Source organism: Phacochoerus africanus, chromosome 8 (genome assembly GCF_016906955.1).
Source record: "Phacochoerus africanus isolate WHEZ1 chromosome 8, ROS_Pafr_v1, whole genome shotgun sequence".
NCBI classification, from domain to species: Eukaryota; Metazoa; Chordata; class Mammalia; order Artiodactyla; family Suidae; genus Phacochoerus; species Phacochoerus africanus.
This window is the reverse complement of record NC_062551.1, coordinates 90,280,947-90,425,125: the sequence shown is the minus strand read 5'-3', so window position 1 is coordinate 90,425,125 and position 144,179 is coordinate 90,280,947.

The window sequence follows — 144,179 nt, the reverse complement described above, 5'->3', positions numbered from 1 at the left end:
GGCTGTGCTCTCACAATGGGCCCCCAGAGAAGGCTTTGGCAGGGTTCCCTCCCAGTCCCCAGCCATTTCCTGGGCTTGTGTTCAGAATTTAGTCCATCTCCTCATTAGGAGGAGTAGTTCTGTGGGTCTGCAGGACCACTCGATACATGTAAGTCAGCCAGTCCCAGGAGTTCCTCAGGTAACGAGTACTTAAGCCCACTATTAGCCACCATTAGGACTGTACTTACTGCTTAATGATCACCAGCCACAGGGCCTGGCGGGGCCAGACCGATGGAGAGCGGGGAGGAGCTTCCCCCACAAAGAAGCATTCCGGGGCACTTCTCCAGAGACTCAGATGGAGGCTGCTTGGCTATCGGTTGAGAATTAGTTACAGCTCACCAGCCTGTCTTGGTTAGAATAGGTAGGAATCATTGCTTGATGAGGTTATGGAAGGAAGAGATGCTACGAGAATCTTATGCCTCTTGTTCTTTCTACTGCGTGTATACCTAAGGGTGTTTGTGTTGTGTGATGTGAGTATGTACGCATTTTTTTTTTCTTTTTAGGGCCTCACCTGTGGCATATGGAAGTTTCCGGGCCAGGGGTCGATTAGGAACTACAGCTGCCAGCCTATACCACAGCCACAGCAACACAAGATCTGAGCTGCATCTGCAGCCTATGCTGCAGCTTGTAGCAATGCTGGTCCTTAACCCACTGAGCCACAATGTGAACTCCCATGTATGCATTTTTTCTTTCTTTCTTTCTTTCTTTCTTTTTTTTTTTTTTTAGGGCCACACTTGTAGCATATGGAAGTTCCTGGGCTAGGGGTCAAATCAGAGCTGCAGCTACAGCAGCACTGGATCTGAGCTGCATCTGTGATGTACGCTGCAGCTTGCAGCAATGCAGGATCCATAACCAACTGAGCTAGGCGAGGGATTGAACCTGCATCCTCATGGATGCTGGTTGGGTTTTTAACCCTCCGAGCCACAACGGGAACTCCGCTATGTGTTTATTTAAGGGAATCTTTTGTCTGCTCTGAGGGGCCTGGGATTTAGGGTTTGATATTCCACTTTGTATAATGCAAATTTCTCCAGGATCCAGCAGTTTGTGGATATCAAGGAGGTGACTCAGATTTCACTATCTTGTGCCCTCACCTTAACTCCCCTGTAAAAGAGCTGAGAATCCCCAGGTGTGTCTCTGGTGCTCCTCTGGACAGGTATGCTGCTCTTTCACTGAGTCCCATGTTCTCCTCTAGGGGGTGCTGCTGCTCCATTGGGCATGGCTAACCCCTGCAAAGCCATGGCTGCTCTGCAGGTGCTGGAAACTTAGGGCACTGTAGCTGCTCTGCTGGCCCCTACAGCCTCTCTCTCTGTACTTCTGAGCAAACTGTTGAGTTCTGTGGCTGGCCCAGCAGCAGTGTCCACCAGGCACCACCATTGCTTCACTGGGCTCTTTTGTTGCTGCCATCTCTCAAGGGACCTAGTTCTGACTGCCAAAGCTGAATGTTGGTCTGTGGTGAGAGTGGAGAAAAGGAGAAAGCCTTTTCCTACTTTGTGCTGCATTATCTTGGAGACATCCCCCCATTCAACAATGTTTGATGAAACAATCTTTGCAGGTTTTATGTAGGTATCTTATTGTTCAGGAAATAGTCATTTCCTTCCCCTAAACCTCCATGGGAAGAGTGTATTTCCCAACCACTGAGGTTGAGCTCGGCCATGTGATTTGTTTTGGCTAAAGAGATGTTAGTGGATGTAAAACAAGGAAGGGCTTGAAATGTGTGTGTGCATTTGGATTTGTCTTCTTGTGTCGTCGACATGGCCAGGAGAAGAGAGGACATGTCCTCCTAGATAGACCACTGTCCTGGAGGAACAAGAGATGTGGGGGACAGACAGAGCCAGACAGAGCAGACCTGTGGCCGAGGCAGAGCTTCCCCAGCCAACCTGTAGATGCCAGAGTGAGGAAGAAATGCTTATGACTGTGTGCCACTGAGTCTTGAGATAGTTTGTTACACAACGTTATTTAGACTAGAGTAGACAGGACTAAGCCCTCTTCCTTCCAAAACCCAGACATGCATCCATAGAAATGAGCTCAGGATGTGTTGGTTATAGCCGATACTAGTAATGAGCTATTTTCTTTTGTGCATTGACTAAAATTTTCTGACTGGCTCAGGCTATTTGGGTTTGGTCTCTTCTTAGGGTGAATTCTCTTAAAGGCTGTCAGGCAAATGAGCTTCCTGAGGAACGTCTATCAGAGTAGTGCATGGACTCAAGCTGTATATTCCTCTCCTGGCAGACTTTACATTTATTAGTTTCTGAAAGTACTTCAGAGCAGGGTGGCAAACATTTCCTGTAGAAGATGTCATAAATACTTCAGGCTTGGAGGACCATACATTTTCTGTCACAGCTATTCAATTCTGCCATTGAAACTCAAAGCTATCATATACAATAATAAACACCCAGGCATGGTTGTGTTCCAATAAAACTTTATTTGCAAATAAGTTTTGCTGACACCCTCTCCACAGCAAAAGTGCGTCAACTCCTCCTGCCACCAACAGGGGGCAATAGTGGTTGTGCTTGGTTGTCACTTGATTTGTTAGGGCATGTCTGCAGTATTTATGCTTAGAATGAAGGTGTTTTACAAACGTTGTTATCATCATGACCGATAAGTGGAGAAGCAGTAAGTGAGAGTGCATTGCAAATGCTAGTTAGAAGAGACATATGGTTACGATGGAAACCAAAGTGGAATAATAATTTCAAAAATTGAAAGTGGTGAGAAAATGGATGTTGCATATGAAAATGGGATACATTTTTTGACAGTGGCATGATTGTAAAGGAACAAAAGTGGATCAGGCAACATGCAAAAAAAAAATTGCTGTGCCTGTGCCATTGACAATAATTAGTAAAATATGATAGGAAGCAATTGACAAATATCAAAAAAGGAGAAAAACTTTTGAGTATCTGGCTAGAGAGGAGCAGCATCAATAGAGGCTCATTAGCCTAACATGAGCCCAGGAGATGCCTAGAAGCCTGTCTGAGAACTCGACCACAGTAAAAATCCAAGCATTGTTGTGATCCAGGAGTGATTCTGTAGGCTCAGGGCCCCTAATGTCTCCCCAGGGTCAAAATGATGTTGATATTATAGCTGCTAAGGATTTTCCTTGTAAAGATCTTGAAGGAGGGCTTTGCCTGCCTCAACAGATTTTCAAAATAGCAGAACTAGGGATATTTTGGAAAAAGAGCACATACTGAGCAAAACAGAAGATCATGCGAAGCCCGACTCTCCTATTTGGTGGATAGAAATGTACTTGGGGATTACAAGATTAACCTTTGCTATGTTCTTTGGACTTGCAAACAAATGGCCTTACAAACAGCTATTTGGAACTGAACTTATTATTAACACTCACATGCCTGCCTGCTGCCTGCACCCATGCATGCACACAGGCACACATGCATGCAGAGCCAGAAAAGAGGGTGGGGAAATGAAGGGCAGAAGCTGTTGCTTTGTAGAACGCAATCTTCAGATTGGGGGAGGGATGGGGAGGCTCTCAGCTCAGCCACTGCTCCTCACTCAGGGGAAAGAAGGAGGATTAAGGAGACAGTTTGCAGATGAAAAGCTGTGATAGAGTGGAATGAACGTGAGTTTTGCAGTCAGGCAGCCTTGGTTGGGTGTCCGAATGTGTCCCTTACTTATTGTGTGACCCTGGTGCCAAACTTCCCACTCTTAAAGGCAACGAAGGTGAAATGTATTCCTGGGAAAAAATAGGGGATGCCTGTGCTTTAGAGAACAGAGGGAGAAGGTGGGAGGAACCTAGCCTTTATGGCATTGATTAAAGGAGGAGAAATCAAGGTGTTATCGTAACATGTCAGATTCTAGGCTGAGAAGGTAAATAAAGGATTAGAGGGAAAAAAGTGAGCTGAACAAGCAAGTGTGCAAGAGAGAAAATCCAAAGAACCATGGGTGGACAGGGGGCAAGAGAAGGGATTAGGGCAATTCCCACTGGAAGAGCAAGAGGAGAACTGGGAATAGGATACCCTCCTTTGTGGGCCAGTATTGGGAGGTGGTGGTGGAGGTGATGACTTGGGGGATGGAGGGTCTGCCTCTGTTATCTCAGGTGCAGCTATATTAGTTAAGTTTCTCTTAGTTGCAAGTAATAGCAACCAATTTGAAGTAGCTTAAGGAAAAATATATTTTATTTATTGTGAGTATATTTGAATATCTCACGGAAACATTCAATAACTGACTTGAGAGAGGGATTTAGCAGTAGGAGATCTTGGACTTCCTTTCCTCTAGGGGCCAGCTTCTCTAACTTTAGTTAGCATCAGAATTACCTGGTACACATGCTGGGCCCAACCCCTAGCAAGAATTTGCATTTCCAGCTTGATCCCAGGTGATGCTGCCCTTGGTCCAAGAGTACTGCTCTTACTCTGACTCAAGCTCTAAATGCCCAGCCCTGTCCCTCAGTCAGATTTTTGAATGGCAAATGGATTGGCTCATCTCGGTCACATGTTCTTCTTCCTGGTCTAATCATGGATGGCTGTGGGTGGAGCCACATCCACAGCCGTTGCTGAGGGCCATTCTGGTGTATCATGAAACAGTTCAGAAATGAGAAGGGCTTGGTGGATGTACCAGAAGGTGTCCGTGATTCCATTCCTCTCAAGTGGTGCAGCCAGGCATCTGAGTCTGGTGTTCATTCTGTAGCATTTGTCTTTAAGCCGCCACTCTATCCCTTGGGATTCTCCCTACTAAAATTAACCATCAAGTGGAACATTGTCTTCCTGCCCCTTAAAGCAAGTACATTTTGAGGGTTTTTACTGCTAATCCCTACCATGAACTTGGAGGAAGTAAAAAAAAAAATCTAACCAACTTTGGCGAAGCTGCACACATTCTGGATTTGTCTAAATCCCTTATGGTGTTGGGGTGAATCTTGGTTCTCTTCTGAGTTGGTAGCTGGGTAGCTGCTAGCTGGGCTGTAACCCTCGCTTTCCTCTGCCAGGAGGGCCTCTCTCCTTCGCAGTAGGTCTGCTTTTGCTGGAGGGCAGAGGCATAGGGGCCCTCTCCTCTCAGTGGGTCATTGGGTCATTGCATATTTAGGGACAGCCTAGAGAGACAACATTGAGTGTCTCACCAGGAAGTAAAATCCTGGGAGAGAACCACAGATAACCTGGATCCTTGCCCCTTCTGCTTACTCACATCATCTTTATTTATTTCTTGGAGGATAACAAGACTTAAAAAAAAAAAAAGCCCTTCTTTGGACCAAACCCTAGTTGTCTTTAGATCAGGAAGAAGAACAAGGGAGGTGTTGCCTGCTGCTGGGGAGGAATCATACACAGGAAACTGGAGAGAAAGCAGACTTCTGCTGCCATTTGGCACAGTCTTTTCTGCCAAAGAACTGGATCCTCAGAGTGGCAAGGGCTCACAAAACTTCAGCAGGAAGAGCATATCCTAAGTGAAGCGGCTATAAAAGACAGAGCCACGGGCTCAGGGCTGGAAAAGACCCCCTACAGATTCATGCCTTTTCTCTACAACTTTTCCATGTAGTTATCTAGCTTTTCCTTAAATCTTTCCAGTAATGGGGAGATCACTACCTGTGAAGTCAGCACACCCTTTCTTCTGGAAGTGCTGAGAAAGATATTCCGTATAGTGGCCTGTAATCTCTACCCTTCCAGGTCGGCACCGATCCATTCATCAGGTCTCTGTGCAGTTGGGTCATTGTACCAGCCTTGAACCTAAAATGTACTTGGGAAAGTAGGAGAATCAGGCACCAAATCAAGACCAATCCAATTCAGAAAAAATTTAGACTTTTCATGAGACCCTTCACATAAAAAAGCAAAAAGGCAACACAAAGATTCAATGTGAATGGGACTCAAACTCACTGGCAGTCTGACAAAGCCCCTTGCAATTAAGCAAGTGTTCATTAAGGAGGCCTGAAGATGGTGGAGAAGGAGGAGGAGAGCCAGGAAGCGGTATTCTCCTGGCAGCCCTGGGTCACATGAATGACCATCACTCCCCCGACTCTTAATACGTGCCTCCCCCCAGTCCATATTGCATGGGCTTGTTTTTAGTTTAATGGTGCAATGGACATCCTCTTCTATCAGAGAAAGCCTCAGATTCTGACAGGTCAGTAGCTTTGGGAGGGAGAGGGAAGTCAGACCATCAGTGAGTCAGCCAGCTCAGCTGTGTCTCCCTTGGGGATCAATGGAAGAGGACACAGACTATGACCACATGACCCTTTGTGTCATCATGTTGGTGTTGTTGACAATTTCTTTTCTTATTATAGCTGCACCCGTGGCATATGAAGGTTCCCAGGCCAGGGGTCAAATGGGAGCTGCAGCTGAGGCCTATGCCACAGCCATGGCAACACCAGATCTGAGCTGCATTTGCGAACTACACTGCACCTTGTGGCAACACTGGATCCTTAACCCATTGATTGAGGCCAGGGATGGAACCCACATCCTCACAGAGACAACGTAGAGTATTAACCCACTGAGCCGCAGCAGGAACTCTTGTTGACAATTTCTATCCAAACTGAGGCTGCCATGTCTCCTGCAGAAACCATGAGCTCCCTGTGGGTAGGTCTGCCTTGGGATGATGATGGGCAACTGCAGGAAGGACTGGTCAGCAAGCTGGCACAGGCTCCCGCTGAGATTCAAGACTCAGCATTTCCACTGCGCTGTCTAAGTTTTTCCAAGTCACTCAGTCCCTGGGAAGCTGAAGGTCATAGCAAGCCATTGACTTCTGGGTCTCTTCTGATCACAAGGACACTTCTGACCTGTCCAGCTCATTCTTGGGGAACTCACGGCTGGGCTGCCACAGTACCCACTTTCCATGCTTGGAGGCCTCTAAGGGGGTTCCCTGGGACAGGTTCCTGGCTTCATGCGCAAGGTGCTGGGGATGGAGTCTGTCCTGTTTTGTTGGGGTTGGGAACCTGCCTCCCAGAGTACTTCTGCTGTGTAAACATCTTATTGACCAGTTGGATAAAGGGTCGGGGCCTTTACTAGGTGTGACTCTTGAAGAATCTGACCTGCAGGGACTTCTTTAACCTTCTTGTTCTCCTTCAACTGACTTTTTGTAATTTGGGGCCTCATTTGATTAGTGGTGGAATCAGGATTTTAATTCACTTCCAGACAACAAATCCTAAATTCTTTCCATTCAGGTGAATCAACTCCAATGGCACTTCACTGGCAGAAGTTGGGGGTCCCCATGGTTAAGGGGTTACTCAGTATTTAAAGAACTCTAATAATGCAAAGAATACTGACAAAATAACAGTTGTCTTCATAGTGGTGGCGGTAGACACATATGCAATGCTTTTATGCAATGTTTTGCATTTTGGGGTGCCTTTTCCTGGCAGAACCAAGGAACTGGAACACAGGAGTGATGATGGCAAAGCCCTGACTTTTAGGATCCTGAAGTCTAGTAAGAGGGCCAGATCCAGAAATGGGTCCACTGGGACTAGGTTAAAAGTCAAATGAAAGAGAGTGATATTCCTGTGTAAGCCCTGAAGGCTGGCTGAGGAAAGTGGGGTTTCAGGGAAGGCTTGAAGAATAGCCAAGGTACAGGCAGGTGGAAGAAAGAAACAGGGCCTGAATGTCAGGAAATTTTAGAGATGAGGCTTAGAAATGGGACTATGCCATCCCCAAGTTGAAAATCCTTCGATGGCCTCTTTCATCTTTCAAGATAAGAGTGCAGGTATCACATGTCATCCAAGACCCTTCGCAGTCTTACTCTTTCTTTCTTCTCCTTGCAGACTCATCTTCCAACACTTTTGAGTGCAGACCTTCTGAATGGCTTTTTCCTTGTCCATGTCATCATAAGTGCCTCTGTTCTGTGGCTCATCCCGTTCCTTTTGTTGGGGACTGCTTCACTCTTGCTCACCCTTTCTTCCCCTCCCCTTCTCTATTCCCTTCCCCCCACCACAGCCTCACCTCTTCTGAGAAGCTTTCCTGCTCCAAAAAGTGTTCATCTGTGCTATAGCAGCCCCAAGTACAATGTCAACAGGGTCCCTAATCATTGGCGTGGATGATCATTTTCTGTTGGTCCAGCTGAACAACTCAGATGTAGGGGAGTCCTTAAGTTACACACCTCTGTGCCCCGGATAGTGAAGACAGAGTTACCTGCTTTGTGCAATGAACTGCAGCCCACCTTGCTGGAAAGTGCAGCACCTCTGATCACTGCTGCTTCCTTTGGCATTGGTACCTCCCTGGCCCAGAGCAGACCCTGTACGCTTAGCCACTGGGTGAGGTCCCTGCCAAAGTCTGAAGCATTGCCAGCCATTTGAGCAGTCCGGATTAAGCCCTAGCCCACCTCACTCCTAGGACGCTGTATTAACCTGGAGAACTGGTCACCCTTCAGGTGCCTGCCTTAGAGCTGCTTTGTCTCCCAGCATTAGGGTGGCTCCCCATGATAGACTCAGGCAGTGGGTACCTTGGAAGGGATGAAAATTTGGCATCCTTTCAAGTCAACACTTTATGTGTTTGCTCTGTAGTTATAGGGAGGAGAGAGTGAGGACAGAGGGGAAAATGGTTCTACCCCCTCCTCTTCTGTCTTGAGCAGTTCAGCTCTTGCCCAAACCCCCCAGACTTGCATATCCCACTCAACATTACAAAAGCACTGCAAGTAACCAGACCCAGCCTCCTTAGAAGGCAGTAAGGCACTGACTATTTTTTAAGAACATGCCTTGAGGCTCTACCCCACAACTGAGAATATTCTTCCCAAGAGGCATTCTGAGGATATAACTTTCTCCATATCATTGCATATCTAACAGTATGTCCACATCTCTAATTCATTGGGCTAGATTTGATAAGCCCATCCCCTTTTCATTTACTCTTCTGTACTCTTGCCTTGGATGTTGACATTGATGGAGTCTCTGGTGTTTGTTTTGGCCTCAAGCACTGTTTTCTAGAGAATCCAGGCATGCCCATTAAAAAAAATAAAAAATCACTCTATCCCTGGTGTCTGGCCTAGTGCCAAAAAATAGTAGGTGCTTGTGATTATGGTTCTGCTTTGGTACAGGAGGTGTTGAATCCATTGTCTGAGACCCATGCTGAAGGTTGACAGGCTATGGAGGGAAAGCAAGCAGCAGGTGCCCTTGCTATGGAGGGAAGGGGAGCAGAACTCAGAAGCCCTGTATAAAGTCTATTTCGAAAGGAATTGGTCACCAGGAGATCTGCTTCTAACATCCAGTGTCCCCTGCCAACCCTTTGAAGGGGGAATGGTTAATGTCTGAAGTCCCTGCTTGCCCCCTTCTTCTTAGTCTGGAGAAGCCCTCCCAGAGCCCGAGAGAAGCACTCAGCTTCACAGACTTCTGCTCTTAGCCGGGAATGTTTTCCAGGGGTTGTCATGGCAATGCCGAGTCAGGCGTCATCACTCCCCACAACTCTGCTTTGACAGTAAAAAGTAAACTCCTTCTTCCTTTCTCCTGCAGTGTCAGGTGAAACCTTTCCTGCTGTGGGGGGAGGGTGGGGGGAGGTCCATGCCCACTGGTGCAGGTGACTGGACATATGGCATTTCAGACCCAGCCTATGTGGGTGCCCTGGGAAAGAGGTGCTCAGAGGGCATCGTCCATCAGGGTCAGGGAGCCAGAGATCACACAGCTGACAGATCAGGTCCTGGCCCAATCTAGGAAAAGTTCACATGATCAGTGCCTTCAGGCTAGTCATTTCTGGTGGTACGGTGACTTAGGAACATATAGGATCCGCCTGCCTACCCTAAGCCGGAGAGGGTTGGTTTGGGGGTGCACTGGGAAGCTCCTGTTCACAACCACAAGGTGGGCTAACACTTGCATAGTACTTACTCTGTACCAGGCACTGCTCCAGGGAACATGGTAAGGAGGTTCAATTTACTGCAGTTGTACATGTAGAATGCTTGGCACAGCACTTGGCACACGGAAGTGATCGATAAATGGACCTGCTCTTGTTACTATCAGACCACTCAGACACTAGTGTCAGCCCTCCACCTTCTCCAGTAGGTCTCCTTGACTGCTGATGTCATCCCAGAGTGGCTGGAGGTGACTTCACCTCCTTGTATCTAGGATGCGAAGGGCCAAGTGGGATGCTCCAGTCCCTTATTCCTAGCTCTCCAGAACCTGCCCTGGCCCCAGCCACCTTCATGCTCTTTCTTGGAGAAGTTCTTGGGAGGTCAATGTTCACAGACCCTCTAGTCTGGACCCTTGTTCTAGTGGCTGGTTTTGCAAGGATCCAACTTAAAGAAAACCCCAGGTTGTATTTGTGTCTTGCCTTTGGGCTCAGTATAATGGCATTGACAGTTGAAGTAAGCAACTGGCCAATTTCCTTCAGGAACGTTTGAAATAAAAAGCAGTTTGTCTGAGTGGAGGAAATTGTGAGAGCCCCAAATGGAATTGCTTAAATTTATTGCTGAAGAGTTTTTACATATTGAGCCAAAGGCATATCTTTTTGCAGTCAGTCTTGGTTTTCAGGAGTGCCGCACTGCACCAGAAATGGGGAGTTCTGGGCTGGCTCCAGAGTTGGCCTGCAGGATGGAAACCTCCATCCCATCACCAGCCCTCCCATGAGCAGCTGTAAACCCTCCCCAGGAGGGTGGGAAAGACTTGACTCCTGGGGTAGGAAACACTACAACACTTTTCACTGGAAACCAAAGAGTGGTACACGCATCTCTAGACAGGTTGTTGACCAAGACTTAGCATCTTGGTCAAGCATCATCCATGACCCTCAGCTTCTGGGCTGTGTGAAGGCTGCGCTAGATGTGGCTTTTCAGGTTGGGCTTCCAGTTCTTAAATGATGAGCTCAGAAGGCAGGAAATGTGGGGGCTGCCAAGGAAGAGCTCTTTCAGCAATTTTTTCCTGGTGAGGACTGATAAATTTTTGATCTCAAGCTCTGGATGACACTGGAGACTTTTATGCAAGTCAATATTGGAATAAGATAGAAATTATTTGTAGATCAGTAAGGGGATGTAGTTCACAGAGTTTGGGCAGGCTCTTATCAGACCCAAGACCTCGTCTGACTTGGCACTAGTTTACCATGTGATGGTTGGCAAATCACCTTTCTTCTCTGGACCTCAGCTTCCCTATCTGTGAAATGAGGTGGTTATACAAAATAATCTGAGGTCCTGCCTACTTCCAATATGCTGTGATCCATGCCTCCTTTTATTTTTTTGTGTGAATTTATTTATTTTAGGGCCACACTCATGGCATATGGAGGTTCCCAAGCTAGGGGTCGAATCGGAGCTGTAGCTTCCAGCATAAGCCACAACTACAGCAATGTGGGATCTGAGCCGTGTCTGTGACCTACACCAGCTCATGGCAATAGTGGATCCTTAACCCACTGAGCAAGGCCAGGGATCAAACCTGCATCCTCATGGCTACTAGTCTGATTCATTTCAGCTGAGCCACGATGGGAACTCCTGTGCATCCTTCTTGGTCATGCCCTAAACCTCCCTTCTCTTTATCTATCCCTCTCTCCAAATATGACTTTCATATATTATACACATCGAAGACCTCTTATTACAATGTTGGCTGCAGTGCATTCTGATATACTGAGAGGAGGCATCCTGGTATATTGTAAAGAGTATGGACCCAGGAGTCAGACACACCTGGGTTCAAGTCTTGGTTCTGCCCTTTACTAACTGGGCCTGGACAAGTTCCTTACCCTTTCTGACCCTTGGTCTCTTTATATGAACCTAGGAATGATGTTGTGAGGATGAAATTAGCATCATAAATCCACAAGGAATAGGCTAGGCAAACATAGGCATACTTCCAGCATGAATTTCCTTCTTCCTATGCCCAGATGCTATCTAAATTGCATCACCTACAGCACTGCTGGGAGACTGAGGGAGGACTCCAACTTGCTTTTATGTATGGCTTTGCAATTCTAAAGAGGAAGTGTTATCATTTATGTTATCCTCTAAGCAGCTGGAATGAAAGATTCTTGGGCCAAATGACAGATGTGCTTGGAAGAGCTGCTTTGATAAATGGCTTGGGCTGGGGATTGGGTGAGACCTCTGGGATTATCCTTAAGTAAAATAGATTGTAGCTAAACTGCCTTCTAAAGAGGGTCGGTCCTCTTGATTGCAGAACTTTTGTCTTGCTGAGCAAAGAGATAGAGTGGGGTGTTTGATCCTGGGAACAGAGCTGAAAGACTCTGAACAGTAGGGGAAAGGGACATTAATGGACCTAGGGTGGAGAAGAAAGCACCAATTTGTGGCCCAAGAGAGAAGAGACTTTGGGGAAAAAAATGGAGGACTTTAAGAGGGACTTAAAAAAAGTGGTTGGGCTACTCACAGAAATACACGTGCACAGAGATGCACCGTTGTATTAGAGATGTTACACTGAGACAGGTACCTCCTCACATATAGACATGGAATTACCTGGATGCATGTAAGTGAATCTGTGTGTGTGTGTGCGTGCGCGCCCATGAGACAGCTGCTCTCTAAGCCTTACGGATATGTAATCTGTGTTACCCTTCCCAGCATCCCCTCCCTCCATGCCACGAGATTCTGCTAGGGTCAGAATTGCTCTATTTGCAGAAATGGAGCTCCGAATGCTGCCTTGATGGGTGGAACTAGAGACTCTCTTACTAAGTGAAGTAAGTCAGAAAGAGAAAGACAAATACCATATGATAGCACATATCTGGAATCTAATATATGGCACAAATGGACCTTTCCACAGAAAAGAAACTCATTGACTTGGAGAAAAGACTTGTGGTTGCCAAGAGGGTGGGGGAGGGAGTGGGATGGACTGGGAATTTGGGGTTAATAGATGCAAACTTTTGCATTTGGAGTGGATAAGCAATGAGATCCTCCTGTGTAGCACAGGGAACTATAGGCAATTGTGATGGAACATGAAGGAGGATAATGTGAGAAAAAGAATATATATGTATGACTGGGTCACTTTGCTGTACAGTAGAAATTGGCAGAACACTGTAAATCAACTATAGTGGAAAAAATAAAAATCATAAAAAAAAGAATGCTGCCTTGGCTTACCAGATGGAGCAAGGTGGTGGGGTACATAGAGAAAAGTGACATTTCTCACTCACCTGAATAACATTTTTCTACTTGGGAAAGTACTGTGCTCAGCCCTTTCTTCATGCCAGGCTTTGTGCTGGACCCTTGGATTGTAATAATGAGCAGAGCAAGCATGGACTTGACTCTTCTGCTCTCATGAAGCTTGTGTTATGGTGTTGACAGCTATAAGTCTTGCCTGGTACATGGGCTGCGGGTCATGAAAGGGGACACTTGGGATGCTCTGGGAAGATGTGATAAGGGGATGAACCCAGCCCTTGGAGGACCTGACAGAAACAGCCTGTTTGGAGTTGTAGAGAAGGAGGGAGGGAGTGACAGAAGATGAGGCTAGAAATGGACACAGGCCGGATCACACAGGCCTTGGAAATATGTTGAAGGATTTGAACTTGATCCCAAGGGTCACAGGGAGCCGTTAAAAAGATTGTAGCTTTTGGGAGGGGCATGCTTGGTTTTGCCTTCTAGAAAGAGAATTCTGGCTTCACCGTACCTGCTGAGTCCTTCCCTTAGAGTCAGAGCACTTTCAGAGCCTCTGTGATGATGTGGAAAGACAGCACTGTGCAGCCAGGACCCAAGATCACCAGCCTGGGCAAAATTTGCTGGTCTCTCCATCCAGCCACTCCAGCTCCCTGTGCGAACCTGGAGGCTTCCTGGTGATAGCGTCAAGTCAATCATTTTAGGATATTCGATTTTAATGAACATTTACTGAGTGCCTAAAATTGGCCAGGCTGGATTATGTCATTTCATGCTCATAGCAGCCTTAGGAGGCACATGTGCATGCACGCGCGCGCACACACGCGTGCGCGGACACACACACACACACACACACACAGAGCAAGGGATAAATGGAGAGAGGCAGGGGCAGATGCTGACATTGTGGAGTCCCTTATGCATTCCAGGTGTAGAGCTGCGGCAGCTCATCCATCTGATCATCTAGGAGATAGGGACTATTATCCTCATTTTAAGATAAGGATGCTAACCTCAGAGGTGAAGCAGTTTTTCCAAGAACACCAAGTGAGTGGTGCACTAGGATTTTTTTCCCCCCACTTTCTAGGCTGCAAGTCGAGTTCATTCTGCTAGGTCATTTCTGAAAACTCAACAGAAAGTCCTCTCTTGCCGAGGAGAGGCATCCCAGTCCCTGGGTACTGCCTGGGGAAGACACAGTGAAGCCAAGACAAGGACAGCAGCAGAGGCCCCGGGGCACTCTTGTGCTGGAAGATGGGAAGGGTGACCCCTCCAGCTCCTGGGGGCAGCACAGCCTCTCACACCCTCCTGGAGCCCCGCCCTGGGTAGAAGTCAGGGCTGCAGGAGGCAGGGACAAGACCTCTGATGTTCATTGTCTCACACACTCAGTCTTCACTTAACCTCTCTTGGGGTCAGGTTTCAGGAAGATACAGAGGGGCAGGGACAAATGGCAGGGGGCAGCACAGAGTAGTGAAAAAGCATGAGTTTCAGGGTCAGAGCTCTCTGGGTTTATATCTAAGCTCTGCTCCTCAGGAGCCACGGGGACTTTGTATTCTATCAAGTCACCTTGAAGCAACTTATCTTCCTGGGTGACTCTGGGAAAGCCTCTTTGTACTTCCATTTCCTGACCTGTAAAATGGAGATAATGGTACTTAACTGACAGAATAGCCATGTGGGTTAATGAAAAAACACTGTTCATTAGCCAGGTCTCTGCATGTTCTAAATTCTCCATAAAGATTACCAATTATTGGCAACCCTTCACTTATAAGCCACATCTCTAAGATAAGGATATTTATTTCCTTGGCATAGAGTCTGGGGGGTGATGGTGGGAATTAAAGGGCAAAGTATGTGCAGAGCACCCAGCAGACTGATGACCATCAGCCCGGTACATGTAGGGTGTCCAACCCTGTGTCTTCTTTAGTTTCCCTTTTCCTGGATCTGTGTAAGAGCAGTTGCCAGATGGATGTTTTTACCCACTGCAAATATGTGCTGAAAAATTTCAAGGCTGGTCCTTTGCTTTGTCAATCCTTCAGGGAGCAGCTTAGATTGTGTTTTCTCCTTCTCACCCGCTCTCTGCCTTCACACTGGGCTGTTGGTAGAGCCATGAAATAATAAAATTCTTCTTCTCCCCAGATAGCAATGCCACCACATTACTTCACTTTATCAATTGCACACGTCTTTTGAGCAAAATTTCCCCTGCCCCGATCACAGAGGGTAATGAAGGGTGAGACTGCCTTTGGCTGTAATTGCATTGCAGAGCCTGACTCCCAAGTATTTTTAGGTCACCTCGGTAATGCTGAAGTTCTCAAAGCCCAGCTGGGAAGGAGGTGGGGGAATAAGGGAACAGCCCATTGCCTTGGTGTGCACACTCCACCCATCCCCAAAGATGATTGGAGCCTTTCAATCAGCATAGAGGCCATCTGGTCAAAGAGGATCCTGGTTTGGAGATGAGGTACCCTCTACTCAGGTCAAATCCTTTTTTGAAACATACATTGACCTTCACATCTCCTTTTATTTTCCATCCCATTTTCCTGCTTCTTTTCATAGCCCAACTCCTCATGAGTCATCTCTTCTCTGTCTGTACTTCCTCCCCTGTCCTTTCCCGGGCTCAATCCAGCCAGGCTTCTGGCCCTGCCCTTCTCCTGAAGCAGTTGTGGTCAAGGTCACTGATGACTTGCGTGTTGCTACATCCAAAGGTCAACCTCAGGTATCCTTTTACATAACTTCTCAGCAGCATTTGATGCTTCAGACCAGGCCCTCTTTCCTAAAATGCTTTCTTCACTTGGCTTCTGGGTCATAAGACTCTTGTTTTACTTCCTGCTTCAATGGCTTCTCCTTTCAGTCTCTTCTACATTCATCTTGTCCTCAGGACCTCAAAAGTTTCTTCTCATTTCTCTTTCTACCCTTCATTCATCCTGCCCTCATCATCATTCAGTAGAATGGCTTTAAGTGGCATCTGGATGCTGATGATTCCAATTGATTGATTGATTGCTTTTCAGGGCCACACCAGCCACATATGGAGGTTACCAGGCTGGGGGTCAAATTGGAGCTCTAGCTGTCAGCCTACACCACAGCCACAGCCATGCAGGATCTGATCTGTTATCTACACATAGCTCACAGCAACGCTGGATCCTTAACCCCCTGAGCAAGGGCAGGGATTGAACCTGCTTCCTCATGGATGCTAGTCAGATTTGTTAACCACTGATCCATGATGGGAAATCCAGATGATGACTCCAAATTACCTCTTTATCCTTAAAACCTCAGACTCACTTGTGGGCCTTCCCACTTGACTTTTTTCCTTGGACGTCTAATAAGCCTCTCAATTTTAACATATCCCATGCCAAACTCTTGACTTTTTTCTTTCAAACTTACTTTTCCTCAATCTCCTCTATCTCAGTTCACAGCAAACTAATTTTTCTGCTTGGGCCAAATATCTTGAAGTTGTCCTTCATTCTTTGCCTTTTCTCACACCTCATTTTCAGTCAATGAGTGCTCATGGACTCATTCTTCCAACCACTTGGAGATTTAGCACATTCCCTGAGAGCTTAATAATATGGCAAAAGCTATATATGTTGTGCAGTATATAATTGCTTTTGAATAGAAGAGCCCCTCAAGTATCTTGCACAGTTCCAGAAGTAGAAGCATCTTTTTACTATCTCAATCCTCTTATTTAGTCAGTTATGAGGTTTTTTTGATAGCACTTAATTACTATCTAACATATTACATATTTGTTTGTTTATTTATTTGATATCTTTCCTCACTAAAATACCAAACCCACGAGAGCAGGGGTTTGGATTGGTTTTTTCTTTGCTATATCCTTAGTGAGTAAAACAGTGTCTGGCATGGGATGGATGTTTAATAAATATTGTTGAATGAATGAACAAGGTTTCCCTTAAATTGCTTCAAGCAGAGGTGCTGATTTTAAGAATGTGCTTGGAAAGATGGGAACTTAGAAGACAGTCTAAGTATAGGAGGAGTGCCTGGGCTGGACTCCACAAAGAAGCAATGTGGTGGCTGTTTTGGGGTTTATTGTTGGTCTGGATTTTTCTAGCAGCAGAATTATGCCTCTGCTCTGCCGTTAATATGTATCAGCTACCTCCAGCCAATGTATGGTTCCTTTCTTTCCTTATAATCTTCCATTGTGTTTGGCCTTGGTTTGCCATTGTTCCTACTCAAGGCCTCCTTTCAGATTCTTTCTTAGCTGCTAACTGAAAAATTCTTTCTTTTTTTCCTTGGGTCATAGTCTCAAGAAAGGATTACATACATACATTTTTAAAGCCAGGTCACACAGTCCCTGGCTAGTCCATGGATTTTAAGAATAAATATAGTGATGGGAACTCTCAAGGCCATCCAAGAACAGGTAGAGTGGACTGGGCTCTACAAAGCTTGGAAGGAGTGTATACTTCTGGATCTAAGGTGATTCTGGCCTTAGGTCAGGCGTTCACTCTCTGACCCACTTGAAAATGGCAGGTCAAGAAACTGGTCAGCTAAAATAAAACATGGAAGTTGGGTAGCTGGGATATAATCTTTAGAAGAGCGTATGGGTGGGAAAATAAGAAGACTGCTAAATTCAGAACAACCTCAGAGAGTGAAACTATGAAAACTCAACATTTAATGGACTAAATCAGCATCCTAAGATGGTAGAGACCCATCTTGAATGATGACAAAACATCTGAGTCCAATCAAGGGAATGAGGCAGTCATTCCAGAAGATGTGATTATGATGAAGCAAGTTTTAGCCTGATCAATTATATTGAACCATGATTGAAAATAGGATGTTTTAAATAGCAGGGAGGAGATTGTAAGTGGTCAATCAGAGAGCAGGAAATGGCAGATCTCTTCTGTCCTGGTCGGGGGAGAAAGGCCAATGCACAGGTTGGCAAGATGTTAAATGTGAGCCAGAGAGTCTAGCAGAGCAGACAGACATGAATTAGCTTCCCACATACATAAGCTAAATGGTGCTTAAGGCTACTAAGGAGGAGAACAGGGAAATCTGGGAGCTTGGGACAGTGAATTTGACCTTGACAAAAGAGCCAGAAAAGGCTGCCTGAGGAAATGACCTTTGATTGGACATATAAAGGCCATCTGGAGATTTAGATAAGAAAAGTTGGGGGTGGGAAAAGTGCTCCAGACCCTTGCAAATTTTGTTCTTCAAATACATGTGCTCAGCACATTTCTGCTTTAGGTCTTTTGCTGTTTCCTCTGTCGAGAAAGCTCTGTCTCTGTCTTCCTCCGCTGATCCCCAAGGTAGACACAGCGGAGCTGGCTGACTCAGTGATGGTCTGACTTCCCTCTCCCTCCCAAAGCCCCCAGGAAAGCGTTCCTACAGGAGGTGGTAACCATGTGAGGAGGGTGAAGACCTCCTCCCGTGCTGCCCACTCCTCTACCCTGAAGCCCAGGGGGTTCAAGTGAATGAGGCCTAGAGCCAAGTGAATCTCACTTCTCCTGGGAAGTGGAGGGCAACCAAGGAAAGGGAGAGGATGCGGGAGTGAGGGGTGCAAGACAGGGCACTGTCCACTGAAGTATGATCAAGGGCACTGGTGCATGTTGACATCTGGAGATCAGTCTTTAGACAGCCTTGCGCCTCTATTTGATACAGTTATTTTTAGTACTAATCAGGAAATGGAACCAATAACAACAATAATAATAACTAGAGAAGAAACTCAGTAAAAATTATATTAAATTGCATATATATTATTATGCCAGTAAAAAAGTAAAATACTACAGTACAAAAATTTTACGAAGTAGTAGATCATTTTTTAAAAGAGAATTTAGTTTAATTTAATTAATTTATTTATTTGCTTTTTTAGGGCTGAACCTGCGGCATATGGAGGTTCCCAGGCTAGGGGTCCAATCAGAGCTACAGCTGCCAGTCTACATCACAACCACAGCAACATCAGATCCAAGCTGCGTCTGTGACCTATATTACAGCTCACGGCAACGCCGGATCTTTAACCCACTGAGCTAGGCCAGGGATCAAACCTGCAACCTGACAGTTCCTAGTTGGATTCGTTTCTGCTGTGCCATGACGGGAACTCCAGTAGGTCATTTTTTGATTGGGTTGTTTGTTTTTCAAGAAGATGGGGTACATGTATTTGATGGAATATTACTCAGCCATGAGAAAGAAGGAAATAATGCTGTTTGTAGCAACATGGATGCACTAGAGATTCTCATACTAAGTGAAGTAAGTTAGAAAAAGAAAGACAAATATCACATGATGTCACTTATATGTGGAATCTAAAACATGGCACAAATGAACCTATCTGCCGAACAGAAACAGACTCACCAACATGGAGAAAACACTTGTGGTTGCCAAGGGGGAGCGGGGAGGAAGTGGGATGAACTGGGAATTTGGGGTTCATAGATGCAAAGCAATGAGATCCTACTGTATAACACAGGGAACTGTATCCAGTCTCTTGGGATAGACCATGATAGAAGATAATATGGAGAAAAGAATGTACATAGACATGTATGACTGGGTCACTTTGATGTATAGCAGTAATTGGCACAATATTGTAAATCAACTATGTTTTAATGAAAAAATTAAAAAAGTAATGGATCGATACTTTAAAATTATATTAAAGTAGTGTTTTGAAAAAAGGGGAGAAACAGACCTACTTATTGATCTGTTGTAATAACAAGTGATAACACTACAATTTCTGTTTTCTTGATTCACGTTTCAGTTTTAAAACAGGCAACAACTTAAAAAGAATTCACTTCAATGTTAAAGATATGATCCAAACCCAGTAAGAGAGTTCTTGAGCTAAAATTTGCACTTTCCCCAACAAAAGATAGTATACGTTGCAGTTTGCATTCTGTTTCCCTGCTTTAAAAATTGATACATGAATAAAAATTCCATGTGGTCACCTAGAAAGACAGAATGGAAGTAATTTAAGTTCAGTTTCTTTGTTTTCCAAAGACTATCTTTACTGTCACTGTGCTGTCATTGTTTATTTAGGAACTTCTGTTTCAACACAGGAATATGCATTATCATGGCATTTAGAGACGGAAAGTAGACCCAAAGTGGATTCGAATGATTCTGAGTGTTGGGACATTCTGAAAATAAACATGTGCAGCTGAGACCCTGTGTCACATGTGGGGACCAACTGTAGGACCTAAAGTGTTCGGCAGATAGGTTCATTTGTGCCATGTTTTAGATTCCACATATAAGTGACATCATGTGATATTTGTCTTTCTTTTTCTAACTTACTTTAATGAATATAGTGTTCATTAAAGGATAAGCACTAAGAAGACATAATCTGAATAGATATTGTATATGTATTAAATATGTATGTTAAAACTCAACAGTAACCACAGCCGTTGTTAGCATTTTACCAACAGAAGAATTTTTCAGGACTGAGTATTTTTATCATGGCAATGTTTAGAATTGTCAGTTCCTGGTGACAGTAAAAAGAGATGGCTTTTATTCTTATTTTAAGCATCTGTACAGACAACACATCCCTGCTTCGTCTGCTCTGGGGGGGGGGACCTCCCCCACTGCCCTGTACCAGGGGCCCACTGGCAGAAGAGTGAGACCAGAGCCTGCGTGGGAAGGACAAGTTTTGGGATCTGCTTGGATTTGGAGGGACACAAAGGCTGTTTCGGGTGAGAGCTTTCCTCCAAGAAGTGCTCTTACGAGGAGCAGTGGGTAGAGGTACCTTTATCCTATGTCTTCTGTGGCCTCTACAGACAGATGAGGGGGTTTCCATGGCAGGGACAGGCATCGCCAGCTCTTCTGCTGAAGCCCAGAATTTACTTGTTTTTCCTGTCTCTCTGTCCTCTATCTCATCGTTTGTTTTTTTCTTTCTTTTGAGGACCTCACCTGTGGTATATGAAGGTTCCCAGGCTGGGGGTCGAAACCGAGCTGCAGCTACCAACCTAAACCACAGCCACAGCAATGCTGAATCTGAGCCACAGGGTCCTGTGCATAGTGGATGCTACTATTGCAGGAACACCAGCATTTATTGAGTGACTGCAGTTTCCCTGACTCAGCAGGATACCTGGCATCTCTGAGCTGGGCTCTTTTGTGGCCCTGACTGAAATGCCCTTTCTCTGACATGGGTGGGGGAGGTGGGGAAACCTCTGCTTGACCTTGAAGTCTTGGTCCATGTTTTCCTCCAAGCCTCTCCTATTCTCCAGGCAGATTCTGCTCCTCCCTCCTCCCACCCCTCCACTCTCCATCAAGCCTCTGTGGCCTTTGAAAGATCATGTGCTTCTGAGCCCAACTGTGATTCACATCCTGCTTCCCCTCTTCCTAGACACTGACAAGTGATTTAATTAATCCCTCTGTGCCTCAGTTTCCTTACCTGTGAAATAGGGGTGATAAAATACCATGTAATACCAAATGATACAATACAAAATAATGCCATATGATGTGATATGATACAATATGATATGATACATATAGAAAGAGCAGTGCTGAGCTGCTGAGCATTCATAGCCTTCTGTGAGATGGACCTGGCACTGCTGGCTCCTTATGGGTGTCTCAGTCTGGTGGGGGTGGTATGTTCTGGTTGGCATCAGCTCCAGTCCAGGCTCCTGGCAGTGATAGAGGCCGTACCTGCTTACTGTAGGCTAGGAGAGAGAGACGTGGTAATGTTTGGCGACACTTGGGTTCTGCAAGGAGGGATATTACCTGGGCTGGTGTGGATGCCCATGATGGGCTTGCCTGGCCAAAGCCCCTGTCCTATAAGACCCCGTGCTCATGGGGGCAGGGTTGGAGCATGACCATGGCTGTCACCCCTGACCCTTTCCTTGACATTTCCATGCACTGCCTTTGTTTTTTGGAAGCCAAAGTGAGGACACCCTCACTCCCTTATCACCACTCCAGGCGAGCCATGCCCTCCCTGCCCGACCCCCTCCTGGCCTCCTCTGGAACCAGGACTTTGCTGGGATATGGAGACTCTGAGGAGGCACAGCACCTCTCAGAGCTGGCCAGAGGGGTCCCCAGCCTCTGCAGAGGCCTATTGTACCATTTGTGGGAGACTGGACTTGCTAACCCTGGACAAGCCTTCTGGTTCTGAAAACCGACAGTTTTAGGAATATTTATCCTCTATATCCAGCCCAAATCTCTTTCTTCAACCCTTTGTTGTTTCTCTTCACACTTGAAAACTGGAAAGCAAAATGCTCAGGTCCCTTGTACCCAGAGGCAGGTTCCTCCTCCTCCAGTACCCGTGGGAAAGCACTGCTGGTCAGCCAGCTCTTTAGAACATAAAAAGTCAAAGGCAGTTGGGGTGGAAGAGGAAAGCAGACTTTGGTGTACATTCAGCCAATTAGTAAAATGTCCAACAATCTTTCTCAACGGAGCACGTTCTCTCTTTTCGTTTTCTATTGGCCATGCCTGTGGCATGTGGAATTTCCCAGGCCAGGGACTGAACCTGCACCACAGCAAACAGCTCAAGCCACTGCAGTGACAACGCAGGATCCTGACCCACTAAACCATGAGAGAACTCCTGAGCATCTCCTCTTAAATGATCTTGTGCTTGTACCTTCAACAAATGCATTTGCTTGGAGATTATTTTTTATTCATTCAATTCGATATCATATTGAGCCTATTTGGCCACATGCTGAGCTGGGTACTGAGCATCCAGCATGCTCAAGACCAGACATAGAACCCATTCATTTGGCACTTGGTATATAAGAAGGGACAGGCCTTTTCACCAGTAGGAATTCCAGTCCTAGTTAGAAATAGCCCATAGCTGCTCCTCTAGAGGGGAAAAAACTAGCTCAAACTAGCTCAGCCACAGAGGTTGCTTGGAAGGGACTTTGAAGTGTGGGATGTGCAGCCAGGCCCTGTGGGTCCTGGAGAGTTATCAGGCAGCCACTCTGCCCCTTGGATGCTCTCTGCAGTTATATGATCCTGCTTCCACAGGGGCCATCATAACTGTCCCCAAGTCATGACTTCAGGTCATTAAATTTTTGAGCCTTTCAGCTTGCCTCCCTATATTGTCAGAGGTCCAACAGGACACAGATGGCCTGCTTGAAACGGATGGTCAAAGAGAGCTTAGGGAAGGGAATTATTTACCAGTGCGGGGTTCAGGGAAACCAACAAGGGACACCAAAGCCCTGGGGGCCAGCAAGAGTGGAATTATCTCCTTCTGTAGATCAGAAGGGGCAAGGGGAGGGAGTGATGCTTTTGAAGCTGGCAAAGGCTGTAGCAATGGGAGAAGGGCGGCCTGACTAGAGTCATGGCCTTCGGTAGAGGAGTTCAGCTGCTGCCAAACCATGGCCTGGAAGAGAGGGAACTGTGGGAATAAGTCCCTCTCCCTTTCCTCCTTCCACTCTTTTCTCTCCTGCTGGTGCCTTGCGTTGGCCGGATCAGACTAGAACTCGGGAGGTCAGGGAGGCCATCTGATGTAACTAGGATAAAGCTAAGCCTCTCAAGACACAGAACAGGGTGGAGGAAAATGGAGAGTGGGTCTGGAGGGAGAAATGATAGATACCCATGCCTAACTTACGTGGTCTCCATCTCACTTTCAAAAGCCAGAGACAGAGAATTTGATTGGATCAGCTCAGAGTGAGACAACTGTAGAAGGAGCTTCTGAGAGCTAAGTGCCATCATCCTTCTTTCTAAGTTGAATAAACCAAGGTTGACAGAGGGGACAATGCATGTCCAAGGTGACACGGATAATGAGTGGCAGTGCCACTGAGCTCAAGTGAGCTCTCTTCCCTGGATATTCTCTCAGGGACATTCCTGGGCTGAGCTTAGGGAATGTACTTTCTGGGTCTCTCCCTCAATATGATTCCAACTTGTACTGTGTTCAGGTGTCTCTTTAAAGATAATAAAGTGTTAGGTATATGTGTGTGTGTGAGCCCTTCAAAGTATGTTCCATCCAAGAAGAACACTGTTCCAGACACACTGTGCACTGTCTGGTCCAGCATCCCAGACTCCCATCATGCTCTTCTCTACCCGTAGTCTAATTCTATCTGTGCTAGGCTTGCCTTGCGGGCTTTTGGACAATGTGGAGTCCCCACACCAGGGTCGCTATGCTTCCACAAGGTCAGGGCCTAACTTCACAGAGCCTGTGCTCTTGCTACAGGCCTGAGCCATATTTTTGACTTTGCTGTGCCTGAATTAGCACGGACACCTTGAAGAGAACAGCTTCATTGGAGTTCCTGCTGTGGCACAGTGGGTTGAATATCTAGCATTGTCTCTGCGGTGGCGCAGGTTTTATCCCTGGCCCAGTGCAGCGCATTAAGGATCCTGCGTTGCCACAGTTGTGGTGTAGTTCACAGCTGCAGCTCGATCCCTTGCCTGGGAATTTCCATGTGCCATGAGTGCTGCAAAAAAAAAAAAAAAAAAAAAAAGCAAAGAGAACAACTTTCTTCCCAGCAAAAGTCAATGGAGCTTTGAAAGTCCCCTGATTGGAACTGCATTCATATCATCATCTGAGATATCAGAAGTGCTCTCCTTTCTGGAAACCCTCAAAGAAAGAGGTTCCGTGTGTTTGCATCTTTTTTTTTTTTTTGTCTTTTTAGGGACATACCCGCGGCATATGGAGGTTCCCAGTCTAGGGGTCGAATCAGAGCTGCAGCTGCCGGCCTACATACACCACAGCCACAGCAATGCCAGATCTGAGCTGCATCTGCGACCTACACCACAGCTCATGGCAACGCTGGATCCTTAACCCACTGAGCGAGGCCAGGGATCGAATCCGCATCCTCATGGATACTAGTTGGTTTCGTCACTGCTGAGCCACAACGGGAACTCCTATGTTTGTATCTTAAACTCTTCTGTCTGGAAAGCTCTACTTGGTGTCTTCCCAAACCCCCTTTCGGAGTCACTGAGGTCTGTTTTGTTCAGTGGGAACAGGGTAGTCCCCTGAGGTGTGTTCAGAGGACAGCACAGACTCTGTTGTCAGGAGCAAGAAACAGTGAGAAGAAACTTCTCAGGGGTGTAGCAGCCATTCTGGTGCGCCAGTTGTATGAAGCAGGTGCCAGCCACGAGGGCCTGGATTCCTGTCAGGTGTGCGGATTGGGTCACCACCTGAGTGACTGGGGATCCAGCTCTGAGAAGCAAAGTGCCAGCCAGTTTTGTGGACCCAAGCACCAGCTGTGTGCACTGGGGTGCCAGGCAGGTGTGGACTGGATGAACAGCCAGCTGTGTAAACTAGGTGCTAACCACGTGGGCTGAGATGCCAGCCAGCTGTGTGCCAGCTGTGAGAACAGGGGTGCTGGCGTGGGTAAAATGGAGACTGGACAGCGTCTCCACAGCCTGCTTATCCGATGTGCGGTACTTTTTTGGCCCTGATTTTCTCCTCAAGCAATTTCAATAAATCAAGGTCACTGAATCAAGCTGTCTTTACCCAGCGACTTTTGTTGCAGAACTGAAGATGTGTTTCTCTGATGCGAAGAAAAGAAAATGTCCTTAAGAATAATAAAACCATCATTAGGAATGGGCCAGATCTTTCAGAGTCATGTTTTAAAGGGAAAGAATGACTCCTTATGCTAAGATGTTTATTTTTTCATACTTGTCGAATCCCTACTATGTGCCAGACATTGCACATTTAATCATACTTAAAATAGGTGACCAGGGGTCAAGATAAAATCTCTGGGGTTGTTCACATACTTGTGATTCACTGTAAGTCCATGCTCCATGGCAGAGGGGTGGGTGGAAAAAGCTCTCTCACCTTCATCTTTTCTTCTTACGAAACAATCTTCACCCCTAACCTGTATGGACCCAGTCTGCAGAGGAGCCGTGAAGGACCACAGGAGACACTGTGTTTGCAGACCAGAGCCATGTGGTTCTTAGAGGTGCTGGCTGTGAGGGGTGCAGCTCCCAGTGAGGGGACCTGAATGATTCTGCAACAGGAGGTGATTTTCTAACTTACCTGCTTAGCTTGAGTATTTCCACCCGTTTTCTACATCCTTCCTGCCCCCTTTCAGCTACATCCCAGAATTTACCCTGCGACCTTGGGGAAGTGCATTTAGTATTTGTTTTGAAAACATCAATCAACAAAGTCATGTTACTTTCCAAAGAGCCATTGGGAAGATACCTGCATTTACATATGTGTGTACGTAACCCTATAGACACACAAACACATACGCATAGTTGATTCTCATTATTGATGGTGGTTGTGGTCTACGAAGTTGCCACAATTGCTGAATTAGTGGGTCATGAATCATTGCTTCTCAGGGAAATACAGGGTTAGGTTCCTGTGAGCCTCAGGTTGCAACATTTCCATCAGCCGATCAATATATAACCTTGTTTTATGTGTTTCTCTTTAAAGAGGACTTACCTAATATATATTGTTGATTCACTAACATTGAACTCACGGCCAACAGCCCTATAACTCATGCCTGAATGAAGCTCATCTAATGCATGTATTTTCTCCCCAAGGCCCATCTTGGCCTTTTTGTGCTTGGAAACTGTAGCCAGTACTTCAGGGCTACATTTTGGGGGCCATATATAAACACACCAAAATCACCCTCAAAAGCACAAAATGAAAAAAGAAAAAAAGGAAAAGAAAAGCAAATGAAAAGAAAAGAGGGCAGAGCACTAAGCAGACTTTGGATAAGACACGTGTTTATAGCATAAGAGCCGAAACAAGAGTGTCACCTTGTTCAGCCTCAGCTGGAAGTGTGCACGTCAGGCTGCTCCATTCTTTTGCTGCTTTGAGCATGTCCATAAATGACTGTGAAAGTATTGATTTTGTTGTTACAAATAAATTTTCTCAAGCAGGTGGAGTCACACACTTGGAATCTGTGAATAGGGAGGATCGACTATATATACAGATGAGTGTATATCTGTGCGGGGGTGTGCACACACACAGGCACACAGACACACAGACACACAGACACACAGACACACACAGGGATGACATGTTACTCAGAGGCTGAGGACTCAACCTAAAGGCAGAAAATGCCAATTGGAAATGACCTGAGGATGGGGTTCCCATAGTGGCTCATTGGTTAGTGAACCTGTCTAGTATCCATGAGGATGTGAGTTCAATCCCTGGCCTCGCTCAGTGAGTTAAGGATCTGGTGTTGCTGTGGCTGTGGTGTAGGCTGGCAGCTACAGCTCCGATTTGACTCCGAGCCTGAGAACCTACATATGTCATGGGTGTAGCCCTAAAAAAGACAAAAAAAAAAAAAAAAGGAAATGACCTGCTGCTCTGAACTGAGACATGTGAAGATGATGAGTTCCTTTGAGGTTGTCTCATTGTTATAATGGATTTCTAAGCAGCAATAAGTGAGGTACACCCTGGGGTTTCTAAATCTGCAGTTCTACTGAGCCTGTTAGGAGATGTGTCATCTTGTTAGGAGATGAGTGGTTAGGCTAGACCCTGGCAGGACCTTTTACTCTTCTCAAGTCGACAGAAAGCAGGAACATGGATCGGGGCTGCGTATTAATGTAATACGTTTAGAAACGAATAGTTATAACAAAGCAGGTTCCAGGTCTCAGGCCGGCCCTGGAGGTGGGACGTCAGTGGAGACCCTTAAACAACTCTGGAGCTAGATGCTGAAAAGCTCAACATGGCCAGTCTCCATCTAGGCGACCTCCCGTCACGCACGCAGATCCAACACGTTGGCCACTGGGGAGGTCACTTAAACTGTCTTTCCTTTTGAGATTTGTGATTTCATTTCCTTTGTTTCTCTTCATCCAGGCCACCAGTCATTCTCTGGACCATCTCAAACCAGAGGGGACTACAACTGTCACCCAGGTGTGGCGCATGAACATTGTGTTTCCAGGGCTGCACATCAGGCCCTAGACCCTGGGTAGATGGTGGGTGGGCGGATGGTGGAGTACACATTGTCTTTATGTAACATTTTTTCTTATTTTCCAGGCGTGACCATCAGTGGTCTATCACCATCTCATCTGTTAAATTGGACAGTTGGGGATAAATGATGACGATGATAAAAATGTTAATGTTAGCTGCGTGCCTGAATCTGTCAGGCATGGGGCCAAGTGTTTTATTTGGATCAGAGTAACAGTGTACCTGGTCCCCCCCCCCCCATAAACATTTACTTTATTTTATTTTATTATTTTTTGCTTTTTAGGGCCGAAGGAGCAGCATATGGAGGTTCCCAGGCGAGGGGTCGAACCAGAGCTACAGCTGCTGGCCTACACCAGAGCCACAGCAATGCAGGATCCGAGCCGTGTCTATGACATACAGCACAGCTCACGGCACTGCCAGATCCTTAACCCACTGATCGAGGCCAGGGATTGAACCTGCATCTTCATGTATATTAGTTGGGTTTGTTACTGCTGAGCCACGACAGGAACTCCCCCCCCAATTTTTAAATTGAAAAAAAATTTTTTTTTTGTCTTTTGTCTTTTTAGGGCCACATCCGCGGCATAGGGAGGTTCCCAGGCTAGGGGGGGAATCAGATCTGTAGCTGCCAGCCTACGACCTACACCACAGCTCACGGCAACACCGGATCCTTAACCCACTGAGCAAGGCCAGGGATCGAACCCGAAACCTCATGGTTACTAGTCTGATTTGTTAACCATTGAGCCACGACGGGAACTCTGATTTAGATTAAAATAATAAATATACAGGGAGTTCCCATGGCAGCTCCCTGCTAGTATCCATGAGGACATGGGTTCAATCCCTGGCCTTGCTCAAGTGGGTTAAGGATCCGGCATTGCCATGAGCTGTGGTGTAGCTTGGCAGCTGCAGCTCTGATTTGACCTCTAGCCTGGAAACCTCCATATGCTTCTAGTGCAGCCCTAAAAAGACAAAAAAAAAAAAAAAAGAGTAAATGTCCATATCAATCTTTGAAGGGAAGGTAGCACTTTTCCTTTCTCCTGATTTTTTTTCCCCTCAAGGCAACCATTTCCAACTCTTTTAGCTGTTTTCTCCCAGTATTAACTCCATATTTCTAAATAACATGCTTATGCTGCTTAAAAAAAAAAATCCACTTCTCATTCATTAACTTCTTTTTGTGTAAGAAGAAGATTTAGACTCTTATCCTCCACAAACACATTTTCTCCTCTCCTTCTAACATGATTATATTATCATTTTTGGTAATATAAATAACATAAATAAATTCAGTATTTACGTTATTATGGTTATATTAATCTCAGCTTGTGTTACATAGTATATCATGATTATATTTCTTTTCCTGTACAACTTTGTTGTTTTCCTTGGCTTGTAATTGCCCTGATTTGTCATTTACTTGGTTTTCTATGTATCTATCACTATTTTACTCCCAAACTCTCTGGCAGAAATACAATTTGCTCTTAAATATATTAACACATATAAAATTATGTTTGGGTTTAATCCTTTTCTTGGTCCTCTGGCTCCAATTTGGTCTTTCACTCACCTGTGAGACTGGAACTCTCCTTTACCATCAAATTGGGAATTCTCTTGGCTTTCTTCTGTATAAACTCTTTTATTCCCTGGATCCTAAGCATTCTCTCTCTCTTTTTTTTTTTTTGGTTTTTCTTCCTCATCTTGATAGAGAACATCCTTTAGTAGTTTTCTGAGGAATGGTTCACAGAAGGAAGTATTTTTTAGATGTGTATGTGTGAAGTGATTTTTGATTATATCCTCACACTTGATTAATAGTTTGGCTGCATATAAAATTGTACAGTAGAGATCATCTCTCCCCCACCCTCAGGATTTTCAAAGTATTTCTGCATTGTTTCCACCTTGCAGTGTTGGTTTGTTTGTTTTGTTTAGTTTTTTTCTTCAGGGCCACACTTGCAGTAATATGGAAGTTCCCAGGCTAGTGGTCCAATAGGAGCTGCAGCTGCCAGGCTACACCACAGCCACAGCAATGCTGGATCCTTAACCCATGGAGTGAGGCCACGGAGCCAACCCACCTCCCCATGGATACTAGTTGGATTTGTTTCTGCTGAGCCACTATGGGAACTCCCTGTCTTGCAGTGTTGATGTTGAGAAGTCTGACACTATTTTTGTTCCTAATTTTTTGAATATCAATGGATGGGCTACTTTTCCCATCCTTTTTCCCTGGCACTCACTGGTCCTTTCAATGTGGAAATTCATGTTCTGGTTTACTGCTTCAATAATTTCCTCTCTTGGTTTCTTTCTGGAGCTTCTGCTCTGCAAAGGTCAACTCTCTTCATTGGTGTTATAATCTTCTACTTTCATTTTCCATTTCTTTGGTGTCTGGTATTTTTCTTTGGAGGTTCCTTTAACTTATTCTTAACTTATTTTTTCCCTGTTATAATGTTTTTAATTTTTAATAGTTCTTTTTAATATTTCTTCTTTAATAATTACATGTTCTTGTTTTAAGGATACAGTATTTTCCCCCAAATATCTCAGAATATTATTTATGGGCTATTTTCTTTATACATTGTTTCTATTTCCTCTGATTATTTTTTCCTGTTTGCTTATGTTAGTCGTTCCTTTGGTGAGAGAGCGTTTCCTCAAATATCTGGTGAGCCTTGATTGCCCTTCATATTTAAGAGAGAGACACCAAAATGTTCAATGGAAGCTCCACGCATATAGGTTTATGGACTAGTGACTTATTCTAGAATAATGGGGCAGAGGACCCAGCTGTTTAATTAAGAATCCATAGGAGTTTCTGTTGTGGCTCAGTGAGTTAAGAACCCGACATAGGGCCATGAGGATGCAGATTTGATCCCTGGCCTCCATCAGTGGTTTAAGGATTGGGCACTGCTGCAAGATGTGGCAAAGGTTGCAGATGCTGCTCAGATTCCTCATTGCTGCAGCTGTGGTGTAAGTATCCAGCTGTAGCTCTGATTCGACCCCTATCCTGAGAACTTCCATATGGCGCAGGCGCAGGCTTGAAAAGAAGAAGAAAAAAAAGAGAGAGAGGGAAAAGAAGCCATAAATGCCAATACCATCAAGGCTCTCCTTTTGGATCGATCAGTTGCTGCCCACTCCTGCTCCATGGACCGCCATATCCTGCGCTCTTCACCCCTCCCCCCACCCAAGCTGCTCCCCAGCCAGACAGCCACCTCCCACTGACTCCCCAAAATGAGCAGTTGTAGGCTTCTCTGTGGATGTGTTTGTCTGGAATGCCTTTTCACATTCCCCAATTCCTCCTTACTTACCTAATAGGGTCTATTAGAATCACTTTTGCCTCTGCTTTTCTCCCCCTGCTCCCCATTTCAGAGTTAGCCTCTCCCTGCTATCTGCTCTAATGGTTCCCAGTGGCTTTCAGTGGGAATCACAGGCTGCACTCTCATGATTTCTTGCTTGTTTGCCTCCTCCACTAACTTCAGTGTCTTTCAAGGGCAGGAGCTCTCTGATTCTGTCTGTTTCATCCTGGTCCAGCCAGTTCCTCTAGTAATAGTGATACCTTGGCATCTTGGGATAATATAATGAAAATAGAGACACTGTTGGTCCCAGGAATCAAGGAATTTTTATGGACCTGTTATCATCACAGGTCTCCAAGCCCAATTCAAAAGGGCTACATTTTTGTTTGTTTGTTTGTTTTTGCCTTTTCTAGGGCCACACCTACAGCATATGGAGTTCCCAGGCTAGGGGTCTAATTGGAGATGTAGCTGCTGGCCTACACCAGAGCCACAGCAATGCGAGATCCGAGCCGTGTCTGTGACCTACACCACAGCTCACAGCAACACTGGATCCTTAACCCACTGAGCAAGGCCAGGGATCAAACCCGCCACCTCATGGTTCCTAGTCGGATTTGTTAACCACTGAGCCATGACAGGAACTCCAAAAAGGGCTACTTTTTCATTAAGATATATAAAAATTTCCAAAAGCCTACAAAATCTACCACCCCACCCTTTCCTAATGTTCTCTTAGGATGGTGAGCAAACATACTCATATCATTATTTATTTATTACACTTTACAGACAGAGTGGACCTATTATCTGGAGAAACAGAAAAACAAACAAAACCAAAACAAAACACTCATCATAAGGACCTTTGGCCTCTCTCAGAATCTGCCTGTCTGTGGAGGTGCCAATCAATTGTGAGCATCACATCCCAGATGGAGCTGGGTTCTCCCAGGTCTTTACACCTGGACTTCTTGCATATCCATCATCAACAGATCAGAAAAATGTCAACATCACATGAATACACATTAACTAGAGCAGGGATGCCAATTACCTTTGTCTCCAGTGTAGCTCCACCCAGGAGTAGGGACTGCCTGAACAACTTGTTAAGGGTTCTGAAGCCTTAACCTGGTTCAGTATCAAAGAGTCCTGTGATCAATTAGTGATGTCTGCCACAGGCAGTTATTTACCAGCCCAGAACCAGGGGGAAGATGAAAGTAAGATGCTCTGAGACAGGTTTCCCAAACTTGGCTGATGATAAGAACTACTTGGAGGTGCTTGTTAGAAATACATTCCAGACCCTTCTCCAGAAGGTTTGGGTTCAAGAGGTCTGGAGTAAGGACTGGGAATCTGTACTTAGTAAGCATCCATGTGACTAATCCCTGCTTAACAGAGGAGGGAATACATGAGGTAGTAGCAGAACCCAGTCCTAGGGAAAGACAGGAAGAATGGTGAACCCAGGCAAACAGGACTACAGACCCCTCCACATTGGTGGGCAATGTGCATAATCCTTAAATCCCAACCAAAGCCCCTTATCTTATTTGGTCTTGAGCTCCACCAACTAGCTGAGTGCCTGGCTTGTGGTGAGCACCAGTCAATGACTGAAGAATTAGAAAATCACTAAGTTCAGACATACACATCTCAGTGTCTTATTTAACTTACATATGTCCACACCCACGTCCCCTCGCAGTGCTTCTGTCACCTCTGATCTGAGCTGCTTCCGACAGGCTGGGGATGAATGGTAGATATAACCCGTGAAAAGGAGTTATAAAGATCTTCGTTTGTCGGAATTTCCACTGTGGTACAATAAGTTTGGTGTCTCTGCAGCACAGGGACACAGGTTCCATCCCCAGGCAGGCACAGTGGGTTAAAAGATCCGGCACTGCCATAGCTGCGGTGTTGGTTGCAACTGCGGTTTGGATCTGATCCATGGCCCAGGAACTCCATAGACCAGCAGGACAACCAAAAAAAGAAAGAAAGAAAAAAAAAAAGATCTGTGTTTGTCAGTCAGGGAGGCTGACAGAGGGTATTGAGCAGGAATGTGTTCTTTCCTTTTGCACCGTCAATGTCTTTAGTGGGGTTTCACCACGTTCTTGAGATGGGAGCCCCCAACATTACACACAGGCAATTTAGGCAAACTTCGATAAGTTGCATCTTAGCCATGGAGAATCATTTCCTGAAACTATCTCCCTACCCCTTCAAAAAAAAAAAAAAAAAAAGAGAGAGAGAGAGAATAATTCCTGTAAACAGGCATAGTTGTTTTGGACCTGCAGCCCCTTCTCCAATGTTAGCAGTGTGTGTTCATGCTCAAGTCAGGAGAGGTTGGGTCTTGGATGCACTTTCAGTGAAGAATCCGTATGTATAACATGCAACCAAAACATAGATAACATTGACTAGCACTTCCTATGCACCACAAGCTACTTTAAGCCTTTTATATATTAATGCATTTTATCCTCTCTAGACTTTATGAGAAGATAATCTTATTTCATAACCATGAAACCGAGGCACAGAAATTATGTTATTTTCCCAAGATCACAGTTAATAAAATGCCCATATTAGTTATCTCTTTCTACATAACAAATTACCAGTAGTATCCCCTTATTTGTAGTTTTGTTTTCTGTGGCTTCAGTTACCCATGGTCAACTGTGGTCCAAAAATATTAATTGCAAAGTTCCAGAGATGAACCATTCATAAGTTTTATGTTATGCATCATTCTGAGTAGTATGATAAAATATCTTTCTGTTCTGTGCTATCCTGCTCAGGATGTGAATCATGTCCTTGTTCCGCAGACAATAAGGTACTTTGAGAGAGAGAGAGAGAGAGAAAGAGAGAGAGGCCACATTCACTAAACTTTTATTACAGTATATTATAATTGTTCTATTTTATTATTAATGACTGTTTTTAATTTCTTACTGTGCTGAATTTACAGATTAAATTTTATCCTAGGTATTACATACAGGAAAAAAATATAGCATATGTAGGATTTGGGACCATCCATGGTTTCAGGCAACCACTAGGGTTCTTGGAATATAACCCCTGTGGATAAGGGGAGATTATTGTATTCCCAGATCTAGCAGCTTAAAAGAACAAAATTATTTCACAATTTCCATGGATGAGAAATCTGGGTGTGGTTTAGCTGGGTCCTCTGCCTCAGGGTTCCTTACAAGGCCATAGTCAAAGTGACCAATGGGGCTGTGGTTATCTCGAAGCTTAACTAGAGGAGGATCCATTTCCAAACTCACTCATGTGGCTGTTAGAAGGATTTGGGTCCTTGGGCTTATTGAACTGAAGGTATGTGGGCCTCTCTATAGGGCAGCTGAAAACAAGGCAATTGTCTTCCATCAGGGCCAGCAGGAGAAGAAGCAAGAGCGAATGAACAGGAGAGCTGCTAGAATCTTTCTGCAGCCCAATCTTGGAAGTGAAAACAACTGACTATAAATGTAAGGGTTTATTTCTAAACTCTCAGTTTTCTGATCCATTGATCTCTGTGTCTGTCCTCATCGCAGTACCGCATTGTCTTGATTGTGGTGTTATTTTGTAGGAAGTTTTGAAATCTGGGAGTGTGAGTCTTCCAATTTTTTTTTTTTCAATTTTGTTTTGGCTAGTCGAGTTTCCTTAAATTTCCATCTGAATTTGAAGATGGGCTTTTGCATTTATGCAAATGGAATTTCTTTTTCTTTCTTTCTTCTTCTTCTTTTCTTCTTCTTCTTCTTTTCGCTGTGCTGACAGCATACAGAAGTTCCCAGGCCAAGGATCAAATCCACGCTACAGCAGTGATCTGAGCCACTGCACTGACGAGCTGGATCCTTAACCCGTTGATCCACGTGGGAACTCTGCAAATGGAATTCCTGACTTTGATAGGGATTGTGTTAAGTCTAGAGATGAATTTGGTGAGAATTGCCATCTTAACAATATTAATACTTCCAGTCCATGAACGCGGAATGTCTTTCCATTCATTTAGATCTTAAATTTTTCAACAGCATTTTGTAGTTTTAACTTTAATGTACTTCTTTTTCCTAAACATTTTATTATTTTTCATGCTATTGTAGCATGAAATAGCATGCTATTGTAAATGGAATCAATTTCTTAAATTTATTTTTCATAGTGTTTATTGCCAATGTATAAAAATACAACTTGTTTTTATAAGTTGATCATGTATGCTACATCTTTGCTGAACTCATTAATTTTTACAGTATTTTTTTTTTTAGGGCCACATCCGTGGCATATGGAAGTTCCCAGGCTGGGGGTGGAATTGGAGCTGTAGTCACAGGCCTACGTTATAGCCACAGCAACACCAGATCCCAGCTGTGTCTGCGACCTACACCACAGCTCATGGCAACGCTAGATCCTTAACCCACTGAGTGAAGCCAGGGGTCGAACCTGCATCCTCATGGATGCTAGTCAGATTTGTTTCCTCTGAGCCACGACGGGAACTCCTAATTTTTATAGTTTTTTTTTTTTTTGGTGGATTCTTGGGATTTTATATATATATAAAACCATATCATCCAAAAAAGAGATATTTAGACTTATTTATTTCCAACATGAATGACTCATTTCTTTCTTACTGGCAGAAATCTTAGAACCCCTCCCCACCCCGCCTAATGCAATATCGAAGAGAAGTGGCAAGAGTGGACATCTGAGTCTTGTTCCTGATATTAGGAGAAAGGCACTCAGATTTTCAACATTAAGTATGATGCTGTGTGTTTTTGTTAGATCCCTTTAGCCAGTTGAAAAATATCCTCCTCTTTTATAATTTTGCCAGTATATTTGTTACGAAAGGGTATTGGACTCTGTCAAGTCTTTTATGCAACTTTTCAAATGATCTTGTTTCCTTTATTCTATTCATATGGTGCATTACATGAACTGATTTTCGGATATTAAGCCAACTTGCATTCCTGGGATAAATCTCATTTACATATTGCTAGAATCAGTTTGCTAGTATTTCACATATTGCTAGAATCAGTTTGCTAGTATTCTGCTAAAGATTTGTGCAGATATATTCATAAGAGATACTGGTCTGTAGTTTTCTTGCGATAGCTTTGTTTTGTTTTGATTTCAGGTAGAAATGACCTCATAGAATGAGTTGAGAAATGTTCCTCTTCTTCTTCTTCTTCTTTTTTTTTTTTTGAAGATTTCATGAAGGATTAGTATTGATCCTCCTTTGAGTTTTGGTAGAATTTACCAATGAAGTTATTTGGGCCTGGGCTTTTTTTTTGTGGGAAGTTTTAATATTGCTAATTCGATTTCTTCACTTGTTATAGATATATTTAAATTTTCTATTTATTCCTGGTTCAGTTTTGGTAATTTATGTTTTCCTAAGAACTTCCCATTTCACCTAATTTATCTGATTTTTTTTTTGCTTATAGATATTCACAGTATTCTTTTACAATTTTTTTTTTTAATTTTTGTTAGGTCGCTAGTGATGTTCTCATTGTCATTCCTGACTTTAGTATTACGTCTTCTTTCTTTCCTTTTTTCCTGGTCACTCTAGCTAAAGGTTTGTCAATTTGTTAGTCTTTTCAAATAATCAAATTTTGTTTTTATTTTCTTTATTGTTTTTCTATTTGCTATTTCATTTTTTTCTGCTCTAATTCTCATTGTTTCTTTCCTTCTGCTTTTTTAGGGGTTTGGTTCACTTTTATTTTTCTAATTGAAAGACTAGGTTATTGATTTGAGTTGTTTATTTTTAAAAAATAGCTGTTTATAGCTATTTATAGTTATAAATTTCTCTCTGAGCATTATTTTCACACATTCCATAAATTTTGATATGTCGTGTATTCATTTGCTTTCATCTCAATGCATTTTCTTTGCAATTTCTTCTTTGCCCCATCGGCTAATTAGTAGTATTTTGTTTAATTTCCACATATTTTTAAAGTTCCCAAATTCCTTCTGTTATTGATTTTAAATTTGATTCCTTATTAGGCTTTGGCCTAGAATAAGGTCTATCCTAGAGAATGCTCCATATTCCTGTAAGAAGAATGTGTATCCTGCTGCCATTGTGTATGGGTGTTTTATAGATGTCTTTTAGGTCTAGTTGGTTTATAATGTTGTCCAAGTCTTCTATTTTCTTGTTTAGCATCTGCTTAGTTGTTGTATTCATTATTGAAAGAAGAGTATTGATATCTCCAGTTATTAGTGGTAAATTGTCTATTTTTCCCTTCAATTCTGTCAGATTTGGCTTCATGTATTTTAGGGTCTGTGTTGTTAGATGTATAAGTGTTCTATCTTTTGGATGAATTGAGTTTTTTTACCATTATAAAATGACCCTCCTGGAGTTCCCGTCGTGCCTCAGTGGTTAATGAATCTGACTAGGAAACATGAGGTTGCGGGTTCGATCCCTGGCCTTGCTTAGAGGGTTAAGGATCTGGCGTTGCCTTGAGCTGTGGTGTAGGTTGCAGACGTGGCTCGGATCCTGTGTTGCTGTGGCTCTGATGTAGGCCGGCGGCTATGGCTCTGATTAGACCCCTAGCCTGGGAACCTCCATAGCCGCGGGTGCGGCCCTCAAAAGACAAAAGACACACACACACACACACACACACACACACACACACACACACAAATATGTCCCTCTTTATTTCTAGTAACATGAAACCTCTTCCCTACAAGCAAAGTGGGGATAGACCGATTGGGCCCCTAGACGTCAGCCCACTATGTCTAGAGCTTCTTCCCAAGAGTGGGAGCTGAGCGAGGGAAGGGAGACTGGTCTTCTCTACATCATCAACCAAAATAAAACTTCTATGACCTGGGGCTGGGGACGGGGATGAGAAAAACTAGTAGCCTGCTCCTGCCAAGATGAAACAGGAGCTCCATTCTGGGAGCTGGGGAGAGAGGGAGCTCTCTTCCTGGCCACACTGACTTGGGGTAGAGCTTCTGTAATGTGGAGCTGAGGGTGGGGGATAAGGGAGTGAACTGTGGCTCAAATGCCAGAAACTCTCACTGTTCTAACAAAGGTTTAGCAACTTTTCTAGAATGGATGTTTCTCCCATTGCTGTATGCCCTTAGGACTACTTCTAGAGACTTTAAATAATTTTTTAAAAATAATTTTCACCAATTAAATAGTTGTTTTGCTGGAGAGAGAGTCTGCCAAACTCCGTCTGCACTTTTCAGGAAGTCTCCATGTAAATTTTTAAAAGAATAACTGGGACTAGGTGTAGCTTGCTTGGGTTGAACACCACTGAGTAATTCTCGAATGTTGAGGTTGCCATGACCAGAAAAGAGGAAAAACAAGAAGTAGTCCTTGGCAGCACCAAATTATAAAGAAATAAGAGTTGGCTGTTCAGTGGCCACATATTTGCCTTTCACTTCTCTGAGAAATCAATCTCATTACTCAGCAACTGAAAATTATGGCAGCAATAAAAATGCAATTGCATTTGTGTGAAGGCCTAACCTAGCCCAGTGCGTTCGATTGCTTTATAAGTTCAGTGGGCAAATGCCAAGGCAGGAGGTTGATTAGCAAGAGGCTGTTGATTAAAAAAAAAATCAAATTATGTAGTTAAAAGGGAAAGTGGAACTTGGTAGAAATGAAGAAGTACCATTCCCAATCTGGGTGATTCTTATTGGAAGAAGTTCAAGTTAGTGGTGGGCAGATGTAGGCTAGGGAGGGCTCAGATTCAGAGGCTAGGCATGTTTACCAGGCAAGGGGATTCACATGGTATGATCAGAAGTTCAAAGGTGTTGCACCAACCAGGCAAGGATGCACCAGGATGGAATAGTCTCAGCAGGTGGTCTGGGAATATCTGGCTGCAGGACACCCCCTTGCACCTCCATCTGTCATAGCCTTGGAAAAATGGCAGCTGAGTCCTGAGACAGATCCCCAGTGTCCCTGGGACACAAGGTCTGAGTGGGGTCAAGGCTGACAAGATGAATCTTGAACAACCAGTTGTGAGCTTCTTAAATTATCCTAAGGATGGTATGACTGGATCCTGAATATAGGAGTGGCTAAATCTGTGGTAGAAGCAGATTGGCTATAGTCGTAGGCATTTGAAACTCTTGAGGACAGAGAATTATCTAGAAGAATAGAACTGTCCTTACTGGGCAATTCAGGTAATGATAATCGCCATAGTAGTAATAGTAGTACTGATAGCAATGGTACTGATATACCACTCATAATGCCAGGCTCTCCTGAGCATACATGTAAATAATCGGGCTTATTGCACTGCTAGCACGAAGTGGAGCCAGGGCTCAAACCCAAGCATCCACTCCATCGTCCATGTCTTCCTACTGCATCTAATCTATCAGATGATTTCGGAACCTCTTTACTCATCTCTAAATGGAAAGAACAATAGACACCTCACCGGAATGTAGGGAAGATTCAATATCTGTGCGACTACATGTAAGCCAGAAGTTATGGTCCCTATGTTCCTTATTCATGATCTACAATCCAAGGCTACCTCAAATATAACCCTGCTTTTTTTTATAACTAAAAACGTTTTTATAACTAAAAACGAGCTGGAGGTAGAAGGCATTACTTCTGTAGTCATGTTTTGTTGCTTAAGCTGGATAGAGCATACAAATATTCTTTGTGTTATTCTTTATACCATTTGTCTCCTTAAAGATTTCTTAATAGGTAAAAAAATAAAACCAGTTTGTGCCTAGGTGGGCTGAGAGAGTGGGCATCAGAATAAGTAACTCTGGAGTGGCCTTAAGATAAACTCTGTTGATTTGACAATATGGCTTTTGGACCACCTCAACCTTCTAGGCACCATTTGGACACATATGCAAAGAGAGCAGATGTCTCAGGCAGGGACATTTGTACTTTGGGGAAAGGGGACCTAGAAGGAGAGTACAGAAATGAGGAGGTAAACTAGCCAGAATGCCATGTGTTAGAAAAATCAAGAGAGGATCCTGGGGAAGGGGTGTGGGACTAACCTTTCCAAAGGCAGTAAAGAGGCTGAGAAGGGCGATGAAAGTCTGTGCTGATCTTCCAAGGAGCAGCTCCGTAATTAATGTGCTGCCTCTTTCTACAGAAGATTTGAGACACTTTGTCTACAACATAATTGTTTTAGTGAAGGATGGACAGTAAGAAAAAGTTGGGACCAGAAATAAAAGAGGAGCTAAAACATGACAACAGCAAAGTTTGACTTAGTGTTACACTGTGATTTACAATAAAAATAAATAAATACTATGTTTGGTCTTTGTCCCCATTTCTGGCACCAAACTCCTAAAACCTTTGGAATTTCCTAAGTGATGAGAGTAACAAAAGTGCTCTTTTGTGGTTAATGAAGGGATTTGGGGGCTGCACCTAAGGATGGGAATTGGCTGCCTGGAGAACCAATAGTGTGATTAGAAGGTTTGTACTTTTAGTTCCACCCACCTGGCCTCTGGGTAGGGGAGAGGGGCTGGAGGTGGAATCAATCTCCAGTGGCGAATGATTTAATCAATCATGCCTATGTAATGAATCCTCTGTAAAAACCCTAGCAATAGGGTTTGGAGAGCTTCCAAGTTTGTGAGCTGTGTGGATGCTTGGAGAGTTATGCCCAGAGGGGTGTGGAAGCTCTGTGCCCCTCCCATGTACCTTACCCTGTGCATCTCTTCCACCTGGTTCTTCCTGAGTTATAGCCTTTTATTGTACACCAGTAACTTAGTACACAAAATATTTATCTGATTTCTGTGAGCCCCTCTAGCAAATTAATTGAGTCCAAGGAAGGTGTCGTTGAAACCTCCAATCTATAGTCAGCCAGTCAGAGGCGCAGGTGATGACCTGGACCTGCAATTGGTGTCAGGGTGTCTGTGGGTGTGTGTGGGGGGGCAGGTTAAGGGACTCAGCCCTTAACCTGTGGGATCTGCCACTTGGTAGATAGTGTCTGAATTGAGTAGGTTTGTAGGACAGCCAGCTGGTGTCCCAGAATTCCTTGGTGGTGTGGGAGAAACCCACACACTGGAATTGGGAGAAGAACCATACTTAGCTTTCTAGAAGTCCAGGAAAAAAGCCAAATATAGGAGTTACAAAGCTCAGATAATCGGAAAGGAGGCCACAGAATAGTTCTTCAGGGCAAGAATGCTTTTTCCCTCTGCCAGCTTCAGCCTTGGATTCTTTGGTATACTTGGAAGAAGAAAAGGGCTACTTTTAAATTGGCCTTAAAGATGGGGCAAGCATTTCACAGTGAATATTTGTAAAAGAGCTCTGTTAGACTGTGTCTTGAAAAACAAAACTGAAAATTATGAAAAATAAGCTTATTTTATTGAACACTTAACAGAATTGGATTTGTCCATGCAACTATGGGTCTTCTCTTTGAATGAAGAGTAAATGAAATAATATTCCCAAATTCATGTTTGACTTTTGCAGCATGATCATAAAAGGGTTATTTTTTGCAAAAACTCTTTGAGCACTTTATCAATTTTCTCGAGAGCCTCTCTTATTCCTTTGATATTCAAACCGATCCTTTTCAAAGGCTTCATGGTATCACCATCCTTGCTGTTTTCTCTTCTTCAGTAGTTAACAGCTCTAATGCTCCCAAATATGCATTTGTCAAAGCCGTTGCACAGGATGCCAGCAGTTCCTCAACTTCACTTTCACAGACTTGATGAAATCCTGCCCCTTTTCTCTGCAATATTTGCAATTATACTTTGCAATCAGTTTGCATTGTATTCCCAAGGTATTGATCCTCTGTCAACGAGGGAGCGGTTGAGCAACAAAGATGTTGATAGAATAGAAAGGAATAGACCCTAGGGTGAATGTGGGAGGAATCTAAAGGAGGGAGGACTAATATTGTAAGTGGAGACTTTTGCTTCCCTAGATAAACTCGTAACTGTAGGAGTACAGATAATGAATACTTGAATAAAGGCAAACCCTGTTCTAAACTCTTAAAGTGTTTCTCACTCGGTCCCTTACAAAGAGAACCACAAAGTTAATGAAGCAGTAAACAATATGCTTAATAGCAGGTGTATAGCAAAATTGGGCACATTCTACACGACTGTTTCTTGAAACCACTTCTGATACAGTTTGGGCCAGAATATCCAAACCTAGCTCAGGGAGATGATTCTGTGAGGGGCTGACTTGCTCTGACCCAACATGTAGTTTGCCTGCACTTGTTACCTATTGCTGTGTAACAAGTGACCCCAAACTTACCAGCTTTTATAAATACACACATTTTATTTTATTTTATTTTATTTTAATTTATCTTCCCCCTGCTTTTTAGGGCTGTACCCACAGCATATGGAAGTTCCCAGGCTAGGGGTCAAATCAGAGCTACAGCTGCCAGCCTATGCCACAGCCACAGCAATGCAGGATCCAAGCTGCAATTGTGACCTACACCACAGCTCACAACAACACCAGATCCCTGAGGCACTGAGTGAGGCCAGAGATCAAACCCACAACCTCATGGATACTAGTCAGATTCTTTTCTGCTGTGCCACAATGGGAACTCCAACACACATTTATTATCTTAGAATTTCTGTGGGTCAGAAATCCAGGAGCAGCTTAGCTGTGGGTCACTCAGGTCTGCAGTCATCTGAAGATTGCCTAGGTCTGGGGGATCTGTATTTGAGATCACTCATGCATCTGTCGGTAGGAAACTTCAGTTCTCTACTAGGTGAATCTTACCAAAGGGTTTCTCGTGATGTGGCTTCTTCCAGAGCAAGAGATTCCAGACAGCAAAAGAGAGGAACTGACAGAGACAGAAGCCACAGAATTTTTATAACCTGTTCTTGAAAGTGACATGCCATCATTTCTGCAATATTCTATCAATCACCCTGGTACAATGTGGGAGGTGACTGTACAAGGGTGGGAATATCAGGAAATGGTGGTAATTTGGGGCAGTCTTGGAGATTTGCTACAGCACTGTCTCTTTGTTGATTGACTGTAAGGGAGAAGGTTGTAATGTAATAAAGGACTGGGAAGAGAAAGCAGTTGAGAGGAGGGGAAAAGAAGAAAACAGACAGAAACAACTTGTGGAGTAAGGGGTAAGGATGCTGTAGCAGGGCTGCCCAGTACAGTTGTTCTGGTTGTGCACTGCATTACTTTAGGAAGTTCCATTTACATAGATCATCCAGAGCCCTGAGTGGAGATGAGCAGAACCCCTGAAGAAGTTTGACATAGAAAGCCTTCATTGTAGTGACCTTTTCATTGTGTAGAAATGACTCAACTGTCTCTGGAAGCTGGGCTTGGTTTCTGGCTTGTAGAAACCCATTCTCTGTGTAGATTAGGTTGGTAACGGCCACCCAGTGGAAGCGGGGGGGGGGGGGTGGATGTCTAACAGACATCTGTGAGCTCTTGGCTTTGGACCGACATTCTCTTCTCCAACTGAAGGAACCAATGGAGGTGGGTATTATGGGGGTGTCACAAGAGATCCTGGCTCCATTTAGGGATGGCAACATGACTCGCTAAGCAGGAATAGCAGTGAGGCAGAACTGCTTTTTTTCTTCTTAGTGTCTGCAATTCCATTTACACCTCTGTCAAAAACAAGGGTTGACAGGGACACCATGACTTTGGAATAAGCCCCAGAGTTTCATAGATAGGAAGTCAGAAAGTATCAAGTTCTATTTCTAGAGTCATCAATGACTTTCTGTGTTGCTCTGTGTTATGGGCTGAATTGTGTCCCCCCTGAAATCCATATGCTGAAGTCCAGTAACCAGGATGTGATTACATTTGGAGAGAGGGTCTTTAGGGAGGTAACTGAGTCAAAATGAAGTCATTAGAGTGGGCCCAAATACACTAAGACTGGTGTCCTTAGAAGAAGAGGTGATGAAGACACAGACATCACAGAGGGCAGAGCATATGAAGACAGGGCAAAGACGGCCATATATAAGCCAATGAGAGAGCCTCAGAAGGAACTAACCCTGCTGACACCTTGATCTTGGACTTGCAGCCTTCAGTACTGGAAAGAAATAAATTCCTGTTGTTGAAGCCACCCCAACTGTAGCATTTTGTTACGGCAGCCCCAGGAAACTTATATACCCTGGACCAGTCCTTCTCCTCTCTGTGTCCTGGTCTTACAATGCTTAAATTGATAACTCCTTGTCTTTGGTGCTTGCACATAACACATGTTGCACATATGGATGCTGCTGGCCTACGTGATGCTTTGGTGCAAATTCATAAAAGATACCCCTTCTTCTTGGTAGATGCAGTCCTGCTTGGTAAGGGGAGTGTGGGTGAGATTTCAGTGCTTTGTCATCCTTAGGCTGTGTGCACTTGTGCTGGGTATGACTTGCGTATTTACTTGGTGAGTCTCCTCATGCAAGGAGCTCTGGATGTTCAGGATGCAGGGAGGGATGCTGGATCCAGCTAGGGAAGCCAACCATGCAGCTCCTCTCAGGAAGAAATGTTGAGATGACATCACTTTCTCCTCACTGCCCTTTCTTAGAGCAAACTCAGTGGAAAAGTTCTGCAAATGATGCATTCAACTTTTAAATTACAACATACTTTGCAAGCCTACTGTACCTTAGTAACATAACACACCAAAAAGTTGGAATGTATTCCTTTAGAACATTTTATGAATTCATGGCTCTGTACTCACTGTCTCATTCGCATTCTCAGCCACAGATACTTACAAACCAAGACATTTACATATTCATATAGAGAGAAATGCCACCTAGCTCTCTATATAAATACATTTTAATATCACTTTGAGGAAATTTGTAGGCCTGGCCATCTTGTCACAGATTAGTGAATATTTGGTTAGATGAAATTGGCTCTTCCTTGACAAATTTTCTCCTCTTAAGCCAAAAGCTTGGGAGATGTCATCATTTTCTTTCCATTACATGGTCCTTACAAGGAAGCTCAGGAGAACTGGAGAAGCTCAGGAAATGGAGACAAGCAGACTGAAACTGGGTTCAGCATGGCTACTGGTGTCTTGGGAAAAATTGCTAAGACCCATCTATAGCATCTGCATCACTGTCCTGGGGTTTTTCCCAGAACCATGGGAGGCTGCTCTACATGTGCTGGGTGAGCAATTGCCCTGGGAACAACCTTCAATCAATGATGAATGGGGGTTCATATACAAAATCCCCCAGCTCCTTGGCTGGGTCTGTGTGGATAATTTTGAGGCATGTGTTTTATAGCATTTCTTGGAGTTTCCTCATGGGATTGTGCTGCAGTCCCTCACTGGGAGAGCTAGCTTTTTAATGCACATGTTTTGGCTGCCTTCCTCTCCTTGGATCATTTCCTACTTCCAAATAGTGTTTCTGGTGCCCCCAAATAAATTATGAGCACTTGAAACCTGTCTCAGGTTCTACTTCTAGGGCCTAAACTATATCCTCCTCCATATTATAAAAGACTCTGCCTCAAACTTTGGATGGAGTTAGCGCACTACTCAAAGCCCGGCCAGGGTGGTTCCTGTCACTAATTGGCTGCAATACGACACATTTAAATTTCACATCCTGAAACACATCCAGTATGTTTTGCAACAACCCTATGAGGTAGATATTTTTATTCCACTTATGAATTCTTGAGGTAGAGAGAGCAGTCAAGTTTCAGGAAGTAGAGAGATGGAAAGGGAATCTGAAGCTATTGCATGCCCATTACATTCTAGATTCTTTACATAAAAAAACTTTTAATTTTGAGGGAACAGAAAAGTCACAGAATAAGATAAAACATTCTCTTACATTTCTCACTTCATTTTCTTCTTGCAAAACTACAAAAAATAGATACAGAAATATCGATATGCATATATGCATGAGTTGGTGCACATATATTTTCTATCTCTGTCTGATGAGAGGGCCTAGAAGCGATGACAACTTAGTAACAATGAACACATGCAATGCTCAGATCTTAGTCTCTAAACACCATTCTCCATCAAAAGGAACCAGGGGTCATAGAAGAAGTAATTGATTCTGGGAGTGAAGAGTGGAAAATATAAGATGAGCTTAGAACATTTGGAGGTTTATTGAAAGAAGATAAGAGCCAACCTGACAGAGCACCCAATGGCTAAAGCTGGAACAATTTGAGCAGAAAATCATAATGATAATGATAATAATAATAATAATAATGCTGGCATTAGGTTTATTTCTGGGCTTTCTATCCTGTTCCATTGATCTGTATTTCTGGTCTTATGCCAGTACCATACTGTTTGGATGACTATAGCTTTGTAGTATAAGGTCAAGGAGCCTGAATCCTCTAGCTCCATTTTTCTTTCTCATAATTGCTTTGGCTATTTGGAGTGTTTTGTGTTTCATACAAATTAAATTTTTTTTTGTTCTAGTTCTCTGAAAAATGCCTCATGTTAAGCAAGCAGATTTTACTGAAATAAAAACCATTGCTTGAAAAAAAACAATGGTGGTATTGAGTTTTAAACCAGAGAATAAAATATATACATTAATTAAAATTTTTCTTACAACAACCTTATGCGGTAGATACAGTTATTCCCAGTTTAGGAATTCCTGAGTTATAGGAGAAGTCGAGATTCAAACTCAGGTTCATATAGCACCAAAGCTCTACTATACACATCTGTCTCGCTCTAGCAAGGCAAATGGAATCTCTCAATGCATCAAAGCACTCACTTCTGCTTTGAGTTGAGCAACACTACGCCTCACTCCAATGAAAGTAGGTTTATTTTCTTTCTCCACCTTTCCATCTTTCCAGCAAAACTTCAAGCCCTATAGGCCTCACACCAACTTTCTCCTGGAGTCAGTCTTGCTTACTCTGCTGGTTTAAGCCAGAGGTCACTTGGCTTGAGCATTACAATAATCTCCCTTTGCAAAGACCACTGGTGTTCCAAGTGCTTTAGAACAACCCCTGCATTCCGGTCCATGACTCAGATAAAGTCTCCGGTCCTACCTGGGGGATTCTGGGGCACGGGAGGGAGTTAAAATAAGAACAAGAGAGGGCAGGGGGATGGGACTTTGATGTCCCTTTCTTCATCACCTCTCTGTGCTTTGATGCTTCCCTTGATAGCATGGGTCCCAGATTCCTCATTTGTTCACATTTCCTGGGGGGGTGGGTGGCAATGGAAAGAGCTGAGCACTCCACACTGCTATAAAAATCACGAAGGTGATTAATGGCCCCAAACAGCAAGGAAGGAAAGAAACGGCATTTCTTTGCCTCTTTGCCTGGGCTGTAGATAAATTGCCTCTGTCGTGGCTGGGGCCGCAGAGCTTTAACTGTAATGTAGTTGGGGTGGCTATCTGCCAGACCCTCCCTCCCCCTACAGCAAGGAACCTGACCCTGCAGGCTAATTTTAAAAGGGAAAAAGGGAACCGGGACCCAGTCTGCCTAACACTTAAAAGCTCTGAGTTTCAAGGGCCTTGAGACCTTCACCTCCACGTTGGGGCAGCTTCCTTCTTGAGAGCAGAAGCAACCTGCATGTGCATAGAGCATCTGTCCTTTACTGCACCCATGGCTGTTCAGATGAGTTGAATGCAGATGAGTCTTGAGGCAGAGGGATGGATGAAATGACCTCTAACAGGCTCCTTAGTACTTCAGTTTTTTTTTTCTTTTTTTAAACAGCTTTATTTAGGTGTAATTGATGTACAAAAAGTACATATTTAATATATACGATTTGATAAGTTTGGATATATGCACACACCTGTGATAACCACACCAATCAAGGTAACAGAATAAACACACTCATCATCTCCAAAACTTTCCTGGTGTCCCTTCGCTTTTTTTATTTTTTATTTTTTTTTAAATATGGCCACACTCGCGACGACATATGGAAGTTCCCAGTCTAGGGGTCCATTTGGAGTGGAGCTGCCAGCCACAGCCAGATCCAAGCTGTGTCCATGACCTCCACCATAGCTCATGGCAATGCCAGATCCTTTAACCCAGGGAGCGAGGCCAGGGATTGAACCTGCATCCTTATAGATACCAGTCAGATTGTGAACCTGCTGAGCCACAATGGGAACTCCCCCTCTGCTTTTTTTGTGATAAGAACAATTAACATGCGATCTACCCTCTTTATTTTTTAAAGACACCATACCGTACTGTTAAGCACGGGCACTATGCTGCAGAGCAGCCTTCTCGAACGTCCTCATCTTGCATAACTGAAACAATATACTCACTCGACGACTTCCCATCTCTCCCTCCCCCCACCTCCTGGTAACCACCAATCTCTTTTCTGCTTCTGTAAGTTTAACTACTTTAGATTCCCCGTGCAAGCAGAATCATGTAATATTTGTCCTTCTGTGATGGATTTATCCCACTCAGCATAATGTCTTCAGGGTCCATTTCTGTAATCGCAAGTGACAGGCTTTGCTTCTTTGTTAAGGCTAAATAATATTCCACTGGATGTATATTTCCTTTAGCCATTTGTCTGGCGATGGACATTTGGGTTGTTTCCACATCCTGGCTAATGTGGGAATGTGAGAAGTCATGCAAATGACCAACAGGCACATTAAAAAGTGCTGAACATCGCTAATCACCAGAGAAATGCAAATCAAAACCACGATGAGATATCTCCTCACACTTGTTAGGATGGCTCTTATTTTAAACATTCAAAATGTAACAAGTAAGTCAGAAAGAGAAAGACGTATCATGTCATGATATGATATCACTTATATCTGGAATCCAATATATGGCACACATTAACCTTTCCACAGAAAAGAAAATCATGGACTTGGAGAGTAGACTTGTGGTTGCCAAGGGGGAGGGGGAGGGAATGGGATGGATTGGGAGCTTGGGGTTAATAGATGCAGACTGTTGCCTTTGGAATAGATTAGCAATGAGATCCTGCTGTGTAGCACTGGGAACTAAGTCTAGTCATTTATGATGGAGCATGATAAATGTGAGAAAAAAGAATGTATGCATGTATGTGCAACTGGGTCACCAAGCTCTACAGTAGGAAAAAAAAGGTATTGGGGAAATAAAACCATTTTTTAAATAAAACAAAAACAAAATATAACAAGTACTGGCAAGGCTGTGGAAAAATTTGAATACTTGTGCAGTGTTGGTGGGAATGCAAAATGGTGCAGCAGCTATGAAAACAATATGGAGGTTCCTCCAAATTAAAACCAGAACAGGGAATTCTTGTTGTGGTTCAGTGGTAATGAATCCAACTAGTATCCAAGAGAATGTGGGTTCGATCCCTGGCCCTGCTCAGTGGGTTAAGAATCCAGTGTTGCCAGGAGCTGTGGTGTAGGTCACAGATGTGGCACGGATCCCACATTGCTGTGGCTGTGGTGTAGGCTGGCAGCTGCAGCTCCGATTTGACCCCTAGCCTAGGAACCTCCATATGCCTCAGGTGTGGCCCTAAAAAGCAAAACAAAAACAAACGCAAAGTGAAACAATACAAAAAAACCCAGAACTATCATATAATCTAGCAATTCCAATTCTGGGTATATGTCCGAAAGAATTGAAATCAGGATCTTGAAGAGATGTCTGCATGAGGGTTTTCCAGGTCTGAGCCCAAAACAGTCTGTGATAAAACTCTGCTGTCAGAACAGTAAAAGGAAGTGATGTCAACGGATTCTGCTGGTTATTTTAGTTAGGCCCAAACCGGGGACTTACTCTAGACTCCTCCCTCTTTACCATTCCCTATGCCCAACAGGATTCCACATCCAGAAGCCTCTGGCTCTTCAACAGCTCCTGCTGTGCCTCTTCTCTCCTCTCAGGGTTCTAACCTGAGCAAGGGCTCCCTGGTGGTCCTCAACGCCTCTGCTCTCATCCTCTCTAATTATCTAGATGGCAGCAAGAGTGAGAACACATCAAGGTATCAATCTCCTGCAATTCAAACCTTGCCATAGTCCCCAGTGTCACCAAGATAAACTCCAGCTGTGCGGCAGAGCACACAAAAGTCTGGTATGATCTGGCCCCTGCTTATCTCTCCAGCCTGGTCTCTCCCTGGATGCTTTGCTCCAAACCCTGGGGATACTGAACCTCCTCGTGAGTCCTTAAATGAGACTTACTTTTTCTTATCTTCAGCGAGATGCTCAAACACGCTTCCATCTTCTTCCCCTGAGTGACTCCTACTTATTGTCAGTGCCTCAGCTCCCGTGTCACCTCCTCTGGGAAGCCCTCCTAAGATTAGATCAAGAGGCCTTCCTCTGCCATCACAGGAAAGCCTCGTTCTGTTACCCATCTTGCAGTCTCCCCAGACTTCTGGAAAATAAGGCTCATACCACCTGCCAGACACTGTTTTAGTGAGCTTACATGAGCGGACTACTCGAGTCCTCGCATTCACCCTCTGTTGAGCCGCTTTATTTTGCAGATGGTGCTGCTGAGGCACAGAACAGGTAGGTAACTTTTCTAAAGGTACAGAACTTGCAAGTGACAAAGTCAGTCTTAAACCTAACCCATGATTTTGACTGGTAGGCTGTACAATGTGTGTTGAGGGAATAGAAACCAAACTCTTGGTTTCTCATGATTTTGCAGTTTTCCTTGGAGCAGCTGGGCTGAGCGCCACACTATAATCAGAGTTCTGTGAGTTGCACTTGGCCTGGGAGGATAAAGTGGGGGCAGGGTGTGTGTGTGGCAATTATTCCCTGAGGGCAGGCTGCCTGTTTTTGTCAATAAAGTTTTATTAGGACATAGCCACGACCATTCATTTACATATTATCTAGGACTGCTCTAGTACTACAATGGCAGAACTGAGTGCTGTGAGAGAACTTATGGCTTTCAAACCATAAAACATGGACCATCTGACCCTTTAAGGAAAGGCTGGCAGATCCCCATTGGACAAGCTGATGGCATAAGTGGTGGAGCTGAAAACCTTTCAGACTCCAAAGCCGTTGCACCAATTTCCAAGGCATGTCCTCCACAGCCAGGTGCTGGCATAGATAACAGCACTGTGGCAATGTATACACAGAGGAGGCGGTAAGAGTCCCAGGAGGAGCTCTGCAAGGGGCAAAGCGCCTTTCTTCCCCACCTCTCTGTGTTTTCTCCTCCCCACTTGGCATCTGGTGTCTTAGCTGAGGATGTTGGTCTATAGAACCCACGATCCCTGCAGCAGAATCTCCAACCCCTCATTAGGTTCCTCCTGGAACAACCCATTGGTCAGCCTCCTCTTGCGTGGTGCCAGCTCACTCCCTCCGGGCAGGTGCCAAGAATTAAATTTGTATTTCCTCCAGCCAGCTTGGCTTCCTGGCTTCCTCTCCCTGGGCCCCATCCCTCCCAATTGGTCTCAGTGCTGCAGATGGAGTTGGTTATAAAAGTGCATCAATAAGGAGAATTGGGGAAAAATAAAATCTCCAGCATGGAGAAGAGCTGTGTGTGTGTGTGTCTCTCTCTGTGTGTGTATCAGGGGTGTTGGAGGATGGGGCTTAGAGGAGGGCTTTTCAGAGGTAGAAAGGGCAGAGGCCTCAAGAAGGGAGGGTTTCGTGGGGCTGTCCATAACAAGAAGGGCAAGTTAAAATCAATTTCCTGGCCAAGAAGAATCACTCTTGCCAGGGTGACATATAATGTGAAATAGGAAAGAAAGGCAAGCTTGGGCCCTGCCATGATGTGCCTCGGGCCCTCCTGCTTATGAAGCAAATAAATAACATTTTCCATAAGGCAGCCAGGGCCAGCTCCATTATCATTGCAGAGGGACAGATGCTGGGCATAACCAGCTCTACTTGCCAGACTGGGACCATCAAGCTCAAGAGGGACAAGTGGCTTCTGAGGGTGGCCCTGGCTCTACACACGGATGACTTCAGCATCAAGTATCTTGGGTACCAAACTGATGGTGAACCTGCTCTTTGGTCTACAGTTATGATATTAGAATTCTTTGTGTAGAAGGTGACAGAAACTCGATTTGATTTTGTTTCAGTTCCAATGGGCTCTACTGATTCATGTTGCTGAATCTCCGGCCAAGCAGCCAGGGGTAGAGTGGAGAGTCAGATGCTCACACGCTCTAGGACAAGACTTCTGATTCTCTAAACATCAGCCAAATTCTCCCACGTGAACTTTTTCCACCAGACTCGGCTGCCACAGGACCACTGGTGACTCTTGGACTCTCAAATCCCAGGTTTCTACAGAGGAAAAGACTTTTCCCTTGGTCCTAGTTTGAGAAGCCCCAGGGAAGGGCTCTGATTGGCTAAGCAGAGACTCCGGCCTCTTCCAGATGCAGGTCCCAGTAATATTCTGTGATAACCTGTGTGGAAAAAGAATCTGAAAGAGAATTGTTATGTGTACATGCATAACTGAATCACTTTGTTTTACAGCAGACATTGTCACAACCTTGTGAATCAGTTATACTTCAATATAGTTTTTTAAAAAACCTAAATGGTTGAGGTTGGGGAGGAATATGACCCCCAAAGTAGAGGGCGTGTGGTTCCCAGAAGAAAGAAGAGTCTGGACACACAAACTGTGATGTGCCCCTCAGTGACCCTGGTTCTAGGCAGCATATTTTAAAGGAGTATTGGAAAATTAGTACATGTTCAGGAGTCATAGCCAGGGGAGCAAGGAGATGCAATACAGGGTCCTATGGGAAAAAAAGCACAGAGGCTAGAAAAGCATAGGGACTAGAAATAACCCGGACAGAAGAAACACATTAGGGCTCAAGAGGACTCTTCTAGAGAGTTGTCCATTTCATTTTTCCAGTGGTGGGATGAGGGTAGGTCTCAGAGCAAAGCTGGAAAAGACTGGGGGGCCAATTTCATCTCCATCAGCCTAGGCTTCAGCATTGGATGTAAGGCCCTGAATGGACGACTGGGCTGTTCCGCGTGAGGAGGAGCTCCCCATCCTGGAAACATGCGAGTGGAGACCGGGCAGCCATGACTCAAGAGACACAGGTGGGGTGTTTGGCTGGGTGGGAGGTTTGACTCCCTGATACCTACAGGTCGTTCCAGTTTTTAAATTGCCGAGGCTCTCCAGCTCAGGGATGAGATTTTGAAAGAGGCCTGGGTCCTCTTATGCCAAAGGGTGAAGTCAGGGAGTTATTCTTCCTCCTCTGAGTGGTCTGGGTTCATTCTGTGGCCCTGGAGAGATGCTAGGGCTCAAATCCATCCTCCAGAAAACCTCGCAGGGCTTCCTTCTCTGTTGAATTGTTCAAGGAGTACTTATTCAGGACAGACAGTGTTCCAGGTGCTAGGGACAAGGAGTATACACCACTATAAACTTTATGGTGACAAACGCTGCAATGAGAATAATATTGGGTAATGGGAAGAGCTGGAGTAGGGGTTAGGGGATACAGAGGGAGGATCAGGGCACGTGCCCCCTAGCCTGGAGGAGGTCTCTGCCTCTTCAGTCCCCACTCCCAGCTTGACAGCTGCTCCACTCACCTCTGGCAGCTGGAAGAGCTCAGCCTGCTTTAGCAAAGGACCAGACTCCCCACGGAGGACAATAAATAGGAAATTAGTTGAAATGTCTATATACACAGAAAATATGCAAAGACATCATATCCAGAAAGCAAGATAGTTTTCATTTGACTTATTTATTTATTTATTTATTTATTTATTTGGTAGCCGAAGGAGGTTTACCTGTTTGTATGTTGGTTGGGGGAGGGGACTGTGCAAACCACTAGGAGCTCATCCTACTTCTTCCCAATTTGTCACCCTTCCCACTCACCTACTCGGGGGGCCTTTCTGAGCTCAGAGGGACTCTCTCTGGAGGACAGTCATGCACAGTGCAATGGGTACAGAGGGGCTGGGGGAGACAGTGCTCAGAGAATTACTGGCATCATCTTTTTGCATTTAAAATTCAAGATTATGGGCTTTGTCTCTTTAGCCTGCGGTTTTCTCCTTGTGGAGCTTACATTTTTATTTGCGGGAATAAAAGTCAGTGGCAGCTGATGTGGCCCTCTGGAGTTGGAGGCAATAACCATTGTGGGCAATACAGCCTGGAAAATCATCATAATAATAAGCAGCAAAAGGGGAGACAGCTCTTTGAAGGTGGTTGATGAATGGCTATAGACTCAATAACACCTCTCCACCCTCCCCACCACCATCACCAAACACACACGCCCAGCTTCTCCGCAACCTTGGGACAACCCCAATAAAAGAATGCCGTGCGCAGAGAGACTGGCATACAAGGAGGATGCTGAGGAGGCTTGTCCCAGGGGCCCTGCAACTAGAAGGCTAAAGTAGCTGCTGGGATGAACAGGCGTCCCTGGAAACAGGGAGAGAAGGGAGATGAGGCTTTCTGAGCCATCTGAAGCATCCTTGCTTCATAGCTGGGTGAGTGGCCTAAATCAGATACACACGTAAAGCATCTAGCATAGAGCCTGGCACATAGTAGACCATTAATAAATAATAGCTCCATGTTCTAGCCAAAGAGATCGGCTATAGTGTCCTGTGCTGTACAGCAGGACCTCATTGCTTAACCATTCTAAAATCTAATTTTGCATCTACCAGGCCCAAATTCCCAGTCCATCCCACTCCCTCCATCCCCCACCCCCACCACTGACCCTTGGCAACGACAAGTTTGTTCTCTCTGTCAGTGAATCTGCTTCTGTTTTATAGATAGGTTCACGTGTGTCATATTTTAGGTTCCACATATAAGTGTTATCATATAGTGTTTGTCTTTCTCTCTCTGACTTGCTTCACTTAGTATGGGAATCTCTAGTTCCACCCATGTTGCTGCAAATGGCATTATTTTGTTCTTTTTTATGGCTGAGTTGTATTCCAGTGCGCGTGCACGCACATGCACACACACACACACACACACACACACAGAGCACATCTTTTTTTTTGTTGTTTTTTTTAGGGCCGAGGGTGAGGCATATGGAGGTTCCCAGGCTAGGGGTCTAATCGAGTCTGTTGCTGCCGGCCTATGCCACAACCACAGCAACGCCAGATCCGAGCCGCGTCTGTGACCTACACCATAGCTCACAGCAATGCTGGGTCCTTAACCCACTGAGAGAGGCCAGAGATCGAACCCACAACCTCATGGTTCCTAGTCTGATTCATTTCTGCTGAGCCACAACGGGAACTCCCATACCATGTCTTAATCCATTCATATGTCAATGGATATTTAGGTTGTTTTCATGTCTTGGCTATTGTGAATAGTGCTGCAGATAGTGTGAGAAAAAGAATGCATATATATGTGTATGTGTATATGCACATATATACACATATATATGCATATTTCACAGCAGAAATTGATACACTATTTCACTATGCTGTACAGCAGAAATTGACACAACACTGTAAATCAACTACACTCCAGTTAAAATTAAATTAAATTAAAAAATATATAATAGCTCCATTGGACTTCCCGTCGTGGCGCAGTGGTTAACGAATCCGACTAGGAACCATGAGGTTGCGGGTTCGGTCCCTGCCCTTGCTCAGTGGGTTAACGATCCGGCGTTGCCGTGAGCTGTGGTGTAGGTTGCAGACGCGGCTCGGATCCCGCGTTGCTGTGGCTCTGGCATAGGCCCAAGAAATAGCAACAACAACAACAACAACAACAAAAAAGACAAAAGACAAAAAAAAAAATAGCTCCATAGACTCCATTCCCAAGGCTGAAGATAGAACTAGAGATGGTTTTTCAAGAGAGGAAGGAGGCAAAACCCAAGTGGAAGCATCTGGGTCAGACCCGGCCCCTTGAACATGCCTACTGAAAAGAATTTGAAGGTGCCATGGAAGGCTAACCGGATCCCTTCCATCCCAAGCCCATTTCTCCTCTTCTGACCACCCCTTGTCCAGCTCAGCGCCCTCTCCTTCCCAGATCTTTGGTTTTTACTATCCGTGTTCTTTCTGTCAGCCTTTCTATATGTCTTTCTCTCGTGTTCTACATCTGCAGCCCTGCTGTGTGTGGATCTTGTTCACTATGATGTGACTAGACACACCGTGTCTTCCTTTCAAAAGGAGAAGACCTAATATTTCTTTAGACTTGTGCCATGAGCTGGACACTCTGTAAGTCACATTACACCATTGCTTTTTCTAATCCATAAAACAACCCTAGGAGGCAGGCATTGATGTTTTCATCTTACAGAGGAGAAAACTTGGGTTCTGGAAAGTTGACTGATTTTATTGTGAGGGAGGGAAGGGTCTGAAATCGAGGCTGATCAGACCCCAGAGACCCTGCTCTTTTGCCTCCCAAGGAGGTAAATAGACCTGAGCTCTAATGGGCTACAGCTCATAGGCTGAGCTGAGTCCTCTTGTCCCAATATGATCTTGGGCATCCTTCCCACTCTGGGAGCCTCTTGTTGGGAGGGACTCAGTGTTTTTGGTGGAGTCTGCCCTTCTACCAGCTCCATTACCCCTGCTTGAATATTTGCAAGGAAAGGGAACTCACTCCTCCCAGCGGGCAGCATGCTGTTGTCGTGCAGTGGTTCTCAAAGAGTGGTACAGGCAACAGCAGCTTCAGCATCATCTGGAGACTTGTTATAAATGCAAATTCTCAGGCACCACACTAGAAACAGAATCAGAAACTTTGGAGGGTGGGCCCCCAAACCATGCCTTCTGGGCTATTTGGAACTGCTCAAGTTTGAAGCCCATAGGCTTAGCAGAAAGGAAAATGGCTTTGAGATGAGGGAGATTGGATGACTTTGGGTGAGGTAACCAGGAGGACTTTGTCATAATTCTTCACATTTATTGAGCATTGTGGTAGACAGAACAATGCCCCCTCCAACCAAAGATGGCCATGTGCCAGTCTCCAGAACCCATGAATAGGCTACCTTATACAGCAAAAGGACAGGGTAGGTTGATTAATTTAAGGATTTGAGTGGGGAGATTTTTCAGATGGGCACAGTCTAATCCCAAAAGTCCTTATAAGAAGAAGGCAGGAGCATCTGAGAGATGAGACGGTAATGCGATGACAGAAACAGAGACTGGAGTGACAGGACAGGAGGACAAGACAGGCAAGCAGCCTCTAGAAGCTGGTGAAGTACACATGGATTCTTCTCCAGGGCCTCCAGGAGGAAGCGGCCCTGCCAACACCTTAATCTTAGCCTTGAAAGACTCGTTTCATACTTCCAGAACAGTGAGAGGATAAATTTCTGTTGTTTTAAGCCACTAAGTGTGATCATTTATTATAGAAGCAAAAGGAAACTAATACAAGCACTTGCTAGGTGCCAGGCTCTGTTCTAACCGCTTTGCCTATAGACAGTTATTCATTACTTCTGTTCACTCATTTAATCCTCACAACAACCTATTACACATGCACTGTTAATAAGCCCTTTTCTTTTTTCTTTTTCTTTTTTTTTTTTTTGTCTTTTTGCCATTTCTTTGGGCCGCTCCCACGGCATATGGAGGTTCCCAGGCTAGGGGTCGAATCAGAGCCGTAGCCACCGGCCTACGCCAGAGCCACAGCAACGCGGGATCCGAGCCGCGTCTGCAACCTACACCACAGCTCACGGCAACACCGGATCGTTAACCCACTGAGCAAGGGCAGGGACCGAACCCGCAACCTCATGTTTCCTAGTCGGATTCGTCAACCACTGCGCCACGACGGGAACTCCCTGTAAGCCCTTTTCTACAAAGAAGAACACACCAGCACAGAGAGGTTAAGTCATTTGCCCAAGATCAGACAGCTAGTGAGTGGCAGAGCCTGGATTTTGTCTGGCTCTAAGCTTTATCTCACAGGGTTGGATTCACTCTATCCTGGGAGGATTGCCTTTGTACATTTCACCTGTCTGCCCTTTCCCTATTCTCCGCAAAGCTTCCTTGCTTCCTCGTGGCTGTTTTATTCTATCAGCAAAGCTCTCTGCCTGTGGCTGGGGCCAAACTGTCCAAGTCAAAGCCTTGAACTTCCTATACTCCTTTATAATCTTCTCCTCTCTGACCCAGAGGAAGCTTAGCTTTGCGGCGTTTCCCAGAGGCAGTCCAGGCTGAGCCCTTCCTGTGTGTACTAGAAGGAACTCCAACTCTGCTAGGATGCTGGGTCTCCTAGCAGACAAAGCACAGAGGGCAGCCTCAGGAGAGCTGCCTGGAAGCTATGCCCAAGCAGAATGCCCTTCCTGGCCAGGTGCCAGGGTTCTCTCTAAGGTTCGCATCCATCCCACAGTGAGAACTACATTCTGGCTCTTGTTGCAATGTATACATGTGTTTGGGCTGCATTTCATTCATGCCAGAATCTGACACATGGGCAGAATTTTTGTAGCAAGCATATGGCTGGGAACCCACAGATAACACGCTCAGTGGGGACCCATTTCGAATGAAGGTTTCGCGTGAAAACCTAAGTCAACAAAGAAATGAGGGCTGAGATATGCGCAGAAGAGCCCTTAGCCTTAAAATGTAGAACTCCCTGTGTGTTTGAGTGTGTGTGTTTGTGTGTGTATGTCTAAGTGCGTGCAATGCATTCTTAACTACGTGTGTTGGAACATGGCAATGTGACCACGGGTGAATCGCATGACTCCTTGTGCATTGTGAGGTGTGTAAAGTCTGAGGGTGATTGTGAACCTCAGACTGTAGCTTCAGAGCGTGTGTGTATTGGTGTGCTTTCATGAGTGCAGGTGAATGTGTATCATTCAGGAATGGTGGGGTAGAGTCAACATATGTACTTCTGGGAGTGAGAGCACGTGGGTGTACAGGGAGAGGGTTTATGTGACTGTGCGTGCCCCGGTGTGAGCTCATGTGTGTGTGCAATGGTGGGAGTGAGTGGGGAGTGTTCTGCATCCTCATGCTTCTGTATCTCCGTGGCTGCTCCTGACGAAACAGACTCAAGGTTGTCTCTCCAGCTCCTGTTTGCAGAGCCTGGTGTTTTATCACCAAGCCTCCCGGGCACAATTTCAATAATACCCAAACAACAACAAGGCTGTTCAGGAAAAGAGCCTAACAGATGGGCCAGAAGTTTCCTATATCCCAGCCCCACAGTTGTGCAGTTGAATTTAGACCTTTAACTTGGCCAGAGTTCTCTCAGCAGCCCTCCCCTCAGGACTTTCCTTTCCTTTTTTCCTTTTTTTCTTTTTTTTGCTTTTTAGAGCTGCCCCTGCGGCATGTGAAAGTTCCCAGGCTAGGGGTCAAATCAGAGCTGTAGCTGCCCGCCTACACCACAGCCATAGCAACATGGGATCCGAGCAGCATCTGCGTCCCACACCACAGCTCATGGCAATGCCGGATCCTTAACCCACTGAGCAAGGCCTGGGATCCAATGCTAATCTTCATGGTTACTAGTTGGATTCATTACCTCTGATCCACAAGGGGAACTCCCCCCAGGACTTTCTGGCCAGGAAGCCACTAAGCATACCAGATCCACGAAGGATGCACATCTCAGCTGTGCCTCCTAACAAACAAGGGAACACAGTCTCATTCTGGATTTGGTTGCCAGAGGTTTGGCCTGGGGGCCAGCCCCTCCAGCACCAGCATGGGGCTCTGTAACTTTTTTTGTTTGTTTGTTTTTTTAGGGCCTCACCCACAGCACATGGAGGTTCCCTGGCTAGGGGTTGAATTGGAGCTGTAGCCACCGGCCTACGCCACAACCACAAGAATGCCAGATCCTCAACCCACTGATCGAGGCAAGGAATCGAACTTGCATCCTCGTGGATACTAGTCAGATTCATTTCCTCTGAGCCACGACAGGAACTCCTGGCTTTGCAACTTTTTGCAGCACATACACTAAACCATTTTAGTATGTTGCAAACAGACTGGGCACAGCAAACAGGCCGTGTGTTTTCCAAAGGCAGGTATTTTCTCCATTACATAGATTGGATGGAGGCGCTGGAGACTGGAGCTGAGGTGAGTTTGAGTTTGAGTAGAAGAAAGTGCTGGAAAGGAACGAATGGTACATGCCCACGGGAGCCACTGGGTGGTGACTGTCCCTCAAGCTGTGGTTGTAGCTTAGAAATTGCCTTCACACACACACCTCCAATGTTATTCTCACAACAATCCTGGGCAGCAGCACTGTTCACATTTTAGAGGTGACAAATCTGAAACTCAGAGAGGTTCAGTGACTTGTCCAAGGCCACACAGCTTTGAACTGCTGCAGGGGGATGGCCATTTGGAGGAATAAGACTGATTGGCATTTAACAGACGAGGTCTAAGTAAGATCTAAGCCTTAGTAGCTTGGATCAGCTCATTAGTAACTTGTGTTGCCTTGCTCTCCTCCACAGACACATCCCCCGTCCAGCCCTGGGGATGTATCCTTCTGTCTTTTGTTTTCCTCAGGAATCCCTCCTCCACTGCAGTACTTTTGATTCCAACGGAGGGCAAACAAATCAAGACGAAAAAGTCAAGTCAGGAGTTATTGATGGGATAGCTTCTGTGGGCCGGCCTCCTTTGTGCCAGGTAGTGTGGGCTGATAGAAGAGAAATGAAAATGTGGCCTTTGTTTATGATCTGCTATGGGAGGTGAGTTTCCAACACCTGTCACTTTCTTGCTGGGTGACAGTGGCTAAGTCATTTGTTCATTTGCTCACTCTCTGACAGGCCATCTGTTGCTTTGGCTCTCCACGGCTACCTTCCCTCCATCAATCTACCCCAGATTTCCTTGGGGGATTCACTCCTCCCTCCCCATATGGCAGCCCCTCTAGTGCTCTATCCCCTGATACCCTGGAAGAGTGCTCCACTCCGACCCGACTATAATCACGACACTGTTCACTGGCCAGAGTGACTGGCCTGGGGATGGCGTGTGACCCAGATAGAGCCAGTGTGACATAAGGAGGCTTGGATGGAACCATCAGAAGGAGTCCTTGGTTTTTTGGTGTTTTTTTTTTTTTTTTTCTCTCGCTTTTTTAGGGCTGCATCCTCAGCATTTGGAGGTTCCCAGGCTAGGGTCTAATTGGAGCTTCAGCTTCCAGTCTACCCTACAGTCACAGCCACAGCAACGTGGGATCTGAGCCTCATCTTCGACTTATACCACAGCTCACAGCAATGCCTGATCCTTAACCCACTGAGCGAGGCCAAGGATCAAACCGGCAACCTCATGGTTACTAGTCGGATTCATTGCCGCTGCGTCACAATAACTCCGGGTCCTCGGTTTTTGACTAGTGGACCGTGAGAGTGTGGGAATCTGGGGCTACCTGGGCGGGTTTGCCTCTAGATGGAAATTGAGAAAGGAGCCAGTGCCTGGGGAGGGCCAGCATCAGGTTGGAGACAGAGATAGTCCTGGCATTGTTGAGCCTCTGAAACCAGCTCTGCTGAACCTGAGCTGTCATGTTAATTAGTGTGCAGACTAAGCTGCTATAATATAGAGGCTGACATATGCAATGATGTCAACAAAATACATTACTCTTTCAGGTCATAGCCTGGAGATAAGTGATCCGGGGATGACAGGATGGCTCTGCCATCCTCAATTCATGGCTTCTATCCCTAGGTCCAGGACAGCTGTACTAGTACTTGTCTTCTCCCTGGTTGGGGAGAGAAAGGGAGAGGAGAAATTTAAAAAAAATTTATGCATATGTATGACTGGGTCACTTTGCTGTACAGTAGAAATTGACAGAACACGTTAAATCAACTATAATAGAAAAAAATAAAAATCATGAAATAAAAAAATTTTTAATCAGGAGTTCCCATTGTAGCTCAGTGGGTTAAGAACCTGGCAGAGTGTCTGTGAGGATGTGGGTTCGATCCCTGGCCTCGCTCGGTGAATTAAGGATCCAGCATTGCTGTGGCTGTGGTGTAGGCTGGCAGCTATAGCTCTGATTTGACCCCTAGCCTGGGAACTTCTATATGCCTCAGGTGCAGCCCTAAAAAAAAAGGCAAAAAAAAAATTTTTTTTTAAAACCAGGTTTCTTGGGGTACAATTTATGTTCAATAAAATTAACCTATTTTAAGTGTACCATCCCAAGACCTGACAAATGTGTACTGTCCATGTAACCACCACCACAGTCAAGATATAGAACATTCATTCCTTCACAGTCATTCCCCAACCCCAGCCCCAAGTAACACTAACCTATTCTCTATAACTATAGTTTTGCTTTTTCCAAGATTTCATATAAATGGAATCACCCAGTTTACATTCTTTTAGTCTGGTTTCTTTTTCTCTCTCTCTCCTTTTTTGAATTTTGGCTGCATGCATGGCATGCAGAAGTTCCCAGGCTAGTGACTGAACCTGCCCCACAGCCTTAACCAGAGCCATAGCAGTGACAATACCAGATCTTTAACCAACAGAGCCCCCAGGGAAATCCCTTGTCTGGCCTTTGTGATTTAACACAACGCTTTTAAGACTCAGCCATAGTGTTGCAGTTATCATTCATTGTCTGTCTCTTTTCATTGCTGAGCAAAAGTCCCTTGTAAGTATCTACCGTAAGTTATTTTTCTATTTACCAGTGGATGATTGTTTGGGCCATTTCCAGTTTCTATTAAGAATAAAGCTGCTGTGAACACTTGGGTAGAAGTCTTGGGGTAGATATTCGCTTTCACGTCTCTTGGGTAAATACCTAGAAAAGGTATTGCTGGGTTAACTTGGTCAGACGTTACGTGTGTTTTAAGTTTGTAAGACACGGCTGTGCTGTTTTCCAAAATGCCTGAATAATTGCATTTCCATCATCAATATATGAGTTTCAGTTGCCCCACAATTTTGTTAGCACTTGATATTTTCCTTTTTAAAAAATTGTTACGATTATTTTTAGCCAATCTAATAGGTAGGTAGTGGTGACTCATTGCTGTTTTAATTTTCATTTCCCTACAGGTAATTGTACTGAGCATCTTTTCATGGTTCTTACTTGCTTTCCATATATATTTGGTGTTCAAATTTGTTGCCATATTCAAAAAATAAAGCTTCATCCATACCTCATAAAATACATAGAAATGAACTCAAAAATGGATCATAAGGATTTTTCAGTTTTTCCAGCCCCATTTGTTGAAAAGACTATCCTGTATTGTTGTATTTCCTTGGCTCTTTTGTTGAGAATAAATTGACCATATAGTTAAGGTTTATTTATGATTCAGTTGTGTTCCATTGATTTACATGTCTATCTGTTTACATACCACAATTCATTTTTTTGTTTTTTTGTTTTGTTTTGTTTTTATAGCCTCACCTGTGGCATATGGAAGTTCCCAGGCTAGGGGTTGAATCAGAGCTGCAGCTGCTGGCCTACGCCAGAGCCAGAGCAACGTGGGCTCCAAGCTGTATCTGTGACCTACACTGCAGCTCATGGAGTGCAGGATCTTTAACCCACTGAGTGGGGCCGGGGATCAAACTCTCATCCTCAAAGAGACTGTATGGGGTTCTTAACCTGCTGAGCCACAATGGGAACTCCCACAATTTTTTTTTTCCCCCTGCTTTTTAGGGCTGCACCTGCGGTGTATGGAAGTTCCCAGGCTAGGGGTCAAATTGGAGCTACAGCTGCTGGCCTATGCCACAGCCACAGCAACACCAGATCCAAGCAGTGTCTGTGATCTACACCACAGCTCACGGCAACACCGGATCCCCCACCCACTGAGCGAGGCTAGGGATCGAACCCACATCCTCAAGGACACTTGTCAGATTGGTTTCCCTTGCTGCATGACGGGAACTCCCCCATAATTCTTGATTAATGTAACTTTACAGTAAGTCTTGAAATCAGGTGGTGTGAATCTGTTAACTCTGCTCTTCCTTTTCAGTATTGCTTTAGCGATTCTATTTCTTTTGCTTTTCCATGTAAATTTTAGAAATAGCTTGTAGGTTTCTACAAAATTATGCTGGGATTGTGACTGAAATTGTGTTGACTCTGTCAATCAATTTGGAAGAATTAAAGTTTGAATAACTGGATCTTCTAATCTATGAACATGGTGTATCTCTCCATTTCGTTAGGTCGTTCTTGTTTTTTTTCCCATCAATATTTTGTGGTTTGCAACATGTAGATTTTGCATATATCTTGTTAGATTTGTATTTAAATATTTTAGATTTTATGGTGCTGCTGTAAATGGTTCTTTAAAAATATAATTTCCATTGTTGGTTACTAGTATATCTAAATAAGATTGATTTTTGGCCTGTTTTCCTTGTATCTTGTAACCTTGCTAAACTGGCTTATTAGTTCTAGTAAATTTTCATACTAGATAGTAGATCTTTTTGATTTTTAAAATAATCTTTTTAGAGGCAGTTTTAGTTTTTCCTCTCTATTATTTTTTTTGTTGGCTTGTTTGTTGATTTTGTCTAATGGCACTGGCTAGATGGTCCAGTATGGTGTTGAATAGGAATCATGAAAATGAGCATCTTTGCCCTGTTTCTAATTTGAGAGGAAACATATTCATTCAATTTTTCAATATTAAGCATGGTATTAGTTTTTGGTTTTAATAGGTACCCTTTTTCAGGTTGAGGAAGTTCTCCTAGTTTGCTGAATGTTAAAAAAAAATCAGGAATGGATTTGAATTTTGTCAAATATTTTTATGAATTGACTGAAATGATCATAAAATTTCTTCTTTAGTCTGCTCATATAATGAATTGTATTGATTTACTATTAAACCAGTCTTGCATTTCTGGAATAAACTTTACTTGGTTGATTATGAATAAAAGAATAATCCTTTTTAAATATTGCTGAATTAGATTTGTTGATATATTAAGGATTCTCGCATTTTTAAGTATAAGGGATATTCTATTATTTTCTCTTCTTGTAATAACTTTCTTAGATTTTGATGCTGGGATAATGTTGGTCTCATAGGCTAAATTAGGAAGTGTATTTTTTTTGTATTTTCTGAAGGAGTTAGTGTAGGAGTGGTATTATTTCTTTATTAAATGTTTCATAGACTCATCAATAAAGCCATTTTGACCAAGAGTCTCTTTGTGATGAAGTTTGTAATTACAAATTCAAATTATTTAATAGATATAGGGTTTTTTAGGACATACATTTTCTTTTGAGTGAGTTTTGCAGTTTTGCAGTTTGTGTCACTCAAGGAAATTTTTATTTCATCAAAATTGTTGATCTATTGGCATAAAATTGTTCATAATATTCTCTTATCTTTTTTTTCTTTTTTTGTCTTTTTAGGGCCATACCCATAGCATATGGAGATTCTCAGGCTAGGGGTAAAATTGGAGCTGTAGTTGCCACCCTATGCCACAGCAACGTGGGGTCTGAGCCGCATCTGCAACCTACATCACAGCTCACAGCAACACTGGATCCTTAACCTACTGAACGGGGCCAGAGATTGAACCTGTATCCTCATGGATGCTAGTCAGATTTGTTTCTGCTGAGCCACCATGGGAACTCCTCTTATGCTTTTAATGTCTCTAATGTTTGCAGCAATATCTCTCTTTCATTCTTGATATTGGTAATTTATTGTATTCACTCCTTTTTTTCTTGATCATTATAGACAGAGCTTATTAATTGTATTTATTTTTAATGAAATCGATTTTAGTTTCATGAATTTTTTTCTTATGTATTTGGTCTGTTTTTATAGTTGTTTATGGTGAGAAGGCAATTTCTATGCAAAAGAAGCACATGTCCTCCAGGGGACTATTTTTAAGTGCAAGACTCAAGACTCAGAAGTTTCCCATCTTACTTCTATTAACATTTGATGGTCAGAATTTAGTCACACCCTAACATCTGGTTATAAAGAGGGCGAAGTAATGAAGTCTAGCTGGGTGGCGTGGCCCAGCTGAGACTGCATTATTATGGAGGAAGGGGGAAGTGTATGTTTTTTTATTACACTTAGTCTTTTCAATTATGTGCATCAGTTTGGGTTTGAGTTTTTATCCCTTGTAATCTAGAGTCCTGGCTGATAGATTTAGTCAATAATCAAAGAGAAACATGTGTTCAAAACTAAAGAGGTAGTTGATTTTTTTACTTAATCTCTTTGAAACTTAGCTTTCCTGCCTGTAAAAATGGGCCATCTTTATTCTTAGGTTTAATAATTTCAAGAATGAGGAGGTCCTTTGTAAGCTGTCTAATCCTACACAGCCATTAATTATATTAATCAATTTTTTTTTAAATGAAAGTTTAATTTGATTCTTCACCTATTATATACTTTTAAAACATCTGGTACTTATTCCTATAGTTTATCTCAATTGTAATATATATTGATTTGCACAATTATTTGTTTTCAGGTTGTATTCCCCAATAGAATGGAAGATACCCAGGGTGCTCAGAATTTCTGTGTTTCTTGTTCACAGCTGTATCCCTACCCATTGCACAATAACTGGCATTTAATGAGCTCCCAAGGAGTATTTGAGTAAGTGAATGGCAACTATATAAGATGACATATCATTATCCATTCTCTAGCTAGAATTCAAGGCTCCTCTATTGTCTCTGCATCTTAACCAAAAGAAAAGCTAGGAGAGAAGGTAAGATATTTATTGGAGTAGGATGCTTGGGAGCACGTGGGGGGGGGGCTTATGGGAAAATATTAAAAGCCGTTAAATCCATAGGGCATACCTTATCCATATGCAACCTCTCTTTGGCTTGCCCGTAAGTTGTTTATCTTTTGTGGAGCTGCTGCACTAAGGTGGACCTGGAGCTGCCTCCTGCTTAAAAAATATGTGCATTCTTGGAAATACTCCTTTTCCAGGCCGTGGGAAGAAACTTTCTTTTCTATGGGTCTACATAAGTGGTAAGAGAGTGAGGACCACAGTCAGGATTAGGATTCAAATATAGAACATGAGGTAACTGAGAGTATGTCCTCTCTTTGAATTTTCAGTTTCTCCCTTTCTATCTCATATCTATGTACAAAACCATCCTTTGACCTCAGTCTTCCCCAACTACTACTTCATATATATGCTTCTTTTTACAGCAAGCGTCTTGAAGGTGCTGATCCTGATCACCGTCTCCTTTCCTCATTTTATCTTCCTTTCCACTTGTACCCACCAGCATTCTGTCCCCACCACTCAACTGCAACTACTCTTGTCAAGACCATCAGTGACATTCAATGGTCACTATTTGTGTCTTCTAACTTGTCCGCTAAGTGATATTTAACACATGTTAAATGTTCTCCTCTTCTCCTTGAGCCACTTTCTTTTGCTGCCTTTTGTGAAACCATGCTTTCTTTGAATATTTCCTTCTTCAATTCTTTTGCTTTTAAATGTTGGAACATCCCAGGGATATGCTTCTTCATTTCTCCATTTAAACATTCTCTCTATGTGACCTCATCCTGTTTCACAGATTTAAGTTTTGTCTACTTGACAATGACCTATAAATCATTACTTGTAGTCTTGTCCTGTCCCTGGACTCCAAACTCCTATACCCAACTGCCTACATAGCCAAATGGATGTCTAATAAAGGTGTTTCAGACTAAAAGGTGCCCGTGTAAAACTTGTGAGTTGTTCCTAAAACTCTTCCTCTTCCCCATCTCAGAAAATGGCAACATATCCCTCAGTTGTTCATGCCCCAAGTTCAAGTATTATCCTTAACCCCTTTCTTTTACCCCCAAATCCAACGAATAAACAACTTCTGCAGAATTTACCATTCATCTATTTCTCTTCATCTCCAGTATCTCCCATAGTTCAGTATCTCTTGACTCCCTTTCCTTGACTGAATCCTGCAAAGGTCTTCTTGGTACCCAGAATTAGATTTTTTTTTTGTCTTTTTGCCATTTCTTGGGCTGCTCCCGCGGCATATGGAGGTTCCCAGGCTAGGGGTCTAATCAGAGCTGCAGCTGCCAGCCTACGCCAGAGCCACAGCAACCTGGGATCCCAGCCACGTCTGCGACCTACACCACAGCTCACAGCAATGCCGGATCCGCAACCCACTGAGCAAGGGCAGGGATCGAACCCACAACCTCATGGTTCCTAGTCAGATTCGTTAACCACTGCGCCACAACAGGAACTCCCAGAATTAGATTTTTAAAGTACATGTTCGATTGCATCTTTCCCTCTTTTAAAAACTCATCTACATATTTCCACGGCATGAGAACCATCTTTGACGTTTTTTCTTTGTGATTTTCAAATGTTCCTGTGATTTGAACCTTGCTTACCTTTCTGAGTGCATCTCACACCACTTGCTTCTGCCCCTTTCCACTGTGCTCTCACCATACTGGTCTAGTTTCTGTTCCTCAAATGTGCCAGACTGGTGTCCACTTTGGAGCATTCGAATTAGTTGTTCCCTCAGCCTGGAATGATTCCCCCCAAGTCTTATCATGACAGATTCCACATTATTTTCTTACTTTAGTCTAAATATCAGCAACATAGAGAGATCCATCAAATATAAATTAGGCACCTGATTTCTATCTCATCACTCTCTTTTACCTCTCTACATAGCATGTTTTTACTATCCGATATAGATCTTGCTATTTTTTTTTCTGACTGTCTTCTTCTTACTACTAGGTTGTAAGCTTGAGAGTGGGGACATTATCGCTCATGTTCATGGCTATACCTTCAGTCCTTAGAATCACTCACGGCACAATAGGTGCCTGCTGCGTCTATTAGTGAAATAAGACAACTCATTTGTTTTAGCACACATGTCTGAGATTTGTGCCTACATAAGCAAAAGGGCTTTTATAGCAACCCTGGGTCCTGCTGAACTTATCAGAAGATCCTAGTGAAGTCTAGATCTATTAACAAAGACCACAGTTTTGGTGGTCTTTGACCCTTGTTTGCCTCCCTCACCAAATTATGGCAACACTAGTTGCCTGGTGGAAGATTTGGGGCTTCATCTTAATAAACATCTGGCAGAGTCAGCAAGGTTTAGAGATTTTGGTTCCTTGTGATTATACTCCAATTCACAACTGTGCTCACCTCTGTTAGAATTGACTACATTAATAGTGTTGGAAGGGCAGTGGATAATCAGAGAAGGGAAATACTAGCCTAGCTTGCAGTTTTCATGGGCTGTAGCTGGGCCATGGCAGGATTAGGACACACAGATACAAGACGGAAGAGTGATGACAAAGGTGTGGTAATGGAGAAGTAGAGCATTTCAGTGGGAGAGTGAGAATGCTTCTGAAATACCTGAAAACATTGTGTCATTTTAAGAAGTTTTAGGTGTGGGATTTAGGAATGTAGGGTATTAGTGAGCTCTGGGCAATACTTGATTTCTTTTAGCAGCCTTTAAAAGTATAAAACAACTCCTTCTTCCCTTCCCCCTCTCTCCCTCCTCCTCTCCCCCTTCTCCTCCTTCTTCTTCTTGCCCCCTCCTCCTTCTCCTCTGTAGTATTATCATTATTTACTTAAGGCATCCATGGAACTAAAAGTATAAAAGAAATCCTCCTCCTCCTCCCCTTCTCCTTCCTCTTCTTCTTCTCCTTCTTCCTATTCCCCTCCCCTGCTCCTTCTTCTCTGTAGTATTATTATTATTTACTTAAGGCATCCATGGAACTGAAATGTGGCTTCTAAAATACTAAACGATAGAGAACTCACTCTAACACAAGGGAGTCCATTTAAATGTTAGAAGACTGAATACTAGAAATACATTTCTTATATTGAGCACAAATTTCCCTGAACTGTCTGTTTAATGGTCCTTGTTTTGCTCTCTGGAGTATTCCAGAGTGAATCTAAAACTCTCTCCCATCCGGAATCAGTCAGTAATGACCTAGATAATGTCTCCTCTCCAAATTCATATGTTGAAACCCTAACCCTAACATAAGTATACTTGGATATGGGGCCTTTAAGGAGACTCTAAAGATTAAATAAGATCATAAGGGTGGAGCCCTAATCAGATAGAATTGGTCTCTTTATAAGAAGAAGAAGAGATACCAAGAGTGCATATTCAGAGAAAAAGGCCATGTGAGGACACAAAGAATTCAGCCATCTGCAAACCAAGGAGAAGAGAAACCAAACCAGCAGGTACCTTCGTCTTGGACTTCTAGATTCCAGAACATAAATTTATGTTTTTTAAGCCTATGGTATTTGGTTATGGCAGCCAAAGCCGGATAAGACACAGTCTTTGTACACCTCAGTGAACAGTTGAAAGGTCTTAATAGGCTTCTCTTATTCAAGCAAAGTAGCTCAGTTTCTTCAGCTGCCCCTCATTAGAGCAGGAATGCCCGTTAGATGAAGAATACTGACTAGAACAGAACATATACCACAGTGAAGCATGGAGGGGACTGGCCACAGCAGTGGGACAATTGCCTTATTTCCATAGATATTATTTTCATAATAATACAACTGAAGACTAATCTTCAGCATCTCCTGACTCAGATTAACTTCCAAAATAACTTAACCCACTTTCTCATAAGCTTTATGCTAGTCCATTGACTTTGTGCATTAAGTGCTTGATTTCACCTTGATCTGGTTAGATTTCATCATGTCAGGTGATGTCCCTCATTTTTCAAGCCATCCAGGTCCATCCATCGTCTGCTCCAAGTGCTTATTGTCAGAAAATCGATGGCCTTCCTCAGACATTTCATAAAGGTTTTGAGTGGGAAGAGGTCGAGAACTGAACCTGGTATTGTGAATGGTAATAATAACAACTTATACCAATATAGAATTTACAGGTTATAGAGCTTTAGGCCAGTTTAGGGATCCTGGCAAAATAGGAAATGAGTTTCATCTTTTATGACCTCTTCTTTATGAGTTGCTCAATATGATGAAAAGAGATGGGAATCAGAAGTGCTAATCTTAGCTTTGAAGCCACATTACCTCTCCCAGCTTTGATGTCTACCTATGAGTGAAGGAAAAGACTTGGTGATCTGAGGTCACTGCAACTTCAACGCTTTCTATCCTGGATAGCCACACAGCATAAAATTTTTCTTCATATAACACATCTACTGATACGTAAAGACCTACCTATGGATAAAGTCCCTGTCAAGCCAAACACTGCTGGTTCCTTAAATAAAACTCTGTGTTTCATAAATCCACAATGATTCCAGGCTTTTTGCTGTACCTCCAAAGTAGTCATAAAACTTCTTACTTGTGGGTCGTTTGAAGAATTCACTTTTTTCTTTTTTTCTAAATTAACTAACTTTCTCCATCTGCAGCCAACAGCATCTCACCTATTCTCCTTGATCCCTCATAGAAAATGAACAATGGTTTAGTGACTACATCTGCAAGTCTTTCCAGGACTGCGGGGTGCAATTCCTCCAGCTGAATCTTTTTTGGCTTTGCAAGAGCAGCCAGGTGCTCTCTTGCTCCCCGTTCACTCATTGTGAGTACTCCTCTCAGCTTTTTTCATCTGCACACTTGATATTCATGTCTGCCATATCTTTATTCAAGGTGTCAATAAAAATACATTATGTATGACTTGGTCTGCTCAGAAAATGATCATGTTTTGTATATTTAGGGATGTAAGAGCTTATAAAGAAGCAAAAAAATTTGAGATAAATGTGTTATTTCTTGACAAACAAAAAATCTTCAGAAAAATAATATTTTGGTTTTGCTTCTCTCTGTCAACCCCTCCCCATCCAAATCTCCACCTCTCAATCTAGAGCACATAGTGCCTGAGGGTAAGGAGAGAGGGTTAAAGCTAGATGGGTGGTGTATAGTCAGGCAAAGTCACATGGAAAACCAGGCCAAGATACTCAGGTTAAATACAGTGAGGCATAGGTAACCACATTTAAGCAGAGACATAATGCAATGGAACTGTTTTCTATTTGTCTTTAGATGACTCTGATCTGACCAAGGGACTGCTTTTCTCAATTCCCACAACCAAAACATATGTACACATTGGTACTTGCCATTTGTTTACTGAGCATCCGAAGTTTCAAAAGCAGATTTTTAAATACGTGTGTGTGTGTGTGTGTGTGTGTGTGTGTGTGTGTGTGTGTGTGTGTGTGTATAATGTCTTAAAATATAGAATATGGGACTCTCCCCCAGAGTTCTTGGTTCAGTGGGTCCAAGATGGGGCCTGGGAATTTTCATAGTTAACAAATTCCCAGGTGATACTTATGCTGATAGCCTAGGACCACTTGAAGAACCACTGCTTTAAAGAATCACATATGGGTCTTCCTTCAAAATTTCTTCATTATTGAAACTCAGGCAGCAGCATGGTTTTCATGAGGGACCACTGAAAATAACCACATTTTCTTTGCCAATAGTGGGACCTAGAATTTCACCTTGACATATACCCAGATACTTCTTTTTCCTATAGTGCCCTGCCTTCAATTAACATTATGATCAATCTATAGTACATTGAGTTTCCCTTCTCAACTGAATGGGCCAGTTCATAGATACAATGCTTATTGGGTCATTTCTACCTTCCTAGGATACTGAAATCATCCTGGAAGGATTTGTTTTAGGTACCAAGAAGAATCTACAGGTAATGAAAACTGCAGGATGCACTCAGAGGACACAGGGAAGTTATGGCTTCTGGGCCAAAAATGGAAATAAGTTAGATTTTCCTCAGTTTAGACTAAGTTTGAATTTTGGAATCAGAGAGAACATGGATTGAATAATTTTTATGCCTCATTTTAAGATAATTTTCCTTGGATAAGTCACTTAACCTCTTTGAGCTTTTGCTGCTGTATACACAAAATAGTGATTATCAGGACTTTTGTAAAATTAAAGCATGATAAAGTGCATAAACTGTTTAGCACTTGTCCTGGCTCATAGTAGATACTCAAATAATGTTAATAATCTCCCTTCTAATGTCTTATCCTCCTGTAATAGAGTAAAAAAATTTTTATCGTTGGATACTATGATTATTTTGAAATATATAGGAAGGAAAACAGAGCCAGGCTTGGGGGGGAAGAGTCATTTTTGGAGTCAGCATCATTGCTGCCAGTTTGGAGATTAAACTTTCTCAGTGGTTTGAGAACATCAGCGTGGCAAAGGATTTACCTACAGACTGCAGAGAGGAATTGACTCTGCAGGGGGCCAGCTGGTTCAATGCTGGGTGCTCCTGGGACTCTGCTTATTACAGACGGAGGGGAGCCAGCAATAAGCGTGATGGGTTTCAGCACCTTGGACAGGTCACCAGAGGCACAGTTTTGTCTGGTGGTTGCTCACTAGGCTTGGGTAATGATCCGTGTCAGTCTTGCTAATGGCCTTAGGGCTTCACTTATTTCTGTAATTATCCCATCATTTAGAAGTTTTGAGTTTCTAATTATTAGGCATGAATTTAAATATTCTCTGTAATTCAGTTCCCTCTAGGCTGTGAGCTAGGGGTGTTGGGTTCATGTTGAGTTATCCTTCTTACGAATGGTGGATAATAGTAGTTGCAAACATCTTTATCATCATGTCTCTAGTGTATTTTACCTTTAGGACTTCCTCTTTGCCATCAGGTGTCTACAGCATCCCACCCATGTGCTCAGTGATAAATGCCAAATGCTCCTCCTTCTAAGCTCAGCCCCTCAGTTCTGGGTAAGATTCCCAGTCCTGGCTGCATATATATATATATATTTGTCTTTTTGTATTTTAGGGCCACACCCATGGCATATGGAGATTCTCAGGCTAGGGGGTCGAATCAGAGCTGTAGCTGCTGGCCTATGCCACAGCCACAGCAATGCAGGAACCAAGCTGCATCTGTTACCTACACCAAAGCTCACAGCAATGCCAGATCCTTAACCCACTGAGCAAGACCAGGGATCCTCATGAATGCTAGTCGGGTTCATTAACTACTGAGCCATGAAAGGAACTGCCCTGGCTGCATGTTAAAATCACTTCAGGAACTCTTAAAATGCCTATGCAAGGCCCCACCCCAGAGAATTTGATTTAATTGTCTCAAGCGAGGCATGAGCATCAATATTTCTTTTTAAAAATTTAATTTTTCATTTTAGAAGTATGGTTGATTTACAATGTTGTGCTAATTTCTGGTGTACAGCAAAGTGATTCAGCTATACATATCTAATCTATCAATCTACCTATATATATTCCTTTTCATATTCTTTTCCATTATGGTTTATTATAGGATGTTAAATATATTTCCCTCTGCTATATAGTACAACTTTGTTGTTTATCTATTTTATATATAGTAGTTTGTATCTGCTAATCCTAAACTCCTAAGTTATCCCTCCCTCATCCCATTTCCCCTTTGGTAACCCTGTTTGTTTTCTGTTTTGTAAATAGTCTGCTTCTGTTTTGTAAATAAGTTCATTTGTATTACATTTTAGATTCCATGTATAAGTGATATCATATGATATTTGTCTTTCTCTGTCTGACTTAGTATTATAATCTCTAGGTCCATCCATGTTGCTGCAAATGACATTATTCTTTTTATTGCTGAGTAGTATTCCATTATAATATACATAATATATATGTAATATATTATATGTCTACATCTATATATCTCACATTTTTATCCATTCTTCTGCTGATGGACATTTAGGGTGCTGCCACATCTTGGCTATTGTGAATAGCATGACCATCAGTATTTCTTAAATACTCCATAGGCAATTCTATTTTTTTCCATTTTTTAAAATTACTCAGATGAATTTACCACATCTGTAGTTGTATAATGATCATAACAATCTGATTTCACAGGATTTCCATCCCACAGCCCAGATCATAGGCAATTCTAATGTACAACAATGGTTGAGAACCATTGGTCTAGAGATGGACCTTTCCATATCCTAATGCCCCCTTGAGTTGATCTCAACTTCCTACCCATGATTATGCTGGGATATAAACTGAACCCAATTTCTAACTTATTGATTTTTAGTATAGATATCACTAAACCCAGCATTGTAGGTTCATATCCCTCAAATGCAGCTGCCTTGTTTATCTCGAAAAGCATATCACAAGAATTTTAAAAAATCATGTAAAAATTGAGAATTGTGGGGTTCCCGTCATGGTGTGGTGGAAATGAATTCAACTAGGAACTGTGAGGTTGTGGGTTTGATCCCTGGCCTCACTCATTAGGTTGAGGATCTGGCATTGCCGTGAGCTGTGGTATAGGTTGCAGATGTGGCTCAGATCCTGCATGGCTGTGGCTGTGGCTGTGGCTGTGGCTGTGGCGGGCAGCTGTAACTCTGATTGGACCCTTAGCTTGAGAATCTCCATGTGCCATGGGTGTGGCCCTAAAAAGCAAAAAAAAAAAAAAAAAATTGAGATTTGCAAATGAAAATATTTAGCATTAATGTGTGATTGGAAGAGAAACAAAAGAAAGGACCTCAATTCTGGTGCAGCCATTCTAAAGCTCGTTTAGTGAAATTAAATGTGCCCATGCCCTGTGGCCTGGCAATCTCACCCTTCTGTATTATCCAGAAAACTTCAAGTTACAAGTTCATCTTGGAACATGGACAGACCTGTTCATAGAAACATTGTTGGTAATGGCCAGGAGTTTTAGGCAATTGAGATACTCATCACAAAAAAATTGATAAGCAAAATGTAGAGGATGCACTTTTGGAATATAGTTAGAAGTTAGAACATCAAAATAGGTATACACAGCAACATGACCAGAACTATAAAGGAGAGTGATGAAAGAAAAAAGGAAACAGCATGAAATATGTAGCACACTGCCCCTTATGTACATTTAAAACAAATTCATTCATGAAGCAATATTACAGATTTTTCAGGGATACATTTATATCCAAGGGCATTTACCAAACACAATATAGTAAGTGCTTATGGGAAATGTGACTGAGGATGGAGGTTGAAGGGGAAAAATAATGAAACAAAATTTAGTAGCAGCAGAACTTTAAAGAGGCAGATGCTGGTGGTATATGCTGTGAGCAGAGGAGCTTGATTAGCTTATGCCTCTGTTCTTTCTAAAGGTGGAACAAGAGAGCAAAAGAGAGGGAGGGGAAGTGAGCCCTGACTGGTTTACAGTAGGAGCAGGAGAAGCCATAGAGAAATATGAGAACTTGGGAACCAGGAAAGAGAACTGAGAATCTGCCTTGTGCTGGAAAGGAAAATCTGGCTTTATTGCTCCGTATAATGCATTGCAGGAGGAAGTGAAAAGACTTGCTAGAATGGAAAAAAAAAAGGCATTTACAAAATCTATGAAATAGAGGGGAAGCAATTTAAAGATTGGAGCTGAGAAATTGTACTTCTAGACGTGGAAGGGAGTGCTATGCTGCAGACTCAGGGATGTTGCTGCTACTCTAGTTGAGGGATGGGTTCTGTTCTTCCTAACACTCTGAGTTTCTGAACAAAGGAGTTTCCAGAAGAGGAATGATGTTCCCCCATTAGAGAATGACTCCATGACTAAAGTCTCCTTTTCAGATGTCTCCAGATGGTGATCTAATCATTGAATCATCCAACGAAGATTCGTGCAACGAGCCTCTACCATGTGCTGGTCACTGAACATACAGAGAAGAGTGAGGCCAATCCTTGGCTTAAGACAGAGCCCATGTAGATGCCGAAAGCATCCTTTACTTTGCTCTGAACACTGAGCTGAGGTTGTGCAGAATTTTTTTTTCTCACTGACAGCAGGGGATCATCTGTCTATAGAATTAGAAATCCCAGTGATGCATTCACTGTCAATGTGAGAAACACATGCCTTAAAAGGAAGCCTCTCCATCTGTGCCACAGATAAAGAATAATGAATATATTAATTAATACATTAAGGAATAATATTTTGAGCTTTTCTACTGGGAGCCTATGAAGAACAATACAAATATTACCAACATGTAGTTAGGAACAACTTGTACATTGGATCAGACTTGTGTAACAGCTAGCTCAGGTCCTGCTGCAGGTGGGTTGGATTTTACAGCTGTGAAGACCATGGAACTGTGAAATCAAATTTGGACCCCAAAGGAGGAAAGAAAGCTGGTGCTTGGGGGAGCCACCCTGGCTGGCCCCTGAAAGTCACACTGGAGTGGCTTTGAGAGCAATTATCCTGATAGAGCAGCTCTTACTTTGCATTTAAGATTGTCCTCCTGAAAAGGTCATGTGTAAATCAAATTTAATAAATCAAATTCTACACTTCATACCTTGGGGAGGCTCTCTCTTCAAAGGAAGCTGTGAGTGAATCCCTTTTTAATAGAAGTAATCAGCTCTTCATTTATCTGATTTGTAAGGTAAGATTTTTATATATCAGATTTTCTTAAAGTGATCAACAGAGTTTTTCTTTTGTCAGTGATAGAAAACCTCTCACAGCATGATGTAAGTAAAAAAACAGCAAACAAACAAATTATAGGCATGTTTAGGGCTATAGTGGCTTTAGACATGGCTGAATTCATGACCCAAACAATTATAGCAGGATTTTTTTTTTTAATTCCATCTCTCACATCTGCCTTCCCTTGGCTTTATTCTCAGGCTCTACCTGGGCAAAGCAGCTGCAGTCTCTTATCTGCCAGATTCAAGGCCAACAAGGAAGATTTCTTGCTTCTTTTCCCAGCAGTCTCAGAATTGGTTCTGATTGGGTCACTGCCCATCCCTGAATGAGTAAGGAGAAATGAATTAGCTTAGGCCTGGTGACATGGGGCTGTACACAAACCATATGGATGAGAGTGGGGAAATGGCACCTTCTGGAAGAAAACCAGGTAATTGTCAGGAGAAATGGGGAACAATGTCAGAGAAAGGGGGGCCCTCACCCTCAAACCCAACCCATCACCAAGCTTGTCTAGAAGTAGCTCACAAGGGCTTATCTGCACACACCTGCATCATAATCTCCCAGCGTTCCTGTTAAAATGTGGGTTTTAGGGTCCTACTACAGATGTAGGGAAATTTTATTATCTTGGGGTGAGTCTCAGAATCTGCAATTTTAGATCTTTTCCCAGGCAATTAAAAAAAATGTACACTGACATTTAAGTACCACTTCCCAAATCTGTTCCATCCTTCCATCTCCACAGCAACCACCTTGGTGCCTTAGTTCAGGACTCACAGTGTCTCACCTGGACTCTCCCACTTGCCTCCTGACTGGTCCTCCCACTTTCCTCTCTCCTCTGCCAGCCACTGTCCTCTCCCCAACCATGTCTGCTTATGCTAAATCCCCACAATTTCCAAACTCTTACTCTGGTTTAGCTCTCCAGCCTCTTGTCTTAGAAGACCTTCTCATTTACCTTGAATCTCAGCCATTCTCATGTCTTCCGCTTCCCTTCTCTAAATATTCCCGGGTCCTTTCCCCATGTTCCATTTGACTGAACATGACCTTCCCTCTGCCTTTAATACCACTCCCCCTTTTCTTCACCTGGCCAACTTAAACTCCAGCATTAAGCTCAGCTTAACTGCAACCTCCTCTGTGATGTCCCTCTGTCCCTTCCCTTCACTCCCATACCTCTTCCTCCCTCAGAACCCTATTTATAGCTCTACTACAGCAGTTTAACACACTATTTGGAGACTTGTGAATTTACATGTCTGCTGTTCCCTCTGGCCCTACAAAGGGGCTCAATAATATTTGTTATGTGTTAGAAGCAGTCTTTGGGGAGTTCTTGTTGTGGCTCAGCAGTAACAAACCTAACTAATATCCATGAGGATGGGGGTTCAATCCTTGGCCTCGCTCAGCGGGTTAAGGATCCAGCATTGCTGTGAGCTGTGGGGTAGGTCAAAGATGTGACTCAGATCCTGCGTTGCTGTGGCTGTGGCATAGGCTGGCAGCTGCAGCTCCGATTCTACCTCTAGCCTGAGAACTTCCATATGCCACGGGTACAGCCCTAAAAAGACAAAAAAAAAAAAAAAGAAAGAAAGAAAGGAAGGAAGAAAGCAAGTCTTTAGAGAAAGAGAAATTGGCTCCTCATCCAACTTAAGATATTACAAGATGTATGACTTTGGGCAAGTCATCTCCCTTTCCTGAGCCTTAGTCTCCTGATTTGTAAATGGGGATATTCATACCCCCTGCATAGGTGTGTTGATGGGCTCAATTGAGATAATGAACAGAAATCTTTTAGCACAGTGCCTGGCAATGTAATTAGTGCCAATGAGTGCTAAATTTAAAAAATTAACCTTCAAGTCAAGGAAGCAAAATCCCTCAATAGTACACCTAGATTCATATTTATGTAATGCTAAGCAATGGTTTTTTAAAACCACATTACTCAAACTAATCCTGTGGCATGGTGTGGGTCCAATCTGGAGTGGTGCAGATAGACTTGGGCCTTATAGACCATTTTCCCACGTCCCTGAGACCTTCACACTCCTCGTTATCATCTTCCGGGCTTTGAGCAGCTTTAAGTTCATCCCTCTGAAATAATCAGTTTCAGTCCGTGGAATGCTGACACGAGAGTAATACAGCTCCCCACAGTGTGATTTCTCTGGACCCTGGAAATGTTTTGGCTTGTTGAGAACAAGGAAGGCTGATGGTGTCTGGTGGTGGACAGCCAGTTCAGAAGCGGCAGCCTTGAGCTTGCATAAATGAAAGCCATTAAAGCTGCCTGAAGTGACAAGGTTGGTCCAGGAATCTGAAGGAACCAATGATAAGTGTGGATGAGATAAACATTTTATTTAAGTGAGCAGCAGGTTGAATTTCCAGAAATTTAGCCTCTCTTCTGGTGACTACTTCCTGCTTGTTTTATAATCTGCCTGAAATTGTTGCCCTCCTTTATGCTCAGGCATCTCGCACCTGGCGTGCAAGAGGATATGTAAAAGAGATCACCAACAGACACTGGGACAAGCATAGACAGTTCAAGAGAAAAATGCTTGCAAATTTTCCTGGTTCTCTGCAATGCCCATTGCATGGGGACTATTTACACGTTACATATTTGATGTGCAAAAATTATCTGGCACTAATGTTGATTTTTGCCTTTCCTGCCATTCATGGAGGTTAGTGGGTATGGAATGGTGTGTATGTGTGTGTATGTGTGTGTGTTTCTGTGTGCTGGCAAGGGGATGCAAGAAAATGACATTTATGCCTTTGTGGATTGGAGTATAGATTGCAGCACTAACCTGATTGTGTCTGTCTAGCCAACAAGTTAGAAACTATTCTAAATGCAGCCCTGCTCTAGGTTCAGGGAATATGAAGCTTAACAAGAAAACAGAGGACAAAATCCTTGCCTTCAGGGAACTCATGATTGGAACATAAAAATAGACAAGTACACAAACAAAACATAAGATTAGGCTCCCTTGAAGCCAGAGATTAAGTCTTATGCATCTTTGTTTTCTAGAACCTCTAGGTTGTTTCACGACCTTCATAGGCTTAAGATACTGTTAGTTTTAGACTCCTACCTTATTTAAAATCAAATATATTATAATGCCACTGCCATATTAAATATAACTTTTATAACCATATTAGAGTTGTATTGAAAGGCAGTTGACAAGTTGACATAAGGTTGTACTTTGTAGACTTTGAAGTAGATGCTTCTTTATTTAATTTTTCAGTCTTTGTATTGTGGAGATGATATTAATTATTTTTGAGTCTCAACTATTGCCATGAAAACCTGAAAAATCTCATGGGTTCTGGAAACTGCTCTGGTAGTGTCTAATAGAATACACAGCCCTGGAAACTTTGCCTGGTACACAATGGGTTCTTCAAAAATAAGGAATGAATGTCCTTTAAGGACATCAGATAATGAATAAATATCATGTGTTACAGAGTCCTGTTCCATGAAGCAAGGAACTTGTCTGATGGCTCTGGGTTCAATTCTGGATTCTAGTTCTGATCTCTTTGAAAGTGGAGGTCTTTGGTTGATAAGGGATTATCACAATTGAGGCCAAATATCTCTTGACAACTGGAAAACTCAAAAAGCTTGGACCAGTAGGCTTTTAGCAAAAAGCATGCAATGGTCCAATAGGCACAAAGTGAAGCAAAGCCTTGTGCTTTGTCCTTGTTCAAAATTATTGGGGCAGCAGCATGATGCAAAGTCAGAAAACCTGAAGCACTAGAGATAATGGCTAAGAACATGAATTTGGAGTTAGAATCCTTGGGTTTGGATCCTGGTTCCAGTACTCCTGGTTGTGTGCCCTTGAAAATGACTTAACTTCTCCTGAGTTATTATTGTTATTATTATTATCATCATCCCAAAAGGGGAAATAATATAGAACTGATTTGACATGGTTGTTGTGAGAATAAAATGAATTGTGTAAAACACTGATCACAGTGCCTGATATGTAGTAGGCGTCCCCCAATATTAGCCATTATTTTTATTTGTTCCAGTGTTTTCAGATGTTAGCAGGATGATTTCGGACAAATCTCTCAACTACTTAGAGCCTCCGGCTTCCTTTCTTTAATACAGGCTGAAATCTTTCTGGATAGTAAAGATTGGACGAGGTCATCAGAGGTGGTGCAGAGTCAGGATAGCACAGGGTGTTAGGTGAGCTAAGAACTGGGAATGACTTTTTTGCTTGTGTGTGTATAGATGGCATGGTTGGTGAGAGATAACAGGAAGAAGGAGTTTTGGAGATTTCAGGGCAGAATAAGTGTGTCAGTTAGAGCTCTTCATTGCAACAACAAAAATCTACCCTGGCTAGTCAAATGTAAAAGAAATCTAAGAGAGGATATTAGAAAGCTTGGAGAACTTCCAGGAGTACCCTAGAGATGATGCATTCAAGAGCAACGCCCAAAATCATACTGCAGATCTAGTTCAGCAGAGGCATCGTGGGTGTCTAACTGGCCTGGACCAGGCAACCCATGACCAACTCTGCTGATGCAGGGCATTGGACCGTTAGACTCCCTGCTGTTGACGTCTTTGGAAACTGGATGTTGCTTCTGCCACCAGATTCCATGCAGTACCTGGTTTTACAAGTCAATGCTCAGTGCAGGTGTGTCTGATTGGTGAAGCCAAGGTGATATCCCTGTGTCCTGGCCACAATGAAGACTGAGAGAAATAATGGCTTCTCTTAGGGGATTTGGAAGATGAATGACTCTCCAAACATAAGAAAGTTGTTCAAAGATCTAGTCAACCCAAACAATGACACATGTCTATTATAGTATGACCCTTTGGCTGAGTTTTGCAGGAAATTTAGAAGTGTGTCAGACTTACAAGATTTTGATAGGGCATGGTAAATATAGAGGGCAGCATATTCAAAGGCCTGGTGAACTGAGAAAGCTGGCACAGGTAGGTAATTTAAATGTTCAGTCTGGCTGAAGTGGAAGTTCTGTGGGTATATGAGTGTGTGTGTGTGTGTGTGTGTGTGTGTGTGTGTGTGTGTGTGTGTGTGTTTTATGTCTTTTCTCTGGCTGCTTTTTCTTTTTGGTTTTCACTATGAGGCACTTAGATATGTTTACGTATTTTTGTTTTTTCTTTTTAGGGCCACACCAGCGTCATACAGAAGTTCCTGGGCTAGGGGTTGAATTGGAGCTACAGCTGCTGGCCTATACCACAGCTATAGCAATGCAAGACATGAGCCACATCTGTGACCTACGCCGCAGCTCACGGCAATGCTGGATCTTTAACCTACTGAGTGAGGCCAGGGATTGAACCTATGTCCTCATGGATACTAGTCAGATTCTTTACTGCTGAGCTGTGACAGGAACTCCTGTTTATGTATTTTTTTTTTAAAATATTCATCCTGTTTGGAGTTTGTTGAGATTTTTGGAATTTTGGGTTGATTTCTTTAAATCAAATTTGGAAAAAAAATAGTAATTATGTGTTTATATATTTCTTTTATTTCTCTTCTCTCTATCCTCTCCATCTAGGACTCCACTTACATGTATGTTGGATCACTTTATATTAGTTCATAGGTGACTGATATTCTGTTCACCCTTTTTCTATGTTTCAATTTGGGTAATTTCTACTGGGTTTTATATATTAAATTTTTTTAAAAAATTAGGTATAGTTGATGTATAATATTGTATGTTACAGGTGTACTAGATATATACAATTCACAATTTTTAAAGTTTATACTCCAATTATAGTTGTTATAAAATATTGACTATATTCCTTGTGTTGTACAATATATCCTTGTGGTTTACTTTATACATAATAGTTTGTACCTTTCAATCTCCTATCCCTGTCTTGCCCCTCCCTGCTTCCCTCTCTCCATGAGTAACCACTAGTTTGTTCTCTATATCTGTGAGTATGCTTCTTTTTTGTTATATTTTTTCTGCTGGCTTGATCTTAAGTTTACCGTTTCTTTCTTCTATGCCCAACCTGCTGTTAAACCCATATAATACACTTTTAATTTCAAATAAATTTTCAGATCCATAATTTCTACTTGGTTCTTTTTAGTCTTTTGGAATTCCTATTTCAATCCTTGATGGCTAATTCCAAAGTGTTGGTTTTCTATGAGTCTGCTTCTACTGACTATTTTTCTCTTGATTATGTATCATATTCTCTTGTTTTTCCAAGTCTTGTAATTTAAAAAACTGCGTGTCAGATATTTCACATAAAAACAGTGATACTCAAGTATAATTTTTGTGTGTATGTGTGTATATACGTATGTGTGTTTGTATGTACGTATTTATTGGAGAGTGTGCAAAGTTTTTCTTTGCCAGGCAAAATTCATATTCCACTAAGAATGGAATTGAGCTAGGGCTGGCACACAATTTTAATTAGATTAAGTTCATTTCCTGTTTCAAATGGCTCCATGGATGAATTTTTTGCCTTTCATTTGACTCCTTGACCTCCCAAGGGGCTGCTCTATTTGATATTTCAGGATTTCACTGGAGAGGTATTTGGGCTTCAACTTCAAATTAATTTGGATTACTTTTGGATTAAACTCCAACAGGATCCAAAGTTCAAGAAATACGAGGCTATAAACACTTCTCTACCTTCCAGCTGCTTTTCTTTTGTTGGCTACTCAGCAAAATTCCCAGTGGGACCAAGTGATTTATCTTTTTGTTGGGACTCTTCCCAGACTCCAGTATTTCCTACCTTATCACACTTGGCTGCTTTATATTTATCCCTGAAAATTCTCTCTGTTTCTAGAAGACTTGATTCTCCATCCACTTACATTACATCAAGGTCCATGTTTTCAGGTATGAAAACTACCGTTACTTTCTGCTCACCTATGAAGGGCTCATTCCTCTCTGGAATTCATTTTATTAAGGCTTCTTTGCATCTATTACTCTTTGGTAGTTTCATAGTATTTTTTGTTTGTTTTTTCCTTGTTGTTACCATGGAATTACAGGTTTTTTAAATATACGTTTACATAGTAACCAAAAATAAAAATGACATCTGCCATTCCAGAGAGCTATTTTTCTTGGTACTACACTCTGTAGGTTTCTGCCTTGAGATGAAATGGAGGCTTACGACTGGATGCCTAGAGATGACTCCTTTCTCACCTATCAGTCACTCAGGAAAACCCAACTCCCCTCCCTAGATCTTTCTGCAAAGGCTGCTGCTACCTTGGTGCTAGATGCTATGAAATAAGCTTGGGAAGATGCCCAACTTCTCAACAATTTCAGAATATCCGCTTTGTATACTTTCAGACACTTCCCCTTTATACCCGATAGATACATTTACATAAATTTATAATTCTCTCTTTTGTGATTGAGTTAATTGTTAAATGCCCTATGGGAGTTTTCTATTTAAAGGAAGCTTGTAGTTAATCCTTTCATAATATGAAAAATGAGAGTAACAAGTCACCTCCCATTCTTTTTTTTTTTTGTCTTTTGTCTTATTAGGGCCGTGCTGGTGGCATATGGAAATTTCCAGGCTAGGAGTCGAATCGCAGCTGTAGCTGCCGGCCTACACCACAGACACAGCAATGCCAGATCTGAGCTGCATCTGTGAACTACACCACAGCTCACAGCAATGCCAGATCCTTAACCCATTGAGTAAGGCCATGGATCAAACCCGCAACCTCATGGTTCCCAGTCAGATTCGTTTCCTCTGCACCACAACAGGAACTCCTCACCTCCTATTCCTACACACCCATCTCTATTCCAGCTGTTGACTATAACCCTGGAGTCAGATAGATCTGAAATCAAGCTCTCTGCCAATCACTTCATATGTGTGTGATGTTAATCTCCATTTGCCTCAGTGTCATCATTCATTCACGTTTTTCTTATTGCTCTAAGTATTTTTCCTTCTCATCTTCCATAGTTAGATTTTTTTCTCCTTTTGATCTCAACTGAAATGTCACATTCACAGGGAAGACTTTACCAACCTCTTTGTCTAGGTCAAATAGGCCTATTTTACAGTCTCAGAACCCAGGTACTTCTTACTTGTAGCCCTTGCCACAACAATAACTTTATATTTACTTATGTGATTATGTGTTTAGCATTTTCTTTCAGTCTAGAAGACAAAATCTGTGAGGGCAGGGATGATGTATTCCCAATACCTAGCACAGTCCTTGGCAAAGAGTAGGTATTTGAGGAATGGATTTTAATACTGAGAATAATGATGCTTACATCTGCTAGGATGTTCTGAGGGCTAAATTAGCCAATATAAAGGTGTCTTAGTTTGGGCCTTCCCTGAATAAGGATATAGATACAAGGAACTTATTTGGTTGTCGATCCCAGTTAGAACAGTAAGGTAGCAGGTGAGTGAGACAATGGAGGGAGTAAAACCAATGAAGAGTGAGTCGATGGTATGTGGCCACTGTGGTTAACTTGAGCTCAGAATAACATACCTTGGACTTTCCCAACCGAGGGATGATGCTGCTGGGTTATTTATTCACTAATTCCTTTGCTTCATTGTTTGAAGGTCCCTCCTGGAACCTCAACCCCCAAAGCACTCACTCTTTAGTCTCCAGAAAACATCCTTAGGCAGAAAGGTGTAGGAAGCCAAAAGCTGTGTGTAAAGAAACTGTCTGCAGGTGACCTCCAAGGTGAGCAGCATACCTTCAGTGACCACTACCAAGGGCTATGTGCAATGCTAATGCAGAGTAAAGCTACTTCCACAAATGCCGCCCTCCTCCCCATCTCCCACAGTGTGATTGGCTCTGGGAGAACTGGGCACAGTTTCAGAGCTTATGCCAGGGCTTCAGAGTATGCCTGCTCTTACTGTTGACTGAAGGCATCAAGACAGATGGACAGGTACTAAAGTGCCCCGAGTCCAAGCTACACCCTACTTTGGGGAAGCTCCCCTCTCAGGCTGAATGTGGGGACGGAAGGGGAACACAAGCAAAGTCACCTTGGCATGAATTATCTGGAAGCACTAGGGTAGTGATCCAACTCTTGCCTGTGATACAACTACCTAGCATGTAGCCAAGGCAAGGCCTACTGTTTCCAGGGAATCATGGCCAGCCCAGTCCAGGTTCTTGTACCCAGTAGGTGCATTATTAATGCCTAGTGAACAAACACTGAATCCACTGCAACTGTGGCCATACCAGAAGCAGGACCATCACAGTAAAAGTACACCACTATTTTAAAGGGTTAGTGACAATAGGGATGATTTGTGACAGCAAAAATCCTATTTCTTTGAGAGATGAAATGGAGTGATCCTAATTTCCAGAATATGAAATTATGCTTTATTTTCACAATAAGATGAGGAGTTCTAGAACATTTGTGCTGCCAAATTTTAGCTCTGATTTAAAACACCTTTCTCACAAATTCTGGCTGAGCATAGCCTTTTTAGAATGTAGAGAGCTGATTCAGCCCTCCCTCCCAAAGGGGAGTAGATAAGTGAGAGGGAAGGAGAGAAACAGAGACAGAGAGAGAGGTTTCTTTCTCCTAGCTTTGCAAACATGCATGTTTTGTTTTGTTTTTGTTTTTGTCTTTCTAGGGCCACACCCATGGCGTATGGAAGTTCCCAGGCTAGGAGTCAAATCAGAGTGACAGCTGCCAGCCTACACCACAGTCACAGCAACGTGGGATTCAAGCCTTATCTGCGACCTACACCACAATTCACTGCGATGCCAGATCCTTAATCCATTTAGTGAGGCCAAGGATCCAACCCAGTCCTCATAGACACCCGTCGGGTTCATTACTGCTGCACCACCATGGGAATTCCAAATGTGTGTATTTTTCATAGCCAGATGTATGTCTTGGTTCATGGAGTATATGTGTTTCTCTTTTGATGAGGAGGAAAGGCAGGTTTCTTCTCTGGCTTGCTCTCCTTTTTTTGGTGTCTGCCTTCTTACATCCGTGTGTCTCTGGTCCCTGCCTATCTTTCTTGCATGGTTTTTTTTTTATCAGACACCACATTTCTGCTTCTCTTTCCCTCTATTCCTCTTTCTGGCATTATTTTTCTCTCCCCTCATGTCCTTTGACCTCTTTCTGTCTCTTTCTGTGGTTTGTCTCTCTACTCTGTTCATCCTCCTCTTTCCTTTCCTCTCCCACCCCATCTCCCTTCCCCCTTCCCCTTCCTTCCCTCTCCTCCCCTCCATCTCCCTTCTCCTCCCTCCTTCCTCCCCACCACTCCTCCTCTCCTCCTTTCTTCTCTAAATCACACAAAGACAAAAACACACAAAATTTCTTAGAACAAACACAAAGTATTTCAAATTTTATCGGAATGGCAAGTGATATATCCTTAATCTTCCTCCCACTTTAAAAAATAAGGCAAGGGGGAAAAAAATATGAATTTTTCCTTTAACCTCACTTCCTCCTTCTGTGGCCCTGGACCAGTAGAGAAAATCTTCATTGCTCCTTGTCTGGCCTTGACTGACGACTTCAGTGTATGCTTTAGGGGGTGTGCTCATTCTATTCCTGGCTCTGGACCAAGCTGTCAGAAGTCCCAAAGGAGCCTCTCAGTGACAAGGTTGTACCAGGTATGTTCTAGCAGTTCTCTCATGTGGATGAGACTTCCAGAGTCTCAGATCTAAGACTTCTTACCTCCTCTCTGTTCTGCAGAGTCACAGCATAAATTGGAAGTGTTAGTTTGGGGCAAAACTGCTGAGTTAAATGAGATGTTTCAAATTAGTTGTGTTACCTCTGCCTGCCATTCTGCATTAAGCCCATGTTCCCACACCTACTAGCAAGTGGCAGGAAAATTCCTTTCCCCTTTGGTGCTTTGGTTTTCTCAACTGTAAAATGAGGATGATACTTAGGTTGAAGAGCTGTTTTTAGAATTCGATGAGGTGATGGCTGTAAGGCACTGGTAAAGCTTACAGCTAAATGGCAGATACAATAAGAGACCTAACACTGCCCTATCCATGCTCACAGTCATTTCAAGTGTTAAATGAAGTGACAATGGGGAAGGTACTTTGAAAAAAAGGACCAGGAGTTACATAATGCTTACTTTTGTTATTAAGAAGATAACTTGAATAGCTAACATTTATTGAGCACATACAATAATACATTCAAGAAACCCTCTGAGGAGGGCATTATCTCTGTTTTATGGATGAAGAAATGGAGGCATAGAGAGGTTAAATGATGAGCAGGTCACTCATAAAAATCCTAAATTTTGTTTATTAAATATCCACCATGTGCCAGGCACTGTACTAAGGCGCTTATTGAATTTTCACAACTTCATGAGGCAGCTGTTACCTCTACTTTTTTTTTTTTAGGATGTGAAAACTGAAGTTTAGAGCAGTAATTCACCCTGCTAGAGGCAGGGTCTGTCAGACACCAAAATGTGTTCTTAGACCTTCTCGCTATCCCACCTCACAACTCTTGGAGGGTGCAGCTGGGCTCAAGTCCAGGTCTTTGGGATTGTATTCTGTCCTTTGACACCAGGTCCAGTGGGGCGAGCAGGTTGTGTGCGAGGGAGGGGTTCATGGGGTCCAAGGCGGAAGGCAGCCTCACCTCCAGGGCATGAAGGAGGAAGTACTAATAAGCAGTTCTGGGTCTTTCTTTCCTCCTGCCCTCCTATTCCTGGTGATCCTTCCTTCCTTCTCTTCCTCTCCAGATGCTTCCTCATATTCCTTCCCTTTCCTTTTCCTCCTCCCTTCCCCCTCTTACCTCCTCTGACTTCTTCCCTTCCCATGACTTTTCCTTTCCCTTTCCTCTTTTGTTCTCTCTTCCTTCCATCTCCCCTCCTGATCTCTCCCTTCCCCCTCCCTGTTCCTTCATCACCTCTTCCATCTCCTCCACCCTTCCCCACCTCCTCCTCCACCAACTCGAGCGCAGAGCTGCCTGTTGTTGCCATGGAGACACCTCCGCTTTGTGGCAGTCTTTCCCTGGCTCTCAGCTGGCCTAGGACCAATAAGAGCGGCCTGATGGAGTGGCCCCAGGATTTCCTTCCTCTCCTTCTCTCGGAGACACCAGAACTCCCCAAAGGCCTGAGCCAGCTGTCCTTGGAAGGGCAGGGGACAGAAATGCAAAGGGTTAAGGGGAGCTCAAGGGCAGGCTTGACAGTGGGATTGGGCAGTGGCCACCTTCACTAACACCAGCAACTCCGACCTCCAAAGAGTCTACTGAACACCTTCAGGCACAGAACAGTGAAGAAAAGAGTTACCCCCAGTGCGAAATTGTGCACAGGGGTCTCTATAAAGCTGACTTGGGCTAGAAGCAAGTATCAAGTTGTGACTTAAAGCTTTATTTGCTGGGCACTTGGTTTTGGTGAAAGAGGACCCAGCCAAAGTTTAGGGGATCTATGCTTAGTCCCACTCTTGCTGGGTAACGGGGAGCTTCACTTTGTACTTGTTATATGGAGAGGTCTTGTTTACCCTACATGCCTCCATGACACTGTGGGAGCCATATCCACAGGGCTGTGGGCTCTCTAGCTCCTCCCTCCAATCTCCCTGCAGGAAGGCCCTTTCTGTGGACTCACTCTTCTCCAGGACTTGTTCTCTGCATCTGCTGAAGCCACCATCATCCTTCCCCACCAAGAAATGGAAATTCAAAAGACCTTGGTCAATTTCTCCTTCCTCCCTCATGCCCCTGCGTCCTCTGTGGCTTCATTATTTTGATCTTAATTTAGAGAACATATTTAAATCACCAATTATGTGCAAAAATGTAAACGGCTGGATCCCATTGTTACAACCAAATGGACTAGTGTTTTGTAAAGCAGGAAGCCAGGAATCCCATCTACTTCTCGTCTTCCATTAGGGTGAATCTTGCCTGATCTCCCCCCCCCCCCCGACCTGGGGACCATGTCTGAATGAACCAGTTTTTGCTGCGGCAACAACTTTCACTCATCCTGCCAAATCTCAGTGGCTTACACGAGCAAACATTTATTTCCTGCTCACTTTATGTAAGGGCTGTTGGTCACCAGTAGCTATGCTGGATTATTCCGGGCTCTGCTGGGCTTGGCTCAGTCCCATGGGTCTCCTCTTATTCTGGGACTCTGGCTGAAGGGACAGCTCCCATTGGTAGCACTCTGTTCTCATGGTCGAGGGCAGAAGCTCAAGAGAGGAGGTCAACCAGCAAGCCTGTAGAAAGGCTCTGCTCAGATGAGGGATAAGTCAGATCTGCTGGTGTGCTAGAGGGCAAAGAGAGTCACATGGCTCAGCCTAAAGTCAAAGAGGAAGTAGGGAGGCTCACAGTGGACCAAGACAAGAATAGGGAGGAAATAGTTTCTACAATGTTTAAACAATCCCAGACTAGAGTTAGCCTTTGGCTTGGACTCATGTCATATTATATTGAACTATTACCTGGAAGAACAGAAGTCTGTGCAAGTTCAGAGTCAGCCAGCCTTGCCTGAAACCTGAGTTCCTCTGCTTACTGCTTTGTGACCTCAGGCCTGTTAGTTAAACTCTCTGAGTCCCAGTTTCTGCATCTGTCAAGTGGGGGATAATAACACGGATTTTACACGATTTTTAAGGGGATTAAATGGGGTTATACAGCACTTGGCACATGGTAGGCACTCCAGCAGATCATAGCTATTACCATTATTAGTACACAAAAGTGAATAAATTATTTTTCATCAAAATAAATGAGATACACTCAGATGTCTCCTACTTTTTCCTAGTTACCCAATATGGGCCATAATCCTTGGCCAGGTGATGTTAGAAAACTACAGTAATAGCATTTACAGTGTGTGAGATTTAAATACACTAACTTTGTCTTCACAAACCCGTGAAATATTTCTACTATTATCCACATCTTTCAGGTGATAGAATTTAAGCAAATGGAAGCACAGAGAAGAAACCTAGGTAGGTGGCTTGTCTGCAGCTACATAGGTGGTGGTGCCAGGATTTGAACCCACGTAGCTCAACTGAACGTCCGTGCTCTTAACCAACGTACTGTTCTCTCTCTCCACTTAGCTGGTAGCCAAAGGTTAGACAGGGTAGTGGTGGGGTTAAAAGCTATGTGACTGTGGGTGTAATGCTAAGTTTAGTTTTTTGGGCTGAAAGAAAGTTGAGGGAATGACCTGGCTTTAATAAATATTTGGATATTTAATAATGAAGCTGGAGGGGGGGCAAGAATAAGATGCAGAATGTGTGGGACAGTCTCTAGGCAGTTCAAATGGAGTGTGATCCCAGGTGGGACATGAGGTCTTTTTCCTGGAGAGGCGGGTGTCTCTGGTTTCTCTTCCATTCAGAGACCCCAGGCCTTGCTTTCCAGCTAGACCAGCTGCCTTTCAGAAGGCATGTCTTTGAGATTCCAGGGTCTGGCAGTACTGTGGTTATTCCTTCCACTTCCTCACAGAAAAGCAGCAAGGCGAAAACTTCTCTGGGAAGCATCTCATTGCCCTTTCCCAGGACAGGTGAGAACACTGACATCTCAGTAGACCCATGGTGGCTTCGACATCTGTCCCAAAAGGGAAGAGCTGGCAATGCTGCAGTAGATACTGTAGCCAATAAAATTACTCTACATCTTCTCTTGTTAAGCTGAGAGGTGACCATCAATTCACAGTCCCATCAACTGATATTAAGAATAGTAGCAAACTTCTGCCTGAGTCTAGGCGTTTAACTTAGGCCAGCCCTTCCTCATACCCCATGGGACCTTTCACAGGGTGCTTTGGTCATCCCAGTCTTGTTGAAAGCAAGCATTCTTAATCCACTAGTGACAACTCACCAATTGTTTCTTGCTTCTTGCTCTGTATCTTTGTTTACTCACCTCCTGACCTTTTGATTTCAATTCCCAAACCTCAGGTTCACTTCTTAGATGTAAGAAATGCTTGGACTCTCTTTGATTTAATTCATGGATGTGGTTCTGGAATGGCCTTCTTGATCCAGCACCAACCATCAACCTGCTTGGCCAGAGCCCCTGGGGTGACTTGGCTCTTGCAGGACAAATACTGCTCCACACTGAGTCAGGTACCCTCCTTAGATTTCAATGAGGTCTCCTCTGGTCATTGACAACCTGGGGAACATGGCCAAGACTTCATGCCAATCAATGTGGGAATAGCATTTGCTCCAGTTTGTTCCTTTCAGAATCTGGACTCCCCATCTTTGAGCTGTGAGGAGAGCACTGCTGTGCCCACCCTCATATCCCATCTCCAGGCTGGAGAAGGACTTGATTGGAAGGACTCATATGCATGTTTTCTGGGGAAAGGGTCTCCTTGCTCCTTGCTTGGTATATGCAAGTTGTCAAGAGTCCAGACCTGTTCCTGCTCCTCCACCTGCTCACTGCTGGAACCAGTAAGACCTGAGTCTGGAAGGCCATCAGGTGACCCTTGCCCACTAGTCAGGAGGGCTTCAAATCATCAGTTGCCCTTATAGCTGGTGTGCCCACTGCACAGGGGTATTTAGCTCCCTGGGTGCCTAGGGGAGCATCAGACTACAGCCTCTCTAGCCTGCACCTTGAATCCAACTGTTCTCTGTCTAGCTCCCGGGTTCCTGATTGTACCTTGGGGCTGATTGTTCAAGCCCCCCATGTCTGAATCTTACATACCTTGTACATACCATCTCTCTGACCTGTGTATTACTTCTGTGAGCCTTCACACTTATGCAGATGGCCCTTTCAGATCTACAACTTAGATTCTGGTCAGATGTCAGAAAATGTTGCCATCTAGAAAACCTACCTGGACCCCTTGGTTATGATATAACATGAGCCAGACTACATCTGACTAAATCTCCTGGATTTCATGGTTTGGGCTGCTAGAGTCTTCCTTCAGGCTTGTCCAGAGTAGTATCTCCAGGAAAAGTCTCGGCAAGCTTTACTCTCCCTGCTACAGGCTTTTGGAACGCCTCATTGTCCTGCCAAGAGGTATAGTCATATCATTTCCTTAGATGGGGCCTTTCTTGAACTATTAAATTGTCAAATTTAACAAGAGTGAGACATCAAGTTTTACCCATCAGATCAGCAAAAGTGAACATGATTGACAGTGCCTAGAAAGGGTGTAGGGAAACAGATACTCTCAGACAGTGTTTGGAGGACACTTGCACAACTCTTTCCTTTTGGGGAGGGCGCCTTGAAGATGTGTTTCAAATCTTTGACTCCAACAATTTTCCTTCTAGGAATTTATCAGGCAGTTAATTGGGAAAATTTTTGAAAACGTATATGTAAGAGAATGCTCCTTTCAAGGATGTTACTGGTAGCAAGAAAAAGATACGGGATTTGTTAAATAATTTATGTGACATCCATACAAAGGAATACTTTGCAGCCGTGAAAGAGCTTGTTATAGAGCAAGGTGCACTGGTATGGAAAGATGTCCACACTGTATTGCTGAGTAAAGAAGCAATTTACAGAAAGAGCTTGTCTAAGATAATCCCAGTAATGGATTTCATATACATATATACTTACTTCCAGAGGCTCACAGTCTAGTGGGTATGGTGGACACAAATACAAAAAAAAGACAATTATGAAATTTCATGGTGTATAAGTCCTTAGAGAAATGCAGGAAGTTACATCTCAGGGGCCCAGGGCAGCCTTCCCAGAGTGACAGCTAAGCTGGGAACTGAAGGATGCAGAGGAAGATGCAGAGATCCAAGTGGAGGTGTCCAATAGGTGGTTGGGTCTATGGGCCTCAAAATACAACCATGACCTAAACTCTCTGCTCTAACAGTCACTGGTCACAAGCCACACGCCATTGAAATGAGTCCCATAAATGGGCATCGGACAACAGGTAGACTGGGATAGGGGCACTGAAGTTTGACCCTAAGCCTATTGTCTGAGGCAGAGGGAAGCTCCACCTTCTCTCAATGACTTTCCAAGTTCTCCTTCTCTCACCTGCCCTGCTGTGCCCTACAGCAAAATGACACTTAGTCACACAATCTATTCCATAGTTAAACTTGCACTTTATTAAAATTGCTCTGAATAACTCTGGGGGGAAAATTGTATCCGTCTCCATTCATCTTCAATGGCTTTTACACCTCACTCGACACAACTGTCTCCTTTGATTAAATCTCCATTAGGGCTCTGTTCCATATTCAGCAGCTCTATGAGCCAATTAACCCACCATTCCATAGGTTAGGACAAAGAGCAGTGCTTCTTCAGAGAGGGAAGAGAGAGGAAGGGAGGGAGGAAGAGTGAGATAGGAAAGAGAAACTTATCTCCCCTGCTAGAGCTGCAGTTAATCAGTGTTTATCATCATGCTCTCATTTCTCCACATTTAATCTAAGGGAAAAGGCAGGGACATTGCCAGCAAGATGCAATGTCAGGGCTGGGAAGTCCAAGTCTGGCTGATCCATTACACCAGACTCTGTAGAGGGGATGCTGATGTCCTGAACCAAGTAGTTCTCGAGAGTGTCCATATTCCCCTTGATCCTTTCAATCCCGTCCTCTCCTTGCTAAACCAGAATCCCCCGGAGCACTCACCCCTAAGCTCAGCTCCCTCAGACCCTTCCCAGGTCTACATGTTAAAAACCACAAGTCTAATACAGTCTCACAGCCCTTGGTCTTGGGTCTGCATGTGGGGGGCTTGGTTGCTGTGAATCATCAAGTTACTGCCTACCTATGAACTGCCCCCCACCCCCATCTCTATCTTACTGGAGCAAAGCATTGGACTGGCTCCCATCTGGAAACTTGGCTAGTGCCCTAAGCCTCTTAAAGGGATGGAGTTCCTATATGGCTCTGATTTCAGACTGATTGTCAAGGACCCTATATCTTACCTGATTCTCCTAGTTCTTTTCCCTGGGGGATAGAGCTAGTTCCCTGCTCCTGGCCATGGGATGCGGTTCTGCCCTGGAAAGACAGAATCTGTTCACATTTTAGTTCTGTCTGAAGCTGGAGAATCTAGCTGACTTTTTTTTTTTTTTTTTTTTTTTTTGCTTTTTAGGGCCGCACTGGTGGCATATGGAAGTTCCCAGGCAAGGGGTCAAATTGGGGCTGTAGCCACTGGCCTACGCCAGAGCCACAGCAACTCGGGATCCGAGCTGCGTCTACAACCACAGCTCACGGTAATCTGGATCCTTAACCCACTGAGCGAGGTCAGGGATCGAACTTGCAACCTTATGGTTCCTAGTCAGATTTGTTAACCACTGAGCCACCATGGGAACTCCCTAGCTGACTCTTAATACCCCATGAACTCCACTTTGTGTGTATGGCAGGGATGGGGAGGGTCTTTAAATGCCTCAACAGCCTGGATCCATGGCTAGGTTGAACAAAGTGGCCTTGAAAGAGAATTTGTGTCATGTCTTGCACCGAGGCCAAATGGTCATGATTAAGATAAGGCGACTCAGAGTCAAAAGGCAAAGGTAGAATTGGAGGTCAACTCAAGCCCAGGATGAGAGAACAAGCTGATTAACACCCAAGTCTGTCTAACTGCTTGGAATGGATCCACCAGTTCCAGGCTCTGCCTACCTCACATGAGGGATAATGGGAGAAGGATCCACCTAGCAGACTGTCCACAGCTCTCTGTCCTCTAGCAAATGCCCTTGGGAAGTTGCTTTCAGCTGTTTTGGTATAGAAGCGAGGTTTTAAGGGAGCCATGGGCCTGAACATAACCCCACTAATGGATTTCATATATGCATACACTTACTTCAGGAAGCTCACAGTCTAGTGGGTCTGGTGGACACAAATACAAAGGGCTGGTGGTGGCATCTGGCTACATCTCCCCGAGCCTTCCCAAAGGGATTGAGTAGAGGAAGTCGGCATGGGCATCTGGAGTCCTTCAGCCTAGTCCTCTGACCCCATGCTGGAGGCCCAATGGCTCTTCTGGTCCTAGCCCAGCAGGTGTCCGTCTGTTCTTCCAGGGCTGCCCAGATTTTTCCCAGGGCTCCCTTGACTCATACAGATGTGCTACAGAGGTGGGGACTTCTCCTCATCTGCTGTCACCTCTGCTCTGCCCCCAGCTTCTGCTCCTCTACAGCAGAGCTCTCCAGACCCTGAACTTCTCTGTAGTTGAGGACTTGTGCATGGCCCTTTCCTTGGGGCTGAGCATTTTTGCCCCTTCACTAGGCTAGCAGAGGAACCCTCTTTCATTTCAGCAGTAGCTCTTTCCTTCACTTGCAGTCCTGACGGATTCTAGATAATTACATGCCAGACACCCATGGCACATGTCAACATCCCTCCTGGGACCGTTCTGTCTGCTGAGGCTGCCCATGCAACCAATGTGCTGAGAGGCAGAACTAGTACAAGTACAGCTTCTGTGGTTTTGTTTTGCTTTGCTTTTTAAGGCTGCAGGTGCAGCATATAGAAGTTCCCAGGCTAGGGGTTGAATTGGAGCTATAGCTGCCAACCAGCACCATAGCCATAGCAATGCAGGATCTGAGCTGACACCACATGCGATGCGATGTGATATGATGTGATGTGATGTGCTCTACACCACATCCCCGACCTACTGAGCAAGCCAGGGAACCTGCATCCTCATGGATACTAGTTGGATTCATTTCCACTGCTCTATAATGGGAACTCCAAGTACAGCTTCTGGAATGAAGGAGATGCCTTTCTCCATGTTCATGTTGATGGGCTTTGCTCTCATAGATACCTGACTTTCTGCCTCAGCCCTATGTAAACTTCATGTCTATAACTATATCAGTAAAAATGATATACAACAAATACTACAGTACAAAAAAGGAGAAAAAATAATGGATTAATATTTTTATAATGCTGGTATAGATTTTGAGAAAAGATGTATCTACAGTGTGTTGCAGTCATAAATAGTAACATTACAGCTTTATTTTCCTGATTAATTCTTCAGTTCAAAAACAATTAACAATCAAAAGAAAAAGATGAATTTCAAAGATATTATTCAAATTCGGTACAGATGATGTAAAAATGGCACTCACCAAGCAGAAATTATTGCGCCTTGCAGTTTTCACTCTGTTTCACTGTTTTAAATTTTCAATGCAAATTAAACTTCAAGTGGTCATATAGAATGTCAGAAATGAAGTAACTCACTATTTTTGTCTTTACCATTTCTATGCTTATTTTTAAAAACTCACCATTTAAACACAGGGATATGTGGTACCTCAGGGCGTAGAGACAGGAACTGTACTTGAAGCAAGCTGGAATGAGTTCAAACCCTAAGAACGGACTCTTGAAATGAACATGTAGCTGAATTTGTGTGTGTTGGGGTCCATTTGTGTAACTGGGACTTCAAGTTAGTGTCCACGTAGAACGTGATGTTTATTAAAGCATACATAATACAAATGTGCTAAACGGAAGCATGTTACATGTATATCATTATTATTAAAACTCAACAGTAACCAGGAGTTCCAGGTGGCTCAGCAGTTGGTGAACCCGCCTAGGAACCAGGAAGTTGTGGGTTCGATCCCTGGCCTTGCTCAGTGGGTTAAGGATCCAGTGTTTCCATGACCTGTGGTGTAGGTCGCTTGGATCTCGTGTGGCTGTGGCTGTGGCTGTGGCCAGCAGCTACAATTCTGATTGGACCCCTAGCCTGGGAACCTCCATATACCACAGGCATGGCCCTAAAAGACAAAAAAAAAAAAAAAAGAAGACCCCCCCCCCAAAAAAAAAACTCAACAGTAACCATAAAATTGTTTAGAACTTGACCAATAAAGGCTTTTGGCAAAGACTTTTTTTTTGTTTTTTGTTGGTTTTTTTTTAACCACTTCCATTATCGCACATTGCTAGTGAATGGGGAATGCACATTGCTAGTGCATGTGATAATAAAATGCAGACCAGCTTTTAATCCGTTTTATTACTGCCTTTTTTTCCCTTTACGGCTTATTGCTGGATTTTGTATTTTGCTGTTTGTAACTTATTTATTTTACTGTTTCTTTCTCTAGGTGATGTTCCCTCTTACTGCCTGCACCTGAAGCACCTTGTCCCCCAGGCTCACCCTTGATGTGCTCTGATTAGAGTGGAGGCCCCGATAGAAAGAAGGGTTAACTTTAGGCTCAGTCTAAGGCAGAGTGTTCCTCTGTCAGAGTTCCCTGAGATGGAGTGGCCTGCTCAGGAGGCAGTAAATCTCTGTGACTAAAGGTGCTCAGGCATAAGATGCCCTTTAAGGTCTTTCCAACTTGGGGACTCAGCGACTCCATGAATCAGGAATGACAGAGCCTCCTTCAGTCCTTGGGAGTGTTGGGAACTTAGCTGTGTCTGAGGCAAGGGTGGCAGCCACATCTGGAATTCACACAGCCCCCAGTTCTACACTTGGCTCCCTACCCACCCCCACCTGCAACCTTTGCTTCTGCCAGTAACAGGCAGCCCTGCCCACAGGCAGAGACCAGACAATACCTGACTCCTGATCAGAGCAAAGGGGGGGGGGGGGGGGCAGGCCAGAACCCTTGCAGGACTGTCATAAGGAAGCTGGCGACCAGGATGCTTGGATGGGGCTTTCTTGCTGATGTAAGTTCTTCCCTCAGTCTGGAGCTCCTCCCAGCCTCAGCCTTGGGAGGGCTGGTGTGTGTCCTGCTGTTTGCACCCCGGGGGATAAAGCAATTTTGGAGAAGGCGTATTGACCCTAAATTCCTGTCATTCTTTAATCCCCCAGTGGGAGACTCCCATTATCTCTCTAGTACAAGGTACATTATTAATGGATTATGCTTTTAGCAGGTAAAGGTCATTTTTTAATGCTTTTAATGATTCCAACCTGGATTTTCTTTTTCAGAGATAGTATTTTCAAGGCTCTGGCTGTGCATATCAGCAGACAGAGAATGGATCACAACCAGGGGAGGCACCCAAATGCGTCTGCCTCATCGCGGGGAAACATACCCACCTGTGTATTCACTGTGCAAGTATTTGCTGACACTGCTCTGAGCCACATGCAGTGCTGGGCACTGGAAGTCCAGAGATGCAGAAGCTGCCTGTACCTGCCTGTACAGGTCCCATAGCCTGCCCAGGGGACCTGCAAACAAAGGCTACAGTGCAAGCTGACAAATTAATGCACTGATGGAGGTGTGGGGAAATGCTCCAGCAGCTCAGTGGGTTGGTTAAGTTGGCTTTATTCATTGAAGGAAATGAAAATGAATTCTGTATAGAGTCACTGAAGGACACTGAGCTATCTTCTAAAAGTTAAGGAAGATTTGATCACCTAGCTTATAGGCAGAATGGCTCTGGGGAACTCCACAAAAGGAGTTTAAGAACCCCCTTTAGGCATTCCTGTTGTGGCTCAGCAGGTTAAGAACCCAACGTAGTCTCTGTGAGGATGCAGGTTTGATCCCTGGTCTTGCTTAGTGGGTTAAGAATCAGGCATTGGCACAAGCTGCAGGGTAGATTGCAGATGCAGCTCAGATCCGTTGTTGGAGTGGCTGTGGTGTAGGCCGGCAGCTGCAGCTCCAATTTGACCCTGGGCTGGAACTTCCATATGCTGCAGGTATGACAGTAAAAAGAAAAAACAAACAAAAACCAAGAACTCCCCTTTAGAGAGTTGTGACGTATGGATTCCCTTCAAATAACCCCTCCCTCTTCCAATTCCTAGGTCACTTGGTCAAAATTTCAAATCTCAGGACTGATCAGTCCAGTTTGGCTCAGGGTTTGTCCTGTATATACTGGAACAATTCCTAGAGAAAGGGCCATCTTTGTGAGCAAGGTAGCTGTCAAAAGTAAAGCGAGAAAGTAACTACTGCTCTCTGCAGGATCAGAGAAGGATGTTGAAGCATTAACTTGGTAGGACTGGTCTAGGCAGAAGGAATACTATGTGCAAAGTCCTGGAAAAATAAAAGCTCATAGCAGGTGTGTAGAACTTCACATATATCCCTATATTACAGGCGCTACTACAGCTCAGGGCAGACTCTGAATCAAACTGCCTGGGTTTAGATCCTGTCTCAGCTGCTTACTAACTTTGAAACCTTCACTGCTCAACCCTTTCTGCCTCAGTTTCCTCAGCTGTTTTATCCCATAGAATGGTGGTGGAGATTAAATGGATTAATCCAATCAAAGATATGGCTCAGTGCCAGGCCGACCGCAAGTGTTCACTAAATAGTGTTATTATCATGGGTGGAGTAGAAGAGAAGGAGGGGGAAGTGAAGAAAGTCACTAATCCCTGAGAGCTGATGGCCTCCCAAAGCACCAGATGTTGCCTGGGGTGTGGGAAGAAGCTTGCTTTGTTTTATTTCTCATTTTGAAAAAGACAAGGAAATTAAGCTTTGCCAGTATTTAAAAAATGGAGTGACATCATTATTCTCTCCTATCCACTCATCAGCAGGCTGGATGGCCCCTGGGGTGTATGAAGTCTCCTGAGGAAGGAGTGGGAGTTCCCCCACGCTAAAGGCAGCCAGGGCAACCCCCTCATTCACACCCAGCTTGATGAGCCATACAACGGTGACACGGGCTGGCAGAGTATAATATCTTAAGTGGTAGAACCTTCCAATATTTTGTAAGGAGAAGAGGAGTGATCTTGTGCCCCCCCCCCCCGCCCCCGAGGTTCTCTTGCTGGCTCGTTGAATTTAACCACGAGAGATATGATTTTCTTTTACAAAAGGACAAGTTTCCCAAATTTGCTGACCTTTCTAGCAATGGCAGGTAGCTGTTGCTATTAGATATTTTCCAAAAGTAAACATCTGGAATCTGCCCTTTCAAGACAAAGGCGACATTTTTAACAATGAGTGAGAAATTGTTTTTGGAAAGAGGTTTACAGGAAAGAAAGAATGTTTAAAAATGGATGTTTGAAGTGTTTTCACCATTATGTGATCTTGCTGCCTAAAATATTGTTAGTGTGTCACTTGTGCAAACTGTCATATCTCCGCTTTATAAAAATTTAGAAAAAGAATTTTCTAAACTGTTAAAACATTCTGAATAAAGAATGCTAAAGGATTCTGAACACATTTGTTCAAAATATAAAAATGCCACACCTTCTGATTTGTTTACAGAAACAACTGATTGCCACGTGGTATATAGAAACCTGCCAGCCAAATGCCCACAACATCCTCTGTATAATTGATGAGATTGGGAAATGAGCCTAATATGTAGAAAGGGTAACTGATAATGTATTTCTGTTTTGATCACCATGTCTTTGGGATGCCTCTCTTTCAGTCTGTCATGTCACCAAAGCCATGTACGAAATAAGCATACTCTCAATGTAAATGATTATATCACAAAGGGCTAAACCAAGATTTTAAATCGTAACAAAGCATTTAGAATTCACAATTATACTGCTCTTGTCATTCTGTTTAATGGTCCAAGATTTTTACATGTAAAATGTATTTTCAACTTGAAAATTTTCTGCTTGGTGTGCACAAGTTCCTTAATACATTAGCAGGCTATGGGTACATAACTTGTAAATAAATAAATATAAATAAGTAAATTTATGATGTGATGGCATGCTCAAAAAATTTTTACTGATCAAGTATTGATCATGAAATTTTGAAACATCTCCTGTAGCTGAGGGGACATCTTAAGGAAATTAACAAACGAGAGTGACAGCAACACATTTGTGTTTTAGAGAGGTGTATTTGACGGGGGTGGAGGATTGGAACCAGAGAGACCAAGGGGAAGGCTGCTTTGGTAACTCTAGTGCAGATGGTGAAGTGGTGAACTAAGGATGAGAAAGGGGAGGAAGAAAGACCAGCTTTGGAGTAGTTCTTCCTCCCAGCTTTGCCAGTCTCTGTCCACCACATCAAATTTCAGGAAGCCTTCCCTGACTTGCCCAGACTGGTTTGGGTATCTTTCCTCTGAGCCACCACAATACCTGTCCTTCTTACAGTATCGCTCTAATGACAGTTTTTCAATTGTATCCTTACTTGTCTGTGTGCTACTTTGTCCATTGTAGAAGGCAGAGAGAGAGAGAGCTGGTGTTTGACTTTTATTTCTGACTCATAGTAGGTACTCTATTGATGCTTTTGAATACACAATGTAGAATTTGACAGAATTGATTGGAAAGAGAGTTTGGAAATGTCTGAGATCAAATCCTTCAAAACAGAGAGGCTACCCTGGGCCCATGGATACGTTTTCTTAGCCTTCATAATTTTTCAAATAGTTTTAGTTAGATGCTAACTTCAAACATTTGGAGTTGAATGTTAGTATCTGGATTTCTGATTTCTTTTGAAAAATCACAAGAGATGGCAAGTGAGGAAACAGTGCCCTATGGGAGCATCAGCTGGAACTGGCGCGCATGCCTGCTCTAGTTCAACCTTGCTCTCTTTTGAATTACTTGCCTGGATTCGCCGAGCATTTTAGTTGGTGATGTCTGCTTTCGAGGAGTGTGCATTTAAAAAGTTGAAATGCTTAATCCAAGAAAGAAAACTACTAAATGGGGGCATTTCAGGCAGCAGTGGAAAAAGGGAACTTCTGGTCCCTAAAATTACACTGACCTCCTGTGGATCAGATAGATCTGTTGATGTGTACTCCTTGTGATTTGTGACTGTCCTGACTTCGCATGGAACCTCAAAATAGAAATTCCTTTCTTCCTCCTAATGAGTGGTACCTTTGTCTAAATTCTTTCTTTCTGTCAGAGTGAGCTGGTCACTCTTTGAATCCTTTGGCATTGAATCTCCCACTTCCAGGATTCCCTTGCTTCCAACTGAAAATAAAAACAAACAAACAAACAAACAAATGAAAACAAGGTCAGGGAACAGAAGAATGTCACAGTGTCTCCAGGATGACAATGCTACCTTTGTCCATGGATTCCTTATGACTTTACTAGAAAGAGTGCCCTCTGGCTCACCTTGGGGCCAGTGGTAGGTTCTTATTTGGCACATCATTCTAACATTCCTAACTCCTGAGCTTTCTGACTTCTCCCTCAATATGATACCCAGGGAATCTAGAATCTCCAACTCGTTAATTTGAGGCTATGATCCAGTCCAAGCTTCAAGGAATCATCCCAGGAGACTATTAGAACTGGCTTCATGTTTCCCTCCAGAAACTTGAATCCAAAGTCACAGGCAACTTCCCCCAAGGTCAATAAATTCCCTCCTCTGCCACCTTATATTCCAACTCCTCCTCCAGTCTGACATTGTTGTGACCAAGTTCCGCACATGTTCCCAAATTCCTGCTTGCACATGTAATCTGGACCCTGATATTTCCTCCAGGAGCACGGATTGTACTCACAGAAGCTGTACTTAGATCTGACCCTAATTATTAGTCTGGAGGCAATGAGAAGTGGAAGGGGCAGATCTTGAGAAGGATAAATTTATTTTGCCTGCACCTGCCACAGGTGAAATTATTGAAAGACTTGGCCTTTGCCTTGGAGTAGGGAGGCTGTTCTGAGAAAGAAGAAGGAGGATACCTCTGCCAGCCTAGAGGGCTCAGGGGAATCTGGGGAGTTAAGGTTCTCAGGTCTTTCCACTCAGATGTCCCCATTTCACATCTCAAAACTCCATTCCTTTTCCATCAAGGCCTTGATTTTGACCTAGGAAGCCTATTAAGGATGTGCATTCAGTTTCCTTTGCAACACTTTCACTCCTTCAATTAGATTTTGGCCTGACTTTTGGCCCGTAGTTATAGGAAATGAAAATCTCTTCAAAGCTTCTGGTTTTCATAGCATGGCTTGAATCTAAGTTGGATATCTTGAACCTCTAGTTCTCATATTGCAAGGTGTTCACTGCAGTTAACAAAAGGCCATACCACTCTAAAACCTGCGTAATTATGACTACCTCTATATATTCAAGTGTCACAGCTATTCATAACCCAACCTCACCTCTTAGCTGGCTTCTCATACCCATCAGTCTCAGGTGAAAGTCTTGGTCCCTGTGATGCTACCAAATATCAGGGGTCATGACCTTCCACTTACTGCCAGCACAAGGGTCCTCATTGCCATGTGACCAGTGAGCGGTCCAGCCTAACATCCCACCCTGAGGGTCTGCATTCCAGGCCACTGTTGGAGTCAACCATCTTAGCCTGAGACCCTTGAAAGCAGAGCCTGAGACAAAGACTCACGTACTAGGGCTTTGTGGGAATATGATCCCGGGAAACAGAAGTGAAGGACAGTGACATTTAAGGGAGTGGAGCAGGGTAGAAGAGGAGTCATTATCTTGGCCACAGCCATGAGCAACTTGATGCTTATTCCCACAAGATCATCCAAAAAGCCCTCTGAAATGTGGCTCAGACAGTGTCCTGAAGGGCAGGAGGGGGACATTTATCAATGATTTCTGCCACCAGTGGTCAAAAGTTTGCCTCCGGGGAGTTCCCGTCGTGGCGCAGTGGTTAAGGAATCCGACTAGGAACCATGAGGTTGCGGGTTCGATCCCTGCCCTTGCTCAGTGGGTTAATGATCCGGCATTGCCGTGAGCTGTGGTGTAGGTTGCAGACGCGGCTCAGATCCCGCGTTGCTGTGGCTCTAGCGTAGGCCAGTGTCTACAGCTCCGATTCGACCCCTAGCCTGGGAACCTCCATATGCCGCTGGAGCGACCCAGGAAATAGCAAAAAGACAAAAAAAAAAAAAAAGTTTGCCTCCGGGAGTATTGATTTCCCTGCACCCCCAGGTTGTGCCAAGCACGTCTCTGATAGTATCCACCTCAAGGTGCTTGGTGTGGCCTGATCAAGGCACTGTCATTTTGTACCTACTATTTGCAGGAGCAGGGGCTGGAATCAGAGACAAGTGAGGCCAGGAGGAACTGAAGTGGCACATAGAGGTGTCTATTATAGTCAGCATGGCAGAAACTCGCAAAACTAAGCATCATCTAGTCTGGGTGGTGGTACATTACACAAGGAATGATGGCCTACCTCCCAGGCTGAGAGGTGAGGCAGATGCAGAGATAAAGGTGCATTGTCCATGTGTCTGAAAGCTCAATCAGAAAGATACTTACAGAGGGATGATCATTTGAAGAGTCTCATCTCCTAGTAACAGAATCACCCAACTGAAGTCATTTGCCCAGCACAGGGAGAACCAGTTCTTGTCTATTGTCACTTCAGCAGATTTCCTCCTGCCCAAAGCAATTAGTGATAGTTGAGAACAGAATTGGCTGAGGAGAACAGACAGAAGGTGGTCAGATGTTGATGCTGAATTCTTAGAAATGCATTTCCTGGAAAGGTCTTTGCAAGTCAAGTGATCTCCAACCACACAGATACTTCAGAGAGTAGTGGACCTCTGCTGCAGGCTGGATATGATGCTGGACGCATGGTGGGGAGAATAGGGGTGGAGGTGATCAGATGCAACCTAATGGAAGGTGTGGGCCCTGGACTATAAACATCAAAAGCAAGTCTTGAGCCAGAATATACTCTGATTCTGGCTCAACCATTCATCGTGGGGCCTTAGGTACATCGTTCTTCAAGTTGGGCTGGAGTTTTCTCATCTATAAGATGAGGACATTGGCCCATGTTGGACATTTTCTATCTTTTCTTCCCAGTGGCACATGTGACACAAATCCTCAACACTCACATAATAATAATGGTCAGAAGTCTACCAATTGTTGAGTGCTTCCTTTGTTCGAGGCAACATCAGTAATGCAGCATTGCTCATTTAATAACAGCAACCTTCAGAGAGAAGATCTGTTATTGTCTCCACTTTTTAAAAATTTATTCATATTTTGTCATTTTTTAGGGCCACACCCTCAGTATATGAAAGTTCCAAGGCTAGGGGTGGAATCAGAGCTGCAGCTGCTGGCCTACACCGCAGCCACAGTGACGCGGTTTCCAATCCTTGTCTGGGACCTTACACCACAGCTCACGGAATGAGGCCCGGGATTGAGCCTGCATTCTCATGGATACTGGTTGAGTTCATTACCACTGAGCCACAACAGAATTCCTGTTATCGTCTCCACTTTAACAGATGAGAAGGCTGAGACTTTGGTAAATTTAATAGCCCAAGATTAGTGTGAGCTGAAAAAGAGCAAAAAAAAAAAAAAAAATGTGACCTAAATTGAGTCACAGAAACAGATGAAATCCCAGAATCTATTATATGTCTCCAGGTATATGATAATATCTCTGAAGGAATGATCTGAAAAACATTGGTGGCACCGTTTCACTCAAATGGAAGGCAATGAAGCCATGAGGAATTGAGTCTTGCAAACCAAGTAGGAAAGATTGATTTGGGAGGGGTCCCCCCTCCTCCTTCTATGTGTCTGCCTCTGGCTTCTGGCTCTTCTGACAGCTAAGACCCCTGGTCTCCTCGCCTAAAGTGCAGTCCCCATCTCTCCAAAAGGTCTCAGGACCACTCTGAGCTGAAGCAGGAAATATTTAAAAAGCCTCAGCTCTTCCTCACTCCTGGGGGTGAGGGGCAGAGTGATCACTCTTATCATTCTTAAGCCACTTTCTTTTTTTTGGGGGGGGGGGGGGCGCATACAGAGTTCCTGAGCCAGGGATCAGATACGAGCTGCAGTTGTGACCTAAGCTCCAACTGTGGCCATGCTGAATCCTTTAACCCACTGCGCCGGGCCAGTGGTCAAACCTGTGTCTGGGTGCTGCAGAGATGCTGTGATCCTGTTGCGCCACAGCAGCAGCTCCTCTTAAGCCACTTTCTAACTTGACTCATGGACCTGAGCACTCATCCAGAGCCCTTGAAATCTTCCAGAGTCACAGATGGATTCTTCTGGAGATCCCAAATTCTCTGCCATAGTTCAAACGGTGCCCTAGCACCATGACGTCTAACTTGGCTTCAGCTCAGTGCCCCTTTGAAACAAGTTTCTAGGGATTTTCCCAGTTCTCCAGGCCCTGAGAGGATGGAGGCCTGGCCTTGCTGAGCCCTGATGCTGTGTAATTGCTGCACATGGACTGAGCCCTCTGTTGGCAGACGCCTGTGTGGGTGTCACCAAACCTCTTCCCAATACTCCTGGACGTGTTGAAATACAATTGAACATGGACACTCTGAAAGGTGTTTTCTCCCCTTCCCCATCTCTGCACCCCAAAACCTATGGTTCCAGACTCCCCCACCACAAGCCCTGTAGTATCTTGGGCGTGGGGTCCAGGCACAGAGGCCAGCGCAGGGGGCTGGCACAGGAAGGAGGAAGGCTTTTGAAAAGAAGTGATAGATGCTGGTTTGGGGAGCTGGGCTGGGCAGTTGGGAGTTGGTCTGAGCTGATAGCAATTTTTCCTGTTCTCCTGGCTTCCAGATGACATTCTTGAAACATGGCCTGACAGAGTGGCTGGTCAACCTGAGTGCTTTATTTTTATTTTTTATTTCCATCAACAATTGCACCACTTTTATTAGCAATCAGGACTCTGACAGGAGCACTGATGGCCAGCAGGCTGGCAGTGGTTTGGAGGGTTTGGCTCTTAGACAGCGAGTGTGCTGATGTGAGGAGGAGGAGGGGCAGAAGAGGAGCGGGTTTTTTTCCCATTTCAGGGGGCTAAGGATTGCCAGGTCGGGAAGCTGGACAGGGGACTGGAGAGTGGGGCAGGGCCAACAGGCCATCATGGCCTTAGTAGTGATTCACTTCCCCCAATATTTGGCAGCCTGGTGATGTTCCCAGAATGACTCCTGTTCTCTTTCCTAGGATGGATGAAGGAAAATGGACACTACTTTTTTTTTTTTTTTTTTTTTTTTTTTGCTTTTTAGGTCTGCAGTTGCGGCATACGAAGGTCTGGAGTTTCCCAGGCTAGAAGTCCAATTGGAGCTGTAGCTACCAGCCACAGCCACAACCACAGCAACGTCAGATCGGAGCCGTGTCTGCGACCTTCACCACAGCTCATGGCAACGCTGGACCCTTTGGGAGCCTGGAGCCTAAATCCTCCACAGGTCTATTAACTTTATTTTGACATTAGAAACGAATCCCTAGGGATTTCCCATTGGGGTGCAGTGGAAACAAATCCGACTAGTATCCATGAAGTTGCGGGTTCAATCCCTGGCCTTGCTCAGTGGGTCAGGGATCCGGCATTACCATAAGCTGTAGTGTAGGTCACAGATGTGGCTCGGATCCAGCATTGTGGTGGTGGTGTAGGCCAGCAGCTATAGCTCCAATTTGACCTCTGGCCTGGGAACTTCCGTATGCCTCAGGTTTGGCCCTAAAAAGCGAAAAAAAGCAAACAAAGCAAAAGATAAATAAATAAATAAATAAATAAATAAATAAATAAAATAAGAGAAACTGATCCCTAAGGTTATAGCTGAGAACTGAAGTCTGAGCAGAAATTCAAAATCCTATTTTGCTATAGAACGGTGGAACTTGGGGTCAGGCCCACCTGGTCTGAATTTTGGCTTGGCCCCTCATTAGCTGAGTGGCTTTGCCCAAATAACTTAACCTCTCTGACTCCAAGCCTTTTTATTAGAAAAATGGAGATAAAGGGAGGCCTAGGAGGCAAACTTCCAGAAGGGCTCTGGGCATCCATACTTCAAAGACTGGCACAGATTAACACCCCCTCTGGCACTTGTTGGTGGTGTGACCTTGGGTAAGTCATCAAGACACTTACTCCCTAGGCCTCAGCTTCCTCATCTGTAAATGGGTTGAAAATCAGAGTACCTCCCTCCTAGGGCCCTTGTGAAGTTAAATGTCTGTGAAGCACTTAACAGAGAGGCTGATGCATAGTAAACTCCCTCTGAGTTTAGCCAAGTTAGACGTTTCCCAACATCACGCTTGGTACAGCAGGATCTATGGTGGGTATAACAGCAGCCATGAATCATTGTCTCAGATGCTATTATCTAGGCTTGGCATCAGGAAGGGAGAGGCCAGATGTCCTCATGGAAATGTTCCAGTGGCAAGAGGGAAAAAAAGTTTGCTGTCCTAGCCTGGAGGGCTACACCAGAGACTGCTAGAAATGGGGTCCTTGGAGTTCCTGTTTCGGCATAGCAGAAATGAATCTGACTAGGAACTGTGAGGTTGCGGGTTCGATCCCTGGCCTCACTCAGTGGGTTAAGGATCCGGCATTGCCATGAGCTGTGGTGTAGGTGACAGAAGCGGCTCAGATCCTGTGTTGCCGTGGCTGTGGTGTAAGCCGAAGGCTGTAGCTCCGATTTGACCTCTGGCCTGGGAACCTCCATATGCTGCAAGTGTGGCCATAAAAAGCAAACAAAGAAAAAAAAGAAAAAGAAAAAGGATCCTTTTAGAAATGCAGATTTTTAGACTCCACTCCTCTAGAATCTGCATTTTAGCAAGATCCTCAGCTGACTGAGTGGACATTAAAATTTGCAGAGCACTGAACAGAACAAACTCAGAGGGAAAGATCAGACCCATCAGTTTCCTGCAGGCTCTGTGAGATGGTGCCCCCTGTGAACTCCGCAGCATCTTCCATGCAGCGTTTATCCCCCTCTGCTGGACAGCCTGTTTACTTGGCTGTCCTGGCTATGAGCCTGTGGGCAACTTGGGGGCAAAACCTGTCTCAGTCACACTGAGAGATGGTTGAGTGCAGTGGTTACTTGCACCAGCTTTGGAGCCAGACTGTAGGGTCCCCACCTCAGCTCTGCCACTTACAAGATTGGTGACCTTGGGTGAGGTATTTTGCTTCTCTACGCCTCTGTTTCTTTATGCATAAAAAGTGAAGAAGGACAGTCTCTGTCTCAAAGGGCTGTTGTGAAGATTAAGGGGTTAAATGAATGCCAGGCACGTGGTCAGCGTCAAAAGAGTTAGTGTCTTCTGTTGCTCTTGTCATCGTGTCCCTGGTACTGAACGCAGTGCCAGGTACAGAGTAGATGCTCAATAAACATTTATTGGATGGACCGATGAGCTCAGCTGGGTGCACCTTAATGTGTTTCATACCCTTGACATTGGCAAAGCTCTTTCAGATGCCGGACATTGAACCCTGCTTCGGCTGTGTGACTTGAATTCCCCAAGGAAGATGAGCGATGGCGGGGCAGACTCTCAGTGTCCTCTGAAAAAGATCCTGCTGAATGTGCAAGATGACACTGGCTTCTGTCTTCAGGGCCAGGTCGAAACAAGCACGGAGCTTTAAAAAATATGGTGGTTCTGGTGCAAGGAGGAAGCCCTTCAGAGCCAAGCAAGTACAATCCAGAAAAAACAAATGCTGCTCATTTATACTGAAGGAGAAAGCTGGGGGCAAGGTTTTGACCCAACTTGCAAATGTCCTCTTGCTCTTGACCAAGATATTGTGCTTTCAAAATGCTGTTCTTTATCACCCAAGATCAATGGCTTGGATGAGAGTGTCTTCCTTGGCTTCTGTTTCTGCTTCCCCTTCTCGAAGTGACTGGAAGCATGAATTCCTGCTCCTGCGCCCTCCCAGGCAGCTCAGTCTCCAGGGACCTGGCACACAGTGTGTTAGAAATGCTGGAGGATGTTTGAGATCCATCCTTTCCAGCAAAAGACTGGCTGCAGAGGGATAGTGAAAGCGTCTCAGTGCATAGGCATCTATGCACTCGAATCGCCCCTGCAGGCTCGAACCCCTCTGTTCCTCCACACCGGAGACTACGGCAGCCCTGGGCCCAGTTTTCCCGAGAGAGGTTTCCTTGCTGTGTCCTCTACCTGCCGGGAGAGCTTTGAGGATAATTATCATCTGTTATTTAACACTGTGTTCTCTGGGCCCTGGATGGGGCCTGGCACATAGTAGGTGTCAGTAAATATTGATGTGACTTTAGCAAGAATCTGAGGAGAGAGGATGCTTCTTGGAAACAATTGTGGGTGATACTGAGGGGCAGGGACTGGAAGATAGGCTTCTGGAGTAACAGCAATGCTAGTTACCATTTCATGAGCACCTCCATCCAGCAGCCTCTGAGCCAGGCCCCTAACACGCTCTACCTTTCATCTCCACGCAACAGATGAAGAAACTGAGGCCTCAGAGAAGTTAAGTAACTTGCTGGAGGTCAAACAACTCCATGCCGAAGGAGTCAAAGGAATGCCTGGTGTTTTTTGTTTGTTTGTTTTTCCTATTTCCCTCGTTTACTCTGCTAAGGATAATACTAAAACTGTAGATATGAAATTAAAATCAAAACGATCTGACTTGAGAGACAGAATTCCTGTACTTGAATGCCTGAGAGTTGGCCATTGGCTGTGGGGAGAAGGAGTAGATTTTATTTTTGTTTTTATTTTTATTTTTATTTTTATTTTTATTTTTTGGATCTTGAGTCAATGGGAGGGGTCATGAGCAGGAGGACATTAACTCACTGGGAGAACTTTCCAATAATGAAAGCAGGTCCAGGAGTTCCCGTCGTGGCTCAGCAGAAATGAACCTGGCTAGTATCCATGAGGACGCAAATTTGATCCCTGGATTTGCTCAGTGGATTAAGGATCTGGCGTTGCGGTGAGCTGTGGTATAGGTCTCAGACGCAGCTCTGATCTGGCGTTGCTGTGGTGTAGGTTGGCAGCTATAGCTCTGATCACCCCGTAGCCTGGGAACTTCCATGTGCTGCGGGTGCAACTCTAAAAAACAAAACAAAAATAAAAACAACAAAAAAGAAAACCTTAAAAAAAATTGTGCTCCAGAGAACTCTATACTTACCATGTCTCTGGGGAAAAAAAACAAAAAAAACAAAACACAGGGTGTGGGATGGAGAATTCTGTTTACAAATAGTTTGAGAAGTTGCATCCACTAGTTCCTCTTGAAGATTCATGCATTAGCCTGTTAAATATTCAGAGAGGTTCTGCAGAAGAAATGATTGTCTGACTTTCTTGAATCCAGTGTTTCCCATGTTCATTTGACAAGTGAGCATCTTTTCTTCAAGTAACATTTTAAAAACGTTTCATGGAACTTCTGCTCCACTGAACACGGGGGAAGCTGCTCTAGAGGGTTGGCCTGGAACTTGCTCTCTGTGCTCTCTCTCGCCCTGTGGTCAAGTGAATACGCCATCGAGCTCAGTGACATAAAAGCCTCACTTAGCCAATTTGTAATGATTTCCCTAACTGGGCAAATAGCTTCATCCAAATGGCTGAGGTGATAAGCGCGCAGAAGGGGAAGATGCCGGAGGAAGCGCTGTGGGCCAGGGGGCACGTGGGCACTGCGTCCCATTCTAGCAAGGCAGTGCTGATGGTGATGTTTTCTTTGGGAGTTTGAATTTTCCATTCCAAAATTATATCTTAAGCCACAGATAAAATTCACATCCATGTTTCACTCAAGATAAACCTAACATAATAATAATACAAAAAGATTAATTTTGGGGGGAAAAATAGAGGAAAACAATAGCCTTGGCTTAAAGAGAAGTCAATATTTAAGACTAGCAGAAGGGGATTTCTTCTGTACCACACTCTATGTTGACATGGCGATACATGTGCTGTGCTGTTTAGCACATACATGTCCATGCCTGTGCCATGACACACTCTTATGGACATACCCACACACATGACTGGCAGAAGTCCACTTTTCCAACTCTTTTTTTTTTGTCTTTTTGTCTTTTTCTAGAGCCGCTCCTGCGGCACATGGAGGTTCCCAGGCTAGGGGTCGAATCGGAGCTGTAGCTGCTGGCCTACACCACAGCCACAGCAACGCGGGATCCGAGCTGCGTCTGTAACCTACACCACAGCTCACGGCAACACCAGATCCTTAACCCACTGAGCAAGGCCAGAGATCGAACCCACAACCTCATGGTTCCTAGTCGGATTTGTTGACCACTGAGCCATGACAGGAACTCCCACTTTTCCAACTCTTAACCTCTAAGTCCACCCCACCTTTTAGGACTCACTAGAGCCTTTTCTCTCTAAAGTCTTCCATGACCATGTAGGCATCACTAGCTTTTTCTATGATCACCTTTGGGAATGTATCTATTAGCTATGATCACAATCATGCTGCATAACATCTGCCCCCGCCCCTGAAAAAATCCTCAGGGGCAAATAACAATAAGCATTTATGACACAGCATCTTATGTCCACAGACCAGCTGGGGTTTGGCTGTTGTAGGTGGAGCTTTGTCCAGACCTGCTTCACATGGCTCTCATTCTTCTAGTGCCAGGAGGCTATCTCGGGCATGTTCTTCAGGATAGGACTCCTCTTAAGGCTTAAACTTTGACTTATACACTGTTACTTCCACCCATGTTCCATTGACCAAAGCAAGTTTCATGACCAAGCCCAAGATCTGGAGGTGGGGGAGTGCATTTCTCCCATGGAGGTCAAGGGGAAGGGAGCCAGTGTTTGATGAACAACAAGTGATATACCAGAGAGGGCTTATAGTCATGTCCCTGATTTAGGTACTGGGTTAGGTACCTCCACACACCTAAGTATTGTGTCTCTGTGTGTGTCTGAGGGGGTAACATTGGAGCTGAGTTTTTTTTTTGTTTTTTTTTTTTTTTGCTTTTTTTAGGGCTGCACCTGCAGCCTATGGAGGTTCCCAGGCTAGGGGTCTAATTGGAGCCACAGCTGCCAGCCTATGCCATAGAAAAAGGAACACAAGATCCAAGCCAAGTCTGTGACCTACACCACAGCTCATGGCAATCCCAGATCCTTAACTCACTGAGCGAGGCCAGGCAATGAACCCACAACCTCAAGGTTCCTAGTCGGATTTGTTTCTGCGGCACCATGACAGGAACTCCTGGAACTGAGTCTTGAAGAACTGATATTTCTTCTGACATCTCTGTTGTGCCTTAAGTCCCTCAGAACAGCACTGAAGGTGTACTAAGGTGAAAAGTACACGGACAGCTTGGTAGAATCAGCCATGTATCCTGGCTTTGCTGTGTGCAAGAAAAGTGACTTAGCGAGCCCTTTATGGCCTCTTAGTGCTGGAATTTGTGAGTCATAATTAATCATACCTCTCTCTCCGGAAAGTTTTGGACAAACTTGGGATTGTACATGGGAGTTTGATGGGGATGAAGATGTTAACTTTATCACTGGCAAAGCTGAATTTGAGGACAGTTTGGACCTGAAACTGAAATGGTTTACTTGATACCTTCCTCTACATTTTGGACTTTGGAGCCCACCAGAGGGCAGTTCTGGGTCTTCATAGCAGACATTTTGCTAGATGCATGAGGAATTATAGCCAGGAGAGACACCACACCTGGGATGTATGTTTACATATCAGAGAAACATGGGTCAATGGGGACTGGCTTCTTTCCATCTTAAAATTCATGCCAATCTGTCCTCTACCCACATGAAGAAAGGAGTGAAGGGTGGAAAGAAAGATGGAGTCACCTCTCTTTCTCTTCACCGCCTCTGAGAGGGAAGTCATTTCTGTTGCACATGCAACAGGAGGTGGGGAGAAAGAAAAACGCTCTAATGACCCTTAAAGTGGGACCCACATTACATAGAAGGGGCCATCACTGAATCACTGAGTCACTGAGGCCTCTTGATGCCTCTTGCTACAGACGGATCATCAGGCTATTTCTAGCATGCCTAAAACAGCTCTCTCTCTTGCTAAGTCCAGATGGGGAACATCCTAACTCCATCCCAAATCCCAACCCCAGTCTTCACCCATTTCCAACAGAATAAAGTCTCCTTTGTGGGGTAAGTTCATAAGCACGTGCTCACCACCTTCTGAGATGGAGCCCATGCAAGTCGGGAGACCTGAATTCATTGTGTAGAATCACCTGCTCTTACACATCCCTCTCCCATCTTGGATGCTGGTGTGGTCTGCAGCCAATCAGAAGTTAGCCCTAGAGCATAGTGACCAATCAGAAATGAAAGAGGGTGTGGCTAGTGTGAGTAAATTCCCAGAGCTTGGGAAAAGCTGCCCTTGACTAAGGGCTTTTAAGATTCTTCCTGCAGGGCAAGACACTGACAGAGTGAGGTTGAACTGGAGGGAGATACTGGGGAAAGGAGGTGGTAGTCATAAGGCTTACGGTGTCATTATTTACAGGGTCACATTTGATCCTCTCAACAACGTCAAGTTGAGTGATTAAGAACACAGACCCTGGAGATGGATTCCAGGCTTCTTCACACACCAGTTGTACTTCTTTGGGAAAGTCTCTCTGTCCCCGTTTCCTCATCTGTAGAATGGTGATAAAGCAGGGTATAATGGTACTTCCACATGGTGTTGCTGTGAGGATAAAGTGACAATACAGGTGGTAATCCTCTCCCCAGAGGTGTGGGCTGGACTCAGTGACTTGCTTCTGATTAGAGAATACAGCAAAATAGTGTTCCACTTAGAGATTAGGGTACAAGAGCCTATGGATTTCATCTTTGGCTTCTCTCACTCTCTTGCTTGTTCTTCTGGAAGCCAAGTGCAGGTGGGAACTGCCCAGTGGAGAAGCTCCATGGGGAGGAAGAGCCAGCTAGAAATGAGGTCCTCAGTTCAAAAGCCTGTGAGAAACTGGATCTTGCCAACAGTCACCTGAGAGAGCTTGAAAGCAGATCCCCCTTCAGTTGAGACTTGATATGTCTGCCAACCCGTTAGGCTACTGAAACCCTGCCTGACACCTTAATTGCGGCCTGTGTGGTACCTTAAAGTGAAGACTCCGATAATTCATTCCCATATCCTTGACCTGCAGAACTATGAAATAGTAAACACTGTGGGTTTTTTGTTTATTTTTTTATGCCTGCACCCATGGCATATGGAAGTTCTTGGGCCAGGTATTGAATCCAAGTCACAGCTGTGACCTATGCTGAAGCTGCGGCAATACTAGATCTTTTAACCCACTGCACCAGGTCAGGGATTAAATCTGCACCCCTGCAGCAACCTGAGCCACCGCATTTAGATTCTTAACCCACTGCACTACTGTGGGAAATCCTAAATATTGTGTTTTTAAGCCACTAACTTTTAGTGTCTAATTTGTTAGACAGTAACAGAATACATAGAATTATACAATTAGTATGATGTATATGATGTAGTCGATTATGGTTTCCACCATTGTTTGTTTGTTTGTTTGTTTTTGCTTTTTAGGGCTGCATCTGTGGCATATGGAAGTTCCCAGGCTAGGGGTGGAATTGGAGTTGCAGCTGCCAGCCTATGCCATAGCCACAGCAACACAGGATCTGAACCATGTCTGAAACCTATACCACAGCTCACAGCAATGCCAGATCCTTAACCTGCTGAGTGAGGCCAGGGGTCAAACCCACATCCTCATGGATATTAGTTGGGTTCGTTACAGCTGAGCCACAAGAGGAACTCCTCCACCATTGTTCTGATTCCAGAGTCATTGCACTGAAAGCATTGCTATTGGGAACACACAGCTTCTGGGAGTCCCTAGCAGGAGCTATTGGAGGGAAGAAGGCAGATTTCCATGGGAAATCTTGGAGAGAAGAACAACTCTCTAAAGCTTCAAAGGGTCCATTCTTGGACTGGGAGAGCCATGGCTAGCCCTTACAGGGCCTCTACATGGGGGAGAATGAGTTATTCATGCATCCAGACTTAACCAGGTGCTGGACACATGAGAGAACCAGCACAGAACTGACTCTGTCCCAAAGATTTGTAATACTCTGTGGACCAAGGGATGGAGCTCTGGACACTCCTTGCCTTCTCTCATTCCCTCCAAGAGCTCATGAACTGGGACCTGAGAGAAGCCTCATCCAGGCAAGTCCATCTGGACAAAGACCAGTTTCGTTGCCATCTTGTCACGGTACTAATGGGGATAAAGAATCACCCTAACTAATTAGAGGGTGGTCATCACCACTCAGGACAACATGTTCTCTGAGCACAGTGACTGCTGGGAATATCCCTCAGGATGTAAGAGCTGCAAACCCAGGGAGACTACAGGGAGGCAGGGGGAGCAGCTGAGATTTGAGGGGATTAGTGACAGGAAGGGTGAAGATTCAAGCCTTGCCACACAAAGGATCAGACAGATACATAGAGGCACACAAATTGTATTAATACAGATATACTCCTGTTAGACACAGTCATTCACAGATGCATATCACAAAAAGGCTCAGATAGTGACCAGATGTTAGGGAGAAATATTTATAGCCCAGGATTTATGTTTCTGTGGTGGGGAGGACATTTCTATGGCACCAACCCAGAGGGAAAAATATAGAAGGACCTTTTGTTCTTGTCAATCCCCTCACCCATTTCTCCCCAGAGAAGAAGTGACTTATTAATTGGTGAGCTTGTGAGGAGAACTGAGCATGCTCAGCCTGTCCCCTCCTAGGGCTTTCTTTCTTCCCTGCCCACCTAAAGGAGGGCAACATTCTCACCAGTTCTCTGGGGCTGGGTAACCTCCCAGGGTTGGCTTTGCCCCTCTGGGGAGTGGTCTGCTGTGACCAGTGCTGAGTGGATAAGTCTGTCTCATTCACTGGTGAAGGAATACGAACCCATTTGGTTACAGGTCTAAAGCCACATTCTCCACTTGACTTTACTTCTGTAGAGTTGACACTCTGCTCTCCCTCTTCTGCCTCCTGGGTCTTATTTCTCCGTCGGTTTCAAAACCAGCTTTCCCTAATCCCAATATGGGACATTCCCACGGACAGAAAAAAATAGAGACATGTTCAAAGATGCAAACACAGGACAGAGGTGAGATGGTATGTCTGCTCTTCTGAGCGAAGGGTAAGTGCTCAGAAGAGCAGTTCTTGATGATGGGTGGGTGTTAGAATCACCTGGGAAGAGTCACAAACACTAATGCCTGGGTCTCATCCCCAGACAAACTGAATCAGAATCCACCAAGGTTAAGGTGTGGGCAAGGGTGATTTTTAAAGCTCTTCAGTGATTCTAATAGGCAGCTTCCCCACCTCCACACTCAAAGTCTTACACATAATTTTGCCTTCATGGGGAGCCTTCACAGTTCCCATGTTCTAATCTGTCTGCTACAGACTCCTCTCTGACATCACTTGCTCCCCGGTGCAGCTCCAAATATTCCTCCCATAGACATCCTGGAGATTCCAGTAGCAGCTGAGGGCTATGCACTAAGCAGGTGGTTGCGATTTCCTGTGGCTGCTGTTATTCCAACCCCTGTAATTTCTCTGGACCATGAGGGACTTCTCACCACCTTCAGAGGTTTCCCACCCCTGCCCCAGAGTCCCCAACACACGAATGTTTAGGAAAACTTGGTTCCATGGTATTCTGCTTCTCATTTCTGCTCTGCTTGTCACTGTACCTCTGCCTCACTGGCCTTCGGCAGTGCAGGTGCATGGGATGCTGAGCAGAGAGCAGCCCCTATGACAGTATTTCAGCAAACACTGCTCTTTCTGCAGCCAATGGCACTTTCCTCACTATGGATGGAGGCCAAACTTTACCAACATCAGAGTGGATAAGGCCAGGCTAGTGGCTGCAAAATGGGGAGCTTTGCTGACACTGGACCTAGAGCTGCCCAGATTCCATCATTGCCTTTCTTTATGGATCAGAGCAAACGATTGGCATTCCAATTGGGAATCTGGCCTTCTCCATCTGGCCCTTGCTCTAATTTGTGTGCATTGGTATCACCTTGAAGGCTTGTTACAATACAGATTTGTGGATCCTACCTCTAGAGTTTCCAATATGGTAGGTTTGGGGTGAGCCTGGGGATATGCATTTCTGACAAGTTCCCAGGTGATACTGAAGCTGCTGGTCCAGGGTCCTGCTCTAGGCTGCTTCTCCTCCCTCTCTTGAGCCAGCTTGATTTTTTTTTTCTCCTGTCACCTGATGATCTAGGGCCCAGGAGAGAAGCACTTACTAACTTCAACTATAATCATGATCATGATCACACCTCTCTTAACAACCCCTTATTATAAGCCAGAAACCATACTGAGTGGTTTACAGGCATTATCTTACCAAATCCTCACAACTAGTCTGTACAGAAGACATTATTATGTTTCCCATTTTGCATGCAGGGAAAATGAGGTTAGGTAACTAACCCAAGGCAAGACAACACAGAGATATGTAGTTGAGTTGAGACTAGAGTGCAAGCCAATCATAGCCTTAAAACACTCATTCATTCATACATACCAAATACATTTAACAAAAATATTTTTAATATCTATGTTACCAGCACCATTCTAGGTCCTAATGATATAGCATTGAAAAAGGCAGAGCAGTGGGCTGCTCTCAAGGAGCTTGAGTTTAAGAGGGAGAGAGAAACAATAGCTAGAGATTCTCATACTGAGTGAGGTAAGTCAGAAAGATAAATACCATGTGATATCACCTATAGATGAAATCTAAAATATCCTCTAAAAATGATCCTAGTTACAGAACAGAAACAGGTCACAGACATAGAGAACAGATTGGTGGTTGCTGGAGGGGAAGGGGGGGCAGTGGGATGGATGAGGAATTTGGGGTTGGTAGATACAGACTATTACATTTAGAATCGATAAGCAATGGGTCTTGTACAGCACAGGGAATTACACTCAATCTCTTGGAGTAGAACATGACGGAAGACAGGATGAGAAAAAGAATGTGTATATATACATATATATATGTATGCTTGTATGACTGGGTCACTGTGCTGTACAGCAGAAATTGACACAACACTGTAAATCAACTATATTCTATTCTATTTATTTATTTATTTTGTATTTTTAGGGCCATACCTGTGGCATGTGGATGTTCCCAGGCTAGGGGTCCAATCGGAGCTGAAGCCGCTGGCCTATGCCACAGCTACAGCAATGTGGGATCCTAGCCCAGTCTGATCTACATCACAGCCCACGGCAATGCCAGATCCTTAACCCACTGAGCAAGGCCCAGGATGGAACATGTGTCCTCATGGATACTAGTCGGGTTTGCTAACTGCTGAGCCATGATGGAAACTCCTACATTCTAGTTAAAAAAATGCATGTGGGGGAGCAGGCCGTGGGGGATGCATCTCCCCCTCAGTGCTCCCAGCTGAGTTCAGTGGGCAGGGGTCCCTGGTTTCTGGAAGCAGAGCAGAGCATGGGGCAAGATCTGCTTTGGGATTAGCATGTGTCACCCTCACCCCCAACACAACTCCACTCTGTGCACAGAACACTCAGTTCCCTCCAGGCTAAAGGGATACATTGTCCTTTGTTAAGCTGCAGCCCAGTAATGACAGAATGGCTGGATGTAGGCAAAGATCCTTTGATAGTCCCTGAGCAAAGAGAAATGGCTTATTGAGCTGCGTCACTGAACTCATTCACAGGTGGAGCAGGTGAGGGGGCCTGACTTGCAGCTTATTTTAGAAAGCAGCCATCAGCCTAATCTTTATACAACTCCTATTGAATAACCATGCAGATGGCATGTGAACTGTCTCCTATTGGTTACACGCCATCATCACATCCATTGTCTAATTCTCCCCATCACTTATAGATGGCTGCCCTCAAGCTTACGGCACATTGTCAATTAAACTCAGCGTCAGGAGTCTGCTGCTTGGGGGCTCCATGAAGGCACTGCATAAATCTTAAAAAATCTTAATTTCTGCAGTACCCAGCAGAGTGCCTGACACTTAGATTTCAGTAAATGTTGGATGGATGGATGGACGGATGGGTGATAGAGTGAGTGAATGAGTGAGTTATCCCTGCTTCTCTGCCTGACTGTGCTGGCCCCAGGCCTGCTCAGCAGCAGACACAGGCAGGTTCAGCCTCCTGACTCAGCCAGGCTGCATATGAGGAGCCTGGTCACAGCAGCAGTGGGATCTGGAGGGAGCTCTGCTGCTCCCAGCGCAGTTGTCTAGAGGGAGAAGCGGCAGCTGGTTCTGAGTCCCCGTGGACCCTGAGCTGCTGTTCCTCTCCTTATTCACTGTATCCCTTCCCTCATCCAAGCTCTTTCTGTATGATTGCAGGCCTGCCTCAGTTTCCTGATTGCCCACCTGTCCCCTGCATGGACGGTAGCGCGCCTTGGATTCCCCACCTGCCTTTTTAGGATGTTCAGCTGGCCTGGCTCCTCCCAGTTCCCTCTCTCAGGGGCTGAACTCTGTCCCCTAAGAGTCCAGCTGCTGGCTGGGCCCTCTGGAGCCTCAGTACCTCTTCCTTCTGTGCAACTTGTTGGATCCATCTTACCTTAACACCTCCAGCTCCATCTGCCATGCTCTTTCAGGTCCCAGCTTTGGGACTGACCGTCACCCTCCAGATACCAGCCTCCTGTGGTCCAGCTTCTGCTCTTTCCTCAGTGACTCACAGAGGCATCAGCCCTCTGGGTCCAGGGTCTACACAGGTTATGATGTCCAATTTCTCCTCTTTAGTCTCCTTCCTGGGTCTCCCTCTGGACCTAGGAGTGTCTGGTGAGCATCTCCTTCCCTCTTCTGCCTGCTTTGGGACAAAACCACTGCCCATTCCCCTGGCCCTCTAGCATCCTGGGGCCGTAACCATCTTCTCCATCCTTTCCCTCTACTCCTGAGGGCCGTTCGACCAGACACCTGTGAACTCCCTGCACCATTAGCCATTTCACACAAGAATCCAATCTGCCCAACATCTAATGTATTCCACTGATCTGCTCACAGGAGCCTTTGGCAATCTCAGTGAGAATTTTTTCTTTAAATATTTTAAGGAGCAGTTAATGTGTTAGTTAACAGCTCAACTTCTGGTGTCAGGCAGCTGAGGTTCAAATCCTAGCTCTGCCATTTTCTAGTCACCACTACCTTTCTAAGGCAAGGCACTGAACTTCTCTGGTGATTGGTTTCTGCATCTATAAAATGGGCTAATAGGAGTTCCTGTTGTGGCTCAGCGGGTTAAGAACCCAATTGGTATCCATGAGGATGTGAGTTCAATCTCTGGCCTCACTCAGTGGGTTAAGGATCTGGTGTTGCCGTGAGCTGTGGTGTAGGTCACAGATGTGGCTTGGATCCTGCGTTGCTGTGGCTGTGGTGTAGGCTAGCAGCTGCAGCTCTCATTCGACCCCTAGCCTGGGAACCTCCATATGCTACATAAACGGCTCTGAAAAAAAAGGAAAAAATGGGGACAATAAAGATGGCTGCTCTTAGGGCTTTTGTGAGAATAAAATGAGTGAATATGCATAAAATACTATGGAAAAGATCTAGTGCATAATAAACACTCTGCAGATGAGAGCTATTATATTGTGCACACTAATTGTGGCCAAAGAACTGTTTATTCAGTCACTTATTTGAGATATAGTTTTAAGAAACCTACTATGTGTCAGGTCCTACAAAGAATAAATAAGAAATGTCTGGTGCTCCCAGTAGGGTGGGAAGCAGACCCAGACCCTGACCATGCAAGGGGGTGAGTGTAGGTGTGTAAGGGAGGGGGGACCCATGGGGGACAAGTGCACCAGCCCACCTGGAGGATTGCACGTGGGGGCCTGATGGGAGGTCTCGGTTATGTCCTGTCCTCCAGGTTGTTTTGTAGGCAGTGAGTCCCCTGGGTCTATGACAGGGGATCAGGCTACATAGGGAAGTACCTCTCAACAGAGTCCCCCAGGGCTCCAGGGCTCACCCCTTCCCCACCCCCCAACACGTCATGGTGCCTCAAGCAACAGGGCATCTCATCTGGCTGGGGCGAGAGGGGATAATCCCACCAGAATGCTGTTGCCACTAGTGGGAGTGTGTAGATGGAGCATCCGGGGTCAGCAGACATCTGATGTGGGGGCTCTGCTATCCAAGCTTGGGGCTCCTCTTTTCTCCAAGGCTTCCTTTCAAGGGACACAAACAGATTCTTCTCCCTTCCTGCTCTCGCCCTCCCAGCCTTGACCGTGCAAAGACCCTTCTTTTATTGGCTTCTCATCGCCTTTGTGGAAGCTTCCAGTCTTAGAGGTGTTTGGCACTTTTTTCTCCAAACTTACCAGAAAGAAAACAACAACAACAACAACAACAATTATGAGCACTGCTTGCCCCTCCATTCTCTTCCTGGATTGTCTGATCCCCTTGCAGAGTCTGCCTTTCCCTGGCCATTTTTTTTTTCTGCCTCCTTGAGTCAGCTCACTTCTGATTCACCCCCATGGCACTCCTACCCCTGGATCCCTTTAATAGGCTAGTTCATCTCCAGGAGGGCTTCCAAGAGAGCCTTGGAGAGTTAACTTACCTTGGGGTTGATTCCAGTCATCCAGCAAAGCAGTCTTAACTACCAGTGGTAAATTGCTACCTGCACTTAAAGAGAAGATATGGGAGGTTAGCCCACCCAAATAAACACAAAGTATCTCCACAGAGAGCTCACAAACACTCAAGAATGTCATCACCCTGCAGTGTCTCTGAGAGGTATCACATCTGGTGGGAAACGGTGAATGCTTGCTGTCACCCCACTGTCAGCAAATAAAGCCTGTGGTCAAGGGTGGACCACCATTCCTAGAAGTGCCCTAGTGGGAAGAGGAGGAGAAGAGAGTGGTGTTTTTTAAAAAAGGGATTTATCAAAAGAGGGTTTTCTTTGTTCGGGGAGACTTGAGCCCCTCTGGAGAGGGGGAGCTGCATTCAGAGGAGACGGAGAGGTTGAAGATAAATAAGTTGGGCTGAATGTGATCTCCTGAAGAAGACAGATGGAACCCAGGGTGCACATGCTAGAGGCCAGCTCCAGAGAGGGGAAGGGAAGGCAGGCCACCACCCTGATTAGAAGCCCTGTTTATGGAGCGCTCTCTAGGCGCCAGACGCCATGATGAGAATTTCACACAGATTGTCCCCTTTCATGTCTCAGACAGGCACTGTCATGTCCTCATTTTCCAAATGAAAAAAAAAAAAAAATCCAAATATCAAGGAGGTTAAGTGAGCCTCCCCAAGGCCCCAGGGCTGAAAAAAACGGCACAGCCAGGACTTTAGAGTTTGTGTTCCCAGCACAGCTTTATACTTATTTACATGGCTTATTTCTCAGATAAAAATAATAATCATTGCTCACATTATTCAGTGCATACACTGTGCTAGATAATGTTTTAATTTTCTTCCTTCCTTTATATATGTGTGTGTGTGCGTGTGTGTGTGTGTGTGTGTGTGTGTGCGCGTGTATTTACTTTTTAGGGCTGTACCCGTGGCATATGGAAGTTCACAGGTTAGGGGTTGAATCAGAGCTACAACTCCCAGTCTACACCACAGCCACAGCAACACAGGATCCAAGCTGCATCTGTGACCTTTCAGCAACACCAGATCCCCACTCATTGAGGAAGGCCAGGTATCAAACCTACATCCTCATGGATACATTTTATTTTATTTTTTTTTTGTCTTTTTGCTATTTCTTTGGGCCGCTCCCACGGCATATAGAGGTTCCCAGGCTAGGGGTCGAATCGGAGCTGTAGCCACCGGCCTACGCCAGAGCCACAGCAACGCGGGATCCGAGCTGTGTCTGCAACCTACACCACAGCTCATGGCAACGCCGGATCGTTAACCCACTGAGCAAGGGCAGGGACCGAACCCGCAACCTCATGGTTCCTAGTCGGATTCGTTAACCACTGCGCCACGACGGGAACTCCTGGATACATTTTAGATTTGTTTCCACTGTGCCACAAAAGAAACTTCCTAGATACTGTTTTAGATATACCTCCTCATTTATTCCTCAGTAGCTCTAGAAGGTGGAGGATGCTTTGCTATCCCATTTGCATAGGAAGTGAGTCACCTAGGGTCACATGGCTAGTGAGAGGCAGAACCCCCTCTCAACCCTGATGGACTGGCCCCAGAGCCCAACACTTGACCCAACTTCACTCTCTGTCCTCTTCTTTCAAAAAGCAGAGGTGGGCAGGTCCCATCTAGTGGACTTGATGTGGCCTTGAAGATGGAGGTGAGAGACTCTGTTGAAGATGTGGGGTTGAGGAGATAAGCAAAGGGGGAATGATGGAGGTTTTAAGACTCCAAGAGTAAAAGAGAAAATAGTATGAGAAAAAAATTATATATATATATATATAGACATGACTGGGGCACTATGCTATACAGCAGAAATTGGCACAACACTGTAAATCAATTATACTTTAATTTTAAAAAGTTAAAAAGAGTAAAAGAGATATGGAGAACTCACACTAGGAATTGTGGGCAGGCCCAAGGGACCAAAGAAAAAAAAAAGAAGAAGAGTGAGCAGCAAGGCTGACCAAGTTGAAATTGCCCTGGAAACTACCCAGCTGAAGTTCCCATCAAGCCCAGCCAAAATGATGCCCTGGGCATCAACTAGAGCTCATGTGGTCCTGAGTCTCAAATGCTGAGATCTGGCAAGCCTTCTGGATGTCCTGTATTAGCTGTGAGAGCATCTGATGGATAAAAAGGGCCCAATGCCAAGAAGAGACCTGCTATGGACTGAATGTTTGTGCTTCCCCCTCATTCATATGTTGAAGTCCTAATGTCCAATGTGATGGTATCTAGAGGTAGGACTTTTTTTTTTTAATTTTTTTTTGTCTTTTGTCTGTTGTTGTTGTTGTTGTTGCTATTTCTTGGGCCGCTCCCGCGGCATATGGAGGTTCCCAGGCTAGGGGTTGAATCGGAGCTGTAGCCACCGGCCTACGCCAGAGCCACAGCAACGCGGGATCCGAGCCGTGTCTGCAACCTACACCACAGCTCACGGCAACGCCGGATCGTTAACCCACTGAGCAAGGGCAGGGACCGAACCCGCAACCTCATGGTTCCTAATCGGATTCGTTAACCACTGCGCCACGACGGAAACTCCAAGAGGTAGGACTTTTGGGGAGGTAATTAGGTCACGAGGATGGAGCCCTCATGAGTGGGATTAGTGCCTTTATGAGAGGTAACTTAATGAGAAGATGATCTCTCCCGCAATAAATCAGTTGTCTGCAAGTAGGAGGAGGCTACTCACCAGAAACCCACCATCCTGACACCTTGATCTTGGTCTTCCAGCCTTATGAACTGTAAGAAATAAATAATTATCCTTTTAGCCACCAGTCTGTGCTATTTGTTATAGCAGCCAGAGCTGACTAAGACAAGACCCCATGGAATACAGGATGCTGTTAATTCAGGAGAGAAAGCTCCAATAATGTGACTTTGGGGCATTAAAGGTGGAGGACTGAGGGAATGTTTATATTGACCACTGCTCACCTCCAGCTTCAGGGAACTACCTGGGCAGAGGTTTCCCAATGGGAAAAGTCCCAGACACTTTGAAACTGAATGCTTGGGATGCTCAAAGTGAAGCATTCATGATCTTTAAACTCTTAGGAGAAAGAACTGACCCTTTGGAAAAGGGCTCAGAATTAGTTAGATGGCAGCAGCCTTTCCTTACCTGCCCTGTCCCACCTTGTTCTCTGGCTTGGCTCTTTCTCCTAGGGCTGACCTCTGGCTCATGGCCTTGACTGGTGAACCTCTTGGTCTCTCTCTCTCTGGTGATTTCCTCTTATTGGCGTTGTTGGCTCTGTGACCCTGCTTCTGTTATCATGAACGGAACCTGGTTCAGAATTGGCCATATCTCAGCATGGGCCTGGTCCACCCAGGCTGTGGCTAAGTATATTCTTTGCACTCATTGAACTTGAAACTCACTTCCCATCAGTGTCCAGTGTCCAAAGAGACAGGGGGCTGTGGAGGCTCTGAGAGTGTCTTGAGCAAATTTTGATCCAATAAAACGCAGCCTGTGGACATGCTCTGTGAACAGATGTGGAGACAGTGACTTTTCACTCCCAGCTGTCCCCTCAGGTAAAAGCCTTGCGGGGTGGGGGTGAGGTGGAGGTCTTGCTCAACTCTTGTCAGCCTAGAGGAGAGCAGCGCTGAGCCTCATCCTTGAAAGGAATCTCAGATGTCATCACCAGAGGAAGCCATACTCAGGGATGTATCCAGAGAGCTCAGAGGGCTCATTAGAACATCATCTTGCTCTGATAACTTGCTAGTTAAAAGTTCACCTGGAGGGGCTTCTATCACATCCCACTGAGAATTCCTACCTCCTGCTAGAAGCGCACAGGCGAGGAGGAAGAATTGCATTGATGGTATAAATGGCTGAATGGTGAGTGTTAATTCAAACTGCAGCTAATTTTTCTCTTAGGACCTATGGAAAACCAACTCTGTGCTGAGTGGTAATCATGGGAATCATGTTTGGGCAGAATTAGGGGACAAGCAAACATTGTAATGAATAATAACAGTGACAAGAATAGTAGCAGTAATTTATGGAGCTTCTGTGTGCCAGGCTCTCTATTGAACACCTGCAGCATGCTGAACAACAGTTCCAAAATATCCAGGTCCTAATCCCTGGAACCTGTGAATGTCACCTTAGATGGCAAAAGGGACTTTGCAGATATGGTGGTCTGGGCGAGCCCTAAATGTAATCTCAAGTATAGGATGGCAGAGAGAGGTTTGGCACAGAGGAGAAGCAAGTGATAGCAGGAGCAGAGACTGGAGGGATGCGGCCACAAGCCAAGGAATGAAAGCAGCCACCAGAAGCTGCAAGAGGTAAGAATTAGATTCTCCTGGAGTTCCCACTGTGGCTCAGTGGTAACCTGACTAGTATGCATGAGGATGTGGATTCGATCCCTGGCCTCACTGAGTGGGTTAAGGATGCAGCATTGCCATGGGCTGTGGTATCGATTGCAGATGTGGCTCAGATCCCACATTGCTGTGGCTGTGGTGTAGGCAGTCAACTGCAGCTCTAATTCGACTCCTAGCCTTGGAACTTCCATATGCTGCAGGTGCCGCCCTAAAAAGCAAAAAAAAAAAAAAAAAAAGAATTAGATTCTCCTTGATAGCCTCCAGAAAGAACCAACCTTGCTGACTCCATGATTTTAGCCCTGAAAGACTTGCTTCAGGCTTCTGGCCTCCAGGACTATAAGAGAATAAATTTCTGTTGTTTTAAGACACTAAGTTTAGGGTGATTTGTTACAGCAGCAATAGGAAACAAATGCAGCATCCATTACCTTAGCTCATTTAACCCTCATCCATCCTATGAAGTAGGTGCTATTATGATCTCTATTTACAGATGAGGAAACTGTGGCTCAGAAGGGATGTGAGGCTTGCTCAAGGGCACAGAGATAGCAAGGAGCAGGAAATCAAACTCTAATCTGTCTCTTGAGCTCATGTTCTTCACCACAGGTCCATATGAATCTTGCAGCTATGACTCAACATCAACCATGACAGTGGTGGCAAGGAATCAGGCAGCCTCTTCAAGGTTGGGCTGAGAAATGGAGTTGAGATGGAAGCTACTTAGTAGAGGGTCCTTGGGCACGGTCCCTTTCCCAGGAGAAGTCCCCAGATGGGAAGGAGGAGGAGCAGTTATGGATGTCATAATCAAGATGCTGCAGGGGATGGCAGAGAAGTGGGTGGGGTTATGTTCCTGGGTAAAGGCAGCGGGAGCTCGACCCTGGGGAACAGGGGTAGTTGTGGGGGCGGGCAGGCAGAGTGAGGCCAGGGGTGGATGTGTTGATCTGGAGTTTTCTACCTCTTAAAAAGACACCAAACATAAAAATCTCAGTGGCATCTCGGTTAGGACTGAGCCAGTATTTAAGGTGTTATTCCCTGGAAGAGCCCAGCGTGGGATGCGGTAGGTGTGCATGTGATATCAGTGCCCCAAGTCAGATACACACAGTGCTCCTCACCCAGAGGGGGCCCTGCCCAGCCCCTGCCTGAGGGGGGAAGGAGGCAAGACACCAAGTCCAAGGACTCAGAGAGAGGAAGAGTGGGCAAGGGCTGGGTGAAGTGCCAGGGCCTTAGCCAATTGTTTTTTGGTGTTTTTTTTTTTTCCTTTCCCTTTCCCCCCCTCTTTTTTTTTTTTTTAATTAGAGTTGATTTACAGTGTCCTGCCAATTTGTGCCATACAGCAAAGCATCCCAGTCATATATATACATGTATATGTGTATATATGTGCACATACATTCTTTATAAACATGTGTATAGATATATACATGTGTATATGTGTGTCTATATACACATATATGTATATACATATTGCTATATATGTATATATGCACATATAATACATTCTTTCTATATGTATATATACATTCTGTATGTATTCTTTTTATCATATTATCTTCCATCATGTTCTATCACAAGAGATTGGATAGAGTTCCCTGTGCTATATAGTAGGAAGCCAATTGTTACTGCCCTGAGAGCAGGGCTCCAAGTGGCAAGGGAACTGGTGCTGAGCCAACAGTTCAAGGTTGAACCCAAACATTTGGGCTGATCTCCCTCTGCTGGGGCTGGGGCAGCTGCGACTCACTGGGCAGGCAGATGCCCAGGGCTCTTTGCTGGCCAAGTTCAGCAGCAAGCTCAGCTAGCAAGGGAACCCTCGTGGGTTCCTAGCTTTGCTCCGGACCAGCTCAGAGGGGGCTGCCTTAGTGTAGCAGGCAGGAGGAAGGCTGGGGAGGGGGAAGGCTGGCAACAGCATCCCCTCAGGGAGAACTCCTGGGTGTGACCATTTGGGATGGTCCAGAGTGCTTTTTATTTTTTATTTTAAAAATTTATTTATTGAATTTTAGGGCTGCACCTATGGCATATGGAGGTTCCCAAGCTAGGGGTCGAATCGGAGCTGCAGCTGCTGGCCTACACCACAGCCACAGCAATGCGGGATCTGAGCCACATCTGTGACCTACATCACAGCTCACGGGTTCATTACCACTGAGCCACAATGAGAACTCCCAGACTGCCTTTTAGAGTGTGGTCTCGTTGAGTTCCTGCTATGGCTCGGAGGGTTAAGAACCTGACTAATGTCCATGAGGACACGGGTTTGATCCCTGGCCTCCCTCAACGGGTTAAGGATCCAGCATTGCTGTGAGCTTAGGTGTAGGTCACATATGTGGCTGGGATCTGGCATTGCTGTGGCTGTGGCATAGGCTGGCAGCTGCAGCTCCAAATGGACCCCTAGCCTGAGAACTTCCATGTGCCATGGGTGTGGCCCTAAAAAAAAAAATAATAACTGTGGTCCTTAGGCAGGAAGCTTCAGGGTCACTTGGAAATTTGTTACAAATGTAAATTCTCAGGCCCCACCCACACCCACTGAATCGGAAACTATGGAGCTGCTGCCCCACAATCTGTGTTTAAACAAGGCTTCCAGGCAATTCTGATATTTGCTGAAGTTTAAAAACTGGCCTAGCCCCCCAACTAGGATATCATTGGTCCTCTGGGAAGGCTGGGGTCATAGCCCAACCCTTTGCATTTTCTTCTCCTCCTGCCCCCATCTCATGCCACGCAAGTGACAGATTTTCCAAAGATGTTCACAGCTGTACCCAAAGCAATCCTCTGCGCGAAAGGAGCCTCTTTTCCCTCCTTTCAGGGATGTGAATTCCTATCAGCAGATAAGTATCTCCTTTCACTGGGGCTTTTGAATTATATAGACTGTGGGAGGAGTTCAGAAGATCAGATATTAACTAGACCTTGAAATATATTTTTCCAAGTGGATGCGTAGTCTTTATTTATATAGAAAGTATTTCCGACTAAATTTGGTGGCTCGTCTGTAGGAAAACCAGCAAAAAATCTGACTTCTGGGAGTCTTGATGATTTAGGCCATGTTAATATTAGCAGCTGGTTGAATCACAGGGAGAAAATCGACAGATTCATTCTCTTGGGGGCAGGGAGGAGCGGGAGCTCCCAGCTGAGCCAAGAATCTGCAAGTGTTTGTGTGGGTGATTAATGGCATCAGACCTTAGTGCCCTCTTTAGCGGTCCTGCCAGTAGCCTCAGGGAGCCCTGCAGTGTTGGGCTTGTTTGTGTGAAGCAGCTCTGGAGAGTTGGGGATGGATGTAGTTGGGGGGGTCGTCAGAGAGGAGAGTGAGGTGAAAGGAACCATCTCCATGTCCCCTCCCCAGCCCAGCCGCCAGCCCGCAGCCTCATGCACCATGAAAAAATGATGACTTGACTTCATTAAAAGCCCTGTCATCTTTCCCCTACTGACAGCTTGAAAAGAGTGCTCTTGCCTGAGCAGAGCAGGATTCCAGAGGCCACTGGGGGCACGGAAATCAGACTGAATTTTCAGAAAGAAAAATCCTTCTGCCCATGTCAAGCAAATGCTGATTATGAGAAAGAAAAGGGTGGGAGAGAATTTCCTCTGAGTTTAGGCACTTCTAGGGTACGTATAACAGCTACCATGGGCTTAAATATGTTCAGCTTAAGGGAATGCCATGCCATCGTCCCCTCCCCTGCTCTGGCCACTTAGTGGAGGGTCCTTGGGCATGGTCACTGTCACAAGACAGGCCCCCAGAAGGGAAGGAGGAAAAGCAGTGATGGGTGTCATAACCAGCAAATGCTTGACTTCTGTGTGGTCTGCATCTCAGCTTTCTGAAAGCTGACCCCAAGTTGCTTGTTTTGATCTGATTTCCCTCCAGCCCTTGTGTGTCAAGTCATTGACATCCACGGAGCATCTAAAAGGCCCTGTGGTGGGCACAGCCCCACATGTGATCCCTAGATGCTCTCTTGGTAGGTTGTATCATTACCTCCTTTTTGCAGAGGCACAGGCTGGGAGAGGAGGAAGAGAGGTCATTTGTTCAAGGTGCCCCAGTGATAGGATCATGTATGGAGTTCAGGCTGGTTTGACTCCTATGGGACTTTAGGTCACTGAGACACAGGAGGAAACTTAGAGATTTTCTGCCTTGCAGTGAACCCCTAGAGATTCAGTGCCTTGTTAATGGCCACTCAGCTGATTAGTGGGGGAACCAAAATGGAACCCAGATCTCTGATGTATAGCCTGGTGATTTTCTCATTCATTCATTTTATTCTTTTGTCAACTTAAAAATATTTTCTTAATTTCTAAATTTTTTTTAATAATATATATCTACGGTTAAAAATCAGATAATAACAAAAGGCTTAAAATGAATAAGAGCCATCTTGACCTACCCCACAATCTCCCCAGAGATTGTTTTAATCTCTTTAGGTTTTTTGTTTGTTTGTTTGTTTGTTTGTTTTTTTGGTATTGATTTTAATTCTGTATCTCTACATTTATGCCTATACTTCTATGTCTTGATTTGTGGGATGGGAGACTATAGCTTTTTTATAACAGACTTCCTCACCTTACCTCTCAACCCCATCATCCCATTGACTCCTGCTCTCATTTGTACTTAGTTATGTCATCAGAGTTTACTAATTATATTTCCCTTCTTCAACTGTTTTTGCATTTCCTTAGAGTTAGTAATTGCCTAGTTATTTCACTTGCATATTTTTCTACATATATATCTTTAAAGTTTTTAAAATATTAATCAGACCTACCATCCTCCTAACACTAATTTTCACAAAAATTCCATCACAGTCCATATTTTATCATTTCCTCCTTTTTTAATTCCTGGAGACTTCCATTGTACAAAAGTCTTTCCTCTCACTTCCCATTGTGCTAGTTAATCTGTAGACTTCCTGAACAGCTCTCTGCAGGGACTTCCTTTGCCCCTGTCTTGGGTGGATTCACACTTTCTTGACCTTTCATCATCCTTTTTCTTGGATTACTCCCTAATTTTGCTGGAGCACACCTTCTGGTAGCTTTTGAAAGAAGAATACATGAAAAGTAATTTTTTCTGGGTCTTGGTGTTTGAAAATATTTTAATTTTATCCCCCACACTTTCTGCCTTGGTTGAATATAAAATGTCAGAGCTGAAAATAATACTTTATTTCAAAATGTCACCATGTTCATTGCTTCATGGTCTTCTAGCTTCTAGTTCTGTTCTTGGGAAGTTAAATGCCATTCTGATTATCTGTCTTTTGCACATGTATTATTTTTCTTTTTGGAATCTTTCAGGATCTAGTCTTTATCCTGGGTGTTCTGAAAATTTATTCAAGCCTTGAAAGAGAAGATGAAGTCTAGTTCCAGAAAATATTGTTAAATCTGTTCCCTGACAATTTTTCTTTCTTTTTGCTCTATTTTTCCTATTCATCAGATGGTGGCTTTCTCAATTGGTTATCTAAGCCTCTGGCATTTTCTTCCAATTTTTCACCTCTATCTGTTTTGCTTTCTAATAGATTTCTTTATCCTCCAAAATTTTATTTCATTTTTTTCTCTCCTATTCTTATTTTCTAATGGTCCTTTCTTGTTCCTTATTTTTCTAATTTTTTAAAGAAATTAATGGAAGCATTATCTTCTCTTACAGCTCTGAGTATACTCATCCAATGTTTAAGTTTTCTTCTGAGTCCTGCAATATCTTTATTTTCGTTAGTTCTTTTTTCTCCTTTTTTGATATCGATGTGGTTTTATTTTGTTTATTTTATTCTTTCTGTGTTGGATTCTTTTCTCAAGTGTCTGGAACTCTTTTGTTTTCCATTCATGAAATAGGCACTAAATAGATGATTGAAATCTCTAGGTGGGGTCAGGGCAGTTGGTTGGTTTTACTTTAGGGTGATCAGACACCAAACTGACTGTTTTTCATCTGGAGAGTTTCAAATAACAATGGGTAAGGTCTTCTCTTTGGGGCCAATGCATTTACCCGGAAAAGAAACTTTCAATCTCTTGTCTGACTGGCATGGTCCTGGCTTCTAAAACGTTGGGCATGGGGTGTGAGAGGGAGCCAGGAGATATCACCTTTCCATGTTCATTTAAAAAAAATATTTTTCTATTGAGGGATAATTTATACAGAGTAAAATGTAAAACTCTTAATCATACATTAGGTCAATTTTTATATTTCTACCACCCAACCTGAAAATTTCTTCATGCCTCATTCATGTGCAGACTATTCCTACTTTAGGTCTTGTACTTGGTTCCCAACCTCTCCTACACCTAGTGCTCCTGAATCCTGATCTTTTCCCATTTTCCTTCTCCAGAGGACAATCCTTGCCCATTCCAGGGTTTGGCTGTAATTGACAGAGCCTTGAATTTGAGTAGCTTAAGCAACAATATTATCCCATATAATTGGAAGCTCAAAGGTAGGGAGTGTTCCAGGTGTGGTGTCGATCTGTGGTTCAATGATGCCATCTAGGATGCAGGGTTTTTCAGGCTCTTTGCTTTGCTCTTTTCAACATCTGATTCAAATAGTTGGCTCCCTTCATGACCATAAAAATTGTGCCAATAGGAATTAAGCTATGTCTTTACTACTCAAAGTGTGGTCCTTGGACCAGCAGCTTTAGCATCGCCCCAAATCTTGTCATAAATCCTAAATTCAAAATACCAAGCTTTGCCCAGACCCACTGATCAGAATCTGCATTTTAATAAGGCCCCCTCCAAGAGATTCATATGCACATGAAAATTTGCAAAGCAATGGGTGGCCTACACTTCCAGATCCATATTCAACTGAAGACAGACAGAGAAAAATCTCTGTCTTAGCTTAAACCAAAGAAGCTTCATCTACTTGATCCGGGGATTACCAGGTCTTCCCCTAAACACATGCTGTATAGAAAAGGGGTTCATACTCTAACAGGGCAGGGTTCTGCTCAGAAGGAGGGAGATGGTGGGACTGAAATGTGAGGGGACAGGCCCCACAATCCACTAGAGAGTTTGGTCACCTAGTTTATTGTCTTGAATCTGTTTGCCACCCTGAGCTGAACTGCTGCACCACAATAGCTAGTGCCTCCAGGTCCTCAACTCTCAAGGGGCTCTGGAGCAGAACAAAGGGGACTTTTTCTCTCTACTCTCATTGGTATCCACCTCTGGAAGGACTTTCAGGTATAATTTCCTCCTCCCTGATGAAACAGGTATCAAACACCTCCATGTGCTTTGTATCATCTAAAAACTGTTGAAGGAGTTCCCCTGGTGGCTCAGGGGGTTACGGATCTGGCATTGTCACTGCTGTGGCTCAGGTCACTGCTGTGGTGTGGATTCCATTGTTGGCCTGGGAACTTCTTTGGGCATGACCAAAAAATAAAAAAAATAAACACTGTTGAAGACTCGTTTTTTTCTCTCCCTCTTCTCCTTGTCTTTTAAAACATTTCATTGCTCTCATTTTCGTGGAGTCTGGAGAAGTAGAGGAGATAAACACTGTGATCAATTCACCACCTTCCACTGAAAGAATCCAACATGAGTGTTGTTGATGGAGACACCATGACACACCATGTTTTCCTGATTAAAACAACAACAAAAAAAGGAAAATATGTGTGTGTTGGGGGTGGGGGGCAGGATGCAAGGGAGGGGTGGGGAAGACACAAAGAGAGACACATATACACAGAGAGAGAGCCAGTAGAACAGAAGAAGGCCTGAAGCTCACCTTGTAGGAAGTGTTGGAGCTTCCATGAGCAGAAGAGATGATATCATTAAAATGAAAGGTCTAACTGTTTGGAGGTTTGCCAAATCATCAGGGCTCTGTGCATTGATCTTTCTTCTATAAGAAGAAAGTAGGCAGAGATTGGTATTACCCCCTAGCCAGTGACCAGCAGGGTCAGAATCAGAGTGAGGAAGGAGCATGGCTGAGAGTGGGAAGCTGAGTCCCTGGACATGATGCTGAGGCCAAGCCAAATGGGCCCTGCCCCAGGAATCCCAAATCACTGCATTTCAAGGCCAGTGCTCACTCACCTTTCTCCATATCCCTGCTGTGCTGATCTCCAAACCAATATGCTTTCAAGTTGCTTCGCCAAAAAGGGAATGTATAAATAAATGACAGTGATACTGTGTAAAGAGGAATATGTTTCATCTATTAGTGACAATGTCCATCTCTACTGATACAGAAAGAGACACGCAATATATTATTGAGGTGGTGGAGGGGAAGCAGACTTCAAAACAGCAGATCGAGCACATTTCTACTTTTGTCAAATGTCTATTTGTAACCAGGATGTCTCAGATGTCACCAGCCTGTGAGAACATATTTCAACCAATACAATAAATTACAAAGGCTCCGAATCTTGGTGCTGCTTGAGTGCAGAAATATAGCCTCCCTCGAAGCGCTGTCTGGTCCGTTCTGAGAGTCCTCCAGGGCACTGTCTACTCCCATTGTCCTGCTTCCATTTCCAAGTGCAAGTCAGGATATAGGCCCTGTGTCCCATGATGTCCCAGGACTGGTGACCTCCCACCAGCTGGAAGGAGCACGTCCAGGCTGGCCTTAAGAAGGTGCTGCTGCTCTCCGCTTTGCCATCCTAACTCAAGCATTGAAGAGGCTCCTTCCTGGGGTACTTAAGCACAGCTAGTGCCACCTTGTCACTAGATTGGGGGACAACCACAGGAGGTGCCACCTAGAGCGAAACTGACAAGTCCCATCTGAAAGGACTGCTTTTGGAGTCTTCTAGTCCCAGGCCCCCAGTTGGTTCCCTCCTGGGGACCCTCACTGGCTTGCTGCCACCTTTCCTGAGCTGGGGGCTAACCCCTTCATCAGAAATCTTCTGAGATGTCTAGGTCTCTGAGGTCTGGTCCAGTTGCCACAGGACCTGGTGAGAGACAGATATTCCTCTGCCCATCTGCCCCGTGCTTTACTGTGATCATTCTTTTCCTAGCCAGGGGCGATGGCACAGAGGCTCATTTCTCCTTCTCCTGGCTAATGACCTTCAGTGGACAACGGCATCCAGTACAATTGTTCAATATCACTTCCTTCCCCCTGAGCAGCAGAAGGGAGGTATTTGCTTAACAGAAAGCCCATGCAAAGGGTTTTCCCCAAATAGTCAAGTCCTAAGGTCAGTGCTAGTCTCTATCACTTTCAGAAAAAAAAACTGTTTCTATCAAAGCTTTAACTTTCAGGATCTTTCTTTCTCTCTTCCTTCCTTCCTTCCTTCCTTCCTTCCTTTCTTTATTCTCTCTCTCTCTCTCTTTCCCCCTCCCTTCCTTCCCTCCTTCCTTTAATAAATTTTATTGGAGTATAGGTAACTTACAATGTTGGGTTAACTTCAGGTGTACATGTGCAAAGGGAATCAGCCATACACATCCACAAACATACCTATTCCTTTTGTTGTTGCTGCTGTCTTTTTAGGGCCACGCCCACCGCACAAGGAAATTTCCAGGCCAGGGGTTGAACTGGAGCTACAGCTGCTGGCCTACACCCAAGTCTGTGACATACACCACAGCTTACGACAACACTGGATCCTTCAACCCACTGAGCGAGGCCAGGGATCAAACCCGCATCCTCATGATTACTGTTGGGTTCGTTATCGAACTCCTAAGAATGTATCCATTCCTTTTTAGACTCTTTCACCATATAGGCTATTACAGATTATTGGGTGGATTTTCCCCAGCTATGTGGTAGGTCCTTGTTACTGATGGATTTTGTATATAGCAGCATGTATATGCCACTCCCAACCTCCCAATCCATTCCTCCCCCAACGTTTCCCTTTTGGTAACTACAAGTCTGGTTTCAAAATATATGAGTCTGTTCCTGCCTTGTGATTTGAAAACAAAAACAAAAACCTCCTAGGTCCAGAATTTTGGCTAACTATTTATTTATATCTGCACATCTAGGTGTGGGAGATTTGCACGAAAAAGGGGGAGGAAGGGTAGTTATTTCAGAGTAGTGGGATGAAGAGTAAATTTTTCTTAATTTTCCTCTGACCTGTCTGCTTGTTCTATAATAAACTTGTACTATTTGCGAAATTTTTTGTAAGTTAAAAAAAGAGATGATGAACCACACTATTCATGCTCCTTCAACCAGATCCTTAATAAAGATGCTGAATGCAGCCAGTATGGGCACTGCCGCTGGTTGGCCACATGCCCTGAAGAGAATCCATCACCCTTTACATCTCCCCAACAGTCAACTTCACAGCTAATTTCAGTCCATTATCATGTCCCAGTGAATGTGAATGCATTTTCAAAGAAGTCCAGCATCAGCAAACACGTATTCTAAAATATGAGCAGGAAAAGTGGTGTTAAGATAGAAGAAGTATTTGGCAACCGTGCCCCAGGCTTGTCTCCCCACCTCCATGCCACCACGGCCCTGGGAAGAGCCGCTACCTGTGGCCACCAAGCCCCAAGGAAAGGACCAACCCGAGGGAAGCCCAGCTCGGGCAGGCCCAGGGCTGTGATGACCTGGGAGGCAAATCAGAGGTGGCCCATGTGCCGGGAGCAGAGTTGAGCCTTGTCAAGTGTGAGTCTTGGGAGGCTGGAGGAAGCATCCAGGGCTGCAAAATGACTTGCAAGACCCAGGGCATCAGAAACGACAGAGCCCAGCTGGCCTCTGTGAGGTTGGGAGCTTCAGTCGTGAGATCAGAGGAGGAGGCTGGTGTTCAGAGGCTCATGCTGGTCCTTCCTCTTCCAGTCCATCAGGAGGGTCTATCAGGACCAGTGCCTCAGGACACTGACCTCTTGGGGTTTCACCTCTGCAAACAAGGAAGCTTCCCAAGGCTGGTGTCCAGAGCGAAGTGGCTGGTCTCTGTCTGCCAGGCTGCTCCTCCTCCCCTGGGCTCTGTGAGGTGGGTTACAGGGGCTCCAATCAGGACTGGATCTGTTGCTGAAACTTGGCCTTTCTCTCTCTGTAATCAAGACAGGCCCTATGAGGCTCCTGGACACATGAGCCTTTCTGTGTCCCCCATTTCTTGTGTTTAGGGAATGAGCTTCAGCCTCCATGACCTTTCCTGAGTTCCAAAGGGCAGTTGCTAATCAGGGAAATGAGGGGATTCAGAGACCAAGGAGGAATATAGATAACAATATTCTGAGCCTTTCTGCAGAACTCAAACCCCCAAGAAAAGGAAAAACTACTTGATGAAGGAGAACCACCAGGACCAGTCCTGGGGCTACTAAACACCAGCTTTGAGAAACAACACAAGCTTGCCTCTGCCCTGATCCTTATCTGTGGCCCTATTTTTCCACTCCCCAAACTATAAAACCACCTCCTAATCTCTCCCAAGGAGGGCTCCATCTTTAAGGCATTATTAGTCTGCTTGTGGCCCTCCTTTGCCTGGCAAAGCAATGAAACTATCTTTTTCTCCTTCACCCAAGCCAAGTTTCAAGTTTCAAGTCAGAAAACGCATTGGCTTCGTTCCCATCCCATGTGACTCGTGACTTCCCCACTCTTTTAGCTGGAATCGGCTCTCCTATAAACGCCTCGCTCTCGAATCTGTATCTCGGGGTTGGATTCTGGGGGAACCCAGCCCCATCCACCAGCTCTGCATTAGGCCTGCCCGTCAGGACTTCTCAGGTCAGACCCATTGGTGCGTGCCTCCTTCTCTCCAGGTGAGTCCTCGGGGGTATGGAAGGTTGGAGGAGCAGAGTTCCCAGGGAGCTGTCAGCTCCATTCCTGAGTTCAAAGGAGCAATGGAACATTGTGCTGTCAGAGACACTGCTTTTCTCCTCAAAGGACAGATGCAGAAGCGTCCCTTTCTTCACTGTCTCTTAGAAATTCCAGCTCACATCTAATTGAGGGGGTGCGTGAAAGATGTGGGAAGATGCGGGGGCAGAAGTTCTGCTCTGCTGTTCGGCAATTTGGGAACAGCACGCTGCCTCTCTACTGTACCTGACTTGACCGGGAGCTCAGAATGACAAAGCCCAAGGGAACTGGGGTCAGTCTACCTCCTTTGATTTTAGTGCGAGCCATGGAGTCATAAAGCAGGAATTGCAGTGGGAATCAGATTTGCTCAGTTACTCTGAGCCTCAGTGTTTTTTCCTTCTTCTTTTTTCTTTTTGTCTTTTTAAGGCCGCACCCACAGCATATGGAGGTTCCCAGGCTAGGGGTCTAATTGGAGCTGTAGCCGCTGGCCTACACCAGAGCTCACAGCAACGAGTATCCGAGTTGCGTCTGTGACCTCCACCACAATTCATGGCAACGCCGGATCCTTAACCCACTGAGCGAGGCCAGGAATGAAACCTGCAACCTCATGGTTCCTAATTGGATTCGTTAACCACTGAGCCACGACGGGAACTCCCTCAGTGTTTTCTTCTTCTTTTTCTTCTTTTTCTTCTTTTTTTTTTGCCATTTCTTGAGCCGCTCCCGCAGTATATGGAGGTTCCCAGGCTAGGGGTCCAATCAGAGCTGTAGCCACCGGCCTACACCAGAGCCACAGCAACGCAGGATCTGAGCCTCGTCTGCGACCTACACCATAGCTCACGGCAACGCCAGATCGTTAACCCACTGAGCAAGGGCAGGGATCGAACCTGCAACCTCATGGTTCCTAGTCGGATTCGTTAACCACTGCGCCACGATGGGAACTCCCAGTGTTTTCTTCTTAAACGTGGGAATAATGACCCACTGAAAGGCACACTTTTTTTTTCCTTTGTCTTTTTAGGGCCACACTTGTGGCATATAGAGGTTCCCAGGCTAGGGGTTGAATTGGAACTGTAGCCGCAGCCATAGCAACTCCAGATCTGAGCTTCGTCTGCTGCCTACACCACAGCTCCCAGCAATGTCGGATCCTTAACCCACTGAGCAGGGCCGGGGATTGAACCCACGTCCTCATAGATACTAGTCGGGTTCGTTACCACTGAACCACAGTGGGAAATCCTGGAGAGCACTCTTTGATGCTAAGAGTGTGAATGTATCTGGCACGCAGTGTGTGCAATTGTTTCTGAGGTGGTTAAACGAGGTTGCCCATTTATTTTGGAGGTCACTGTGGGAGCTCAGGGTCAACTGGAGTTGGATGGGTTTGAAGAGTGTGAGAGGAAGGGTGTGACACTGAGCGATGTTGTTTCAATGGCTGCAGGCAGGTCTCCCTGAAGTTAGCCATGGTAGCACCCGGTCGAGTCACCCTCAGGGTTCTCACATTTCAGTGTGATTGCTCTTCACAAGTCAAACCAACAGGATGACATCAGTGTGCGTGTGTGTGTAGGTGTGTGTGTACCTGTGTGTGGCGTGGTGTAGTGTGACCCTGACAGTGAGCTCCCACCCATGGATTGTCCTGTTCCTGAAACTTCTCTCCCCCCAGAGGGTCCCTGGTTGCCTCTACATTCTCCTCAATGGCCGTGGAGTTTTTCCCCACTGCAGCCTTTGGGATTGAGTGATATTGACCATCATGAACTTGACCTGGCCATCAGGCTCCTGCTCATCCCCTCTGACTACCCATCCTGTTCTCAGTAGTGGGAGAGCCCCTTATGTTCCAACACTTCTACTGGATTTAAACTCAAAGGCTCAGGCTGGCCCTGTTCTTCAGGAACTTGGGGCCAGTCCGTTCATTCAGTGCTGATCTGAGGACTGTACCACACCAGATCTACGTACCCTCCACATTTAACCAGAAATAGCTACATCTTCAATCGCTTTTTAGTTAAATAAAAAGTATATATTTATTTGCAGATACATATTTCTAGGTCTGGTTAATAGCTGACCCTTCAAGTCTTAGATAAATCAAAGCTCCAGTGAACAATCACATTCTGTCTCAAGATTCCAGCTCTGTACCTGGGAGGGTGACCTGTATGGACCACGAGGGGTTTTGCCCTTGGACTTGCACTTGGGTCTGGTCAATGAGGAACAGCCCAGGGGAGGAGACAGAGAGGGTATTAATTTCTCCTGCTTCTCTCCTTGAGGGGTCATCGTGACCTAGCTCACATCATGGAAGAAAACCACAACTCTTCGTCCCTCTACATTCCTGCATGTGTTCCCTCCTCTCTTTTTTTTCAAGGTTTCGGTCCCGCACCATCTTTTATGGTGTCCTTACACCCTGCCTGCCCCTTTATAAGCTCTCCTCACTTGCTCGAGGCGAGTGTGCACCTGTTCCCCGCTGGCACCCCAACGGGTAGGCAGAGCCCAGGTATTTTGACAGATTGACAATCTTTTTTTTTTGTCTCTTTTGTCTTTTTTGTTGTTGTTGTTGCTATTTCTTGGGCCGCTCCCGCGGCATATGGAGGTTCCCAGGCTAGGGGTCGAATCGGAGCTATAGCCACCGGCCTACGCCAGAGCCACAGCAACGCGGGATCCGAGCCGCGTCTGCAACCTACACCACAGCTCACGGCAACGCCGGATCGTTAACCCACTGAACAAGGGCAGGGACCGAACCCGCAACCTCATGGTTCCTAGTCGGATTCGTTAACCACTGCGCCACGACGGGAACTCCTGATTGACAATCTTAGTCACAGGACGGAACCTTAAGTCTCATTGAAGACACTTTTCTTCCAGAAAATAAGAAAGTCACACCTCCTGTGCCCCTAGTGGCTGAGACGGTAAGAAAATATAGACCTTGGCTCACGGATTTTGAAAACAAACTTATGGTTACCACAGGGGAAAGATGAAGTGGAGGGATAAACGTGGGGTTTGGGATAAACACATACATACTGCTGTATATGAAAGAGTAGATAGAAGTTCCTGTCATCGCTCAGTGGAAACGAATCTGACTAGTATCCATGAGGACACAGGTTTGATCCCTGGTCTCGTTCAGTGGGTTAAGGATCTCGTGTTGCTGTGAGTTATGGTGTAGGTTGCAGATGAGGCTCAAATCTGGTGTGACTGTTGCTATGGCTGTGGCATAGGCCAGTGGCTACAGCTCTGATTAGACCTCTAGCCTGGGAACCTCCATATGCCGTGTATGCAGCCCTAAAAAGACCAAAAAAAAAAAAAAATGAAGTAGATAATCAACAAGGATAACACAGGGGAATCTACGCAATGTTCTATAATAACCTACATGGGAAGTGAACCTGAAAAAGAATGGATCTATGTATATGTATAACTGAATCACTTTGCTGTACAGCTGAAATGAACTCCTCGATGAAAATAAGTTATACTTCTCATCAGTGTTGTAAATAAACTATACCTGAATAAAAATAAAATTAAAAAAACAGGTTTGGCAGTGTCTTGGGAGAGCTGGGATATGAGTTTGCTCCCCTGCCCCGCACAGTGGTTTAAGGATCCAGTGTTACCACAGCTGTGGCTTAGTTCAGGGCTGCAGCTTGGATCTGATCCCTGGCCTGGGAGTTCCATATGCCACAGGGCGGCAAAAACAACAGCAACAACAACAACAAAAAAAAAACGCAAGAAAATTAGACCTTGCTTATAGTTATCGAGATTACATTTTCTTTTTTTGGCTTTTTAGGGCCACACCCATGGCATATAGAAGTTCCCAGTCGAATCGGAGGAGCAGCTGCCAGCCTGTGCCACAGCCACAGCAATGCGGAATCTGAGCTGCATTTGTGACCTGAACCGCAGCTTAAGGCAACACTGGATCCTTGACCCACTGAGTGAGGCCAGGGATGGAACCCAAATCCTAATGGATACTAGCTAGGTTCATTACTGCTGAGACAGGAACTCCTGAGATTACATCTTTGCCATTTTGTGATCATTCAGGGCCCTCCCCCCTCAATGGTGTTTATCGTTTTTTTTTCCTTTATTTGTATTTTCCTCCTTGTAGATGTCAGTTTTCCGAAAAGGGAAGGTCCTAAGCCATGGAACCTGGGAATAAGGATGCACTTTTTGGCATTTTTATAACACTTAAAACCAATGGCTCTCTGTTAGTATTTTCAATCAATTTTATTTACTTTCTTGTATGTCTGTATGAAAAGCCCCTTCTCTCAAGATTTCTTTCCTGTTTTATTTTTTTAAACCGGAATTGCTGTGAGCTATCCCAGGGGCCCGGAATCTGGCTGGTGGTTGCCTATGAAATTGATATTTCTCTTTTTAAAATGTAACTTTTCTTTTTAAAAATCAATAAGCCCATTGTGATAACCTGTACTAGAGATTCCATCAGCTTTTCTTTAATAAATATTAGCTTTTACCTTGGGAGACCTCGGAGTGATATTTCAGTGTTGTGAGGGACTTGGGCCTTGGTGTTCCCTGTTCTGAAGTTCTCGAAAAATGCTGTTGGGGAGTTCCCTGGTGGCTCCATGGGTTGAGGATCTGATGGTGTCACTGCTGTGGTACAGGTTCGATCCCTGGCCTGGGAACTTCCCCATGCCACAGGTGCAGCCAAAACTAAAAAACCAAATAAATAAATAAATAATAAATAATAAGAAGAATGCTGTTAGGAAAAAAAAAAACAATAACAACAGTAAAGGGAACTCCTGTGGTGGCTCAGCAGGTTAAGAACCCATCTAGTATCCATGAGGATCAGGGTTCGATCTCTAGCCTTGCTCAGTGGGTTAAGGATCCGGGGCTGCTGCTGTGGCTGAGTTGCTGTGGCTGTGGTGCAGGCTGGCAACTACAGTAATGATTTGACCCCTAGCCTGGGAATCTCTATATGCCGCAGGTGTGGCCCTAAAATGAAAAATGCTGTTGGGTTTCTTGCTTTGTTGGGGATGGTGATTTAGAGCAGTGAGTCCTAGGGGCCATCTGTAGATTCTTATGGGACTGGGATGAAGTCTCACCTGGCAGCAGCATCCTTCCTGGCTACACCCCTGAGTGTTCTGGGTTGGCTGGCCCAGGCTCTGGGAGGTACTGCCCCAGGGATAAACCGTGGGGGCCCCTTCCTGTAGCCCTCTGAGGCCGCACATGGGCCGCCTCCATTGAGGAGGAGGCAGGAGCTTCAGTTTCCTCATCTCCATTTTGGGGCCAGTGTTTCTGCTTCACAGGTTGTATCTTAAGGAAGGCAAGGCTTGAAAATTGCTGAGCACTGGTACACAGTTAATACTCATTGCATATTTTCTATCAATATTAGTGTCACTATGTTGTTGTTTTGCTGCACCTGCGGCATACAGAAGTTTCTGGGCCAGGGACCAGACCCAACCTGAGCCACAGCAGTGACAATGCCAGATCCTTAACCTGCTGAGCCAATGGGGAACTCCATTACTATGTTTTGAATGCAGATCCTCAAGTTGGCAAATTGATGTCAAGAAAAAATTTGCTGTGGGATGTCATAAAATAAAATTCTAGAGTTCCCATTGTGGCCCAGTGGAAAAGAATCTGACTAGGAGCCGTGAGGACACGGGTTCGATCTCTGGCCTTGCTCAGGGGGTTAAGGATCTGGCGTTGCTGTGAGCTGTGGTGTAGGTCGCAGACTTGGGCTTGGATCCTGCATTGCTGTGGCCATGGCATAGGCTGGCGGCCATAGCTCTGATTTGATGCCTAGCCTGGGAACTTCCATAAAAAAATAATAAAGAAAGAAAAAATACATGAATAAATAAAATTATACACTGTCATTTTTCTGTGTTCAGAAAAAATGGAAAGTCCAGCCTTTGGGGGGAATATATTAATCTAAGTTTGCCAGCTGTTTGTGCTTAGAAAGGAATGTATTGACTCTGATAATATGACCTCCTGTTTTTGCTATTAAAATGTCCTTTCTTTCATGAAATGACAGCAGTAGTAGATTTTAATTTAATTGCCAGGGTAAAATTTGTGAAATCACTCTATTTTCGAACTCTGATTTGGAGGGTGGAGGACTTTGGGCCTCATTAGTTTCACATGATGAGTGGCTGTGAGGGAACAGAAGCAAAGTGGCCACAAGCTGCTGCAAGTGAGTGGCTGTTTTGTGATGGCTGTAAAAATCCCACAAAGCCTTGAGCCAAGCCTCCTGCATCCTGGGGCCAAGCAACATCCCAAACTGTTGCAGAATGCACGGGTTCACAGTGGGGAGGAGAAAGGGCAGGAATCAGCATTCCTGCATTCATTCACGCCACAAATTTTCATTGAGCACCTACTATGTGCCCACACTGTCCAAGGGCTACAGCAATGAATGTCACAAGTGTCTCTGACCTCATGAAGCTCACATCGTAGTAAAATTTGTGAAATCACTCTGTCTGCCTGGAAGATTTACAGTTTTCTCCTCCAACAACCCTGGTGAGATGGACATAAGACCTCTGTTCTCAATGTGGGGAAACTGACACCGACAGAGATGGTGTCACCAGGAGTCGCAGGAGCTGTGATTTAGTGACCTGGTCTGTCTTCAAAGCTGTGTTCTTCCCCAGGAGCCAAGTCCCTCCCAGTGGCCACCACTAGGGGCGCAGTCTACCATCTGGGCACTTACTCCTCTGGTGAGTGTGGCAGGTTGGACTAAGGAGCTGGACTGCATTCTGCACTTTTCACTCCAGAGCTATTGTGTCAGCAGAAGCCGAGGGCCCTGAGAAGAAGCATATACTCCATCCCTTATACCAGTCTTGGGTAGCAACAGAACGATAGAAAAACTCCCAGCTCCAACCAACCACAGATCTGGCTGACAGCTGGGCGACCTGGAGACC